Raw genomic sequence first — 144,179 nt, 5'->3', positions numbered from 1 at the left:
GCCCTTTCATTTGATACCCATATTAAAGGAGTTTGGGAAAATATGTAATCCGCCATTTTGTAGCGGCAGCCATCTTGGAGTTTTAAAATCATGAAATACCCAGTTTTATAATGACTGCAGAGATAAAGGTGTGTTCCAAATTTCAGATCAATCGGTCAACAGGAAGGGGCTCAAATTTCTATTCATGTGGTAAAGCGCTACAGACAAACATGTTACAAACATATAAACATACATACAAACATACAAACAGGGCAAACATACAAATTACAGGGCAAGCTAAATAAAACCGTTTAAAAACAGTTCCTATCGGTGCATTATGAGAAAAATCTGTGTTCTTCCCGTACAAAACAAAACAAAAAAAACTGAAAAAATATACCTTTCCGGATAAATTTGTACATTTGCCAACACTGGATGGTTCGATGGTACAAGGAACATCAAATTCAATTCCCTCAACGTATACATGGAAGAATCTTCATTCGCGTTGACGGCATTGTGCTTCATGTGTTCGAATTGTGAAGCGAAAATGATAATAGACAATGAAATCATGGAAATATCAGGAAATTTATATAAAAACAGCTGATGAAGGTTCAGTACGACGTGTTTTAATTAGTAAATTAACAAGAAGTAAAATTTTTCATTCAAATTTTGACAATTTAAAACTGCCTCCGGGCCTACAAAACCGATAAAGATTAATTTGCCTCCCAAAATGGTTATCGCCACCAGACGTCGACAAGGTCATTCGTCATCGAGGATAAAGTGACAGCCAAGCTGCCCAGTTGCTGAAAATGTGTATGAACGCACAGCACCAGTCAACTGGTGATCTAAATATGGCGTGCCGTTGACGTTCAAGTAACTGGCGCCAATTACTGGTCAATGTGTAAATCAGCTATTAGGTTCCAATCAGGGATGCCAGTTATTTTTTTCAAATGTCTTCACATGGTACGAGAAAATGTCTTTAAATGTCCTCACCATAAGATCGAAGGGAAGTTCTTCACACAAAAACGGAATTGTGATAACTCAATTTGTTTATATCAGCTTTGAAGTTTTGGTTGTAATTCAAACCATATCCATAGAACTAATTGTTGAAAAGCTATGTAACCGGAAAACCTTCGATTTGTGAAGTGGTATTTTGAAAGATCTAGGTTAATCTATTGTACAGTATAGGCCCTGAATAATAAAAATACAATGTCACAATCATTCGTATTCTCGAGCACATATGGTCGGTATTAAGTCAGACCGGACCATGTGATATTTTTCTGATTTCGGGAAAAACGAACATAAAGTTTAATGCTCTGCAATTTTCAAAGCATTACATTTTTTCGTTCAATATTGTTCTCAGAAATGTTGTCTACTCTCTGGCAATACTTTAATGTATGATAGTTGTGAAAAAACATCAAGTATTATGCCAAAAAGGCAGTTAGTTGGCTGCCAATACGTACATAGTCCACTCTGACTGTACCAAATGAAGCATTTTTTAGGAGTTGGTTCACTATGACTGAACAATTTCGAAATATTTCTCAATCAATTAACAGTTGTGAGTCAAAGTGTGCCATTCTGCTATGAAAATTAGAGCGAGAAGGATTGTGAGTGTGGAACTGCATAAACATTTGTTTGCGTTCAGCATTATAGCCTCTGTCATCTACTGTTTGTTTGCACGGCAAACATGTTAAGCATAAACTTCCCATTTTCAATCATCTTAGACAGTATTCGTAAATATAATCGTCAAATTTAGTATATTTTGCGATCATTCACACTGAAGACCAGCATTTTTCAATGATCCGTTCAGTCGGAGTGGATCAAGTTTATCATTTAATATACTCAGGATGTGCACATTTTACAGGTTCAAGCACATTTCAACAAGGTATCTATTAGCTTCAAGAAAATGTTTTGTTCGTCTGAATCCAGCGCTTGGATGTTATTTAAATTCAATATACAATAATTTGTCACATGGTTCACTCTGTCTGCACATGATATAGAGCCATTTCGCCATGGTAAATGGTACATGATCCGCTCTGACTGCATACTATGAGCGATTTTCGTTGATCAATCATAACAATTTCGATCCTTTATTGCTGCTGTATGCGTGATTTTCCAAAGCTGATAAATGTTAACCAATGAAGTTTATATTGTAACAGCTGAGGAGGACCGAGATCGTGACTTCTTTGCATTTCTTCCAGAATTTCCATGTGATGTTGGAGTCAGAAAACTAACTTACATTGAAATTTTTGACGCATTAAATAAGCTCGATGTCTCGAAAGGGCCAGGTCCGGACGGAATTCCACCGGTTTTTATAAAAAAATTGGCATCTGAATAAACTCATCCACTTTTATGGCTTTTCAATACGTCATTGGAATCAGAAAGGTTCCCAAAAATATGGAAAAACTCTTTTCTTGTACCAATATTCAAATCCGGTAATAGATCCGATGTAAGAAATTATCGTGGAGTAGCAATTATTTCTTGCATTCCAAAACTCTTTGAAGCCATAATAAACCAAAAACTTTTTCAACAATTAAAGACACGAATTACGAATAAGCAACATAGTTTTTTCAAAGGAAGATCAACAACAACAAATTTGCTGGAATTTGTCACATTCACTTTGAATGCAATGGATAATGGTACTCAAGTTGAAGCTCTATACACTGACTTTAGTAAGGCTTTCGATCGTGTTGATATACCCTTACTCCTTCTTAAACTTCAAAAAATAGGGATAGAAGTCAAGCTATTGAAATGGCTAGAATCATATTTAACTGACCGCACCCAAATGGTAAGATTTAATGGGGAAATTTCAAAACCAATATTTGTTACATCCGGAGTTCCTCAAGGCTCTCATTTGGGGCCACTTTTGTTCATTTTATTTGTTAATGACGTTTGCGTTTTTCTTAACAGTGTTAAGGCACTTATCTACGCAGATGATATGAAACTGTATATGGAAATAAAGAATGAAGAAGACTCTCAAACATTCAAAAAAGAAGTTGACATAGTTTATAATTGGTGCACTAAGAGTTTATTACAGCTCAACGTTAGGAAATGCACTTTGATTACTTTTACAAGAAGAAGAACACCATTGAACAATGGTGTTATACTGGGTAATCAACCCATCAGTAGATGTCAACGAGTAAGAGATTTAGGTGTGATCTTAGATTCGAAACTAACCTTCGTGGATCATTATAATACAATCATCCATAGAGCAAATAATATGTTGAGCTTCATTAAACGCTTTAGTTACCATTTCCACGATCCGTACACAATAAAAACATTGTATATTACATACGTCAGATCAATTCTCGAATACTGTAGTATTGTATGGTCCCATATTTTGTTTTTGTACAGATTCAATTCTGTCTTCGTGTGAAGTTATGTATCACACGAAGACAGAATTGAATCTGTACAAAAACAATTTTTGTTATTTGCACTTCGTAAACTAGGCTGGTCTTCATATCATCTACCTCCATATGAAGCACGCTGTATGCTAATCAATATTAAAAACGCCTAAAAGAACGTCGGAACTCTGCCATGATTTTATTTATTATTGATATCATATCACAACGAGTGGACTCAGAAGAAATATTAGGAAACCTGAATTTTTACGCACCGATTAGGAACCTGAGAAACCCTAACATTTTTTACATAGATTATCGAAGAACGAATTATGCCAAATATAGTCCACCGATTAGGAACCTGAGAAACCCTAACATTTTTTACATAGATTATCGAAGAACGAATTATGCCAAATATAGTCCTATTAATCGTATGATGAGCCTCTGTAACGAACACAGTGAAACAATTGATGTAACCATGTCAAGATCAATGCTCAAAGACTATCTGAATAGCATAAGATATCGTTAAATTTCACTGTAATATTTGGGCGGCATATTTAGTCTACGCTGGTTTGACGAAATAAATAAATAAAAAAAAAATGATTCTGTAACTTGTTAAAATCGTCTTTTAAATTAAACGAATAAATTATCCAGCCAGCTCTCTTTAGATTTTTAGTTTTAAGTAAGTAGTTTTAAGTAGTATTAAGAATGTATCGGTCTACAATTTAGATTGACGACAATAAAAATAAAAAATAAATAAATATAATCAATAACTCGAAATTTTCAATTTTGCGACTTGGTCCCCTCTGACTTAACACCGACCATATGAACTAATGTCTACTAGAGACAATATATATTCAGACCGCTTGAAGTTCTCCAGAATTTGAAGTAAAAATCGCTTTGTTGTTGAGTTCATTTTATATGCTTGTGGATTCTGATTGGGAAAGTTTGAAAAAAGCAAGTATATAACCCCGAGACAAAAAATCCGTTGATTAGTAAAAACAAAAGTAAACAAGCGACACTGATCAAAATGCCAGCGAAGGACACTGAGACAAAATCCTTACTTCTTTTGACGATGTTTTCGGCCAATAGTTAGAATTTCATGCAAATAACATCTCTCAAAAATCCACGTTCCCTATAATACTGAAATGTGCTCACATATTTCATAATGTCTTCTGTGTGGAGGGTGAATGTGATCCTGTGATGCATGTGATGCAACGCAGCCCTGTCGCCCATAATTCGCCCGCTTTGCGGTTTGCTCCAACCCTGCGTCGCCCAATTCGCGTTGACAGTGCGACGGTAGTGCCTCCTGGTGTTGGCAGGTGTTGGCTTCTCATTAGGGGGCAAAACATAAACAAACCGCCATCGAAAATATACAAATTTGATACAGTGATTACTCATTGTAATTCTTTGATTGTGTCGTCTGCTGGTTTTAGGAATCTTTAAACAGCTTTCAAACAGCATATTACGGTGAATAACGAATATTCTGGCCTCATTCAGCGTTTGTAGGAGGCAGAAAAAATAGGCGCATCTGGAGGACTGAGATTTTAGGGTAATTTCTTTAATAAAATTATGAATGAAACTTGAAAAGAAATGAAGTGCTGTTATATTAAACAGTTCTGTCAATTCATTGTCTTTAATAATAAAGCGAAAAACATTACGATACAATTCATTTGCAGTGCAGTGCTTCGTGGAGAAAATGGCCGAGTGGAAGCAAAGTGAACCTTGCAACGAGCCTTGTGATGAAAATATCGGGATTCAATCTATAACACCGCATTCTAGTAAAGTGGTTTGTATAGTTCCTGGATGTCGTACACGGAATGGCCAAGGATATTCATTCTGCTACTCTACATTTTGTTATGAACATAGTTAGTTGCAACTGTGCGTAATATTGATGATTTTTTTTCAAAACATTTAATCTTGTAAAATAGGGAAGAAAATCAATTAAATCACTCAATGATTTATTTTCCCCTTCTTTTGGACACTTAATTTCTATTATTCTCCCTTCGTTTATAACAATTCCGTCAGGAGAACATCCCAGCCATGAAATATGTGGGGGTATTACGAAACCACAACTCCAAACGTTTTTTCTGTAGTCTCGCTCATATGCTGCTATGGCTTTTGATTCGCATCGGATCCCATGTACGATTGCTGGTGTTGAAAGATGTTTCGGTGTCACCATACTCAGGATTTTACTTTTCCAATTTTTGTTCTTGTCGGGTTGATTTGTGTAGTATGTATACACAGAGTATACACTGGATGAAGTGATGCGCCGGCTTCGTTCTTTTTTCCATTGCGATGATACTCTTTATTCTATAGTTCTTGTACATATTTTCAAAGACTCGTATTCCGATACTTTCACATTAATTTCGAAATGAAGTTGCAGATCCTTTTCTAACGGACCTATAAATTCCATTATTTCACGATCGATCATCGTGAAGTTATCAGGATGAAACGATCTTCTCAGGAAGGATTTAAGTAGACTGCAAGTCATATTTTCTTCAATAGAAATTAACGAATCAATGGATTCTGTAGAATGACTTTGCACATCTATATCGAGAAGTGTATTCAGAACATCAGATTCATCATTTTTGTCAATATTTTTCATTTCTCGTCCTTTCTTTTCGTATGCCAGACCGCTGTCAGGGAATCCTAATAATTAATAATTAAAATTTTTGACGTAGGACTACGTCTAACCGGAAGATATAGGGGGTGAAATGGAAATCTAGGCACTGAACAAGTAGGAAAAAATGCAAGATTTGGAACGCTTATAACTCGAGCATTTCTCAATAGATCGCAAAGGTTTTTGCATCAATTGATAGGAAATATATCTACGCATCTATCATAACGAATAACATTTAATTTTTCTTGAGATAAATAATTGAATAATTGTGAAATATCAAGCATTGTCAAAATGCACTATGTGCCCATTTTTGATTGGTCCATTTTGTGCTTCTCAAATCGTACCGACCAAAATGGGCAACCAGAGCAGCAGCGAAATACAATGAAGCACGATTGGAAAGGAAAAAGAAAAAAATGAACGAAACATTGGTCGCAGTCTCACACATGCGTAATTCTCGAGCCAGCCAGTCAGCTTAAAAATCCCCGCTCCGCTGCCGTAACGATCATTCTCATTCAAACCGTACACCACATCGGTTCGCATCACAACACATCAACAAACCAACCCAAGCAGCCATGTCTGGACATGGTAAAGGAGGCAAAGTGAAGGGAAAGGCAAAATCCCGCTCGAACCGTGTTCTGTGGACATCAAGACAACAGGCAGTTGCAGCGAGTGGCGAGTGGCAAACGCAATCGCAAAACGGCATCAGGTAGCAGAAGAAAAAAGTTTGTTCTTTATACACACTGCTTTGGTGGCAAATCCAGAACAAGGCGGCATCGAGGGCGTTCGAAATGGTTTTTTTTTCAAAACCACGATTACTAAGTTTTCTAAATTGGAACCATTCCATAAAACAAGGCGCTTTTCAGGGCCATTAAACCTTCCAAAAAAGAGTTTAGGAAATACAGTTCAATGCTTTCTAAAACATTATCCAGAATAATAATAAAACACAAATTGATTTTTTCATAATTTGTTTGCCAGGATATGATGAGTATGTGAATTTGGCAGTTGTTCTGAGCTTATTGATTTTCACCAATTCTTAAATTGCTTCTAGATTGAAAGTACAGTAATTTACACTTATCTCGACATTTAGCTAATTGGACGGACCAGTAATGCGACATATTCAGTTGGACATTTTTGTAAACATAGAGTTCGGGGTCCAAATTATGACCCCACATTGAAAGTTGACACTGTACCACTGTCATCGCAAATGTTCAATTACAGGTTAAAATTACCTCCAATCCGATACTGAGTGGTGGTAATGCGACGTGCCATTGAATGTAATTTACTGTAAAATATGTCACAAGCTGGATGGGAAGAAATTTTCCAACTGTGAAAGCTGTGGCGAGTGGCAAATGCAATCGCTAAACAGCAAGGTTTAGCCGAACAAGATGGGGATATCGAGTGATAACAAAACAATAAACTATTTAGATTGAAGATAATTTTGTGATTCTGAAAAGGACCCTTTTTAGCCTGCATGTGAATCCAACGAGCGAACAAATAGTAATGAATGTATTTTTCTTCTTCTTTCTTTGTTTTTAAGAAGTTTTAAACATTGCAGTTCATTCGCCTCTAGCCCAGTGAAGAGCCACAATAAAACCAGCCCAGAGGGGACTGGCGAAAGGGAAACCAAAAAAATCACTCATCAGATCTGTCCGCTCGACTCTCGGTTAAAGAAGAAGGTAGGAAGGGATCCTATGCTTCATAAGATATTTAATATATGCTGTAAAGAAAAGTAAATATTTACTGATCCGAGGACCGAAGCAGTGACCCAGCGAAAGGCGCGCTCCAAAAACAAAATAAACAAAAAGGCCCTTCTCAGGAGGATAGGATGGAAAGGAGTGGAAAGGATTTGGGTGGGATTAGTGGAGTGGAAGGGGGTGGGAATGTATTTTTTTGCCATCGCTCCCTTTTAACGCTCATTCGTTCGTCTCGTTGGACTCGCCCCTCTGGCTGAGTCTGCCGATTTGTCTCTATCCTGTGAGTGTGTACCGCTAGAGTATAAAACACGCGGACCCCAAAAAAATATCTTATTTTCTTTCAAACCGTAAACCCGTGTGGTTGTACGGCATCGGCATCGTGGACGTAACAAAGGAGGACAAGTTGAGGGAAAGGCAAAGTCTCACTCGAACCGTGCAGGTCTCCAGTTCCCTGTTGGTCGCATTCACTGATTGCTCCGTAAGGGTAACTAGGCCGAACGGATTGGTGCCGGAGAACCAGTATACCTAACAGAGATTATAGAGTTTCGGCCGTCGGAGTGCTCGAGTTGGCTTGCAAAGCTGCTCACGACAATCAGAAAACCCGCATCAAGAACAGAGCAGCTTCGGTTCGGCGCTCATCAAGGCAACAATTAGTTTCAGTGAGTGGCAAAGTGTTTCTCCGGCACGTCGCATCAAATGTAATTTACTGAACAACATGTCACAAGCTGGATGGGAAGAAATATTTCAACTGTGAAAGCTGTGGAGAGTGGCAAACGCAATAGCTAAACAGGAAGGTTTAACCGAACAAGATGGAAATATCGAGTGATAAAAAAAAACACAACACCAAAGGTTCTTTTCAGAACCATCAACATATTCATGAAGAGTAAACAGTAAACTAATCCATTTTTAAGGTAGATAGGTAGGTATTCACGTAGGAGAAGAAAATAAAACAATATATTTAACAAAAGCTGTCCCCTTTGTATAGTCCTACGTCACTCCGGTTATGTCCCCGACATTACCCACCCGTCTTTTTTATTTTAAAAAATCGATCAATAAATTGGAAGCAAACCTTTCACGAAAAGCTGAAGAATGTTGGTACCCTCATCGTGAGTCAAACCCGCCGACGAGGCAGCTTCAGTCGTATCTTTTGTATTCGTAATTTTTTTTGCAGAATGCGGTCAATGGTGTTGTCTTGTACATATCGTCAGCAACTTTTTCTGCAATTTTACCCCACTTTTGTTGCAAATCTGTTACTGTAAGCAATGGAACTGAAGGGAACCTAAAAATAGAAAAATTGATTTTTGCCATTTGTATTCAAGAAAATCACAAAAAACACATTAGAAGATGTTTTAAAACGGCCATTATGTGTTTGCATTTTCCCATTCCAGCTTTGCACGAACACTGAAAAGACCACTTTTCAAAGGAAGGTCTGGTGCGGATGGAAATTTAGTGTGGATCAGCTCTAGGTGATGATGACTTCAAACAAGTCGCAAATATGGTAAAGCCGTCCTCGTGCACGGTTTGAACTCCGACAAGAAGCAAGTGGTTAGCTTGAAACACCCGTTCACCTTCGACTATCAACCTGCTTCCTCCTCCGACGTATTGAAAAATATCGGCAAGCTGCAAATTTACCGTCATCATCGAAGAGTTTATCGCATTGGATGCCTGTTTAAGAAAGAAATATTAAAGGTTTTCATTAGCTTTTCATTGCATTAGAAATATTGCGGAACTATTTTTTGTTCAAATCGCACTAAAGTAACTAAAGATTTTTACCACAAATTCAGGAAGAAACCTCGAAACATCGATTTTCATTCATAATTTTGATTCGAAACGAGAGATGAAATTCCAATTTGCAAATCATACTAGTTTTTGAATATTAATTATGGACGAACAATACAAGTACGATTTGCACGAATGGTGAAAAAAGATTATGCATATGGTATATGATATTTTCTTACTCACCATTTTTGCAGAAAGCTATAGAATCTCAAGATAACTTTGAACTAAAATTATAGTTTTTCTCACTGCGTTTGTTTACGTTTCACCCCCTAATTTGAAATGTCAAACTCAATGCCGTCAACGCGGATTACGCAGCACGAGCTCTTGGGGCTTCGGCATTCTGTCATTGATGAGGGCAAGACGTGTGCTCCGCAGACGAAAGCATAAAGCATCTCCGAAATGACTGGTCTTTTGGTGGCAAAAATCACACATCTTCAAAATGTCTCCACAAAATCAAATGTCTGCACAGTTAGTCAAATGTCTTCAAAGTGAAGACATGTCTTCAAACCTGACATCTCTGGTTCCAATATTACATTACGATTTTATAATCCGATATCAAAACCTGGGTCATGCGGAGTCAATAAAAATTATTTTTCAAGTGCATTTTGCTTGATAAATAAATTTCTTGCACCTTTTTCTCCATGCTGTCTTTTTCCGCATGCTGTCAGATGTTTCTCCTTATTGTGCGATTCACATAGAACGTTACGGAAAAGAACGTCTACGTTCCGTCAACGTCTCCACCAATTCACACATGCAGTCAATGCTTGCACCAGCACCGTCACGTCAAATGTCAAACGAATGATTTATTCAATGGTTTTCATGGTGTCGCCATCTACAACAATTTTAATTTGCAATGCCTTCTTTCAAATCAGCATGCCTAGAATCAGTCCTAAATTAAGAAAAAATTCGGCTTTCAGTTGTTTCACCTGTCATATCTCCGTTTCCTTATGAATTATATTATTAGATTTGAGGCTGTTTTCGAACTTGGATGCCTGCCTAGCATTGCCTGCGTCCATACAAAATTAAATTAATAATATAAATACACCAAATTGGATCCCACTTACCTTAAAGTTGGCTTCAAGTGATGTAAATGTCTTGGTTATCACTGGAAGCCTTTCAGCCAGGACACCAGCAAAATTATCCCATTGTTCTTCTGTGGATGAAAGCATTGGTTGGTGCTCTACAAACAGAAGATCACAAAGAAATCTGCATAAAGATAATCATCCTTGAGTGAAATTCTGGTTCGGCCAAAAAGATAAATAAACACAGTCCGAGTTACGAAAACGTTTGTTCCTTTGATCGAGAAATATTTGACAGATAGTGTAAGGGGAAAAAAGTAGCAAGAAAACTTTTTTTCAAGCAAAATGCACTTGAAAAAATACTTCATTGAGTCCGTATGACCCAGGTTCCGATCTATGTATAATAGCAACTGAATTGTTCAAATGACAATTAACATAAATTATGATTTGAATTCATCGTTGCGTTGGGTTGTCGAAAAAATAATCAGTCAATACTGTGGGATTGAATAGATAGTTTAATCACAAACACCCTGTTTGCATTGTTGTGTGAACTCAAATTTGTGTTAAATGAATATTTTTAGTATACCAAAACGCCGATTCTGGCCAACAGAAAGGAAGTTAAAATGTTGCATTTCAACGACCTTTAAACGGCGACAAAAATTTAACGAATTGACAACTGAAATTAATCCTCATCTGCTATACTCCGCAGTCCTTTCGTCTAAGGCTGCCACATTTTAGGTATCCATGGAACCTCCACAAGTCAAAATCAGGCCAAAACGGTATTCGTCGACAAATTAATTATTCCAATAACAAATCAATTTTATACATTTCATTTGCTCGGATTTTCAAGTGAGTTATGAGCGATCGATTCTAATTTATTTTGAGCTGATTTTTGTTTTTATCAGAGCAATAATGCTCAGATGTATCGAAGCTTTATCATCTCACCAAAATCAGATAAATCTGGGCTATCGTTTCAAACAAAGTTTGAATTGGATGTTGGAGGCTAATGGTTCATTTCTTTTGAAATTTAGTGTAAAATGTACGTTTCGTCTGGAGCGACATCTTCGTAGGCATTGGCATTGGTTGGTGTCTTCAGTAGTTGCTGGAATGAACGCACAGAGGTCAGGACGTTATAGAAAAATGGAAAACAAACTTGTTGGAATGAAGATAATCGGTGATTTGCATCGATATTTTTGGCTGTTACTGTATAAATTTACTCTATATTTCTATATTTCTTCTATGCTTCAATTTTAAAGCTTATATTAAAAAAGCTTTTATATAAAACACACAAAAAAAAGAATATTTTTGCAGATAGGAGTACAAGCAAACAATTGTCAACTTCACTTCCAAATTTCAAATTGAATGAATGAAACTTTTTTTTTGTCAAATATTCATTAATATTATATATCGAGTATACAATTTTTGCATTTCTAACGAATAGAGGTTACCTTGGAATAGCAAGCATCTTTCTGTTGTCGAATATCAAATAAATCCTGAATATATTTTCACGTGAAAATTTTATTCGGTTTAAATGGATTACAGAAATCAACAGTAGAACGTTTAGAAAGAAATGTCCTTCCAATATGCTGAATGATGAGACTTCCAATTTCAAATGTGTATAGTATTGGGAATGACCTTAGAGGAGTCTTCGAGTCTTTCTCAAATGCCCCTATCTCATGCCACCACGTAGATCATATGATGACAAATTCTATGATCGACCGAGAATTGGAAACACCTACGATTTCCAACTATTTAACACTCGCTCCTGAGAAAGATGCTCGATTGTGACTAAATGAGAAGGAGCGAGCTAGTCAGATCGCTATATCTATCCCGAGGTAGGCCTCTCGGGTCTCCGAAGGTTTAGAGGCGTGTCTGTTCTCCATGTCAGGAACGGCGTCGTGAGAGTGTTTGTTTTTCATGCCTTAGCCGCTTCAGCTAAGGTTTTGTAGGTCTTCTACAATAGCTCTCTAGTGACACAGGAGGTACCACTAAGGCAGTAATCAGCAACTCAGCAGATATTGTCATCGGTTATGAATAACGAGATCTACGGTATAAACAGGTTGAGAACGAGTTCGAGTTTTATTTCATTTTCCGTTAGTTAATTTATAACAGTAACTTGATTCTACGTTTAGTAGAACTCGATTGATAATTCACGGATGCTTGAGGTTAGGAGAGAAACATCTGGTGAGGTTAGGAATCTGGATATGGGATGCCGTCTCAACAGAGCGTTGCCGTCAGTAGTTGTGGTATGTTGTAGTAGCGTTGTGAATTGTGACTAGGGAGATCACAATTATTTCTATTAGAAAATGTCAAGCATTGACTAATCAAAATTCCGTTGATCCTTTGGAACGAGCAACTAGTTCTCCACAAAAAGATTCGGTAAAACGAGCATTTAACGTGGCGGCGAGACACGAGAGGAACATTTGCGACTGAAGCTCTGGCTTTGTTCAAATATTATTTTGAATTCGCTGGTGGCTTCAATTCAGAACAAAATGATAGTTACTGGTACTGCATAGGTTATAGAGGAAACTACTTCAATGTTACACTATTTCGGTTTTCAGAATTCAATCGGTACCCACAAAAGGGCCCTTACTTCCGCATTCGAGCGGCATACCAATGGCGGTACAGTTCCAATTTGATTGCTCATTGTAGTTATCCACAGGCGGCAGCAGGTCAGTGGATGGCGAGCCGACCCTTCAAAGGGCTGACACACGAAAAAAAACTCACCAGCGGAATAAATTATCTCGAAACTGGAGCTTCTGCACGTAATAGAGATGTTTGGGTTCGTCTTCGTCAATAATTTCCACAACACAGGCAGAAGCAAGAGGTGGACCCGGGCAATAAAAGTTCTGTTCTTTGCCATATTTTCCTTCCAATTTTGGCATTTTTTGAATAGCTGCTTCGGTCCACTGTGGCATGCACCATGTGATATGAACGCACATATAACCCATTCAGTTTTGAATCCATTTAGGAATACATAAAATTCTCATTAAGAAAGAAAAAAAAAACTTCCATCATCCAATAAAGCGATAAATTCCGAAGAAACCGAAGAGCGAAAGGCATAGCAACGTTCACATCAAACCACGTCGGTTTTCCTTGCGTTTCGTTTCAATTTTCCATTTTGAGCGCTCGTCAAGAACACAACCCTCTTTCTGATGAAATCGCACTTCAATAAAATATTCTTAGCTGATTTTCGAAATGTTGGACTTTTTGCAGCTGCTCTACATGCTTCTGATATACACACTGCAGAGGAAACGTGGAAAGTCGTCCATTAATTATATTTTCAAAGGTTTATAGCCATCGTGACGATTACAAATGCAAATCATACGCAACATTGTTTTTTTTTTCTGGAGTTGAAACCAGTTCCGTCCGTTGGCCAACAATCGATTTCGTGGTTTTTTGTGTCTGTCTGAAGCAAACAAAAATTAGTTGTTACTGATGATGGACCTCTGTGAGACGAGATAGTGAGATAGTCTATCCTGAGCTTGTATCTGAACTGGTCAATACTTATCACTGCTTCACAATCTGTAGAACATTGTTTGTTAAAATTGTAATGATGTGGTTCAACAGTTCTTATTCACATGTAACAAAATTTAGTGAATAACTATGCTCATCTAATTTAATGTTCGAAAACAAATCTCCTAACCCTTACAAACATGTGTATCAAATAATAGATAAATTTCGCATAAAATCGATAAGACGACATTCGATAAACCGTTATGTGTTCGACAAAAAACATCTTCACATAATCGACAGAGTACCCGGGTACTTTTTCACCTGACGGTACATTTGTTTCAGGATCTATACGACCGATTTGGATGAGATTTCTTTCCAGCATGTAAAACTATAGCGTAGCGGATTTTCGGAGCCTTTCATATAGCCGCCATTTTGGCAATTTTTTGATTTTCGAAAAATTGCTACGCTACGTGTTAGAGAATACTTTCTCACGTGTGCTAGCTAAATTTCAGCTAAATTGGCCGTAGAAATATGACTAACTCTCAAATGACATAACAAATCCCTGTCAATTTCAGACCAGAAATTGAATCATGTTGTATTTTTTTTACTATGAGTCCATAAATATTCTCAATGGAAGAATGTTAAGTTCAAAAGTTTGTTACCACATGCGAGTCTCGTCCCATGCTACACAGCATTATTTCGCTGGGAGTTCGTTGTTTGTTAAATTTTTTTAAAAATACCAAAACCGAAAATTCTTCTGGATTAGATTTGTTGATTTTTTCTAGAATCTTGTTGTGTACTATACACTTAGAAAAATCCTCGGTCGAAAACTACCAAATACATTTGGTAATGCAAAATTAGTAGAATGTACAAATTTTTTGTACATATTGTCAACAAACCCGCATCCCTACCAGAGATTAGTATATTTAACTCGATAACATTATTAAGCTTGGATATTGTCATATCTGAAAACTGGTGAGAAAAGCGCGTATTAACCATTTTCATTGTTCTCATAAGGCAATACGGAGGTATAATAAGGATATAATTCTGATCGTGCATTTTCGGCGAGAAAATGTAGCCGATATTGGGCTTCCGAATCATGGTTCTGCTTGACATATGTGTTTATTAGTACGGTCGAAAATGACTATAGATTGGTAGTATTTACCAAAAAATTCGTTTTATTTACTAATTATTTCTCTCAGTGTAGTTTTTAGATATTTCATCCTTCTCAAACCTCTGTAAGGTTAGGGCGGGACCAATATCATCATCATCATCATCTTCAGTCCGTTGAGAGCACTAGGGAAAACCAACTCTAGGGTACCATCGGCACAAATGGTTACACAAACCATAAAATGACCATCCGTACTTTTTTGTGACGTAGGACTACGTCTTTCTGTAAGAATGCCAAATCCGAATACTGGTCTCGTTTTTATGAAATAATGTTAACTTTAATAACTATTTTTGCTGCTGATTCTGACGGTTTGCATACTAATAGAATCGGATATTTTCTAAGATTTGTTTGTTTGTATAGGATTATTACAATCTCCTAGTCTATAAAATTGATTAAATTCGGATACATTCTCATTTTCCCGTATATTTGTTCTGAACAGTTTTGAGTAAAGTCGCGGTGCGATTGTTTTTGCAACTTCAAATCCAAGGTATAACTCGATGAAATGATAGGGGAGCCGCGGGTAAGACGGACAGTGGGGGTGAAATGGACAGGTGGTTGATTTGTATAGTTGCATTATGAATTTCAAATTTCTGTTGATGGGAAACCCTTCTAGATGCTATTCTATAATATTTAAACCATCCTTTGACAATGAATACTGATCAAAAGTGGAATAGAGAAACGAAAACCGAAAATCGAACATGATTCCGCGTGTGGATGTAACTTTTGCGGCTTCGATATTAAGCATTTTAGGTGGTTTAATTGCAAAATTGAATTCGCTGATGGTTATATTTCGGTTTGTGAGTTGACAGAGAAGCGATATTAGGTATGTACGGAAAAGTAAATTCATTCGTAAGTGGTAAATTTAAATTATTGAAATAATTTCACTGGGGGGTTGAAATAGACAGTCACATCCATAATCACATCTAATGCATGATGGAAAGTGAAGGGAAGAATATTGAACTCTTTTTTTATATTGCTTTCTTTTTTTGTTCTATTAGTATTGTACAGTTACTGGACGTACAAACACTGGGAGAGAGTGAAATTATTCCTCTCGCGAGCGATAAACCTCTACGCTTCGTATATTATTCCTCTCACGAGCGATAAACCTCTACGCTTCGTATATTATGAACCTGTCCATATTTCCCCCACTACATGTCCATTATACCCGCACCGATGAAAATGTTCTACTTTTTGGCTTGTTTTAATTTCAGTAAAAAACATGGAAAAACACATTTTCATAAAATATGTGGCCAGTTATTTCGAAAACCAGTATATTGAACTGTAAGAAACTGCTTTTAAATTTTTGAAAACAAGAGTAAGTTTTCCTCAACATGTCCGTCTTACCCCCATCTCCCCTACTAAGTGTCGATTTTCATGCCGTCTGGTGGAGAGCGCTGGTGTGTTTTCACACGCACTATTCAGAATATTAAAAGAAGCGAAAACTGCATCGCAAGCCCCATTCCATAGTGATTCATTATCCAGCCAGAAACTAGAAATATTCTAAATGAAATGAATGGATGTGGATCATTAAAATCTACTCGGAAACACTCGAATGTGAAGTCCTACCCCACCCGCCACATTCACCGAATATTGCACCGTTCGATTATCACTTGTTCCGTTCGATGCCACATGAGCTAGCTGATCAAAAGTTTCGCTTATATGAAGGCATCAAAAAATTGTTTGATTTGTTGTTTTTTCGCAATAAAGTTAGAGTTTCATTAACAGCGTGCGTTCAGTTTTGCACCTAATAAATTGCTTCCCAATATTTCGCTCACAACTACACCACCAAAAAAATGAGTGGTAAATTAGTAAAGGTGTAAAAAAATGTTTTAATTTTTGTGTAGCTTGGTAATTTGTAATGCTATTTCAGATAGAGCAATTCCACGCCGAATCAGCCGGCCGCTGACCCGACCCTTTACGATTTTTTTAAAAACTTGATACTTATGATGGACACTACATAAGATCACAGTTTTCATCATTATATAACCCATTTAAATTACGATTGATTTTTTTAAAGAGCGTATTCAAATTATTGATGGTTTTTTTTTTAAAGAATCGTAACTGAAAATTCAGACGTCTCATTGAAATATGATGTTTGACAAAGTTGTTGGAAAATCAATAAGCTATTTAGAAAAAATAACATTTTGTATGCATTGTTCAAAAATCTTACTCAAAAATTGAGTCTAATGTTAAAAACTTTAATACCTCAAAACATCCCCGATATTTTTCGACATTTTCGATATTTCTCTTTTTTTATATTTTGCTGTATATTTTTCTGTATATTTTCTGTATATTTGAAAAACTCTTCTAATTTAACAAAGTTTGACGTATAGTACGCCCTTTCCTGCAAATGAAAATTGTGATTTTGGGTAGCTTCCATGATAAGTATGTACCAAGTTCCAAGTTCCAATAATATATCCCTTGAGATAACCTCATACTTTTGGCCGTAACTTTCCAACGAAATCAATTATCGAAAAATCCTTTTATGACAACATTTCTGAGGGCATAAGGTTCCCAAAAATGCAAAATAAAAAAAAATTGATTTTTTTGACCTTCCAAACCGGGGTGCCCCCTTAATAGTTACACATATTAATATGCAAGGTTCAAGGTCATATAGATCGGTAATGTTTATGTTTTTGATAGGTGTTAGCGATATCCAGTTTAAAATGTTAAAAGTTTCATGCAAACAAAATTTTTTTTTCGTCTGTTGAAAATGGCCTATCTGTGGACATCATTGACTCTTTTCTACAAACAAAAACCAAATTTCTGTTTCCGATTCGCATAAAATGTTGGTGGAAACTTACAAACTGTTATGTTCTCGACAAATCGCAATGTTCAGGAAGTTTAAAATTTAATTTAATAATTTCGAGTAATTTCATTGTAAGGAACGAGGAACGAGGAAATATCCTGAAGGTGTTTGTCTTCAAACCTGCCTAACTGTAAACCTTATTGGACGAAAACGGTGGCCAGAAAAGAACTCGCAGAATAATTAAATGATGACGAATTTACCATTTCCCGACGTTCAAAAGCCAAGGTAAGATCTTTATATTGCATCGGATTATGACTGGAAATGAAAAGTGAATATATTTCACGAATCCCAAGCACAAAAGATTATTTTTTTGAGTCCGGCCAATCGGCCACATCGACCGTAAGGCATCAGAAAGAAGACAATGTTGTGTCTTCTTGGTCCAGCGTGGTGTGATATGTACTATTAAGAAAAAATGGTATATTTGACTAATTTTTTGATAAATTTTAAGTCAATTTTGGCAATACGAATTAGTCGTACATATTGCGCGATAACATTGGTAAACAAATGTCAAACCGGCCAGTATAAACTAGTTTAATCCGCGTAGTAATTTTTACACGACTGATACGCGCCGCTTAAAAAAACCGCGTAAATTCCGAATTCCGCGTGAAAATAAACCGCGTAAATTCCGAAATCCGTCTAAAAATAAACCACGTAAATTCCAAACACCGCGTAAAAAGCGACTTTAGTCTATGTACTAGGGTGCCAATGAAAATGGTCATCTCTAATTTCAAAAAGCTCATAAAAAATGTTCACCGCCTTGGAAAAACACCCTATGCAAAATATCAGCTCAATCGGACTTAAGGGAGAGTGGCGCAAAGCGATCAAAGTTTGAGTGTTTTGAAATGACACGTCGAGATTTACTGTTATCTCAAAAAAAAAAGTTGTCAAGGAAAATATTTTTTTTGGGCACTTAGTCATTTTTCCGTCTGAAAAGTCGTTTTTTTACAAAAAAATAATTTTTAGATAACTAAATCTTAACGTGTCATGCAATTTTAAGACATTTGGTATCATTTTTTTTTTGAAAACCCTGATTTTCGGTGATCCGGTTTTCAAATTTTAACGTCTGCAACACTAATAAATGAGCTAATATTTTGCATAGGGTATATTATCGCAACAAGTTCCGAATGAAAAACCGAGATAATTATTTTTATTGGCACTTAAAACCATACGTTTCGTCTCGTATTCCGAAAAAAAAACAAGTGTCGAATGTCGATTTTTGACAATTTTTTTTCGAGATGACACTACATTTCGACGTTTCATGCAATTTGAACACATTTGGCATCAAATTTTTTTTTCGAAAACCGCGATTTCCTTTACTCCCCCCTTGGGTTATTTTTCGGTTTTTAGAAAACTCAAACTTTAACCGCTGTGCGACACTAGTAAATGAAGTCCGATTGAGCTGACATTTCGCATAGGGTAGTTTTCCGTGGGAATCAATACTTTTAATCAAGTACGGTTTGAAAATTCGAGATGGCCATTTTCATTGGCACTCTAATGTACATTCTACTAATGTTTACATTGCCAAATATTTTGTAGCTTTTTTTTGTAACCCATTTTCTGGGCGTGGTACGACCGGTGAATCTGTTAATAGTGAACGTTACCGAAAACAGTTAATCGATTTGAACCAGACTTTGGTCCGTAAACTTCCGGAATGTCAGAATGTGTTGTGTAGTGAAATTTATTTATTTTTTAATTTATTTATCCAGTCTTTGCACAGAATAAAATTTAATGATCAATCCTAATGCTAAACACATTTCTTACATAGTAATAAACATAATTAAAATGTTGGTAACAAACATGGAAAGGATTATTTTGTTCGTATAGAGTAAGATGTGCCAGCCGGGAGACAAATTGGGGCAGATTCTGATGCGCGAATGAGAAGTGACAGCTCGGAAAAATTGTCTCACTCATTTTCACCTTGAATGAACTCTCATGAACACTCACTCAATTCTCGTGGGCGATTGCAGAGAAAAAATTTGCCATTTTGTGACGTTTCAAGTCGTATCCTCATTTGTTTTCAACTAGTGCGAACAATGGAAGCAAAAAAGTGAGTGCGATTTTTTTTCAATTTCATTTATGATAGAATTTTATATATTTCAGGTTACGTGTGACAAATCGGAAGCATTCCAACTCTTCAAGGCAAGGAGGATGGTAGAAAATCCTATTCTGGCCAAGGGCCTCAAATTTTCCGAGACATCATAAATGCCGAAGTCCAAAATAGTTTAGGACCGCCAATTAGAAATACATCAGAGTGGCAGAAGGTATGAGAATTAAGTTATTTGAAAATTAATAAGTGTAGTTTTATACAGTCGTTTATTGATTCCAAACTTGTAAGATTATTCGCGAAATAAATTCCAAAGTTCACATCTCAAATAGAACGCAAGTGTTCAAATATCGAATCTATCGTTAACCAAATCAGTATAGTTGACGTACAATATAAACGTTTTAGGTATTTCATTTCTTTTTGTTGATTCTGAAGTACAATACAAGAGCGCAATTAGGATTATTTTTGCCATTCGTCATCTACTGTTGAACATGCTGCTGGTTTACTTTACCAATTTATGTTCGCTGTTTTTCTTTTGACTTCAGGGTTTTTCATTCTTTGAATATGTGAAAACCGCAACAAAAATTTCAATTTCTTCTGCTGTTTGTAGCCACGAAACGGTCACTGGAATTCCTTCAGTGAACTCTGAATCGATTGCAAAAAAATCGTTCATTTGCTTCTGCGTTTAAATGCGTCGTGCATTTGAAGTTTTCCTTTTCACTGAACGTGTTTGATATTACCAGCGTATAAAGTTTTTTTTTTCTTTTTGGTTTGGGCTGATTTAAAACTAAAAACTAAAAAGAAGATAACAAAAACGAATCCAGAGCTACAGGAGGAGGACCAAATAAAATGCATGCCTTTTCGCCATGCGAGGAAGCTGTGGTTAATTTGCTTTGCCTGGATAAAGCAATCAATCATAATGGTAACATACGAAAACACTTTTTGAAATATGATTAAACATTTTGATCCGCCCACAGGGACAGTTTTTGGTCCCCCGATGACATCCTCTCCGCAGCACACTCCAGATATAATGGAAATTGAAATCGACAATATTGAGAACACACCACAGCCTGGCACAAGCAAACAATGTAGCACACCTAGGAGTATTTCCAAGAAAATGAAGGCAATCGATACATCCGAGTTGCTATCTCAACAAACGGAATATCTGAGACAGTTGACTGCCAAATCTGAGCAATGTGTGAAATATGCGAGGAGGCAGTTCTATTTAGAGGAAGAGAAGTTGCGTTTTAAAAAAGAATACCTCCTTCGGGAAGAGAAGAGGAAGGAGCGGGAATTGGAAAAAAAGAAAGCTAGATTTGTTGAAGGCGTCTAATAAAAAAGAATTCAACTCGGAATAAACAATAAATAAATTTATAATATAATATTTACGATTTTTTCTTATTATACAATTGATAACATAATTTCTTCTCTTATTCTATTAACATCAGTGTTATCGTCTACGTTAAAAAAAATGTGATTCTTCATTTTCTAATCCATCTATATCATAAATTTCTTCCATATCATAAGCTACTTTGTATTTTATGCGTAAATTGTGCAGAGCACAACACACGTTGATAATTTTTGTTGCTTCGTCTGGTGTATAGTGCAATTGTCTTGCACCTGATATGCTACGGAAAACTTTTTTGAGTATTCCTATCGACCTTTCCACTCTAATTCTGGTCTTTGATAATAACTCGTTGAATTTTGTCTTATTTGGCGACGTAGAATTGAAGGTGGTCCGGAACGGAGTGATCAAATATGGCTTCAAAGTATAGCGGGCATCACCTGTGATATTAAAAATAGAAATATTAATGAAATTCAAGAATGCTTGGAACAAAATATCGTACCTAAAAGCCAAGTATTTTTTCCCCTTGTTGGTAATTTGTCCAATGCACTTGCATTCCATATGAAACTATCGTGGCTAGATCCTGGATAGTTTGCATCAACGTACCTTATTATTAGTTGATGGTCGCAAACCTGAAAAATAGAAATATTTATTTTTGCTGTTTTGCTTATAATTACTATACTTACTATCAATACATTAAGGCTGTGATACCTCTTTCTATTATAATACAGGTGCTGAATACTAGAATTTGGAGGAAAAATTCTGATATGCATTTCATCCACGCAACCTATGACACCTGGAAATCCGGACTTCTGGAAAAATCATAATTTTATCGCGTTTTTCTCTGCTTCGTTTGCAGGAAACTTAATTGCCATCGGACACACATTATTCAGGAGAATATCAATCACTTGAGTTAAGGCCTTCAACATGGTGGATTGTGCAATGCCAACGAATAGATCGTTTCCAGCACCTTTCTGATAACTTCCTTCAGCCAGGAATCTAATTGTCGCAGCAAGCTTAATGACCGAAAGAACAGATGTTAATCTTATAGTCGACTTATGATTACCCTCAACAACGTTCAGAAGGTGACGAAACAGATCCTTGGATACTCGAAAATATTTAAAAATTCTGCAATGGAAATATTTTGTATCATAAACTCAATTTTTGATAATAGCATTTAACTTACATAGGATTAGGCATTTTCAAAGGATTCGAACGATCTCTAATCATTCACGGTTCCAAACGGGCAATTGCTACTCCAGTTTCAAAGATGTAGTCATCATCTATCCGGAAGGCGAAACTGCTCATTGTCTATGGGAAAAAATTAGCTTTTGAAAATTGTTTAAATGCGATAATAAATATATCTTACCTTGATGGCTTTTATGTGAGGAGACTTCAAAATTAATATTCACTGCAATGCTATAAAGAATAGTCCACCTTCCACCAAACTTTTAGCGTAATTTTTACGGAATCAGCACCGGACACTAGTCAAAACACGAATGCGGAATCAAAACACGGATACAAAATCAAAACAATTGAAATAATATACAATCATATTAATGCAAAGGGACTATGCAAAAACAAATTTGAAAATATATTTTTTTTTATCTTTTTATCCCAGTGATTTTATTTTCATCAATTATAATAAGAGGAAAAAATTTATAAAGATGAAGAAAACTGCATAGAGCCTTTGCAAAAAACACAAGCTTTGACATATATTTCAATGAACACTGCACCATTTGTCATTCATTAGGTATTTTACTCCTAAATGAACCTCTCACGTCAAAGCCATCGCCTTCGGCGATACGGTGACCTGGGTCATGTGACTTTGAGGAGTTCATTGCTGTCACATTCCATTCGCGCAGGAGAATCAGGCCCATTGTCTAGTTGATCTACCGGGATCGTTTATTCTAAGCTTGCCCAAAAGTTCTACAAAGTCAAGATTTTTGCTAAGGAGATCGAAAATCTGCAGTCTCTGAAGAAATTCACGTCGTTTCGCAGAGTCGGTAAAGCTTGTTTTCCAACTCTTCACAATTTGCTATGGAAAAAATACGAATTCGCGTTGCTTTGACAGTTATCTCTGCCCATATCAGACAGTTTGAACAAGACAGCCTAGATCGGTGCCATAAGATATCAAAATTGTGGCTCAGCTTCTCATCGATGGAATAATGTAAGTAATATTTAAGTTGGTAGGGCATTGCTACAGGATGATGAATGATTTTCCTAATTTTTATTTATACTTTACTATATATTTTGAAATTGAATTGTACACATTTCGAGATATACTACAACTCACACAACTCACAGTATAGAGCAGTGGGTTTCAACCTTTTTTGCTCCTTTCCTCCCTTCAAGGAAATTAACCCATTTCTTCCCCCTATCAGTATTTTGTAAGAAAGTAAAATAATGAAATAATTTACGGTTTACAAGTTATGTTTGCAACAAATTTTATTTTATACTTGTATCTGATTAAAAAAATGCATATAAAGTCTGTCAAGTCAGTATGGCACCTGCGCCTGAACGATTTCGGCAAAAATCCTTGAGAACGTTGTCCAAAAGCACATCTCATGTCATGTCATTCTTTTTTGACATTTTATCTTTCGAATGATGTGATTATTATACCACTCCATTCAGCCGGTAAAGAGGTATTAACGTTCAAAACCTAGCACTCCAGCGTCACTCTCTCCTTTTTCGAAACTTTGAGCTCACACTTCGGTACAGAAATGTAAGACGTAGTTCTACGTCTGGTAAACAAGCTGGTAAATTATGGAGAGTAAAAAAAGTGCACTGGTGTACATTGGCGATTTCAGCCCTTCTAGTTATCCGTAACCAGATTCACAACTAGCAAAGATGTCACCATGGTATGAATCTAAAGCGGACCTTACACGGTCAATTTTATTGACAACTAGCTGACCCGACAAACTTCGTCCCGCACAAAATTTGTTTTTTGTTATCAATACCTTCAAACATTCACGTTTTTTTATTATGAGCAAGTTCAAGAGTCCAATCTCAGAACTGTTCATTGATTGATCTTCTATTCGACCCCGTTGAATTTACCTTTTACTATAAAATTCCTAGTATTTCTAACAAAACTCATCATTATAATATCAGATTATTTTCAGACATAATTCTCGTCCAAAATTTTTCAACCACATGCAAATTACATGTTTCTCCGTTACACGGAATAAATGTTTTATACAGAAAATGTGATAAAATAAAGACAGCCCTAAATTGGAAAATTCCTTCATCGAGTTCTGCTCTTATCAACACATCCGGCGGTCCTTTTTTTGGTATAGATAGAAGAAGATATAGGAGTGCGTTTTATCACATTAAAATCCATTTCCAGTTTCGAACAAAGATCAATTTCGCTAGCGCAAACACCAAATGGACTAACAGCACTTGTCACTATGTAATTGTAGAACATATGGGAATTTAATTTTCCGAATTTTCACTTTGTCCTTCAGAGTTGTCCGAAAATTTTCATGTTTGGTTGTAATATTTTTGGTTGGAATATGTGTAAGATTTTTTTGGGACCCCCTCTCCATTCCAGAGGAGGAAGAGGTGTCATACCATTATAGAAACATTTCCCATACCCAAAACCCCTCACATCCCAAATTATGCTTGATTAATATTCGAGTTATGCAGAAGTTTGTGTTCCGTTTGTATGGCAGCCCCCCTTAGAGAGGGGGGAGGAGTGGATTCACCATAGAAACGTTTCGTGCCCCTTCATATGCCAAATTTGGCTCCGTTTGCATGAATTATTCTCGAGTAATGCAGAAATTTGTGTTTCATTTGTATGGTAGTATGGCAGGAGTGGAGTGCTCCAAGCTGGAGGTTTCTTTCGAGGAGTATTCGTTACGAGCCAGTTGCAGACAACTTCGCAAAACCGCGCCGCCATGTCATTCACGTCCTGACCAAGGACACTCCAATTGTAGCTACCCAGAAACTCATTGAATGCAGCGAAATCAATTTTAGAATAATTCAGCGATTGTTCAGCTTCGTTTCGATCCTCAGCAGCCGACATTGCTCCACCTGTAGTCAGTAACGATAGTACTAACGGAGGATGGTGGAGATCCACCGCTAACAGTGGTGCTACGCATTCGCTGATGGCTATATTAACGTCGGGTGCGCAGAAAACTAGAACCAATGTGCGGCCACGAAAATTCTGAATGAAGTTGCACTGCTGAAGAATCGGGATTTTCTGATTCTCGGGCATCAATATCGTGACATTTCATATGGATGCATGATGTTGACGTTTTACCTCACGGACTTCCAGACTGAGTTGCCAGATTTGCAAGCGGACATTTAACTTTTGTTAGCCTTTTTTGCGATTGAAATTAAAATTTATAAACTTCTGAAATTGTAGGAATCATAAATGGAAGCATTACAGGTCTGTCCAATTAGAAAAATGTCGCATTGAATGTAAATTACTGTACTTTAAATAGCAAAATACGGTACTTTTCACGATACAAATCAAAACCTCAAAGTAAACTGACAATGTGTTGGTAAGAGAGTGAATGAAAATTAACAACGTCTTAGGAATTTTTCAACGTTGAACTCGGTCATTCTTTGCGCTAGCGAGCGGGGCAGCCACTTTAGTCTAAGTTGTGTGTTTCTTCACACTCCGCTATAAAATTTGGAGAATGAGAACTCTGGGAAAATCACAGGTGAAAAAACATCACGTGTTAATTCAAGTTACAGTAGAATCCCAATAATCCGCGGAACAGTCGGGTAAACTCACCGCGAATAAAGAAAATCGCGGATGACCCATTAAAGAACCAAAAAGAAATGGATACATGAAAAAAGATGTTTCAACATAAAAACTATGTTTTATCAATACAGAAATCATTAAAGTATCCATCTATAAGGTCGTGTATACCAGCGGCTGAACAATGTAAAAGCCATGACCACAACAAAAGATCATGGGCCTACCACTCACTAACAAATTCCGGAAAGGCCTATTGATTTACTATGGAACTCGCAATCGCGAATAATCCGCACAGCGGATCCCCCGCTCGCGGATAATCGGGGTTCTACTGTCATAGTCTCATATATGGAATAAAAACATTTGCTTGCAGATAATATAACTTGCATATATTTTCGCAAACTAAAATGATCTGGCATCTCTGAAACTGAAAGGAACAGTCTGTATTTGTGAAGCGAGTATTATGATGTGTTTTGAGAAGGAAAAACGAGTTTCAAAGTGTAAATTATGAATGAGAATTAACTTTTGCGATTCAAATTAGTATTCTATGTGAATGCAAATCACCTTTTTTCTGCAAGTGGTGAGAAAATCCCATACAAAAATTGTGTCTGAAATTGACGTTATATTATTTAGTAGGAATATCTGAAAATTCAGAGGAAATAGGTTAAGTTAAGGTTAGGAATGCGCGCTTCAACTAAATGAATAATACCAAGTAGATATTTTCATTCAAATTTTACCTGTTGAAAATTGCCTTTTAGCCTTCTAATCTGATGGATAATAGTTTGGATCCCAAACTCGAATGTCGCCACTAGCCATCGTGGATATTTTCGTTGTCTCGGGTTGAGGGCGATTTTGACCGTGTAAGGTGGCAAAATATTGACTGAGGTTAGATCGGATGTCGAAAACCTAGCTGTCACGATATTGAAGACACTTATTGTCAATTATGTTGATCGTGTAAGGTGCCCATAAGACAAGCAAAAAAAACGTCTTTAGACAAAATGGCGACTGCTTCAAAATTAAGTTGCTTTTTAGCAGGCTTTTTTATGACGATTTCAGTAATTTTTCAAATAGTGAAATAAAAAAAATAGTTTCATGCGATTGAGAGATGTGTGAAAATGTATGCACATCAAATTTGAAATAATTTGATCGTACCGTTGGATTAAATACTGCGTTTCTGAACTATAACTCGATAAATGAAGATTCAAAAAATTCTTCCAAGGGCAATAATTGTCTAAACTTCAGAAATATTAGGAAAACAAAAAATTGTTTTTTTTTGAATTTCTAGACTAGAATACCTAAACAAAGTATTTTATTGGTGAGTTATTACCAAATTGGCTGGAAGATGGAAAGAATGTGCAGCTTTCAATGGCAATTACATCAAATAAAATCTTTTAATCTGTTTAAGAAGAAAAACCGTATTTTTGAACTGAAAAACAAAATTCGGTTTAATTTGCGAACACCTGGTATTGTTTTATTGAAATTCATTCAAGATGAGAATTGGGAACTATCAGGCACGGAAAAAAGAATTTCATGTTCCATATTCCATATGACTAATTGTCATAACAAATCTAATTCACTTTGAAATTACAACTGTTCCAATACGAGACTTACCACTCTAGTCAACATAACTGGTTTGAGAACTTGTTTTTTAATTCTTACTTCTAATTACCTTTTTTTTAAACGATACTCGTAGTGATAACTGAATGAATAATATTAGGTCGTTTTTTTGAATTTTAAATTAAATTGTCGGTATATCCAGTGTTAGTCCAACAAAATCTATCCATATCATTATAATCAAAATAGATGATATTTTTATTCAATTTTCTTCGAACGTTTTCGAAAGCAGCTGTTTATATCTTTAGGAGAAACTGAATCTAAAATCATTCAGGCGAAAGCAATGTTTAATTGTTGGTTCTACTTCAACAAATGCGAAACATGTTTTACGTCAGAACGAGTGATTCAATATACAGTTATACAGTTTTCTTTTTGTTCCGATAGTGTGAACCGTGTCAGAACGCTACAATATTGTATTTTCCCACGCTCTTGAATTCATATAGTGTCGGTTCATAATTCACAGTTTGAGTAACCTGTTAGTAATCAATCTGTCCAGCATCCAAACATTTATGCGCCATATATTTTTACGACAAATAAACAGACAATTCTCACTTTTGTCGAGTTGAACTATGAGATCAATTTGCTCAATCGAACAGCAATATCGTTATTGACTATCTAAAACATTATGGTTGCCATATACTCCCATCGATCGCGTGCGCTTTTATGTTTATTTCTATTTAATATCACCATAAAGAACCTTAAAATAACATAAACACATCATACGTTTCAACAGTGGCTATTAGCTGACTCCAAAGCACTCCGAAAACCCTCCTCGCACCGTTTATTGCAACGCCGCTTCAAACAGTTTGTTCCCGGATGCCTTCTTTTTCTTGTGTGTTTTTTTTGGGCATTTCGTTCAACTACATTTCCGCCCGCCGATCCTCTTCCAATATTTTTGGCTATAAAGGTGAATATTACACCTGAATGGTGCATTTCCTATATAAACGAATCACTACAGACTCCGTAAGGGTTAACTGCTTCTATAAGAAACAATTGAGTCAATATATTTGTAAATAAATGATCGTATAGTAATTAACCGAGGGTGCTAACTTATTGCTGTGATACTCATATCCATGTACGTTGTTTATACTACAAAGTTAGGGTCGTTTATGAACCCAAACAATCTAACAACGATATTCGCCACATGAATTGATCTTCTGCTAATTCACGTATTTAGACCGAAACAAAACAAAGTGGAATACTTCCTGCCAACCCACCTTAGAGCCCAATGAATATACTATATGCTAAACGCTTTATGTCTTTATGCTTGCCTTGTTCGGTCGGTGGATATATGACACCTTCCAGCCCAAGTACCTATTAGTGCAATTTGGGGGCAATATACGCGCGCTTCAGTTGACAATATTTATTGGAATGATACGCTATTGCGTACTATAAATCATTCCGTTGTGCAACGGTAGCGCATTGGTTGTTGTCATCAAAATGACCCGCTGTAAAATGTCTCAAATTATTATAGTAGGGCCGGCTGACAGTTAGTGTGAACGATTGACACGTTGGAACGTGGCGAATTGTGGAATGTTATTTGCTGTGAACAGTGTAATAGTGGCTTTACTCTTCAGTTATTATTGATGTTTCTATAAGACGCGATTCGAACTATGAACCTTGGATGTTATTAACGATTATTTCAAACACACTACAAATTTTTCAATTTTGATATTATTTTTTAACTGTTCAATTAAGGATCAGTTTTGTAACTGGATTGATTGATTAGGTGAATTATACTCGAGTAATAAGGAAGGAAGTGCGCTGTTACTATAATGTTATGGAATTATATAGGTCCATTCTGGTATCATTTTGGTAATGTGGCGGGAAAAAAATGGAAGAAAATATTTTGATTTTTATATAGTAGAAAAACTCTAAGCTATAGACTAAACAGCATACCAGTATGAATTTGTCAGGTTTCGATGAATCTGGATAAAACAGTTATAGTTCTAGTGAAACTACGCGTAGAAATGTGACCCCACTGCTCACAATATTGTCTTTTAGTTCATCGATCTCTAGGCTCCCCCTACTGGGACAGATAACAAACGCTTCATCTATGATACAACCTGTTAGAGATGCCTTTCAATATTTCAGTTTTTTTGGATTGGGAGGATTAAAAACTTTCGAGAAAATAAAGACATAAAAAATGTGAACCGCGCTGCTTTTTTCTTCTATCTCACAAAATTTATGACACCTCTTTTCGAAACCATTTGCCTCATCTCGCATCGCATCGAGAGGCGCTGGTAATCAATTGGAGGCCTTCTGCGGCCTGACTTTTGGCTCTGAGAAAAGCTGCTTCGCTGGCTCATTGGATCCCAGCGCGAAGCAGCTTCGAAAGATGGAAGAGGCCGATAAAATCCACGGATGGATAATAATTTACAGCTCGCTTCCAAACGGTTCTCTTTTCGACCGACATCTTTTTTCTGCTGCTGTTGCTTTCTCGTTTCCGCTCACTCGTGGCCCCGGGAGCCGCCTTATGGGTGCTTTTTATGGAATTTTATTATTTCAATCTACAATTCCGAAAGAGCTGCGGATAAATCGAGAAGTGGGAAAAAGTGAAAAACGAACAATAATTGAAACGCTGGTCGCTGGGATGGTTCAGTTTTTCGACGGTGACGCCGTCCAACAAGGCCTCAATTAACGAGCCGAAGAAGTTGAATTTTTTTCAGCTTTTAATAATAATTTACGACCCACGGAGGTTAAAAAGATATATTGAGAGTGGAAATAAGACGAAAAGTAAGGCTGCTGATAATGACGATGGGAACGTTGGATCATTGGAGGGGATTTTCATGCTGCAGCTGAATAGGTTTTTTTTTATTTCTGCATTTGACGGCAGCCATGTTCATGGCGAAGCAAGGTCGCCATCTTGAAACGTGAATCCGCTCACAACTCGTCAAGACGAAATCAAATTCAGACAAAAGAAACCCGGGAACGGTTTGTCAAATAAGAGTACTGATTTCACATCCTTTCGAGTGTCGTTATCTGTGTTTTTTAGCTGGAACCTTAGCCGAGTGTTTACCTTTGCGCAGAAAGTAATGCCTTTACTGCCGGAGGAATCGTGATGTTTGCTTTCAGATTAAGGTATCGTGTTTGCATCCAACACATTCTGTCGCAAGTGTAATCGTGTAATAAATTATCCGCAGGACCGAAAACCGTCGATGTTTGGAGTGGGAGTAACACACACCCTGGATAACTGGTTCGCGGTGACTCACGACAATCGACAGATTCTTGATTATTTGATTTTTATCTTTTCAATCTAGTTTGAATATTGGTGAACTTGTATTAGGACAAGATTTGTCATTTGAAACAGAAAATCACTTGGCATTCATATCTCAGTTTTTTTTTCAATCTAGTTGTTGGTCAAAACTCTAATCGGACTTCTATGGACATAATTACGATATTTCATTTTTATTAATGCAAAACCATATCTTCCATAAGAGTTCTGATTGAATGTTTTGATAAATTTGTGTGTGCAATTTAATTCGGTTCGTTTTTTTGCATGAAAACACAAATTTATTTCAATTATGATATGCATTAATACATTACCTCGGACCTCGGTCTGGAAAATCGAGAAAATCGGATTTTTGTTTTTTGTTTGCATTTTTGGGAAATTTATGCCCTCAGAAATGTTGTCCTGATAGGATTTTTCGATATCTGATTTCGTTGGGAAGTTACAGCCAAAAGTATGATGTCACCTCAAGGGACATAGTATTGCTGTACGAATTTTTGAATGCGTTTTTTCTCGAAACCATGTTTCTTCAATTGGTGGTATCGATATCTCAGGATCTACTCGACCGATTTGGCTGAACATTTTCATCAGCATGTAAAAATGGATTATCTAAAGCGTTACATAGTCATTTTTTGATATCTCATTTTTTCGATTTTTTCTGAGCTTCTAAACACCGATTTTTCATGAAAAAAAACTAATTATGAAAAAATTTTTGAATTCGAAAAATTGCCATTTTGGCAATTTTTCGAATTTTCAAAAAACTTTTATGTAGCGCTTTAGGTATTGTCTTAAAGTTTCAAAATATTCATTGGAATTTGTTCTACGACACTCCGTTGCTACAAAACCAATACCACCAGCGATTTACAGATAACATCTACGCAAACAGTTGTCAACAGCGTAATAATCATTATTCGTGCACTCAAAAAATGGGAAATACATCTTCAAATATACCTTCACTTTCTTCCTAACATCCGAAAACAAATCACAAAAATTCATTATTTTTCGATCTTCCAGACAGGCTTCTCCCCTGCATCGATCAAACAAATGGTAGAAGGGAAGGACAAGGTCTGGGCTGTCACCAAAATTTCTCATCCGTTATTTTTCGAATTTTTTTATCAACTCGACCAGTAACATGAGGTCGAGCGTTGGCATTATGGAATATTATTGACTCCTGCTTGGTTGCATAAACTATACGTTTTTCGGCAATAGCTCGCTTTAAACGGATCAATTGTTGTCTGCAGAATCCTCCATTGATAGTTCGATCAGGTTATAGCAACTCATAGTGAATCACATCCTTCGGCTTCGGTGTTGATGTTTCTGGTTGGCCGGGCTTTACATACAATCTATTGCGTTTTGAATTGTCGCTGTGAATCCATTTTTCGTCCCCGGTAATGATTCGACGCAGACTTCTTTTTGTGCCGTTCAAGCAATATTTTGGATATGCAAAATCGCCGTTCGACATCTCTCGCTGTCAATTCTATGGAACATAATTTAATTGCTTTCGGATGTATCTTGTGACGTTGAATCGCGTATAAAGAACTTGTCGAGTTATTTCCAATGATTCTGCAAGTTCTGTTTGCGTTTGACACGAATCTTGATCGAGTAAAGTCTACTCTTCGTCTTCAATTTTTTTCGGTTGACCCGGATGCTTTTTGTCTTTAACCCTAGAATCACAATATTTGAATCATCCATACCATTCCCTATAAAACTTATCCGATTGTGTTGACCAGAGATGCCAACCTTCCTGATTTTTCAGGATTTTCCAGACTTTTCAGCTCTTATCCTGATATTTTCCTGATTTTTGGGCTTTTTACTTTATCACAATATAAAATATCCGTAATCAATATACACCCATACCTCGCTTTACGGTCTAGATATGTTCTACGAAATTTGGCCGCAAAGCGAAAAGCCGTATAAGGAATCATTTATTCTAATACAAGCGCTTCGCAAGTATTGTAACACCCGTAATTCTATTGCCAAATATTTGCTGTCAGTAGCCAGCAAGGAATACCGAACGTACAATCGTTTCCTTTACAAAAGGTATACACGGCGCATTCAGGACAATCTACGGCGTAATCCAAGACAGTTCTGGTCGTTTGTGAAAACAAAACGGAAGGAGGATGGGCTACCATTGGAAATTCACCTGGGCAACAGAATTGCCAGCAGCTCATTTGAAAAATGCAAGCTCCTGGCTGAGCACTTCAGAAGTGTTTTTAACGATCGCTCCGCTTCATCGATCCAGATTGGAGATGCGATAAGAGATACTCCCAGAGACATTTTTGATTTTGATATCGCTACGATTTCATCAGCCTGTGTTGAATCTGCTATAAAAAAAACTGAAATTCTCCCACACTGCTGGTCCCGACGGAATTCCTTCCTGCGTACTGAAGAATTGCTCTTCTCAATTTATAATACCGCTGTCGAAACTGTTCAATATCTCGATACAGCAGGGTGTGTTTCCAATACGTTGGAAATATTCATTTATGTTCCCGGTTTACAAGAAAGGAGACAAGCAGAACGTCGTAAACTATCGAGGAATCACATCGCTTAACGCCTGTTCTAAGATATTCGAAATCATAATCAACGACGCATTATTTTCTTGCTGCAAAAATTATATTTCTGCTGATCAACACGGTTTCTACCCTAAGAGGTCCGTCTCAACGAATCTTGTTCCTTTCGTTTCGCTTTGCCTCAGGAATATGGAAGTTGGATCGCAGGTGGATGTTGTGTACATCGACCTCAAGGCTGCTTTTGATAGGGTTGATCATAACATGCTGCTTGCCAAACTTGAGAAGCTTGGAGTATCTCCAAGGCTCACTCGTTGGTTCAGGTCGTATCTTACGAACCGAAAACTGTGTGTGAAAATTGGTACGGATCTCTCGGAAAAGTTCACCAATAGCTCAGGAGTACCTCAAGGCAGCAACCTCGGACCGATGCTGTTTTCTATAGTTTTGAACGAGATTGGGTTGATCCTCCCAATAGGTAGTCGATTGTTCTATGCGGATGACGTCAAAATTTTTATGACAGTTCGGGAAACGGCTGACTGCTTGCGACTGCAGCACCTGCTAAACACTTTCGATGAGTGGTGCTTAAGAAACTTCCTTTCACTAAATGTTCAAAAATGCAACGTCATTACATTTCATCGAAAACTCAAGCCAATAACGTTTACATACATGATCGATCATCATCCTTTGCTACGTGTAGAAAAAATACGTGATCTCGGAATTACGCTTGACTCAGCTTTAAAATTCAAGCCGCACTACTCGGACATAATATCCAAGGCCAATAAGCTTCTCGGATTCATCTTCAAAATTTCGGATCAATTTCGCGATCCCACTTGCCTGAAAGCATTATTCTGTACGCTTGTTCGATCGGTTCTGGAATTCGGCGTGGTGGTTTGGTGCCCCTATCAAACATTGTGGGTGGAAAGAATCGAATCAATTCAAAGAAAATTCGTCCGTTATGCTCTACGTACTCTTCCATGGAATGATCCAATTAATCTCCCACCCTACGAGGCTCGCTGCCAATTACTGGGACTTGATACACTCCAGAATAGAAGGAAGGTAAGCCAGGCATTGTTTGCAGCCAAAGTGTTTTTGGGAGAAATTGATAGTCCTGGTATTCTTGCGGAGATATACATCTATGCACCTGAGAGAGTCCTTCGCACAAGAAGCCTCCTTCATCTTGGACCACGTTTGGCGAACTACAGCTTACACGACCCTATTCGCTTTATGTCAGCACGATTCAATGTGTTTTATGAATTCTTCGACTTCAACCAATCTGCCGAAGCTTTCCGTTGCCGGATTCAACATGGACCACTGAATCAAGAATGAATACTGGACGAAGACGCTTCCAACGATGAGTTGTGCTAAATGTTTATGTTTATATTTTGACCATGATATGTTTTTATGTGCTCCTTTCAATGTATGATGTAAAGATGTGGGATTTTTACGCCATTTTGGCTTTTCCCCGCCAATTTTTCAATATGACGATATATAGTCAGATGAAATAAATAAAAAAAAAAAAACAAACAAATTCATACAAATTCAATCAGATCAGTTCCAAATTTGTTGAATATGTAACATGGTTTATCATTCAAAATGCATTTTATCTTTTTATTTTTGTTTCATTCGAATCAAAAATTAAATTAACTAAAATTTATTTCATTTGAATCAAAAATACATGCAAAACATACAACATACATACATAAAAACCGATAATAATCTATAAACGAAAATGGAACAACTTCATGTTACATGGAATATATGTATGTATACATACATATTTTTATGTTGCTTGAGTTATTGTCTCGCAAATATTTTTTTCACTTCTGTACAAAAGTGATTTTGAATCAATCCTCAAATTGGTTTGCCGTTATAACGAAACATTTTAGGCCGTGAATCGAAAACGTGCCTAAATTGAAGAGAGCCGTTATAGCAAAATGCCGTATAACGAGCGGCCGTATAGCGAGGTATGGGTGTACCGGGATTCCTGTCAAAGTTTTCCTGGTTGAAATGTTCACGTTTTCCTCACTTCAGAAATTTACGTCAATCAATTAACAGAAACGGTTGCGAATCTGATTATGATGAATATTGGTGATTCAAAACGACCTTTTAGCTGAGTAACAAAAATAAAAATACAGTCAACCCTCATATAACGCGGTACTCTGAGAACGCGGTTTCCATATAACGCGGTGATGAAATTGCGACAGCCCTCCTATACTCTTATAGCGTGATTTCAGTTCAACCACGTCTTATCAGTTCTTTTCGTGCAACCAATGTATGATTTTAACTGAATATGTTTATATTAGGCTGTCAAAAAAGTCCTGCGGTATTTCCGCGAGGTGTCGTTGTAAGCGCGTAGTTCTAGTTGTATTCATTGTATCGAGTCATACTATAGCTTGTTGGAAAGGTATTTTTGCGCGCTATAATATAGTTCTTGACAGTGTTTTGTTTGGTTAAGTCGTTCGTGAGTTATAGTGTCGCAAATATGGAGCAAAATAAAGAGAAAATCCGACATATTTTACAGTACTACTATGACAAAGGCAAAATGCATCTCAAGCTGCCAATAAAATTTGTGCAGTTTATGGACCCGATACAGTTTCCATTTCACCGCACAACGATGGTTTCAACGTTTTCGTTCTGGTGTAGAGGTCGTCGAAGATGCGCCACGCTCCGGAAGGCCTGTCGTCGACAATTGCGACAAAATCGCTGAATTAGCCGAGAAAGACCGGCATAGTAGCAGCCGTAGCATCAGCCAAGAGCTGGGGATAAGTCATCAAACCGTTATTAACCATTTGAAGAAGCTTGGATTCACAAAGAAGCTCGATGTATGGGTGCCACACACGTTGACGCAAAAAAACATCTTTGACCGTATCGACGCATGTGAATCGCAACAAAATCGACCCGTTTCTGAAGCGGATGGTGACTGGCGATGAAAAGTGGTTCACTTACGACAACGTGAAGCGCAAACGGTCGTGGTCGAAGCCCGCTGAAGCGGCTCAGACGGTGGCCAAGCCCTCATTAACGGCCAGGAAGGTTCTGCTGTGTGTTTGGTGGGATTGTCAAGGAATAATCTATTATGAGCTGCTTCCCTATGGCCAAACGCTCAATTCGGACCTGTACTGCCAACAACTGGACCGCTTGAAGGTAGCACTTATGAAGAAGAGGCCATCTTTGATAAACAGAGGCCGCATTGTCTTCCATCAGGACAACGCCAGGCCACACACTTCTTTGGTGACGCGCCAGAAGCTCCGGGAGCTCGGATGGGAGGTTCTTTTGCATCCGCCGTATAGTCCGGACCTTGCACCAAGTGACTACCAACTGTTTTTGTCCATGGCGAACGAGCTAGGTAGTCAGAAGTTAGCCACAAAAGAGGCCTGTGAAAATTGGCTATCCGAGTTTTTTGTCAATAAGGAAGCGAGCTTCTATAACAGGGGTATTATGAAGTTGGCATCTCGTTGGGAACAAGTCATCGAACAAAACGGCGCATATTTGACTTAAAACAGATGATTGTAACTAATTTTATGAATAAATGAAAATTTAAAAAAAAATACCGCAGGACTTTTTTGACAGCCTAATATAAACATTCAAGATAATTTCTTAGCCGTTTACGACATCGGTTTCAGGACAGCTCCGGATTAGAGGATATGATTCGCAAGTCAAGATGTGCTGCAAAATTAGCTGTCATTGCCAAACCTATCGAACTACTCGGTGAGTTCAAGGCAGATCTATGGAAAAAGTGCGCCCGTTTGGTTATTAAGCAGGGTTAGAGGAGCGGTAGAAAACAGTACGGCAGAAAGCGGAAGAGGGTTTATCTGAAATGTTAAAGAGAAAGGATGATCACAAGAGTTTGAATGAATTCTGCACTCTCGCATTATTTAAGTAGTATTCAGCTGCTTCTAGTATTTTATTCGAAGATAAACGTTTGCAAAATTAACTGTTGTAGTGTTCACAAATGTGCACAAGCTTATTTTGTTTTGTATTCAAAAAATGGGTATACTTTAAAAATGGTTACAGAAATGCAGATTGAGTATGCGAAGCCACTTCTTTAACTTCAGCTTCATCAACGTTTTTATCAGAGAAGAACACCCGAATACAGTTTTGAAATTTTAAATGAAAATTTTTAGTTTAGTTTTGACGTAGAACTACGTCTTTGATTTCCATATGGGAGGGTACAACATTTATTAAAAGTTTTCAAATGCATATTACGCCGAATTTTTCATGTTATAATATATACCATTTGACATCTAATTTATCCAGCAATTTTTTCGCCTGAGACATCAACAGTGGAAATAATTAAACAAGTGTACAATTTAACAAAAAAAAAGAGGTTCGTTAATTGGGCCGAAAAATTAATACACTTATCGAATTTTACTCGCTAACTGGGCGGCAAAACAGCAAAAGCAATACTTCGAATTGAAGATAACATCTATTATTGATACATAACTGCAAAACAGTTAACGTATGACCTGTTATAGATAAGTCCAATTAGCGACATGATTGTGAGTCTGCAAACAAACATTATTCCACCGAAAAACCTACTTTTCAGGGCTACTATTTAGAGTTTCAAAATAATTAAACTAACAGATTTATGAACAATGAAAAGCATTACATTTAAAAAAACAACTGTTCTGAACAATTAGATTTCCTACGTCAAACTTCCGACCGTGCCCCTAGGCTCAGATCCATCTACTTTTTGTTTTATTTTTTTATCATTTCCATAAGAGGTCATATTATTGGTCTCCATACTACGCGGTACGAATGATGTGATTTGTACTGATTCTCAGTTTCTTATATCGCGGTTTCCATACAACACGGTAGATGGTTTCCATACAACGCGCTACGGATTAGCCTGGTTTGTATGCAAAATCTGGGTTTCTTATAGCGCGGTTTCCATATAACGCGGTACGCACTCACCGCGTTATAGGAGGGTTGACTGTATTCAAGTCTCAATACAGGGGAGCTTCCATATAACCGTACATTTTACATCCGAAAGTAAATTGAAATAAAACACACTTAGAATTCGAATTTCGATGAAACTTTTAATTTAAATTAAAGTTTGGTTTATGCCATTATGTGTGAAATACAACATCATTCAAATGTCCACCTAGGGCTTCCTCGCATACCTTGATCCGGAACAGGTAATTTTCGATGACTTTTCGGCACATATGGGGCGGTATCTCGGTCATAACTTCACGGATGTTGTCTTTCAAATGTTCAAGAGTTTGCGGAGAGTTGGCATAGACACGGTCTTTTGCATAACCCCACAAAAAAAAAGTCTAGCGGGTTCAGATCGCATGATCTGGACGGCCAATTGGCATCACCAAAACGCGAAATTATGCGTCCCTCAAATTTAGTTCGCAATATGGCCATGTTCGATCGTGTTGTGTGGCACGTGGCGCCGTCCTGCTGAAACCACATGTCATCCGTATCCATATCTTCAATTTGTGGCAAAAAAAAAAATCGTTTAACATGCGGCCATAGCGCTCACCATTCACAGTTACCGTCTCGCCGTCCTCATTTTCAAAGAAATACGGCCCGATGACTCCACCAGACCATAATGCGCACCAAACAGTGACTTTTGGCGGATGCAATGGCCTCTCAATAATCACGTGTGGATTTTCTGAGCCCCATATACGGAAATTTTGGGTGTTCACATAGCCACCGAGCTCGAAATGTGCCTCATCGCTGAAGAAAATTTGATGCGAAAATTCAGCATTTTGCTGCTGTTGTTCGTTCACCCAATCGACGTATGCCCGACGCATTCCATGGTCACCACGCTCTAATTTTTGTACTAGTTGGACTTTATATGGATGTAGGTGCAAGTCCAAATGCAAAATTCGTCACAATGATGTGTTTGACACGCCGTGGAATCGAAACATTCGGGTCTTCCTCCACACTGGCAGCAACAGCAGCAATATTTTCGGCCGAACGCACATTACGATGATGCACAGGTTTCACAATATCCGCTACGAATCCAGTTTGTTCGAATTTACGCACTACATTAGCGATTGTGTGCTCTGTTGTCTGTCCATGACGACCAAAATCCGTCCGTAATGCTCGAAAAACATTTGCCGATTTTCATTATTTTTATAGTATAATTTAACAAAATTAACACGTTGTGCCATGCTAAAACGATCCATATTGTAAAATGGCAGACATTCAACTAACGATATGACGCTCTGGTTGACAGCTATGTCAAACGGTTGTCAGCGCAGAGCTGTATACTGTCGGAAGCCCGAAATGGAAAACCCTGTACAATTGTGCATTCTGAGTAAGCTGATTTTTGTCTCATGTCTGAAACCTTAGCCCAAAACCAAGACTTCCATATGAAATTTTCCATTTTTGCATTATATGCTCTTCAGTATGGCGTGGAGGCGATCTGGCTTAGTGGTAGTTTAGCTGGTGAGAAAGGCCTCCCAACCAGACTCCAAAGTAATTTACATATTGGGTAAATTATCGACACATGAAATTTGACATTGTATTTGTGAGAATTTATCGACTGGGTACTTGGTAGAAACTTATTGAACAACATTCTTTACCAACCGTATCAGACACAGATTATGACTTTCTTCGGATGAAGACCAACTTTAGGATTGGTATTTTATTTTATTTTTGTATTTCAACACCTTTGGCTGGTTCGTCACTTTGCTTCCATTTTATTTAAAGAAAGTCGGGAGTGAGAATTGAATCCGTGACCTTTAATGTGAGAGGCACGGATATTACCACTACGCCAGATCACCTCCATTTTGGGGTTAGTAAAAGGTTGTTCATTTCGATCCATTATCACCCGTCAAGGTTCGCTTCAAAACGGCTTTTTTGCGTTTATGGAACGAGTCGCAGGTTGAAATGCTATCCATTGAAGGTATTTCGATCAAATTGTGTGGAACCCACATATCGTAACGATTTATGCAACCAAACTTCAGATTCATCAATGGTGGTTTTAGATTTGCTAAGGATTATTCTTGAAAAGCGTTTCGATTTAATGCCGACACGAATTTTCCGAACAATTTTATATATTTTCTTCAATAAATAAAACAGTTTTTAATGACGAATACTTGATCTTACTTCTCCTACTTCTCATAGTTCAATTTGTTGTGTTTGGATGTTAAAAAAAGGGTACGAAAACAAAAACATAACGGAACATGTACCTTCTTTATTCAGTTCTACTTAATTATTAGGCTAATATAACTTTCATTGTTTTCGTACCCAGTCTATTTCTAATCTTGGTTTCACTACTTTTATTGCTTTGTTTTATACTTGATCAAACTTCCGCTTGCAACTAGTGCCTGTATTTCTTTAACATGTTCGTCGCACAACGCGGTCCGGATGAGTTTCTTGCAGGGCCCAATTTGTGAGTAAGTCAAACAATGAAGATTAAACTTTGTTTGTATGCATCTTATACATAATCTAGCAATACTTTTTCAATTTGGAGACAAACTCACAGCAGTAACAAATGCCAATATCATATTATATGGGTTTCGCATGAAACAGTAGTACAAACCATGATTTTCATACACATCAAAAAATTATTTTTTGGTGCCAATTCGATCAAATTCGGTTTGGAAATCCTATTCAATTTGAACGAGGGAAGCGTCACCCATATCTGGGTGATGGGACGACGAACGTTTTAAGCTTTTCCACAGCTATACATTTTTAGTATTGTGATTTGTGATACTATGACTATGACAATAAATGTCACTCCAGTCAAAATCTCTTCGATGATGGCTGTATCGCAATTATTGAAATTTTTAATGTAGCATCTCTATTTGAAGGTTCGAGAATAATGAATGAATAATTTAATTTTTTGTTAAATATTTGCAATCCAAATTTCGTATATGTTTGAGTACGTATGAGATTATTACATACATTTATACGGTTTTTGAATAATTTGTACTCATATACTATACAAATAAAATCTACTAAACATCTATAACTCTGTGATCCTTGACGTGAATTTCTGGAGTGAGAGAAAAAAAGAATCTCCAAAATTATCCTTGATGTCCATTTACACAATTGGCATTGACTGCGTTAAGCTTCATTTTCTATCATTATGAAGAAAATTCGGTTGTGCATACTTTGCACCAAATTTTGCAGATCTGATTTCTCGATATCACTGATATTCATCGAATCCTTCGAATTCCTGAAAGATTTTCCACTGGGTTCAAGTCAAATTTATTTTCTGGTACTTGATTGTAAGATAAGCGGCATTGTCCTGCTGAAACGTAAATTGCTTTCACAAAAAAAGATAGAAAAGAGGCCCCAGAACACGGAAATTACCTTGAGTTTCCTCCTGCCATAATTCTATCAAATTTTCTACTGGTCGCATCTGGAGGACGTTGGGAAGGTTGGCGGTAATCGGTACAACGTTTATCTTCAACCGGTCCATTTCCTCCGGTGATCTCTTGGCATAAAGTGCTGAGGCCAGATCCGACCAAGAGACCACATTCTCCTTTGCAAGATACTTCGTATTGTAATATAAGGGAAATTCACCTTTTTATTTCTTTGGATGCCATAACTTTTGACCAGCACTTGACGAATTGTCCTCTGAGAACCACCCAATTTCAAAGACTGCTTGGCGTGCTTCAATACCAATCGAAACATTTCCCACTTCCGTAGACTTATTATTGTTTTTCCGTTTCCCCCGGGGTTCAATTGCATATCGCTTGAAGGGATTAGGCAATTCGATGAGCAGGGGATCTTCGTAGCCTAATTGGTTGCATGTTCGCTACTAAAGCCTTTCCACGTTAAATTTCGGACACCAAGATGATGCCAGTAAAACAAAAATTCACGTAATACAACAAAACCGATTGTTTATTTCAGTAAAATAGACTTATATCTAAAACAAGTAAAGCTTACTTCGATGTTAATTACGTTGTCTGTAAAATTCACGAACTTTCTTGGGAACATCTGTCATTAGGTTCCGCTTTTCCATCTCCTCTTGAAATCATTAATGCCATTCGCTTTCTTCTAAATTTCGAATAGTTTTCGCTTAATCAGAGCCCAGTACTTTTCCATATTTGACCTCATGTACATTATATTATTCCAGGATGGATTTTGCATAGTGATAAGAGGCCAAATCTGGCCAAAACAACGCTGGAGAGTCGTGGCTTCTTATTAATGGTAGCAACCGCTTCTAGAGACATTCCTTCTCGTAGACATCTTTGTTGATAGTGCCGGTAAAGACGAAAGATTTGGATTTTCGGCCACAACTGCATATGGCCTGCCAAACCAAGTACTTTTTGGGGAATTTAGACTGCTTCTTGGTCCGGAAACACTCAGCTACGGCATTCCTTTGCATTGCAGTATAAAAAGCGAGACTCGGAAGCTGTTTGAAGTCTTCGAGAACATAAGTTTCATCGTCCATTACGGTGCATGAACATTTTTGCAAAAACTGGTTGTAGAGCACCTTAGCACGGCTTTTTCAGTGAAATTTAGCTTATCATCACGATTGGGCACCTTTTTCACTTTGTACGCCTTCAGTCCATGCCTCTGCTTCACTTTTTGTACATATGATTTTGATTTTCCAACCTTTCGAGTCACTTTTCTAACTGAAAGGTTGGGATGTTTCTCAATAATAGCAACCACCTTTCGGTCCATCTGTCAGGAGCATACTTTACGATTTGTTCCGCTTCCAATCTTCCGATCTACAGTTAAGCGCTGGTCAAACGATTTGCACACACTAAACACGGTACCCATCGGCAGCTTTAGCTTTTTGGCGAGATCGCGTACCGACAGAGTGGGATTTTGCTGCCGTTCGCACAAAATGTTTTTACGTACTTCCACTTGATTCGACGCCATTTTACCAAACTGAAGAAGAATGTAAACATGTTGGACATCGAAATAAAGAGTAGGATTTTAGCTGTCATGTAAGTGAAATATATCATTGATTAGTGAAATATTTCATAAACTACACTGAAAGGAAAGTGTCCGTGGACAGGCTTTAAACAAACGATCATGAGCTCAAAACCCCAGCCTCCCAGCCTCTCACCGTTCTGCTGCCTGCAGCAAGAAACATTGGGTGCTATTAATAACACAACAATGGAAGCCTCATATCAACTGTTCCTCTTTATACAGTCCAACTGAGAACATACGAACAATAGGAATACTCTTACACCGAAAGGGTGACATTGTGGAATTTACATAATGTTATAGATAAATTGAAAATGAACACGAATAATTTCGGTTCTGTTACAGCTGAAGTGCTAAATGAGCCTAAATAAAATAAACAGATGGGATAATTCAGACATTTTCACGACAGGATGTCTCAGTTTGTTCCTTTTCTTTCTCCGTAAACATTTTTCACTTCGGCATTTTGCAAAAAAAAATAAAAACATGACAGAGATAAGGTGTCTGAAACAAAATAGACAGCGAAGAAAAGAAGAAACATCTTGCGCTTGCACTCAAACATATGAAAACCGTATATTATATTGTTATATTGTTATATTTATACAAATACAAACACATCTAGTTTTGAATTGAACGTGACACACGCGACAGATGGCAGGCAAGTGGCATAATTCTAAACGTGAACACTTTCGTGTGATAATCTATTACAGTATCGATCGTAGTCAATCTCAAGAAGCAGTCTGCTAATCAACTTGTTTCGCCTTTCGATGATGAAGCACCGTTCTTGTATTTTGGTATATGACACTTATTTATTGAGGGATGCCCTAAACTGACTCTACCTGGGCCCATTGTTTTATAACATCATGCACGATGGCGTATTAAAGCTGATACTGGTTAGAGGTGTGGAGATCATTAATTTCGCGAATGACCTCGATATCCTGGTGACAGATGAGTAACGGATTGAAATATACGATCGAGTTGATAGACATCATCAGATGCTGGATGAAAAGTCAGATATGCTGATAATCACCACTGGAGAGCACTTGATAACGTCGAAGCGAGAATATCTAGAATGATGATTGAGTATCGACCGAATTTCAACAGTCACGTCGTACACGTTTGCAAGACTATGAAGGTAGTCAGTGCGATGACCAGAATCATGTCCAACGTAAATGAGCCTATCAAACAAAAACGATTTAGAAAAAAAACTTGCCCAAACAGAAGCAAGAGACAGCGTTAGAAACCCAGCAAAAGAAAATTTCTTTACAATTCGTGATGTTTTTAATCGAAATTGTTTACAATGGTGCGCGATAACGACCTTAGGGGCTGTCCACATACCACGTGGATAGAAAAAGCACGATTTTAGCCACCCCCTCCTTCTCCGTGGACAAGCGTTGACATTGACTATACCCTCCCCTGTTGTCCACGTGGACATTCTTCTATATATTTCAATTGAAAAAAAATTGCATTGTGCCTATATTCAAGTTTCAATTAGTCTTATTTTTTATTTGGTGTTTTTTTAATGATAAAAAACAAGAAAAAACAAATAAAGAAAAAAACATGTCTTTTGTTTTGTTTTTTGTTTTCACATTGAAAACGTGTTTCAATAACAAATTCCTAGCGACCATTCTGCATTGAATATTCAGATGACTCCCGGAGTGCTCGTGGGGCACAATTACACTAGCTAATTCTTGACTCAGGCAGCGCATCTTTCTTTCGATGCAACGCAAACTGCTTCACTTCCGGGGCCTGCAATATTGAAATCGTTTTATTCGGATCATTATCCAAAATCCTTTCTTGAAAAGAAAAAATGCGAATAGGTTTTATTAGCAGTTGCGGTTGTTTTCATTTTTGATTGATTGCACCTCTTGCTACCAATATATCTTGGAGTTTAAAAATATGTGAAATCGTTGGCTACAGGAAAAGCTCGGTTATGGCAACTGTATGAAATGGTGGGTTAAAGGTATTGAAATAAAAATTCGTTCTTTTTCATCCCATTTGTTCTAATGCGTATGGAAATCGATTTAATCATTTATGCAATAATTCCACTATGATAACTGATACTGAGCCCAAAACATTACTCCTTTAAAATCGCTTTTCGAGAACATTCGAGAAAACCAACGACAAATGCATATCTGCTTTTCTAATGGTTTCAACGTGGAGATTGTTTCCAAAACAAATGAAACTATGGATTCCATTCGACATTAGGATTGCACCCTAAATAAATAATGACTGTACCGTTTTGTCTCAAATTATGAACACTTAATTTTAAATTGTAAATTTACTAAATTTTAATGTTATAAATAATTGAATAATAAAAACTGATATTCTTTGGGATTTAGGCTTCATTTTTACATCGTGTACTGGTATCGATACAGCCTGTAATTTATAATACAAAGTATTGGCAAAAAAAGGGACTTTCAAAACTAGTGATAAAATTTTTGCGTTGGCAAATTCCGTAAAAAACAATCATCGTTAATTTTTATGTTTTTGTAGTTGTTTTAACTATTTTGTTTTCTGTTTTCATGGTTATCAAATAACGTATGAAATAACATCCAAAGAAACTTATTTGCTAATAGAATCATTCGCCTGCATAAAATCTCCGAGAAACGAGTGTCTATCGAACATAGTTTTTCTGAAGACTTCTGAAATGATTTAGCAAAATTGAATGATTTTTTAAATGAAGCTAATCGAGATACTATTCAAATAAATGAGTCGAAAGCATTTCAATGGAGAAACAACTAATGGATTTCGGCATACTTTCTTACTGAACTTTGACAGCGAGATAAAAGTTCAGATATTGAAGCGAAAATTAGAACAAATAAAATAATATTTCGAATGCCTAAAATGCTCCAATTTGAAAAAAAATATTTTCGATGCGGTAACTCCATAAAACGTAGAATTGTCAAGTTTAATTCCAAATATAGGAAGACTTATCGCTTGTGATTTCCACCACGCCATTGATTGTATTGATAGAAGTTTCCTCTTGGTTGTGGTGCAAAATATGTAATCTAATCCCGGATTCGAAGACCTTTGAAAAAAAAACATGGATGTTGTAATAACATGTGTTAATTAACGGAAATCTCAGCTGAAACATCCCAATCTTTCGTTCGGTAGGACGAAGTGATCCGCAAAAAAACGCTCCCTGGTGTTGAGCATACGTAACTCAGCTGTATCGAAGATAACGTCGCAAAATTCGTGAAATATTCGGGAACAAGCTACTCAAAAAAGTTGGACTGAATCTCGTTCTTTCAATAAACAAGTGCAGGTATAGAGATTTGGATAGCACTCGTTTTCCTGAGCCCTTCCCAACTACTACCAATGGAAACTTGATCGCTCACCGTTTATGTGAGTTTCATTTAGAATACATATTTGAGCGGAGAATATTTGACATGACCATTTTATGGATAAATATGGAGTACTCAAAATGGGTGAAAAGTTTAAACAATCTTAAAACTGCAGAACAAACTTCATTTATTTTCGAAAATAGATCTGAAAATGCTCTTAATAAAACTATTAGTTTAATGTATCCACGTGGACATTATCTATTCTCTCACCCTCCTCACCGTGGACAAGCGTGGACATTTTCGTGTTTGGACAAAAGTATTAAACGTATGGATATAAAATTAATGAACAATTCTATGTTACTGCGTCACCCATATTTTTTTTAGCATTAGGACAGATAAAATCTGATTCCAGTCTATCATTTTTTCCCGCTATAATGTCTTCCATTGTTTTACTGCCAGTTACCACAACACTCACAAATAATTGACCTCACGAACCAGCATTGTCAAGGTTCCCAATGTCAAAACGTACTGTTACATGTTTGCCTCTGTACGATCATTGTTAATTGTCGTAAATGCAGATTAGTAGACGATTGTTGGTGCGAGTATGAACTTCATAAGCGAGGTTCGGTCGTGATGTGCGAATCTATCGGGACATATTATTTATTTTACTTAGATGACCATATAGCATTCGAATGACTGCTGTTCGAATCGCGTTGCTCGCGGAGTGAGTGAAACAAAATTCTAGAAAAAAAAGGTGGATATCAAAATACAACGACGTCCGCCATTTCCATGGTAAATAGTGGACGGAGCGAAGGAGAGCCCATGCAAACAGCCATGGCGGCAAACGAAGGCAACCCTCATCATAACCAAGTTTTTCCAGTGAATTATTTATGCTTCTCTCCGCTGATGCGTTCCGTTTATGGCCCTTATAAATTATGAGTGCAATTTTAATTCCTTCAAATGTTTTAATTTAATTAATTCAACTAGGAGTCAAGTAATAAAATGTTTGCTCCCGACTCGTTAGCTCACCTTTCCAAAAGTTGCATAAATCTTCCGCTAACACCGAGATAATTGGGTAACACTCCCTCCTGCGACGAACATCATAGCCATCGCTCTGGATGTGAGTCAGTCGAGCTAGCAGCTTTCACGCAAATGAATATTGTACCCATAAACAATCCTTTTCTTTTCTGCTGGAAAAATGCAATCCTTTTATGGCGTTTAATGACTTTCTCTTTTCTGCGCTCACGATCCATCCTATATTTTTCCTTCTGGCAGGACATTCTATTTCGATGCTCCATGATGTCTTTGTCACAAACTATTGGTATCGTCATCGTAAATTTTCCAAACCAAATTAGTCTACACTCTTCGTTTTGTGTGGACAAACCAGCAGATGATTTAGAGTGTGCGTAACGAGATGGATGTGGACAGCAGAGGGCGGTTTGTTCATAAAATGGAGTATGGCTGTTTTGTCGTTATAATTTAACGAAAACATAAGCACATACCTACATAGGCTTGAAACCATATTTTCTATGCGCATTTTCTTAGAGTTTTGGCGAGGGAAGACAATGGCGTCAGTGTCAAAATCTTCCTCTACCTGATGTCGGTCGTTCTATCCATTCTATCCATCCGGGTGCTGATACTATAAAGAAAATTTGTTTGCGGCAATTAGACGTCAATAAAAGAACCTTTTCTTGAACATCCCAAATGTCCCTTCTGTGTTTTGTTGCACACTATGGGAGTTTTATTGTTGTCTTATAATTTGTTATTTTGTCTTTTCATTTGCTCAACATTCTGCTTGAATAAAGCCATAATTCGAATGTAAGCATACAATAATTCGAGCTGTATTTTTATTGCAAGCGTGTTAGCGCATGTTGTTACAAGTTTCCAAGTAATAAAAGCCTGTTGCAATCATAACTGAATGCTTCGATCAATTTGAAACACTTAGTTCTTTGAACATGACTGTATTAATTTCAATTAGTTTTCTGAATACTACTCTTAAAAAACCGAAGGAAAATCACACCATGCGAACGGCCAAGTTTCTTCTTCTATGTTAATAAAACTAATTGAAAATATTAGAGGTGAATGAACTGCAGAGTATAAAGCCTCCCAAATACAAAGAAGGGGGAAAGAATTGGAAATTTGTGGAAACAAATTTTCAGCTGAACGATTTTCATACAAGATTTGAAGAGACGCTCTTGAACTTTACTTTTGCTCTTTTGAAAGCCTGGACCACAAATGAAATTCTCGCTGAATGTTTGTATAAGAATGTACTGAGCTAAGTTAAGCATGTTGAACGGGGAAAATATATTGCCTTATGCTGCCACGATCGCAGACTCGATTATATACAGTCTCCAATTTCTTTTCACTGTATATAATATTTTTCTGTACATAATCGAGTCGAAAAAAGTCGGTTTTTTGTTTCATTTGCCTTTTTTTGGTTTTTAATATAAATGACGAATTTGAGTTTTGATTCATCCCTTCAAAGTCAGAAAACATATTTCTCCCTTTATCCCATTTTAGGCCAAGCGCATGTCTTTGGGAAGCAACCAAATAGTAATGTTTTTCATTCAAAAGATAGCTTAATTTGTTAGCTACCACTTACCATCAATTTTATTCAGTTTTGTACAACTTTATTGAGCAATAAGTTCGATTTAAAGCAAGCATGTATGGAAGGTGTTTCAAATTCAAATTAAAACCCCCAATAAAATACAAAAATATGAAAATTTTCCTACAGTATTACTTTGATAAAAGAATACACATTGTGTTGCAGGGCAAAAGTCATTCGCAGGGAAATAACAGCCAGGAAAATTGAGTGTTCGAAAAATCGAACGTTGGCCATAACGAACATTTTTTTCTGCTGAATTAATACCAACACATCTAACCTCCGCAGCGTATTCTGGTTTGTTCACTTTGGAAGACGGAAGGTTTTTTAATTAATTTTTGCATTCTCAAATGTGAATGTTTGCAAGTATTGATTAATTAAGAAATGATTTATTGTCCATAATACCATAATTGTCGTGTCTGGAGGATCTGGAGGAAATCTTCAGTACGTGTAACGAGGATTCTAAAGGGATTTCTGGTGTCAATATTCTTCCGCCGGATCCGATGGGCGGTCTCATCGATGAAGTAAACCTAAGTGACGATTCTATCCAACTGAATAATAACCTCTTAAACTCAATGCTATTGTTTTTTCGCAGCGTTTTTGTACTTTGCAGGTTTTGGGAAATGTTCGATTTTTCGAGAAATGGATAATCGGAAAGAAATAATTCTTAAGCATTGACATTTCTCCACGGTCAATGATAAAAATAACAGCACTAACTTTCGTTTGAAAGAAAATGCCCGCCGGTAATAAGTTAAAACTACATGAAATAAGAAATGTAACATCTCACCATAAATTAATTAATTTAAGTCTTATTACTTAGGATTGAAAGGATGAAAGGATTAAGGCTTATACTTAGAGACTTTCATTCTCCTGTGCTCCCAGAATGTAAAATCAATGCATTTATGAATGCCGCATACTTGCTAATTGAAGTGACTTTTAGTTCGCAGTATGTTTGTACTTGCAAAAAAAAAAAGTGCGGGTTTGGGCCAATGTTCGATTTTTCGTGCAGCCATTTCCCGGAAAACGGGAGAAAAAATAATTCTTGAACATTGGGGTTTCTTTAGCGTCAATAACCAAAATACCACCAATGGCTTTTGTCAAAAAAATAATTTTTACGGCTTGGTCGTTAATGGGTTAAAAAAACGTTCATCCGGAGTCTTTCGGAATGTGACAGAGGATTATATTTGAAGAGAAAATTTCAACAATGACAAAGTTATTGAACTTCTTTTTTGTTTCGAGTTCTGTTTGCTCGAAATGGCATTGGATCAAAACGTATGCTACGCAGGAGGATTATGTTATTCCCAATTGATTGATGAGAAAATTTAGTACATGATATTTAAGTTTAGAACATTTTGGAAGTGAAAAATGGTTTCTAAAGGGTTATTACTAATTTTACCCAAAAAATCCACAATAAACATGATTTTTCTATAGTTCAAATTGAAGCTCTCCAACCGCTCTTCAATTTTTTCTTGACATCCCTTCTCTAAGGGGGGGGCTGTCATACAAATGAAACACAAATTTCTTCATTACTCGAGAATTAATCAAGCAAATGCAACCAAATTAGGCATATTGAGGTTCTAGGCTGCAATAAATGTTTCTATGGTGGTTAGACTCTCCACCCCCCTCTTTAGGGGGGGGGGGGGTGGTCTGCCATACAAATGAAACACAATCTTCCACATTACTCGATAATTAATCAAGCAAATGAAACCAAATTAGACATATGGAGGTTTTAGGGTGCAATAAATGATTCTATGGTGCTTAGACTCTCCACCCCCCCTCTTCAGAGGGGGGCGGCAATACAAATGAAACACAAATTTCTGCATTACTGAAGAATTAATCAAGCAAATGAAACCAAATTAGGCATATGCTGGTTTTAGGGTGCAATAAATGTTTCTATGGTGGTTAGACACTCCTTCCACTCTCTAAGGGTGGGCTGTTAACAAATGAAACACAAATTTCTGCATAACTCGAAAACTAATCAAGCAAATGGAGCCAAATTTGGCATGTGAAGGTTTTACGGGGCATGAAACGTTTCTATGGTGAATACACTCCTCCCCCCTTCTCTAAGGGGGGCTGCCAGACAAACGAAACACAAACTTCTGCATAGCTCGAGGTTTTTGGGTATGAGAAATATTTCTATAATGGTATGACACCCCTCCCTCCTCTGGAATGGAGAGGGGGTCCCATAAAAATATTACACATGTTTCCAAAAATAACTCCAACCAAACATGACAATTGAAAATTTTCGGAAAACTTTGAAGGAAAAGGGAAAAATTCGGAAAATTAAATTCCCATATGTTCTACAATTACATAGTGACAAGTGCTGTTAGCCCAATTGATGTTTGCGCTAGCGAAATTGATCTTTGTTCGAAACTGGAAATGGAATTTAATGTGACGAAACGCACTTCTACACCTTCTTCTATCTATACCAAAAAAGGATCGCAGGACTCGCGGAAGGAATTCTTCGATTTAGGGCTGTCTTTATTCTATCACATTTTCTGTATAAAACATTTATTCCATGTAGCGGAGCAACATGTTATTTGCAAGTGGTTGAAAAATTTTGAACGAGAATTATGTCTGAAAATAATCTGATATGATAATGATGAGTTTTGTTAGAAATACTAAGAATTTTATAGTAAAAGGTAAATCCAACGGGGTCGAATAGAAGATCAATCAATGAACAGTTCTGCGATTGGACCCATGAACTTGCTCATAGTAAGAAAACGTGAATGTTTAAAGGTATTGATAACTAAGAACAAATTTTGGGCGGGACGAAGTTTGCCGCCGTTTGCCGTTATAGCTAGTACTGTATAAAACATGACATATGTGAACAATACACTCTCAACAAGTTTTACTCACAATTTCAGATCTTTCATTAGACGGTTGAAAAGTATCAAATTTGTACACCCGAGTACACCCTTCATTACAGGTGATTTTATTTTCCATTTCATAAAATTAAACACGAACATGGCGTAAAGTGTATGGATCGTTTATGAGAACCGATAAATTGGTGTCTGCCGTTTGATTTTTGAAGATAATTTCTTGCAAATGCTGACCGCGACTACATTTGAGATGGTCTAGATGGCATTTCGGCTGGTATCTCACTGATGACCGGTGTCATATAGACTTCACATAAGCCGTCGAAACTCGTGACCTTCAGCGTGAGAGGTATGGATGTTACCACTACGCCAAATCGCCTACACAGAAAAAAACTTTTGTTTATCTTATCCGATTTATGCGTGATGGTGCTATCTTGCGTTTAAACAAGTGAAAAATGTATTATGATGTGCCAAATATTCCGTTTCCGCTCATTTATGGCACCTTCATTTGAGAAGAATCGGGCTACCAAAACTTACAAACTACGTAGGGAGGGAGATGACGATAATTTAAAGCAGAGGTTAGACATCAATTGAATATAGGCTACTCAAAATCAAAATCAATATGGCGTCATTTGTTTACCAACATATCATTTGCGAGGATTGAAATCGTTGAAATCACGGAGATAGTAAAAATAAAGAAAAATGCGCTTCTTTATTTCTAACTGCGTGAGCGATTTTCATATTTCGATTTCACATGGAGGTGTTCACATTTAACATGGAGTTTAAAGCTAGCCACTATTCGACTATATAATCGGACCGAATTGTAAACAACAGTAATTGACAGAACCAAAATGTCAGTGAAACGCAGCAATATTGGGTACACTAGCAATATGAGGGATTTGACATTTTAGTCATACCCCTGATTCAAAGCAGTTGTATAGGTTTAGTCGCGAAAATGTAGGTTTTTCAGCAAGAATCTTTCTACCTAACCAGAGGGGGAGCATTGTAAAACATGCAAAAAATGAAATGTTTCCTGCGTTAAGTGGGTGATCCCGAATTCCAGGTATGCTCTTCATTGCTCAATTTGGCGTTGCAAAAAAAAACAGATATACGTTATTCTAGGTGGGAGTTGGTGAGGTGTCAAGCGATCGTTGAAAAATCCCACGAGTGGATTAAATTCCCATCAACGAAGGAAGATTTTGTACGCGAAAAGAAACTGTGGATCAAAAAGTACAAGTTCCCTTACCGCATAGGGGTTCTTGACTGCTCTCATGTGCTCATCAAATGGCCAAACAACTTTGCCGATGAATTCAAAGGATCGACGTCATTTAATGTTCAGGCAACGTGCAATGGACGAGAGATGTTCACGAGTGTGGAATATCGGTGGCCTGGTTCTGTCCACGATGCCAGAATATGGAGAGATTCCGCTATTCGTGCAATACTCTTCGACAACAACAGTGGTGCCGTTATGCTAGCGGATGAAGCATACTATATAGCGCCTTGGTTAATGACGCCATTTAAAAAACCCGCCATATGCAGAACAGAGGTGCTCCATCATTTCGCATACCAGGGAAAGGGTGATAATCGAACGGGTATTCGGACAAGCTAAGCAACGACTTTTCATTTTGCAATCAACGGAAACGGAAAGAGTGCCACAGATGGTCGTTGCGTGCTTCGTGCTTCATAAAATGTGGCAAAGATATTAAATGATGAAGATTTCACGTTGTCAGAAGGGTCACGTCAGCCAAACTAGTCCAATAGGGGAGTCGATGATGACAACTCTATTCGCCATCGAGGACAACGTCGTTTAGATGCAATTGCAATGCACATTGAAAATCTGTTGTAAAATATAAATATTCCGCCTTTTAAATTATATTAATCTAACTTTTTTTTCAATTAATTTTAAATATAATTACACAGTCAAAACTTCCTCTTTCAGATAAACATGTTCTCTTTGAGCTTTTTGATTTTCAGAACAGAACGTTTCCTTTCCAGAACCAACAGCTCAATTTCTTTGAGGTATCGCTCTTCTTGGTTAGCTTTCAATGCTTCCGTAATATCTTGTTGCCCTTTCAGCAACTTAAGTTGTTCCTCATACAGAGTTTGTTGTGTTATGCCACGTGGAACAAAAAAGAAGAAATTGAAAAACTATAAAAGTGCTTCGAAGAACAATTTTAGGAGAGAAATGGGAATAAAAATCACTGAGAGTGGATGCAAAGTAAAAGTAGAAATAAAATAAATCTCAAACTGATTTTCGATTTGTTTTTAGTGTTTGATACGCTTGACTTACGTAGTTCTCGAACTGCGAAAGTTCATTCACCTCTAGTATCTGAAATGACGATTTTCTCAGGCTTTTCAGTTTAAAAGTACTTTTTAGGGAAACATATTCCGGTCTGCACAACGACAAGCGAGTACAAAAGTACTCAACATCAAAAAATACCCCCGACTTGCATGTGTTTGCAAAGTGGATTCCCCCAGGCATATTAATTTTGAAGTCCGTGTTAGGGAAACACAGCTCAGTGGGAAAAAATACCCCCGATTTGCATGTATATTTGCAGAGCGTATTTCCACAGGTACATCGATTTAGAAGTCTGTGTTGGGGAAACCGTAAATCGGCCAATCAAAACTTGGCAGTTAGGGCGTTTAAATAACGCTAGACATTTTACAGTTATTCAATTGCTCATCTCATGAAAAATAGTATTTTATTAATTTTGATAGACGCGTAGAAATATTTCCTATCAATCTGATACAAACATCTTTCCGATCTGTTAAGAAATTTTCGAGTTATAAGCATTCGAAATACGGGTAGGGTAGCACACAAATCGGCAGAACAAATGTATGGGAAAAAGGAAGTTCTTCCAGTTTTCATGAATTTAAACCGTTTAGAGATTAGCGAATTGTAATGTAAAGCATATCAAAAAATCTTAAAGAATTTCTGATCCGATTGGTATGTAAATCATGAGAATTCGTTCACAGTGAGAATAGTTATTAACGTTAACTTTATTTCATAAAAACGTGACCTGTTTTCTGATTTGGCACCCTTCCTGAAAGACGTAGTTCTACGTCAAAAAGATCTTTTTAAGGTTAATCAAAAGAGTTTTATGACTGGTTATTTGTACTTGGTCCACTATGATTGAACAATTTGATGATGAAATCATATCAATTATTCAATACGCAATCGACGTGGGTTTTAAACTGTAGAATTTCCTCCACTAAACCTATGCAATAAAATAAACTGATTTTATGGCATGAAACAGTATTTTAATTACAAAAAATAATCGATTAGCATCATCTCAAAACTTTTCAACAAAATTTGCTCTAAATAATCATTCTTGTCGTCATCCTGCTTTAAATTCTCGTGATCAAAAATCGGGCTCTACAAGTACAATTTTTGATCTCCTGAGAAAAATATACTTCAACGATAAACGGGTTAGGGTGTTTATGATAAAGAGTACTTGCAGTCAATGAAAGACCACAGATGGATTTTAAATCGATCATCAAAAGTTTAGTAATTACGATTTTTTACTCTCTGACACTTGGTCTACTCTGTCTGAACAATATAATATTCGATCACTTTTCCAATAACTATGAATTATCTGAAAAGTATATAATTTGTATTTCAATGTGAGCCGTGTTCATTGAAGGGCGAAGGGAAGAATCTTCCAATGCGGAGAAATTCAATATTTTATTTGAGATTCCTTCTATTTTCTGGTTGTCAGAAAAACGTTGCTTCTCTCTAGCCGCTATGGTCGTATGCACTTGGTTCACTCTGACTGCATACTATTATCAGTTTTGCTGATCAGTCAAAATAAATTTACGCCAAAAACCTAGCTGTTTGCATCTGTGGATTAAATTGGAAGAGCACTTCATCGCAAATTGTACCAGAAGTACAAAATGCTATGCGTACACTCAGAATGAACGATTCGTAAGAAAAATGTTCAAAACTTAGAGTTAACACTAAATTTTGGTTCAACTCCAGTCAATTCTGTACTAGGATAATGTTTGTTACATTGACGAACAATAATTATTATTTTTTGCATTGATTTCAAAAAAGTGACATGCCTTTTGATGTGCGATACGATCATTATACAGGGTGGGCCATTTAAAGTGGAAGGATTTGTTTTTGCAATAGCAAAGTAAAGAAGTGGAATTTTAATTTTTTTTTGAAATTCATTTATTTTGGTCCAAGGAGATTTGTTCTAACTACTTTTTGATTATGATATCTCGTAAATGACCGCCTCTGGCCTTGACCGCAAAATGTGCCCTTTTTTCGGCATTTTCCATCACTTTGCCCAATGTTTCGTCCGATATGGCAGCAATTTCTTGTCGGATATTGTCTTTCAGCGCAGCCAGGGTCCTTGGTTTACCAGTGTATACCTTGGATTTTAAATATCCCCATAAAAAAAAGTCAGGAGGCGTCAAATCAGGTGATCTCGGTGGCCAGTCATACTCGCCGTTTCTCGATATTAATCTTCCGGGGAACATTTCGCGCAATAATTTGGTCGTGGCAGCCGCTGTATGGCATGTAGCGCCGTCCTGTTGGAACCAGTAATTGTCCAATTCATTTTCACGAACAAATGGCAATAAAAAGATGCCTAACTCTTGCGAACGATGGCGACCTGATGTCGATTGAGTCTCTGCAACACTGGCTCGAACGGCATCAATATTCTCGTCGAAACGTCTTGGTCGTTGTCTGGACAGATGACTGGCATTACCAACACTACCAGACGATATAAATTTGGCATATAATCGACGTATAGTGTTGTCTCCAGGCGATGTTTTAACTTTAATTTTATTTTTCAACGCACGTTTAGTTAACACAATTGAGAAGTTATTTTGAATGTACAGCTGAACAATTTCAGCGCGTTGTTTAGGTGTGTATTGTTCCATGGTTAAAATTGTACTGAAATGACGCTTCCAACGCGGTATGACATTTGTTAATCTGACATCTCTGTCAAAAGTTATGGGGTTGCCAGATGCTTCTACTTTAAATGGCCCACCCTGTATAAGGAGTGTATGGAAAAGTAGTCTTAAACTTTCAAACAACAAAATAAAGCTGAAAACGTTCAGAAAGTGTTTACAAGAGTGAATTTCATCAAAGAATATTAAGTTCACATACCAATGAAATGAAAAAATCAAGCCGATGCCAAATCCAGCCAGAATAGAGGAGGAGGCTCGTTCTTCACTTCCTCAATTTGAGCATTTATAGTCCGTTTTGTGAGAAATGTTGACGATCGAAGGCCGCACGTGCAAATGGAATGCCAAACGAGCACTTTTTGACCGAATTTTTCCATTGCAACAGTCGTATCCGCAAATGGTACACTCTCTCTAATCGATTTGGTATAAAATTGAGGTGCTGGCTGGTGTTTTGGAATCTTCTTTGACGTATGTTTCATCATCCATGAGAATGAACTGGTTGGGATTGTTCAAAACACGCTCATATAGCTCTCGAGTTCGTGTTCTAGCGCGATCTTGCTGCTCTGGTGTTTGTATGGCCACTTTTTGCTTTTTATAGGTCTTTAGACCATGTCTCTGTTTTATCCGCTGAATCATCCCAACACCGGTTTTGAACTTCTTGGCCAAATACGAAAAGATGCAGATCTGTTCTTCTCAATATAATCTACAACTTTTCGGTTAACTCGGGATTGCTTGGTCCGGGTTTTCGTCCACTACTGCTGAGATTCTCGAAAGAACACTCCTTACCAAACTTTGCGACGATTCGTTTAACACTTTCTGGACAAATTATCTTTTTTTTGCCTTTTTGTGGTATGGAACACCCTTTTCGATGCACTAATTGTGCAGAATTTCTTTGAGGTATCGCTCTTCTTGGTTAGCTTTCAATGCTTCCGTAATATCTTGTTGCCCTTTCAGCAACTTAAGTTGTTCCTCATACAGAGTTTGTTGTGTTATGCCACGTGGAACAAAAAAGAAGAAATTGAAAAACTATAAAAGTGCTTCGAAGAACAATTTTAGGAGAGAAATGGGAATAAAAATCACTGAGAGTGGATGCAAAGTAAAAGTAGAAATAAAATAAATCTCAAACTGATTTTCGATTTGTTTTTAGTGTTTGATACGCTTGACTTACGTAGTTCTCGAACTGCGAAAGTTCATTCACCTCTAGTATCTGAAATGACGATTTTCCCAGGCTTTTCAGTTTAAAAGTACTTTTTAGGGAAACATATTCCGGTCTGCACAACGACAAGCGAGTACAAAAGTACTCAACACCAAAAAATACCCCCGACTTGCATGTGTTTGCAAAGTGGATTCCCCCAGGCATATTAATTTTGAAGTCCGTGTTAGGGAAACACAGCTCAGTGGGAAAAAATACCCCCGATTTCGTCCACTACTGCTGAGATTCTCGAAAGAACACTCCTTACCAAACTTTGCGACGATTCGTTTAACACTTTCTGGACAAATTATCTTTTTTTTGCCTTTTTGTGGTATGGAACACCCTTTTCGATGCACTAATTGTGCAGAATTTTCATTCTTCTTGAATGGCGTTAACGTTCCATGTGGAACTTTTGCCGTCTCAACGAATGCATTAACTAGCGTCTTTTATTAATACTTGGTTGAGATTTCTTAAGCCAAATAACACGCCTTGAATGTATTCCGAGGGGCAAGCTCTAGAATACGCATGACCACAGTGCAAGTCGAAGGAAATTTCTCTGACGAAAAATCCCCCGGTCAGAAGGGGAATCGAACCCGAACACCCGGCATGATAATGTGAGACTACTCGGCCGCGGGTGCAGAATTTTCTTTATAATTTCCAAATCAATCCGCGACAACTTTTTGACCGCGGCTAAATGACTTGTATTTCGATTTTTGACATGTAAACAAAGCGTGCTCTGATTACACGACAAAACAAAGTTCACCCGTTTGTGTGTAATAACTTGTTAAATGTTTAAGACTAGTTTTCGATATACTCCTTATTATCATCGAAGACATCGAATTTTGTTTTCAATTAACAATATCTCTATATTGAAAGGTCCCACAGGAACGTTATAATTGTTCGGCTGAATAGTTCATAAGCGACGTCTAGATGGCGCCTCTTGCAAAAATCTACTTGTCTATCACAAAGCTCCATCTTTCAATGGATATGTGTCAAAATTTGACAGCAATCGGTCGATTGGTTCGTGAGTTGCAGCATCGAGAGTGAAGCAACTTATATTATTGTGAAAAAATGGAAAAATCACAAATCAATGATCAACGTTGGCAAAATATATGAATTGGGCTTCGAATTGCTTCCGCATCCGCACCGTATTCTCAAAATCTGGCCCCAGCGACTATTTTCTTTTCACAGACCTGAAGATTCTCTTCGCCGGCAAGAAATTTAAGACCGAAAGGATACTATAAAAATGGTATCGAAAAGCTGCAAGCTCGCTATAACCGCTGTAACGCCCTCGAAGACAATTATGTTGAATAATAAAATTGAATTTTGCAAAAAAAATAATTTTTTACTGTGTTACCTCATAAAATTTTCAACCGAACTGTTAGGATTCAAATCAAAGTTGGTTGCAAAAAATTGTGTTAGTCCACAAAATCTTTGTAAAAAACAGAACGAAATCGAATTTTTTTTATTTCCTCCCGATGTTTTTGTCCATTGCATACCAAAATATAAACTGGTTCGTGAAATATTCCTCCAAAACTTGAATGTTTAAGCTTTAAAATGATGTATATACCATATTTATCCGTTCATTCTATGTACCATAAAATTGTATTTTATTTGTAATGAAAAAATCAGCAATTACTTTTCGGGCAACCCAATATTTCTTTGGTGATAATTGTTTATTTAATTGACCTTCCACCTATTGGAGGGATTGAAGCTGTTGCTTGTCATGCAAACATCAGAGGAAAAGACCTCTGTATTGTCAGCTTGTATTGGCCTCCGAGAGCTGCGGTTAGCCGCAAGCAACTTGTTGACATGTGCTCACTCCTTCCTGAGCCACGATTGATCTTGGGAGACTTCAATTCTCACGGAACTGCCTGGGGGGAACAGTACGACGACAATCGTTCACTGTTGATATATGATCTTTGTAACAGCTTCAATATGACACTTTTGAACACTGGGGAAACAACACGTGTACCTAAACCTCCTGCTAGCCCAAGTGCTCTTGACCTCTCGCTTTGCTCGAATTCACTATCGTTAGATTGCAAGTGGAATGTAATCCAGGACCCCAACGGTAGTGATCACTTGCCAATCAAAATTTCCATCACCATTGGGTCGAATTTTTCTGAATCTATAAACATGGCATATGACCTCACAAGACACATTGACTGGAAAAAATATGCGGACGCGATTGCTCTAGCCATCAATTCCAGAGATGGTTTACCTCCATTGGAGGAGTATAACTTCCTTTCTCGTTTGATCTATGACAGCGCGGTTCGCGCTCAAACGAAACCCATCCCAGGCTCCACTATTCGTCGAAGGCCTCCCAATCCATGGTGGGATAGCCAATGTTCCAAGCTTTATCAGGATAAATCGAACGCATTCAAAGCTTTTCGGAAACGTGGAACCCCTGAAAATTTTCAGACGTATTTGGACCTTGAAAATCAATTTAAAAACTTGATCAAAGGGAAAAAACGTGCTTATTGGCGAAATTTCGTGGGAGGTTTGTCACGAGAAACGTCAATGAAAAAATTATGGAAAGTGGCTCGAAACATGAGAAATCGCTCTTCATCCAATGAAAGCGAGGAATATTCACATCGATGGATTTTGAATTTTGCACGGAAGGTTTGTCCTGATTCCGCTCCTGTGCAAAAAATTGTTCGAGATATACCACAAGATAGGTGCGATCTTGATTCCGAGTTTTCGATGGTAGAATTCTCTCTTGCTCTGCTTTCATGTAACAATTCTGCTCCGGGATCGGATAGAATTAAGTTCAACTTGCTGAAAAACCTCCCTGATGTGGCGAAACATCGCTTGTTGAATTTATTCAATCGGTTTCTGGAGAATAATATTGTTCCAGATGATTGGAGACAAGTACGAGTTATAGCTATTCAAAAACCCGGAAAACCCGCGTCCGACTTCAATTCGTACCGCCCAATAGCAATGCTGTCTTGTATACGGAAATTGTTGGAGAAAATGATCTTGTTTCGCCTTGATCGATGGGTTGAAACGAATGGCCTACTATCAGATACACAATATGGGTTCCGCAGGGGCAAGGGGACGAATGATTGTCTTGCGTTGCTTTCTTCAGAAATTCAAATGGCTTACGCCGGAAAAAAACAAATGGCTTCAGTATTCTTGGACATAAAGGGGGCCTTTGATTCTGTTTCAATAGAGGTTTTGACAGACAAATTACACTCTCGGGGTCTGCCGCCTCTATTGAATAATATGTTATATAACTTGCTTTGTGAGAAGCATTTGAACTTTTCTCACGGAGATTCGGCAGTAAGTCGGGTCTCTTACATGGGCCTCCCCCAGGGCTCATGTTTAAGCCCCCTTTTGTACAACTTCTATGTAAGCGACATCGACAATTGCCTTACACAAAATTGCAACCTAAGACAACTTGCAGATGATGGAGTGGTCTCTGTCGTAGGATCAACAGAATCCGACCTACAAGAACCCTTACAAGATACTTTGAACAATTTTTCAACCTGGGCCATTGGGCTAGGGATCGAATTCTCCACGGAGAAAACAGAGATGGTGGTTTTTTCTAGGAAGCATAGACCAGCAAAACCAAAGCTTCAACTTTTGGGTAAACCGATCACTCATGCTATGTCATTCAAGTATCTTGGGGTCTGGTTCGACTCCAAATGTACTTGGGGGGCCCATATTAGGTATCTGAGTAAAAAATGCCAACAAAGAATAAATTTTCTCCGTACAATTACCGGCACCTGGTGGGGAGCCCATCCCGAAGATCTTATAATGTTGTATAGAACAACTATTCTCTCAGTGATGGAGTATGGCAGTTTCTGTTTTCAATCAGCTGCCAAAACACACTTAATTAAACTCGAGCGAATTCAGTATCTTTGTCTCCGTATTGCGTTGGGATGTATGCCCTCAACGCATACCATGAGTCTCGAGGTTTTGGCAGGCCTACTCCCACTAAAAGATCGCTTCAATTTATTATCTCTTCGGTTCTTCATCCGGTGTAAGGTCATGAACCTATTGGTGATCGGAAATTTTGAGCGGCTGATCGAGCTAAATTTTCACTCCGGATTCATGAGTTCATATCATGAATTCATCTCCATGCAGGTTGATTCTTCTTCGTATATTCCCAACCGTGTTTGTTTCCCTGACTACATCAATTCCTCTGTGCATTTTGATCTGTCCATGAAGCAAGATATCCATGGATATTCAGATTACCAACGATCGAGGATCGCTCCAACGATCTTCGATGAAAAATATAGGGGTATCAATTGTGATAATATGTACTTTACTGATGGGTCCACTATAAATGAGTCCACAGGATTTGGAGTGTTCAACGAATTTTTTAGCACCTCACACAGTCTTCAGAATCCTTGCTCAGTGTATATTGCTGAATTGGCAGCAATTCATTGGGCGCTGGACAGCGTCGCCTCACGACCTGTTGAACACTATTACATTGTAACGGATAGTCTTAGCTCTGTCGAAGCTATCCGTTCAGTGAGGCCGGAAAAGCACTCGCCGTACTTCCTTGAGAGAATACGAAAAATTTTGAGTGCTTTATCCAGACGCTGTTATGTCATTACCTTTGTGTGGGTCCCTTCTCATTGCTCAATTCCGGGTAATGAGAGGGCTGACTCATTAGCAAAGGTAGGTGCGATTGAAGGCGATATTTATCAGCGTCAAATCGCCTTCAATGAATTTTACTCTTTAGTCCGTAAAAATACCATCGCTAACTGGCAACGCAAATGGAACGAAGATGAATTGGGCCGGTGGCTTCACTCGATTATCCCTAAGGTTAGCCTCAAACCATGGTTCAAAAGTCTGGACTTGAGTCGGGACTTTATTCGCACCTTCTCCCGACTCATGTCCAATCACTGTTCGTTAGACGCGCTACTCTTTCGTTTCAATCTGGCCGGCAGCAATATCTGCGTTTGTGGCCGAGGTTACCACGACATCGAACACGTTGTTTGGTCGTGTGAGGTGTATCTTGTTGCCAGATCGAATTTAGAGAACTCCCTTCGGGCTAGAGGAAGGCAGCCCAATGTGCCGGTGAGAGATGTGTTGGCTCGGTTAGACCTTGATTACATGTCCCAAATATATGTTTTCCTTAAATCTATCGATGTTCGTGTGTGATTATCCTTATATCCTTATACCCTCCATTTCTTCCTTTGTGAGTAATTGGTCCGCTTGCTATAAACAGAAGAATGAAATGTAAATTCACAACTGATGTACGAATAGATTTAAGAATTGAGTGTGTGTGATTATCAACATTGTAATAATTTCCTTATACCCCATCCTTTTACTGAGAAAATGTCACCCTTTTAATCTCGAGTCCACCACGAGTAATCGGTTTCCCACATTACTAACCATAGATTTAAGAAAATTGTTCATATATATAGTTTTAAAAATATATTTAAGATTTCGGCTCCTTTAAACTTATGTAACTGAGCCTGTAAAAATAAACGAATTTATAAAAAAAAAAAAAATTGTTTATTCAAAAACAAAAATTGTTTGGGAGCATTCAAGGAAGATCCATCTAATTTTACTAACTTAAGAGATTTTGGGAAGTTTCCAAGAGGTTTTCAGTGAGTTTTATAGTACCACTAGCTGACCCGGCAAACTTCGTCCCGCCAAAAATTTGTTTTTTGTTATCAATACCTTCAAACATTCACGTTTTCTTACTATGAGCAAGTTCATAGGTCCAATCGCAGAACTGTTCATTGATTAATCTTCTATTCGTCTCCGTTGAATTTACTTTTTACTATAAAATTCCTAGTATTTCTAACAAAACTCATCATTACAATATCAGATTATTTTCAGACACAATTCTCGTTCAAGATTTCTCAACCACTTGTAAATAACATGTTTCTCCGTTGCATGGAATGAATATTTTGTACAGAAAATATGATAGAATAAAGACAGTCCTAAATCGGGGAATTCCTTCCTCGAGTTCTGCTCCTATCAACACATCTGACGATCCCTTTTTTGTATAGATAGAAGCAGATATAGGAGTGCGTTTCATCACATTAAAAGCCATTTACAGTTTCGAATAAAGATCAATTTTGCTAGCGCAAACATCAAATGGACTAACAGCACTTGTCACTATGTAATTGTAGAACATGTGGGAATTTAATTTTCCAATTTTCCCTTTTTCCTTCAGAATATTCCGAAATTGTCATGTTTGGCTAGAATATTGTTGGTTGAAATATGTGTAATATTTTTATGGGACCCCCTCTTCATTCCAAAGGAGGGGTGGAGAGTCTAACCATCATAGAAACATTTATTGTACCCTAAAATCTCGATATGCCTAAGTTGGTTACTTTTGCTTGAATAATTCTCGAGTAATGCTGGAATTTGTGTTTCATTTGTATGGCAGCCCCCTTTTAGAGAGGGGGGTGGAGAGTCTAACCATCACAGAAACATTTATAGCACCCGAAAACCTCAATATGCCTAATTTGTGTTTCATTTGTATGGCAGCCCCCCCCCCACTTAGAGAAGGGGGGGGGGGGTGGAGAGTCTAACGACCATACAAACATTTATTGCACCCTAAAACCTCAATATGCCTAATTTGATTTCATTTGCTTGAATAATTCTCGAGTAATGTAGAAATTTGTGTTTCATTTGTAAGGCAGCCCCCCCTTAGAGAGGGGGGAGGGGTCTCAAACTAAAAACCTTCCCCGGGCCCAAAAACCCCTACATACCAATTTTCATGTTGGTTGGTTCAGTAGTTTCCGAGTCTATAAGAATCAGACAGACAGAAATCCATTTATATATATATATATGGATTTCGAAAAGTACATTTTTTCGCGTTGAGCCTACACTGCGCTTCAGTCATCATTTCGATAATATCAATTCATCAATAGTTCTCTTCAAAATCTCTCTTTCACTTTTGCACAATTTCTTGTGGACTTCCCATAGAATATTCCTTTCTACCACTGTAAAAATAAACCATAAATGAATTTCTTTTGTTTATTGGTCACTATTTTTTTTTAAATCTGATGAATGGTATATAACACGGATCCTATATAACGGTACATAACACACTGCAGAGGAAAGGTTAAATATTTTCTCAGGTATTACCGATAAATAATATCATGATTACAAAAGTTTGTGTAAAGGAACTTTTTTATAATTCTTAGTCTCTCCAGATATTAGATGTGTTTAGATCTCCAATTTGCAACTGTGTCAAAGCTTAAATTTAGCTTAAAATCTAGCAAAGCTCTTAAATCATCACTTATTTTACAACTTCCAAAATTTTCTTTTGTGTTTTCGATCATAAAAAATGCAATATTTTCCTGTACTCATCGAGTTGGATTATTGGAACCGTAACTTGAAATGACACTCGAAGCAAGTTATGAACTTATTATACCATTTGTGCTTGATTATAAAGTTGTCCATGGCCATCACCATCACAACTGATGCAAATTCACGGAGAATTATTAAACAATAATTGAGAAGTACCAATATTCAATATATGCTACGTTTGCCATTCATCGCAAAATGAATGAAAATTTCCCCCGGAGTATAACAAGTTGTATCGTCAGTGTTATAAACAAACTATATCGATAATTACACAAATAGCATTGAATCAATTCTCTTTGTCTTCGACCTAAAATATAAAAAACACAATAAACCATCGATTGTACCTTACTTGAATTGTAATTGCGCAGATTGTGTGTCTTTTTCGAATTTTAGGTTTACGCCATTCCGACAAACGATCATCCTTGTCAGTTTCCCGTACCTTATTACGGCGGAAAGTTCAAGAAAAGAACAATAAAAACATTAATTGTATGCGTCATTGTCTCATAGTTTATTAGTGAGAAGAATGCAAAGAACCCAAATAGTGCAAACGAGAACATTTCGAAAAATGCCTCTGCTTTCGGTGCTATAAATTTTTTCTCGATGTGCTATTGTGGCTTTTGGAAGAACATCAAACCGTGAAAGGCGTTCCGACAGTGTCTGTCGACATGGTGTTTGCAAAATTTTCTAAAATCCGTTATCTACCCTATAACGATGTTTATGACCGTTACGATCTCACCAAATAAACACACTTTGAGATATAACTCATGGTGCAAAAAATGAGCTCTCCGTCAAACAAACCACCGCCGTGCATTTCAAAATGAAAAATAGATAGAAAATCGTCGCGAATAATGGGAAGTCCTTCGATTGAGCGACTCCTTCACATCGGCGATGATGAGCGGCACTTTCAATGAAAACGAGACATGTTTGCCATTCAGACATGATAAGCTTTTCGATACCCTTGTGCCTTTCATGGTTTGCTGATAACAAACCGAAGAGTCACACTGCGCGATGGCATCAAAAAAGCAGCCCAGGACCGTCTGAATCAATTAATCTCTTGTTATGGTTTATCCACTCATCGCTCTAAACGAAATTAGTTATTGCTCTTAAAAATATATATATTTCTATTGCAAAATAAAAACAGATTCTATGTGCCGTTCTAAATTGTCCACTTATGATAGTAGATCGGTACCGGATTTTCAACAGTCTATAAATTCTATCCCACACTTTACAGCGCAGGGCCATTCTTGACGCCTCTCTGCCCCTGTTGAAGGAATTCTCGAGTTAAAAGTCAACTCTAATAAAAAGGCGGCGGTAATAGTCGTTCGGATAATTATTATTGTTATTGTACGACTGTAAAAGCTTGATTAGTGCCATCAAAAGAATCGCGACACAGTCTCGTGGAACCGCCACGATAAACGGCATGTGCACAATATTCTTTGCAGTTCGTTGCTGGCGGGCGCGCTGTCGGGTATGATTTTTTGATGGTGCACCGATAATGTATATATCAAGCAATCATATCACAACGGGATGTTTACTTTCGTAAAGTCAACCACGTAGATCAAATGTATAAGTCGATGTTAGTATGCGTACATTCTTGTTTCACGCTCTGATATCTCCTAGCCTAGTTAGTTTCTATTTATCTAAAATTTTCCATCATAGAAAACATATTTAATCATTTTTGACAAATACGCAAGTATGATAAAATTTTTTAGTTAAGAATAATCCAGCATGATCAGTTGCAATTGTACTTATTATGAGAATGATCAACGTTTTAGACGTCCGATTAGACCACAATCTTTTGCATCCAATATTCGTCAAATCAAGAGTAGGCAATTTCTAACAAGTATAAGTGGTATATGTTCTTCGTTGCAAGTAAATATAATGAATAAATCTGACCCTCCATTATACTTTTACGTATGACATGATACCATGATTATTTCATAGATTTATTGCGGACTTCCAAAATATGTGAACGGATTAATTGTCAAACGATCATTGTATTGAAGTGAATTAAGTTATTGCCACTCTCAAGTGTACGTACTACTTTTTCAACGTATTGTCTAATTATCAAACGATATGCGTAGTAGTGCAGGGAGCTGGAAATATGAAGGTATATCTTCCTATGCCGTCTCGAATAACCGAACCAAAGCGTTGTATTCGTACTCTTTTGTAGTTTGTGTTAGATAAATATTGACTATCTAAAAATCCTACGTCAAAACAAGTATGAAAACATTCTACAGTACTTCTTTGCCAAATGAACACAGATTGTGATGTAGGACAAACCGTTAGATTAAACCTCCTACAGGGAAGAAAACTGGTTTTGCCCAATGTTCGATTTTTTAACAGTCATTTCCTGGAAAACGGAAGAATGAAAAAAAATAATAACTGAACATACGTGTCTCTTTAGCGCAAAAAATATTTTTCACAGCCTGGTCGATTATAGGTTGACAACCTATTCTTTTGTTCAAAGAATCATTACATCAACATTTTTGACGTAGGACTACGTCTTTCATTGAGGGTGCCAAATCAGAAAACATCGGGTAAGTTTTTATGAAATAAGTTAATGTTAATAACTATTTTTTCTGAGAATGGATTTTTACGATTTGCATACCAATCGAAACGGGAATTCTCTAAGATGTGTTTGATTTGTTTGACTGTTTACTCTGAGCTTAACCAAAGGTTTTGTATTTTCCTAGTGTCAAGTTTCTATAAGACCAGTTACATTTTTCCGTTGTTTTAGTTGTTTCGACCAATAAATCTGGAAAATGCCGAAGGGAAAATTGCTCACGGAGAGAAAAGAAAGACAAATCGATGCATTTCACCAAGAAAATGTTGGTATCAGAGAAATTTCTCGTCGGATTAGACGATCTCATCAAGTAGTGCTCAATTATTTGACGAATCCTCAAGAATACGTTAATAAGGAAAGAGCTCCACGTAAATCGATGCTCTCTGATCGGGATAAGCGGGAAATAGCTAGAACATATTAGAATACCTCAAAATCACTTATGCAAATAAAGCAATATTTTAATTTAAATGTTACTCGGGTGACAATTCGTCGAGTTTTGGTAAAAACTCCTCACATAAAGAGGGTTTAAAAGGTTAAAGCTCCTAATCTTACACTATTTCCCATCGGAAGACGTCTGAGTTTTGCCAAAGCTCACACGAACCGACAGTGGGACATGATATGTTGTTACAAAGAATGTTTCCAAGATAATACATTTTGCTATATACCATAACGAAAAGTTCTTCAACGTGTAGGTCATCTTCTCTGACGAAAAAAAGTTAAATTTGGATGGTCCTGGTGGATTCAACGGGTACTGGCGTGATTTACGGAAGAAGGAACTGTATTTTTCAACCAGGAATTTTGGTGGAAGTGCATGGTTTGGGCGGAATTCTGTGCAACCAGAAAGCTTAAGATAGCTTTCACATCATTCAAGGATTAGGATTACATGTTCTGGAATTTCCTCTTTATCGTTTTTGTGTGGATATCGTCACAAAAAAATTCATATTCCAGCTAATATTCATACTAGCAAGGAACTGGTCGGCTAACTCTCCAGATTTGAAATCTGTTAAAAATCTTAGGAGGATCCTTGTACGCAGAATCTACACCAAGAGAAAACGGTACACCACGATTGAAGAGCTCTAGGTCGCAATTTCGGAAACATGGAAAAATATCGAGGAACTCGTTCAGCAGCATTTGGTTAATCTAAGTATTCAACAATGTATGAATGTATCTTGTTGAAATTCTAACTGTTTGTGTTGCAACGAAGTAGAATCAAATATTTCACTCGCTATGCATCTGGGATTGCAATCAACACATCGAGCCGATCCATGGAAAAGCAGGCGTAATCATGTTTTTTGCCACATTATGTAGGGAAAAATCAAGCTGAGCCGGCTTGCAAGGAATATGATTATTTTGCCGGATTGCTATATGTGATTTAGTTGTGCGTTCTAGTCGCAATACTCTCTCCGCCAAGGAGGACTTCTCGCAATACAACTGCAACTGCATCTCACCAAGCAATTGTCTCTTCAAGGCCAGTAATACTAACAGAGTATATTTTGAGAAGAGTACAAAATGATCATAGGTGTGTGTATATTGAGTCCTTCAAGACAACAGTGTTTCAATTTGTGTATGATGCTTGTTTTCGTTGTGCGAAACTTTTTATTTGTTCATATCATGTACGTATGAATGGCGCACCTTTTAGTTGCCATTTGTAATTGCTCTCGTGCGTTCCAATGCAACAATAATTGTAATGCAGTAATTGCAGCCCCATTCCAATGCAACCATTTCCTCAATTCATTGACGGTTTTGACCGATAATTTGGATGTGGCCGAGTGTGTAGGTCAAATGAGAAAAATACCACCGGGAGCGCGATAAATACTCAGTGCAATGCATTGACACGAAGAAACGAATTGCGACATATGACCAATTCGTGTATTGTTCTCGCAAAGGTAAGAAAGAATCGCTGCTTCTAGAACTGCCTCTACAAAGCCAAGGGTTTATGACTTATGCTTTTCAGACTCACCGAAACTTCCTAATAAAGAATGATTAATGAAATTTATTTGCATTGATAAATAATATACGAAATGTTAAACATGCAAATTGAATAAAATAAATGCGTAGTCCTACGTCATAAGCGGTCGAGTCTTGAATACAAACCCTCATATTTTTGATTGGGAGAAATGTGATCTTCGAAAAAGTTTTTTAGAAAATTAGAGGTGCAATTGTTCGATTGATATGGCGAGGAGGATCGGACATCTAATTGAAATGCCTCCGATTTTTTTTTATCCCAGTTTTATTTTATTAGGCTCATTTAGCAATTCAGCTGTAACAGAGTCGAATTTATTCGTGTACATTTGTTATCTTGAGATAACTTTTGTTATATGTTACACTGTTACCGTTTTGAGGCGTAAGAGTATCGCTATCTATTGATAAACATTTGTTTTATTTATAACACAGTAGCCGTTAGGCGTAAGAGAATTCCTAATTCTATCGATGCACAACACATGTCGCTTTTTTCGGCGTAAGAATATTGTTATTGTTCGAATGTTCACAGATGGGCTGTTCACAGTGGGACTGTTGATATGAGACTTGTTTTGTTGCGTTATTAATAGTGCCAATTACCGATGCAGCAGACCGAAGATGTGAGCGGTAAGGGATTGGGATTATCTCACATGACGATTGTTGCGTGGACATAGTAGCTAGAATAACACACAAAGATGGTCAGTTGAAGGGCCTCATGATCGTTCGCTCAGTAGCGGACACGCAACCAATTAGGCTACGGAGACCCCGGAGATATACCTCCGAAATTCCTTCAATCTATTTGCAACATGTGTTCGAGCGTTGTCGTGTAGATCAACACGCCTTTCATGTCTTCGTCATTTTCGGGACATTGTCGATCACAACAAGTTGATCTCACCGGATGTAAAGCATAAGCTTATCGCGTTAACATTTGGATTGGTCGTTGAGCTGATGTTACAACTCACGTAATGTTCAAATGAAAAAATATAGCTCAAAAATGACTTTGTTCTTCAGTATATTATAACTTGATTTTAACCGTCCTGTATCCGCGAGCAAAATCTTAACTCGTATACTTGCACACGGTGTCACTGACCATGCGTGTCTCTGTAATATTGCTGTTGTGAATTTTCAGGTGTTATTTGTATTTATTTGAAGATAAAGATACAATTTTTTTTTCAATTTCAATTTTAATTTCAATTTCAATTTTCATTCAATTTTTATATTCATTTTAAGTAGTGACTATTTTAATTCTGTTTTAAATCACTCGGTTTTAATATTAATTTAATGTAGAGACTGATCGGAAACACGCAAACGAGATTGGTGTCAACCAGAGATTCAACATAGAATATCGATTTTACGTTCCCTTTTGCGTAGTTGAAATTGAAGGTAAGATTTCCTTATGAACAAAGTCATTTAAAAACTCTGCCCTCGATTACAGTCAAGATCATAGGCTGTCGCCAGCGGAACAGTTTCCCATGAAGGAGAAAAAACAGTTACGCCGTCAGACCTGTTTCGAGTCACATTTTGTGGCTCCTACACTTACACACTTACACATACACGTTCACTTAATTATGACTATTTGATTACCTGACGTGTTATTCTGAAGATATTTTTAATAAAAATCAGCGTTCTTGGACCGATTGAGTCAGCGCTCTAAAATGTATGTTTTGATATCATTAACGACGAAAAGTAAACAAAGGCGCGAAATGTGTTAAGGCATTGCGACATTCTGGCAATGCATTCAACATTCACGTCAATCCATCAATCCTAGTAATAGTTATGACTTCCGTTTCAAGTTACCCTGTGTTTCAACTTGCCCTGATGTACCTTATAGAGAAGTATCTGTTTTATTACCATGAAAAAATACTCATTTGTTTTCTACAAAAGATTCTATTTACTTACTAACTTTATACCTCCATTTAAAACTTTTATTGTAAATGTACATTTGCAGACCTCGAACCAATCGTGTGTTTGATAATGTTCATACATTGACTTTCGAAAGTTTAGAAATTATCATTCAATATAATTTCCGAGCTATCGCCTTGATGTTTGATCAAATCTTTTGATCTTAAAATTGCGTTCATCGTGTCGTTGCTGAGTCGATTTCGAAGCATATTTTTGTTTAGATTATATTCAGGTAAAATCGTTCTACAATTGCTGAGGAGTGAGGCATAGCGAGAATGTTAGAAACAAAGCATCGTCGCGCAGAAAATGCGAACGAAACGTCAATTATTTTTTAGCATCCAATATTTGCGGGCGAACCTTGCAAAGATAAGGAACCTGAGTGTCCGTATTGCGAGGGTACCTCAAATGAGCTCTTTGCATGTGAAACGTTTGAAAGTAGCAGAACTAAATTGAAGCGCTATTTGAAGGAACGTTCCAAGCGAATTCTCGCGGAAATCCTGAATAGCGTTTCCCGCTCAGCAATAACAACAACTGATTATCACAAACAAAGTCCTCGCCACGCTGCCAGTTGACGAAATGGAAGCGGACACAGCTAACGAGGACACATCGTTCATCTTCCAAGGGTACCTCCGGCGCAAAACAACTGTCCCTATTATACCGTCAGTTCCAACTTCCCAATCGTTGTCTGACATCGTGGATAAATCTTCGCGTTCTTTAATGTTTCCGACTCCATCAGAACCATTATCGCAATGCTTCCTATAGTAAAACATGTTTGCAGCAATTGATGAATTCAGCACCTTTCTAAAGTTTGTGATTGTCCTTATACCCTTATACAATCCTTTTCTTCCTTTGCGTGCAGTCACTTTCCTTCTTAGTAAATAACCTTCTTATATAATAAGTTGAAATGTTAATACATAACAGATGTGATCATCAACATTGTTACAATATTCTTAAATCCCATTCTTTTCCTGGAAAAAATATGTCAACCTTCTAAACTCGAGTCAACCACGAGGAATCGATTTCCTACCTTATTAACCTTAGAATTAAGGAAAAATGTTTATGATGGGTCATCCATTAGTGGCTTGACATTTTCGTGTCTACGTGTGAAAGAACCTTTAAAACATTTGATTGATCTGTCAAATTTTCGAACTTTTCGAAATATCCCATTATTCTCCGAGTTATAGTCATTTTAGTATCTAATCTAGTATGTATAACAATTACACCCATACCGCGCTATACGAAAACTTTTTTCGATGTCGATATACAGAACCACTATATCGGTTTAGTATGGAATTGCTGTATACATACACATATTTTATGTAACATGAAGTTGTTTAATTCTTGTTTATGTATTATTGTTGGTTTTCAGAATCTGTTATTATTTTTTGTACAAATATTTGTACTTGTTATGTATGTTTTTTTTATTTAAAAGAAATAAAAATCACATGTCGAATGATAAACCATGTTACGTATTAATTAAATTTGGAACCGATCCGATTATATGAATTTGTATTAAAAAACTGATTCCTTATACGGCTTTTCGCTTCGCGGCCTAATTTTGTGGAACGAATCTAGGCCGTGAAGCGAGGTATGGGTGTAACTTCAAATGCGTTTTTCTCGAAACTAGTTTTTTTTTTCATTTTTTTCAAACTGGGGTCACGATATCTCAAGCTCTACTGAACCGATTTCTGTCGAATATATGTGAATACAACCTGCATGCATCTCTTTATCGCATTAACCAATGAAATTTCACATTTTTTCAATTTTACTTTTTTTTAAATCGGAGATCGTCAGAAAAAACTTTAAAAATTACATTTTTTTCTCCAAACGGTCGCCAATTTGTCAAATTATTTTGACTTGTCCGAGGTTCATGCGATATCATCATCTTTACTGATTCAGAATCAGTTCGATTGTTTTGATGATGATTGTTTCAGATAACCAGAAGCGCTGAAGTCGTGTACGCCATGGAACAATTTTTTTTGAGCCCCCTTACTTCATCACCTTGTAACTATTCTAATTTTGAATACTTTTTCCGTTAAACTTTTGTTTTATTGATACAAGATAGATAAACAAATAATGATATATTGAATAGTAAAGATATTCTATGCTGTCTTATTTCGAAGCTCCAAAAACATCCGATGTTTCCGGCTCGACACTAGAATACCCCCTTAAGTGCGCTTGCTTCAATTTTCGGCCGTAATAATCGTCCCAGCCGATAGGATGTTCATGGTTTAGTGACCAAATTTCAGTCTACATTTTAACTGTTAGATGTTCTCGTGCCAACGAGAAGCCGCCCGCTCGAAGCGACGAAACTATCGCAGCCGCAAGTGAATCCATCTGATATGACCCAAATCAGTCAAGTCAGTCAGCCGGCGTTCTCATGAATTGGGCATCTCCCAAACCTCATTGTGACATATTTTACGAAATCATCAAAAGGTTCACATTGACTAAAGAACTAAAGCCATATGAAGCACCGAAATACTGGCGAATCTTCAAGAAAATGATGATATTTATCGCAAAATCAACGCAAGGCTCGTTTCTGGCTTTGGCCACAAGCAAAATATGTGTTATTGATCAGATGCAAACCCACATGTGTTTCAAGAAATACCATTGCATCCGCAAAAAAGTTACTGTTTGGTGTGGTTTTCATGCCGAAGATAACGACCATGACGGTTACCGTCAAATTTGCAACATTCCGGTCGAAATTTGTGGCCGAGTAGTGGTGAAAAATGCACCTTTTCGTTATTTTCACACCATTCTCAATAGCTTTGAGACAAAAATATGAAAAAAATACTGAAAGTACGTCTTACTAAGGTGTATCGATTAATATCTTCAAACTATTTCTTCATCGAAAAATCTAATAATAGAAAAAAATAAATACGCAATACAAAATAATTTTACATATTTTCTGGCATTTCGAAATTTTGAAAAAAAATATAACTTTGAGACCCACTTTTGCTCTAATTTTTATTTCAATGCGTTCGTATGTTTTTTTTTCTACATGTGGCGTAATTTTTCCTAAATTTTCAAGAGCATTGCGAGACACAAAACTAACTTTCTCCATATTCTGCATTATTATTTTTATTTTTTTGAAATCGATTATTTTATTGTATTCGTGGTTTTCAAATGAAAGATTAAAATTTAAAAAAAATAAAAACAATTCGGCTTTTTTTAAGTGTTCTTCTCATTAATCCGAATGATCTTTCCACAAGGACTTTATTTTTTGCTCACAGAGCTCTATCGTACTGCTGACTCCTATGAATTTGGTAAACCATCTAAATCCAATGTAAAGATAATCTCATATATTTTAAGATACGAGAAAAACAATTAAACAGCGCAATGCTCTAAATATACCGACAAAATTTAGACATATGAAAAAAGTTAGAGCAGTAATGGGTCTCTAAATTCAGAATAAATTAAAAATGCCCAAAGGCCAAAAAAACTTTTTTTCGTGCAATCCTCTTAAAATTTCAAGAAAAAATTACGCTACATGTGGAAAAAAACAACACATACGAACGCATTTAAATGAAAATTAGAGTAAGTTTGGGTCTTAAAGGGTGTGTCACATCAAATTGCATCACGAAAAAAACGCTGTAGAAATTTAATTTTTAGGAATTATATCTTCAGCTTTCGCTTATAATCAGATAAGAGTGTATAGATCACGTTGGCCATGCTTCACTGTCAATTTTTCGTAAATTTGGAAAAATATCGTCGAACGAAAAAGAGCGTCGTGAATTAATCCTGTGCACTCATTTCGAGAATCCGGAGTTGTCACATCGGGACATCGGTAAGATGCTGGGAATCGTCCAATCCACGGTCAGCAGAGTACTAAAACGATACTTCGAGAACCTAACCATCGACCGGAAGGTGAAGAACGGCAAAAATGGATGCTCCGTCAGTGAAAAAGATCACAAGCGCGTAATTAAGCAGTTTAGACGTGATCCGAGAAGTTCGGTCCTGGATGTCGCCAATAAGCTGAATTTGTCAAGTTCATTCGTCCAACGGACCAAGCAGCGGGAGGGCCTGCGTACATACAAGGTTCAGAAGGCTCCTAACCGCGACGAAAGGCAAAACATGGTGGGGAAGACGCGAGCCCGGAAGCTGTACACCGAAATGCTGACGAAGCCGCATTGCCTGGTAATGGACGACGAAACCTACGTCAAAGCGGACTTTCGTCAGCTGCCGGGCCTGTTGTTCTTCTCCGCAGAGGACAAATTCAGCGTTCCGGAGGAGATTCGCAAGCAGAAACTATCCAAGTTTGCCAAAAAATACATGGTGTGGCAAGCGATCTGCTCTTGCGGAAAGCGGAGCGCCCCCTTCGTGATGACCGGCACGGTAAACGGGCAGGTTTACCTTAAGGAGTGCCTACAGAAGCGCTTACTACCACTATTGAAGCAGCACGAGGGCCCGACCATCTTCTGGCCGGATCTCGCTTCGTGCCACTATTCAAAGGACGTGTTGGAGTGGTACGAAGCCAACGGGGTCAACTTCGTGCCAAAGGAAATGAACCCGCCCAACGCGCCGGAGCTTCGCCCAATTGAGAAATATTGGGCGATTATGAAGCAGGCCCTCCGGAAGAACCCAAAAGTTGTCAAATCGGAGGCGGACTTCAAGAGAAAATGGATTTCTGTTCAAAAAAACTACAACCTGACGTTGTACAGAACCTTATGGACGGGGTAAAGAGGAAGGTGCGAGCATACGGGCTTGGGCTCGAAGTATGAATAAAAAGAAAATGTCAAAAGTTGTTTAATAGTTTTTATTTTACTGTCTAAAATTTTCAAAAGGATTGGTCTACTGGGCGAATTTCTACAGCGTTTTTTCCGTGATGCAATTTGATGTGACACACCCTTTAGAGTAAAATTTCGAAATGCCTGAAAATATATATAATTTTTTTTTGTACCGCGAAAAACACTCTAAAAATCCTGAAAAAATTACATATACCAAAAATAGACGTAGGAAAAAATCAAATTTCTTTGAATCGTTTGTCATTAACTCGCAACCGAGTAGCTAACAACGTGTAAATCCAGCTCGCAACGCTATCCCTCACATTCAAGCTGATTTAGATAAAATGGCTCAAGAAAAGTAGTTCGAGTGAAAACGAAATGGAGTTGGAGTATGTTTGTATTTAAAGATTTTCTATATTGAAACAAACAAAAAAATATTGTGAAAACTTTTTGATGGTTCAAATAACGTCCAATTTAATCGTGATACCATATTTTCATTATAGTCATAATTCTGTCAGTGGATTCGCGACTGCTCTCAGCATAGACATTTGGAGCGAAAAAAAGTGGTAACACTGCAATCGTGTAGTTTGATGTTCCCCTTCATCTCATCAAGTTTCTTATTTGTTCGGTTTTCTAGCAACGATAAAGTTCGGTCTATACGAGAAACGTGTGGCAATTGTCACGTTATTTAAGTGCCGGAAAATTTCAAAACAGATCTCAAACCTGCTCAAACCGTTTTTTATCAATGAACCGTTCGTGGTCCGTACACTACAACAGTACAAAGAAACAGTTGAGATGGGAGATAGACCCAGAGAGGGACGTCCGAGGTCGGTACGGATGCACAATGGTATCTATGTTGTTCATGAACGCGCTCAACGCAATCTTCTTCGGAAATAAAGCTTTCATCAGTCGAAATGAATTGGATAAATTAATTGGTGCGTACATCGATGCGTGAGTCACTTATTGACGCCCAGATTGAAGCGAATATGTTTGGAACGGTGCAAAAAACTCCTAGAATGGTTAAAAAACAAGACTAGCAACAAACCTAACAAACTTCATCTTCGCAAATGATTGGTCATTTGTCAATTGCATTTGCCTTCGGATTATTCACTTTGGGCCAAGTTTGAGGAGCGTGCCTGTGGACGTTCTCATTGGAATTACCAATCGTTAAAGAATTTTATCGAGAAGCTGCAGCGATTGACGATTGGACTTAGCGTTTTTAACTCTGCGTGGAGAAGAGATGGTCTAATCATTTTGCCAAAAATTCTGGATACTTCTATAACTTCAATAAAAGTTTAGGTTTTTATCTCATTTTGTTCTCGAGTTATGAATTTTACAGGTATATCATTGAATGCTTTCTTATTTGAAGTAAAAAATGAGTCAAAAAAGTACCATTTAAATACGTATATTTTACATTTCATTATGAATAGTACTAAAAAAAATCATTGCGGCCCGGGGCTAAAATGAAATTTCTAATGCGGCCCGCACCATGTCTATACCTGGCCATCACTGAACTAGAGTAATACTGAATCTCAAAATAAAAAAATTAAATTTAATTTAAAATTAAAATAAAAATAAATTTCAATTTTATTTAATGTTTGATTTTCTGATGAAACAATTGTTTGAAAATATTGATCGATAGACCTAAGTAAGATGTACTTTCAGTATTTTTTTTTCATATTTTTGTCTCAAAGCTATTGAGAATGGCGTGAAAAAACGAATAGGTGCATTTTTCACCATAGATCCTATGGTGTACCATATAAGGACTCAAATATTAGGCTGTCAAAAAAGTCCTGCGGTATTTCCGCGAGGTGTCGTTGTAAGCGCGTAGTTCTAGTTGTATTCATTGTATCGAGCTTGTTGGAAAGGTATTTTTGCGCGCTATAATATAGTCCTTGACAGTGTTTTGTTTGGTTAAGTCGTTCGTGAGTTATAGTGTCGCAAATATGGAGCAAAATAAAGAGAAAATCTGACATATTTTACAGTACTACTATGACAAAGGCAAAAATGTATCTCAAGCTGCCAATAAAATTTGTGCAGTTTATGGACCCGATACAGTTTCCATTTCCACCGCACAACGATGGTTTCAACGTTTTCGTTCTGGTGTAGAGGTCGTAGAAGATGCGCCACGCTCCGGAAGGCCTGTCGTCGAAAATTGCGACAAAATCGCTGAATTAGCCGAGAAAGACCGGCATAGTAGCAGCCGTAACATCGGCAAGAGCTGGGGATAAGTCATCAAACCGTTATTACCCATTTGAAGAAGCTTGGATTCACAAAGTAGCTCGATGTATGGGTGCCACACACGTTGACGCAAAAAAACATCTTTGACCGTATCGACGCATGTGAATCGCTGCTGAATCGCAACAAAATCGACCCGTTTCTGAAGCGGATGGTGACTGGCGATGAAAAGTGGGTCACTTACGACAACGTGAAGCGCAAACGGTCGAGGTCGAAGGCCGCTGAAGCGGCTCAGACGGTGGCCAAGCCCTCATTAACGGCCAGGAAGGTTCTGCTGTGTGTTTGGTGGGATTGTCAAGGAATAATCTATTATGAGCTACTTCCCTATGGCCAAACACTCAATTCGGACCTGTACTGCCAACAACTGGACCGCTTGAAGGTAGCACTCATGAAGAAGAGGCCATCTTTGATAAACAGAGGCCGCATTGTCTTCCATCAGGACAACGCCAGGCCACACACTTCTTTGGTGACGCGCCAGAAGCTCCGGGAGCTCGGATGGGAGGTTCTTTTGCATCCGCCGTATAGTCCGGACCTTGCACCAAGTAACTACCACCTGTTTTTGTCCATGGCGAACGAGCTAGGTAGTCAGAAGTTAGCCACAAAAGAGGCCTGTGAAAATTGGCTATCCGAGTTTTCTGCCAATAAGGAGCTTCTATAACAGGGGTATTATGAAGTTGGCATCTCGTTGGGAACAAGTCATCGAACAAAACGGCGCATATTTGACTTAAAACAGATGATTGTAACTAATTTTGTGAACAAATGAAAATTCAAAAAAAAAATACCGCAGGACTTTTTTGACAGCCTAATATATGGTACTGCCAAAACTTTTTTTTAGTACCCTATACAATATTTTCCACATTTAAACACATTTAAATATGAATTAGAGTAGTACTGAGTCTCTAAATACCAATTTTTTTTTTCAAAATTTCAATATTTTTTTATTACTACATTTTTTGATAATTTTTTTAAATATTTTTTCTTGATACACCATAGTAAGATGCACATTCAGTATTTTTTTCAAATTTTTATCTCGAAGCTTTTGAGGATGGCGTGATATAAACGAAAAAGTACGTTTTTCACTATAGATCTTAACATGGGATACACATAGGGGTTCAAATAAATTGTCAAAATTTCTTATTTAATATCCTATACAATTATTGCCATACAGCTAGTGATTTGGTTTGGTGGCACTTTTTACTCCCTTACCCGGCCAGGCCCTTTCCATAATTTTACACAACACCCTGCTAACCAAGTGGCTTTAAACTTTTCATGTCTCCCCCCGTTTCATGGGTTCTTACCTGATGGTTCTTTTGTTCAATTATCTTTGCCATCGAATCATTTGTTTTCTATATAATTCATTCATTATAGCTCAATCCGGTTCATCGTTCTATACTGGATAGTACACTCCTGATCACACCAAATACATAGCATGAAATTGGTGCTGCAGTAATTCGATATTGGCGTTGATGTTCTTGGTTGTGTGATCGAGTAATGTCAAATGTATTAGGCCTGATAAACCGGATGATATCATGGCTAAAATGAATTAAATGAGCCACCCATTATCATCACTGATGATTGTATCGAAGGCACTCCAGAAAGACTTCGTTGTTATAGTGCGAGTTCAATACGCCAAAAGAATTCATGGTACGGTTCTTTCATTTATAATTCCATTCCTGAAAATACTCTTGGAATAATACTAGAATACTTGTTTACTGGACGAACTTGGTAAATAAATGGATTCCGATCACGGGGTTAGATCCTGCTATAAGCACCTCTACGTACATCTGCGAGAGCGGACTATAAAATTTTCTTTCAATCAAGAACAAGGCATGAAACAAATTTGACATGGAAAACAACTTGAAATTGGCAATGGAACTGGAATACGCAGTCTCGTATTACGAAATTCTTATCTCACATGCAGTTGCATTGAATGTATTGCTAGAAGGGTTTGAAATAAAAGAAAATGATAATTCAAAAGAGCAATTTTCATTCACCTCCGCGTAATTTTTCTATGATTTTTTTTCGGCAGACTGCGTAATAATTAACTGGAATAGCATCGATACAGTGACAAGCTTGGGAGTCATTCGCTATACTTTTCCTCAAGCAACCTCAGCTTACAATTTTCGTTGCGAGAATGCGGCTCAACAGTGCTACACGTAAATGTGGTTTTTGCGCCGTTTTTGTACTTTTCATCGCGCACTCAACTTTTTAAAATTAGTTTTGGCAGAATATCGGGTAGTTTTTATGACTGTTTTCATAAGAACTCATGAAGCTACCATATCAGAACTGCTTTGAACACTAGTGTCAGGATATAATTTGAGTTATTGTCACGCGCTTCCAAGCGCTAATAGGCTACCTAGAGATCTGGCTACCTGGTTACCACGCTTAGCGATCACGCCGGAAATGATTACCTATTTGAGCCAAAAGATTCTTGCGTTACATCAAGTCACGGTGATGTACTTATTGTAATCTCGTACTTATGACTTAGTCCTCGCTAGCCTGCGATGGGTAACTCGTAGTTCTGAATATAAAACTTGTAATGAGTACAGGTGTTACATGTTTGAGCGCGTCAATTCATCGTTCTCATGAAAATCTATCATTCTGTCCAGCACCTCAAGTGAATGAGCTCACAGAAAATTCAATTCTATCTAATGATTCCTACACACACTACCTGCGCTAATTGGATGGAAATTTTACTGAAGGTATTGATCATGGTCGATTCAGGTAGGGAGACCTCGTATGCAAAATGATGCTAATCTATCCCACCTCCAGTGTTTCGTTCCTAAGGCCCCACAATAAAAATCTAAATTGCAAGACAATGGATTAGGAGCAGAAAATCGGTTCTGTTTTGCTTACCCTGCCGTTCGAACAATGGGATTTTAGGACCCATCGTTTTCCTGACAGACCTTCCTCAAGATGACAGCCTTTGACGGGGGGCCATAAATATGAGGCGTTCCCTTAAGCTGTTCCCAGCTAGCGTTATTTGCAAACTTGGATAATAGTATTTGTTTTTCGGTCTTATTGCACCGTTCGCGACCGACGGTTCTTCGGACCGTTTTGGGGACAGCGATGTTACCTGCAAAGTACGTCACCATATATACTGCTCTAATAAGTGGAACTAATCTGATCACACGAATGACAACTAATCGTGTAGATTTGGGTCTTCCATCGCGGCGTGAAGCCTCTGCATCTGCATGGTTCTTTGTGGTGGAGGGTGTCTAAAAATTAGAGTACAAATATGCAAACACTATAAAAAGCATTTTATTGCTTTAGAGCTTGCGCTTTGTACATATTTGCCTGCAGTTAAAGTGTAGAGAGTTCAACTTTTCCATCGCTCGAATTCTTGCCGTGATTCCACTGGCATGACTGTTGATTTCTATTCGCCACGAGAACGCCGCACTTTGCCGTAGCATTAAATGCGCCTTATGTAGAGCCAGTGAATCTTTTTTTTTTATTTCGGGTGAGATAAGCCAGGGCAAATAAAAACAATTCATAACCTTTAAACACTTAGCCAGTGCGTTGGGTGTTGTGTGGATCCTTGTAGAGCAAATAGAAAACCGGCCATAAATATAGTGATTTCCACATCGCGGTTCAAATTTCACCCGAGCTAGTGCCTTCAGACTCTGTGCGTTGGAAGTGTGTTGAAGCAAGAGCTGCACGCGTTTGAAATTATGACATGTGAATTTATCGAACGGCAAACAATTGCTACGTTGCAATACTGTGATGTTGGATCATGGCCAGATGATAATTTCATTTGACGTGGCAGTCATTGTAATGCATATGATTCAGCCAAGCGTGACGTGACAACGTTCATTATAAGCACATAAACACTTTTTGCATACTTCTTATTAGAAATCATACCAATACTAACACTATATATATATATATATATATATATATATATATATATATATATATATATATATATATATATATATATATATATATATATATATATATATATATATATATATATATATATATATATATATATATATATATATATATACTTCTCTATATACTTCTCACTTCCTCTCATTATTTCCCTTCTCAAAGGGCATTCCAAAAACTAAACCACACTTCAAGCTGGTAGGGGATTTTCAACGTTGTGATAAATAATGATTTAGGTTTGAGGCAATGATAAAAGAGTCAGACGTTTTATTTTACTCTCTAATACGCGTTGATGACATTGAGTTTCATGTATTCGATTTATGAAAGGAAAATAATGAATAAAGGATTTCCAGGTAGAATAAGCACATTTTTTAAATAAAAATTATGAATGAAAATCAACTTTATCTCATTGAATATATACATTATGTTATAGAGTAACCAGTTTTTCTGCAAATAGAGAAAAGAATTCTAAACGAAAATTGTGTCTGACAATGATTTTATATTACAACTTTTTTGTATGAAAATGTCAGGCAAATTTATATAAAAAATGCTAAGTAAGGTTCAGTACTATGTATTTGAAGTAGTCAAATAACATTTTGTAAAACATCATTTTGTAAAAAAAAAATTGACAACTTAAAACTGCCTTCGATCCTGCTAATTTAATAGATATTGGATGTCCCCATCAGGTGTAGACAATGTACATTCGACATCACGGATAGCATTCTAAAAGAGTGGACTGACCATAAGATGATCTACAAAAACTTTCTTTTCTTTTTTATGAACTCTTTAAACCAATAATTATATGTTTTCATTCCGTGATGTAAACAAAAAATCATTGGTTACTGATAGCAATGACACGTTGGAATGAAGTCAATCCTGCCCGTCTTCCATCAGTGTAATTTAATACTGGGTACATTTGGAAGGTGGGAAAAGATGCATTCGGTGTTTGGCTGTTTCCGCACGGCACAATTCTAATTGCTACTTTTTGTAACCTCAATACACACGATTACTACGAAAATGATGTGTTATGGAAACATAATAGTTTTGTGCCTGGACTTTCTGAAGGCAATGGCACAATTGTCAGAACACCTTAATTAAAACCAAAAATAAAACTCCCCTTTTTCAATCACCAATCATCTGTTTACCCGATTAAAACGGGAATTTAAAATTGTTGTCAGATCTAGAGGTAACATTTGGGGTTAGAGTTGCTTTGGTTAACAGGTAATACGATGATATTGCTGTTGTTTATTGTTTTAGAACTTCGGTATTAGTTGTTGTTTGACGAAATCGACAATTTTTGTGACAATTTTCGGAAAGAAATAAAAAAAGTACATTATAAAAATTAACATATGCAGTACCGTATGTTGAATTGTAGATTTCGTTTACGAACGAGGTTTAGCTATAATAATTTCCTTTCAAACACTGTTACCTTTACCACTAACTAAATCACCTAAACCACTCATCGCATCGCAACCTTCCTTTCTCCGTCTGACAGAAGATGACCATCCTCTCTTGTCAGATTCACCAAGATGTTTTCTCTTTCTCTTACACAGATTCAATTCACTTGAATTTTTTAAATCCAGATTTAAACTTCTCTTCTTTTTCTTGGATGGCACTAACGTTCCCAGTGGAACTTTTGCCTTCTCAACGTAGGTATTATTGGGACATAGATGCAGACAGATGTCATAAAGTGAAACATTCGATCGGTGGAGCGGTTAGTCCGAGAATGAGGAGGAGTTCATATTTAAAAAAAAATATTGTTTGAACGTGATTATTTCTGGCCCCACATTTTATACATGTTCAAATTGTTATGTGAAATTTTCCGTGCTTACTTTTAGTTTGAATTAAATTACTTATTGTTTATATAGTTCATACGTTTCGACATAGAAGAAACAATAATCCAAAACCAACGGTTTTCTGCTTTCTACACTGATTTATTTTGTTTACAGATACCGTTCTGAATCATATTTCTGACGTTTATTATGCAGAAAACAGATCTCAGCTTTATGCACAGGTATTATTTGGTTGATATTTTTAATAAATTAATTCAATAAGCTTTTAAGCTTTTTACTTTGTTACCTATTTGAATGAAAACATAAAAAAATCATCGAAAAAAATGCTTTTCAAATCAAGCGAATAAGAATAAAACTTCCGACACCATTCATAAAAAAATCCCCTTCATCAATATCTAAATTTCTCCCGTGTTTCGTCAGTTCTCATCATCGTTAACAGTTTACTGTGATTGCTTGATAAGTGTTTCGCAGTTGATTATAAAATATAATCAAGTGTAATGTAATTTTCGTCCAAAAAATTACAGAATGAAGTGTCCAAAATTTGAATTCAATCTGTCCGAAATTTGATTTGGTGTCCGAAGTTTGATTCTTATTCGCTTCATGTGAAAAGCATTTTATTCGATGATTTTTTTATGTTTTCAATCAAATAGGTACCAAAGTGGAAAGCTTAAAAGCATATTGGACTAATTTATTGAAAATATCAACCAAATAATACCTGTGCATAATGCTTAGATCTGTTTTCTGCATCATATGCCTTAAGCGTCAGAAGTATGATTCAGAACGGTAAATTCTACGTGCTCACGCTAAGCAAACGTCAAACACAAACAGTAATGAGTGGATTTTAGATGGATTTTTTCGTACTAATTCAAATGTAATTCTCAAAAGAAGTGTTAATGAAACCAAGGGATTACTCTAAAGAAGCAATTGTGATATTAATTATATAGTTATATCATCAGTGCATTAAGCATTTGAAGATATTAGAACAAAGTGTCCGAATATGATTCAGAACGGTACTTCAAGAAATTTTCTATTACACCAAGGAAGTGTCGAATAAACGTGGGTAGATACCAGGGGTTTTGTTTCGTTGTACGATAATTTTGGCTCCACCCTTTTTTGTTCTATCTGTTGAATATAATTATATAATTTCTACTATGCAAAAATAATCACAGAAAGTAAATTGAAAGTACAATAGATCAAACTAATGATCGCAGTGGTACAATGCTCCTACAGAAGAAGAAATTGAAATGAAACCTATTGAACGTTTGTATGAAACTGTGTAGTAAACCATAGATACAGATAAAAATATATTTTAAACAATTTTCACAACTCTTAAAAAACATAAACAAATGTTTTTATTCATACCCAAAATACCAGCTCTTTGTTTTCTGTAATTGTAATGTATCTTTTAGTAAGTAATCAAGATTGCTTGTTTCTAAAGCATACTAATTCAAACACAGAATCCTATAAAACAACAAACAACCTTCGCACCTTTGCGTATTGGCGATATCGTAAACAATGAGGTTTCACAGAGGTGAGATCGTTGTTACACCGAAAGTTAATTTTTAGCACATGTTATGGCATCCCGATTTATTGCATTAAATGAGCTTAAAAATAACAGAAAATGTTCTACTCCCCAATACATGTATATCATTTGTATAATATATATGCCAGAGACAATATGAGCGAGTTAAACAGGAGACACCTTTGAATGAGAGCATATGAAAGCTTTTCGTATAGTTTGCCAAATACACGGTCCAGACAGAGAAAGATATATTCCCGTTCATGTTCTTCTTTATCCTCTTAGAAAACACCAAACTTCATTTTATGATGAAGTGTAATATTATCACGCTTCTCTATAACAGCACTGGCAGATATATGGATAGCGTGGTCGTGTGAAATAGTTTTGCATTCCAGCTGGTCTTGGTTCGATCCCCATCGACGAAGTATGGACTTTTTTTTTGCACGATCCCAAATGAAATGAGAAAAGAAAACAGAAAGAGATGTCTGCTCGTATACATACAAACCATATTTAAGCTTTTAAAACAGCTCATTATTTGCGCATTTGACCTTCCAGCACATGAAATGGCATCATTACTGCCAAAGATGAAATGTTTTCTCCCAACGCTGGTTGAAAAAGATCACCTTCAATCATTTATTTTTTTACCGCTGGGTATAGTGTTTATAACAAGAATTGAAATTGAAAAATGTTTAGAAAAGGAAGCCTCGTGCAATATGACGTATCGAACCCAAGGAAATACCTATGTTTGCATAATTGAGGTAGGCCCGATACACATTTCACAGTCCGGTCAATCTGGAAGAGCTAATGGGCTTTTTTCATTAATCAATCATCCTTGGCAGTATGATAGAGAAACCTTCATGATTTGGCAATTGAAGTCGTTAGTAATGGCTGCATAATGTATCTGAGACGCAAAATCATGTGTATACTTAAAATTAAATCGCAAGAACGATTTCACCTTGAAGATAAGTGGTTTTTGTACTACATTGGAAACGAGCTTGATTGTGCCCATTTGCAATTCAATTATTCTAAGTTGAAAAACAATTCATTCGACACGGTCCAGATTTCAATCGAATGGGCTATATTCCTCGGATCAGCAACGGAAATACGCATCGTTCATGGTTCAAAAGCAATGTGTTAATTTACGTTTAGAATATTGATGAAAAAGGTGACTTACTTATTACTACGTTGTGAATCATATGAACAAATGTAATGATTTTGTTAGAGAGTGTGGGTTATTTCTGAAGAATTGAATTTTGAATCTAAAATCTGAACATCGAAATCGAAATTCGAATCCCTTTAATTTGGAGCTTTGAATACATGATCTTAAAACTGAGTACGTAATCCAGAGTCAGAGGTGGGTTTAAACGGTTAATACCATTGCTCAATTTTTGTGTCTACGAATTAGTGCAGCGCTCCTCTTGTTTTTTTAGAATACGACCAATATATCTTAACTGGAACGGAAATCCAACAAAAAACTTTCTCCACGCGGTCATGAAAGTTACTGGAATTATTTAGAACAGCTTCCTAGATTTGATGTATTATCAAAACATTCGGATTGTCTTCTGATTTTATGGCAACCCAGTTCTGGTCACTTAAACTCCCTATAATTATCGATATTTGAATCTACTCTAGTCCCACTGTATCAAACAAGTCGCTAGTAGTATCCATGTGTATGACTTTTAAATACAAAATATTATGCTCGTACGTTATACACGAAACATGGATCACTTTATCGATTAGCCAGAGCTTCATAGGCAGAAACCTCTTTTCGCGAATGATAAGTAAGTCAAAAAATATGATAAATTTGGCAGCTCGTGGATGCAATTTACTGAGATTTAGGAAATGCAATCAGGAAAAAAGTAACATACCTGGAAATATAACTATAACACGTAGAAAGCCGTATGAATGCGATCATTGTGCTAATAAGTTTTCTCTGATACCTATGCTGTTTGACAGAAGGTTGAGGATTTTAAAAATAAAAAAATATGCAAACACCAATAATATATGAATTATTTATAGGACTGTACCGACACTTCGATCCGCTATCTCCGTTATCCGATATAGTTATCTCAATTGAACCTAAATTCTATATATTTTCATTTTTTACTCATAGTATATAATGAAATTGCTTCCTAAATGTTTGCCATTCCATGCTAAATCTATATAGTCATTCTCAGAATTTCATGAAAAGTTATCGCTTCTTATTCCAAAATATTAGACCCATATTATTTATATTTTTCCGTATGGATGATCATTTCGAAAATCAGGTTTTTCCCATTTTTCCAAGAATAACTTTTTTCAAAAAATCATAACTTTCGAACTACCGGACCGATTCCGATGATCGATATATTATGTTAAAGTCAATTAGTTGGTATAAACTACCAAACTAAATTTTCAAAAAATTTGAATTTAGTTTTGGTAATTATTGATTGTTTCTGTTTTTTATAGCTTACATGGTCTCGGGACCAAGGGCGCTATATATTTTTAAAATATTTTTTTCGGACCATCCTAATAAAACCGAGATGGTCACCCTAACGAAAAAATAAAAAAACTGGTCTAATATTTTGTGATAAATAAAACTATCACTTCTCACGAAATTCTGAGAAACATTATATCGGCTTGGCATGGGATGGCTGTATATGTGTGTTGTGTCAAAATGACACGTGTTCGTAGAGATAGCTATATAAGAAACGTCCGTAAACCTAGTGTTAAAAGGCAGAGAGCTTGAAAAAGGAATTTGAATTTGATTCTAAATTCTAAAATATTCTAAAGATAATTATATTCCAATTTTTGACGTAGGACTACGTCTAACAGGAATATGTGGGGGGTTAAATGGAAGTGTAAATATTGAACATGTAATTCCAGATACTAGAGGCAAATGAGATTTTATGTTTGAAACCTCTAAAGTTAAAAAAAATATGAAGTTATTGTTTCATGATAGGTTTGGGCGATCTTGGATCGATATTTTAAAGATCGATCTTTTTCTCTGTTTCCGATATTTTGAATCGATACTTTGTATTCTAGAAAATCGCAAAAAATAGATCTTTTCTCTTTGATCTAATCGATCTTTTTGATCGTACTGAAATTCTTGTAAATTTGTTTTTTTTTGCAATGAGCATCAGTGTTTGGATTTTGATCAATATCGAATGATAAACAATGTGTCATGCCTCTCACGGACATATAACCAAATATGAGTGGATCATTCAGATACTTATATGAATGGCAGTAATCACTTGTGTAGCATCAAATGATTAAACAAAGAGATGAACGAAGACTGTTGATTGCATATCTGAGCTGTACCAAACATCGCACACCATTTTCGAAGCCTGCATGCAAGTTTGAACCGCATATATCGTCCCGTTCTACTAAAGCGAAAACCATTGCACAGACAAGTGCAGAGCGAGAAATGATTCAAGAAAAATTACGACATCATTCACATGCATTCACAGCATTCACAGCTCGAGGGGAAGCATAAAACACAAAACGAGCAGAACAAACGATCTTTGTTGTTTCGGGCACAGAATGATTCTGAGAATTTTCCTCAGAGAAGATCTAATACTTATACGCTAGCGACAAACTACTTACTATGCAAGGGTGGTGTTAACTTCGCAAATATTCTCTTTTCGCCAACCCTCTTCGTTGTTTCTTTTCTATCGGCTGCATAAGTTGCTCGTTATTGACAGCTCTGTTTGGGAAAGTACACAAATGGACAGAACAAATGTATGGGGAAACGGGAATGCTACCAATTTAGACCATATACAGATTACGGGATTGTAATGAATAGCATATCAAACAAATCTTAAAAAAAATCCGATTCGATTGCAACCGTTATGCAAATGCAATGCGAATCGTTAAAATCCGTTCACAGTAAAAATAGTTATTAACGTTAACTTTATTTCATAAAAATAAAATAACTTGTTTTCTGCTTTGGCATCTTTAATGTAAGACGTAGTCCTACGTCAAAATACAGCACCCTCCAGTCCAAAGCCATGAAAACAACAAAAAACAAATACAATCAATAAATACGTAAGCAAAGTTTAATATTTGTCTAAAAATTACCAACTAATTATCTTTAATTGATGTGGCGATTATCTAAATCGGTCCAGTAGTTCAAAAGTTATGAATTTTCGAAAAAAGTCATTTTTGGAAAAATGGCGAAAAAGACAAAAACATGAATTTTTCGGACCACTCTAAAATCGAAATGGTCCCCATGACGAAAAAATAAAAACATACGGTTCTTATGCTTTACGATAAGGAACAAAACTACCAATTTACACGAAAATCTGAGAAACACCATATCGGTTTGGCATGTAATGGCAGCCTTCAATATTTTTCAAAACATTTTCATTAAAAATTTCATATTTTAAATTTGAAATTTCATTTTTTATATTTCTTTTCTTAAATTGTTATTATTTGGCAAGGTAATACAATTTTATAAATTTTAAAGAAAATCTTCATTTTAGATATACCAAAAATTATCAAAGAAGACATGTTTTGAGTCATAAACATTTTCATTTAATTTTTGAGTAACATTTTTAGTGATTAAATCTGTCGTAATTGAATTCATCTTCAATCCAAAATCCAAATCCAAATCAAACTTTTTCCATCGCTGGCAGAAACCCAACATTTGTCCGCACACTTTCCGCTTTAATTCGAAAATTGATCGGTTCTAATGAAATTTTCAACGAGGGCATCCAAAGGGACGTTGACAGCATCCTCGAATTGATATTGGACGCGATATCTTTGTGTGAGTCCCAGAACTTTTCATTCCATGTAGTATTCGAGTTCGATTGCGGCGGGCAATACTAATGATGTGATTTATATAGTTTGCGGTGAATGATCTTTCAACCATAGCAATCCTCCATAATTATATTGATAGTAATTAATAGCTCTCGCCAATCTTACCCCAGCCAGCTAATTATTTCTCAACTGAGAACAGCATAAAATTTACAATACTTTCGGAGCATTTATCTGGCAAGGGAATGGTGGTGTCCGCTCAGTCCTCAGGCATGAGAAAAATGAACTAATTGTTTCCCATCCAAATTGGATCGCGCGCCAATAAAAAGCCTAGCCTATGCCTAAGATATGGTGGCCATAAACGTGAATCAAAGTCGGACATATTGATGTCACATTTTTTGTTGTGTCAGTTTGATTGGCGTCCATTAGTTGGGCCGACACGCCGTGTACTTAGTATACACTATCAGTTGTGATTTTACTGAGTTGAGTGCTCGGTGTAAACCGAGGGGAATGTGGGCAATGATGCAAAACTGAATGTATATTACTGGGAGCTCCTGTTTGAATGACTATATGATGCGATAAATCATAGTAAATGGTCAAGACTCTATAATATTCGAAAAAAAAACTTAGAATCCCATCCATCATCTGTATCTAATATTGAAGAGAACCATTACCGAAAACACCTCCCTGATGCCATGGTGAAGATTTTCCAAAAACACCAGAGATGACGAACAGTGCCGCCTGGAGCTGTTTTTATGGTTGATTAGAGCGGCGATATCGCAAGGTCTCCGAAGGATGGGGGCAACTTTTATGCGCGCATATATTCATTAGCAACGCTGAGGCCAGCCCTTAATTCGGCATGTTCCTTTCCGAGAGGGACAGAATAAAGTAAAATAAATGTGGTTTTTATGACATTAATCAAACATCATTATCGCGCGTATCTGCTTCTTCGCCATCATGCAAGTGCTGTTTTTCGCATTCGTCGTCGTAGTCCAGCTGGAAAACGGCCTCGGGGACGCGGTATTTTTTTCCTAGTAGGTAACACACGCCTTTGTACAACACGATACCGCGATTCAAGCCGCGGATTGTGTGTTATCACAAATGGCGTACGTGAGTGGCTGCTGGTGCGAATGACGAAAAGAGCAGGCATGCTACCCACGTCTACAGTCTGTTTCTGTCGTCCTTGTCCCACATCATTGACGTCGATGCGGGGTGAAACGAAAGAGCGCATGCGATTGGCTAGCAGGTAGAGAAATGTCTGCCGTAGGCTTGTGATTGGTCGGATGCTCTAGCTCGCACCTCCCTTGGTTGAGCGTAATGTAAACATGGAAAACATTCTACTCAACAGTCTGTGTCCGAGTTTCATCGAGTGAAGTCGCACTCCGCTCCTTCTCCGATAGTAGACGTCTGGAAGGTGTGTTGGCCGTTGTTCCCTGTAGGAGAGAAGATAAACTGAACATAAAGGATTAATAAATGAGAACTGTCGAATTAGTTGTTTATTTGTTGTTCGTTGAATTGGATTGACAATAAAGTGTGCCCTTGGTGTGTGACAGTGTCACTGAAACATCTCACACTCATTAGTGTGATTTGTAGTGAGTCCTGAAACTAGCAAGCAAAAGTTCATTTGCACGTATAATGACATAAGAAGTGTTTGGTGTATGCTTAAAATGAATTGAAATCCACATTCGGATTATTATTGTAGTGTGACATACTGATAGCGATATTAGTGCGTAGAACGCAGGTTTTAAAATGGTGTCCTATTACAACCACTTCGCAATGTACCCGAAGAATCACAGTGGCAATCTGCCGTACTCGGCAACCTCCGGCTGGTACCCTCCAAACTATCAGCACCAGCCGCCGCATCCACAGTTCATCGGCGATGGGGAAACCTCGCCCCAGCCAATGTATTACTCGCACCATCATGTTTTCCACCAGTCCAGTCCGGACTGGAACAGTCACGAGAACTTCACCACACCGCCACAGTCAGCCTTGCTTCCACACGGGCCCAGTCCCGGTGGGCTCCATCTGGGGCCGGCTGCTTCCGGCCACGCCAGTAACAACAACGTCGGAGAGCATATGGCCGAAGGCATGCACAGTATACCGTCGCCCCCGATCACGGTATCGGGCAGCGATATGTCTAGCCCAGGGGTACCGACCGGGTCGTCCTCACCGCACGTTACCTCCCGACCAACCCCAGTGAAAAGCCCCTTCGAGTGGATGAAGAAACAGTCCTACCAGTCGCAGCCCAATCCAGGTAAGTGCGGCCAGTAGTGTTAGCTCCGTGTTTTGGAACATTTATCTTGCATTCCGAGTTCGAGTTGGACATGTTCTGCTTTTCGGTTCACTAAATGCGGCTGCTGCTGCTGCTTGATAGCGGCGGTCGAAATGCATGCGTAACTGCCTTATTCCAGAGTTGTCCTGAGTCTTGATTTATCTTATTATGAATGTGTTTTTGGTAGAAGATATTCCTTTTTCGAATTTATTTTCTTTCGTTCATCGCCCAATAGTTTATTTATTTATTTAACTATTTATAAACAGGTTGACATTGAACCCTAATGATACTAACTACTTAACTAATTGTCTTAACCTAATAACGTTTGAGCTTGTCTAAGACGATTTTTTATTCTGTTCCTTGATATATGAAAATCGATGTTTTCAAAATGGCGTTCACAGTAAAGTATCATTAGTGTAGGCGAAGCTAATGTCTTAACACAATCGAGCAAACCAGTTTTTTGTGGTTCATCAATAAGATCATAGGATGGCTTACTGAACATAATAATTTTAACAAACCTCAACTTGTCCAGGAATATAGTCTCCCTTATCAGTAATATTCAATGCTTCATCAGCACAGGAAAGTCATATTTTTTCGTTGTTCGAACATTTTCAATAAAAGCATCATTTAAACCTCTGTAACTTGGTCATTGAACGCCAGATTTCCTTAAAATATTGTTGCTTATCGTTGGAAGGTTGGTTCTTTATGTATTTGTTACAGTGTAATCTCTAATCACCTGTAATTAGCCTCACAAACTATCAAGAAATACTTGGTCATACCTTCATGGTCGAATTTCCTGAAGATCTGGAATATATCGTTGGAATAAATCTCGCAACATGCGCTGCAGTGATTGGAGGTTTTATTTATAAAAATTTTCGATTACAAATATTCCTGGTTTGTTTACACCTCATAAGTGTTCCGAATTTCACTACCACTCAAAATTCGACCAAGCCACGTCACAAACATTTACTAATTTCAATCCCCAATGTTTCATCTTTCATACTTAAGTTATTTATTATGATACTATATCCCATTACGAGATTGAATCTTATTCACAACAAAATTTCGCCGATTCGTGACTGCGGTTCTACAAACTTATGCGTCACAGATTCTTGTTAAACTCTGGTCCACTTGATTCACGCGGATTAGACGCGAATTCCGCCTGTGTGGAATGTCAGCCGTTCAGGAAATATGTTCCGCCCATCGCCTAGGTGCAGTTTTAAAGAGTTTCTAGATGCTGGGATCGCCTTAGAACTGTGGCCTTCGGTAATCCTCGTAATTTTCCAATTTCTTTTTTTTTTTCAATTTTTTGAACTTTTTCAACAACTTCAATGGTGTTGTGAAGGAGTGTTTTCTTTTTCGCTCAACACATTGATAGCATTCAGTAACCACTTTACATAGTATTAGAGGTACGAAATAAACCATATTACACTTTGAGCAACATTAGTGAATGTCGCAAAGTTATTTCCGAGGTAGTTTGGAAAAGGAACAGAGGGTCATTTATTGTTTTCTTTTTCGAAACACGGTTAGCTATTTTCCAAAGAATTTGAATGGAATAAGATAACCTTCTAATTAATTTTGGATTATTTTCTTATTCATATGAGTGTTTATCGTTTCATCTCAGTCAACACAACAAATGAGAAACCATCAGATATCTAATCTTTAACAAACATCTCGGGTGATTTGGGATTGGGGATCGCAAACCGTTCCAGCCGTTTCTGCAATATTATCGCAAAAAAATCTGACGCAGAGGTCATCTATCAGACTAACTAAACTAATAAACGATTGACCATTCACCTAAATGATTCGCGTTCTTTTTATTTTACTTATACAACGACATTTGCTTGCATCATTTCACAGTTGAAGTACACACCCAAAACTAATTTTTAGTACATGTTTTGGCATCTCGATTTATTACACTAAATGAGCCTAAAATAACAGAAAACTCGCTACGTCCCTATACCGGTATATCATTTGTATAAAATATGCTATAGCAATGCAAGGGCAATATGAGCGAGCGAAACAAGAGACACATTGCAAATAACCACTCATTTAAGTTTTTCGCATACTTTGCCACATACACGGCCCAGATCGAGAAAGATATGGATTCACGCTTATGCTCTCCTTTTTACTCTTTGAAAACACTTTCCCATTTCATTTTATAATGAGGTGTAATATTATCACGCATTTATACAGCAGCACCAGTGGCTGTGTTGATAGCGTGGTCGTGTAAAACCGTTTTGCATTCTAGCCGGCCTTGGTTCGATCCCCGTTGGCATCGTTTGGACTTTTTTTTTTGGGTACAATCCTAAAAGAGATGAAAAATGAAAAAAAGAAAGAGATGTCTATTACCATACAAAAAGCATTTAAAAGCTTTCGAAGCAGTTGCTTTTATTTGCTATTTGAACATTTGAAATGTTCAAATATATGAAATATTCGAAGAAGAATTAGACTACTTTTCGAAAAGGGCCAAACAAAATTTCTTGTATTTTTACAAAAACTTATGACTCAAAAAATATGATACCTACAAAATTTTGGTCAAAGCATAAAATATAGGAAATTGTTTATATTTTCATAAAAAAATTTGCAAATAATGTAAATCGTAATAATTGATACATATGATACATTTTTTTCATTAGGGTGCCCATTTCTAGTCCAAAGTCATCAAAACAACAAAAACGACTACAATCAATAATAACGAAAATGAAAACGAAGTTCAATATTTTTTAATAAAAGACAATCTCATTGCCTTCAATTTGGTATGTCGATTATCTAAATCGGTTCAGTGGTTCAAAAGTAATGAATTTTGGAAAAAAGTAATTTTAGGAAAAAGAGATTTCAGGGAAAATGGCTTTCGTATAGTTATTCGCTCCATGGAATGATCACACATAGACACACTTGTGGAAGAATTGCACTTGTGGAAAAAATGTAAACTGTAAACTATAAACTAATCGGTGGTTTATGATTATTTTTTCAGTTACAGTTTCGGGGATATTTTTTTAAATAATATATGGGCTGAACAATGTCGACAAGAAAAAAAGTTGCAGGAAGTTCCTAGAAATTCTTTTATACCATCATTTTGTGCTCCATCTGAAAAAAGGCATTAATTCTTAGTTTATCAAGAATACAAAGACAAATAATATTAGAAACAAGCAAACTTTATATTCCAGGACCTTTATAATCTGGTAACTATCCAGAAGCTCGTTGTATATTGTTTTCTTCGATAAAAGACCCGAAAACACGCTACCACTGCATGAAATGTAAAAAATATGTTTGTCTCAAGAATGCATTTATGGTATGTTCTGATCCTTACACCACTGAAGCCACAATCGATTAATACGTTTAAATTTATTTAATAGCTCTTTATACTTTCATGAATTATATTCATTTGCTTATTTTCAATTAATAACAGGAAAATAGTCGAATTTCGATATTTGTATTGGAGTATGAAAAATTACTATGTTTTGAGGAGGCTGAACAAGATGACTATTAAAATGCAGGCGGAGAAAACATATTTTGTGGAGTTTTTCCATTCAATTTAAACCCTCTTCTTCAAATAAATACCAAAAAAAGACTAAAAAATACACAATAGCACTATTACAGAGAAACTTTCGGTCTGTGACAACGTGCGCGAGTATACGAGTTATAATTTGCTCGCGAGTATAGGATGGTTAATGATCAAAGCCAGTGTTGCCAAGTCGCAAAACTTACGGAGCAGCCTATGTATTGAATTTAAATCAAATATTTCTTTTAATGTGTTTTCTATGCATTCATTTGATTGACTGTTACAAATTAAATCTGAAAGAATAAAATACAAGTAAGTTTTGTACAAAAAAATAAACTCTTCATTGGAAGAATTATGACTGAAAAAAGCTGTTAATGCCCAAACCGAACAGTAAAGAGTGAAAATACACCCTCTAAATCGTTGCACAAAATTAATTACAAACACTAAACATTACAATACACAAAAACTGCAAAAAACTCAATCCAAACGCCTTAATAACCGTTGCAATGGACCTGGATTCGCATTTGTAATTCAAGAACAATTAGGGTTGTTTGAACATGTATTTTTATTGATCTGAAGCATCGATTGTTTATGGGCGGATCTTTCGCATCCTGGCTGCTGATGATTTTAATAATTACACAACTCGCCGCTCGCAGTTCAGCACAATAGAACATACAATAACACACCATTTGAAGAATAACCAGCGAAATCAATTACAATTACTTTAAAGCTGACATGAAGATTTGAGAAATTTCAATGACATTTCTCGACGGTTCTATTGCTATAATACAAAGCTCAATTGTTTTTAGCGAATGTTCCAGAACAATCCGAGTAAACATATACTCGAACTATAAACAATAGAAATCACTATGGCGTATACTGTAAAAGGGCACAAAATGTCTATGACATTGTTTGGAGGCGAATAAACCTTCAAGTTTGAAGTCTGTATAAAACAAATAATAATGATAATAATCTGTACATTGTTCAGTCGCAAATGAATCACCGATCAGTATAGATATGCCAGCTGTGACTGTACTCGATCTCATGTCTTCTCAATAATCGCGTGGCAAGTATACTCAAGCCTGGAACTATGCTTCGAAAGCGTTTTTAACGGAAACAAATGTTCTGTTTAGAACAGATTTTTTACATGATTTTTGATATAATTTTTTCGTATTTGAGAATATTATATTATTCATATTTAAAGAATTTATATGCTTGGTATAGTAGGTCATCGAAGCTTATTAATTAAACAATATTTGTGTGGAATTTACCACAAACTCGCAAGATTTCCAAATCTAGTAAATTTAAAATGCCTTTTTAGCAGTCATCATGCAGTCATACGTAGTTATTAAGGGAATCAAAAATGTAAAGAATCAACCTCATTTTTCTTTCAACGTAAACGAGTTTTTATTTCTAAACTTCGGTACATAGGTACAATGTTAAAAAAAAGTTCAGAGAGATATGAATGATCCTGCATAGATTGATTCAGATTCACTCTCCTTAATTAAAAGATAAAATAACTTCTGGAAGCGCAAGTTATCGAAAATATTTCCGGTTTGATCACGTTGCCGGCACAAAGTATCCCCTAAATCACGTTTTACGCTCCGATTTACTACCAAAACATCGTAAAACTCCAACAGTTTCTATCAGTCTCTTTGAGTCAATATTACCCCTCAGAACGGTTCGATTTTTCAGCCATTCCACAGCAAAAGCCATAACCTAAAAAACTGTCAGTAAGACTCAAAACAACTTTGCACATAAATCATGCCTTTGTTACACGGACACACCGATTTGATCCTTCGCTGGGGTTCGTTTTATATCGATTCGAGACCCACGGCTACTTACGGCCAGTGATTTCGGTCATGCTTTTAGCTGGACGTAAACTGGTTTACGATAACGAAACAAAAAAAACGAACGTTGTGCCCATACTTTCAAGGTGTCTCAAGCTAGGCGTTTGTTGGCCAACATTGCTTGCTTGCGAGCGCCATTTTGTATCGTGCTGTTTAGGTCTACCACATCTGTTGTGCCTTCCGGAGTCGGTTTTCAAAGCAGACAGCAGGACATGAAGATAATGTGGGATGAGCCCTGGTAGGGGGTTTCATTTTGCCATGGCGACCGACTTTCGTAGGGTCGTTATGCGTGCGCTCAATACTCAATGGAATGTTGATCAGCTAGCGACGTCTATATGATTTATTACCGACAATTTGACAGTTGAAAGATTATAGTGATGGTCGCATATTTTGTTCAGCGTTTCGCACTTGGCCCGATTGAATCGTTATCGCATACACGCATATTTATGGATCCTCTTTGCAGTTCCATCCGAGGGTAAACATTCACTCATTTTCCCAGCGAAGCATCCCCGGCGCAGGTTTTACTATTCAAATTATAGGTTTTAATTGCTAGTGTCAACAAACGATGTGTTTATGTGTTTGATCGTTTGTGTTAGCTCTCCATTCTCCATTGTTCGTGCCGTTTTGTTTTGATCGCATTTCACTGCAATTTCACTGAGTCTCGGTAGGTGTAAAATGGTTACGATTTTCTTCATCAACGTTCTGTGTTTTCTGCATGATAAATTGTTCATACTCGTTACAAAGAAGCACCACACTATTTGCAGCTTATTAACTATCCGTTTCTTTGTCCCATTTTTTTCAACGTAGGCCTGATCAACATCTGCTCGGCACCGTCCCTGCAAGATTTCACCCCCTTGGAATCCGGTGGTATGATATAACCTTAAAATTGTTTGCCATTATTTTTTTGTTGTTTCTTCTTTCTGTTTCTTTCAACTCGCATGTGGTTTTGGTAACACAATTCAGTAAAACTTCCGTGACGCGCATGATATTATTATTCGTCGCTTTCCACACTCCAAACTTAAGCCAAGATACCGCACCAAGGTTTCCCTACGTTTTCCCATTCCTTTCCAAGTTTCGGTGTGCGTTTTTTTTTTGTTACGTTCGCTTTTATTGGCCCCTCGACCACGCTCCTTGGCAACTTCTTGAGGGGTTCAATAATTTTATGTGTTTTTTTTCAATCGGCCGCTACGATTCGTCGTCGTTGCCATGAGTGACGGATACCACTCGGGCAAGAGTACCGGGACACCGGGGTTGGACTGAGCCCAATCACTTGTGAACCAATCGTATTGTTCCAAGCTACCGTCGTTGGTTGGTTGGTTGGCTGGTTAAAATATTCATGAAATTGAACTTTTTGTTTTGTTCCACGCGCGTGAGTACGGGTCCGCGATTTCGGTTAATTTATGCGATCCGAGGTTTTATGGTTTTTAATATTTACAACCCACGGACTGCCTTCGAATGCCGGGACGGGGCCGAGGAAGAACCGCGGGCGCGTGAGAGACCGATCGATTGTAAAACAAAAATGAAAAAGGAAAAAAGAGGCGATGGATAAAAATTAAATCGTATTGTTTTCTGGGGCTCGTTTTATTGCGATTCATAAAGCAGGGTTACAGAAAAGTGAAGAATGAGAAAAAGTACGGTAGCTTATATCAAAATGTGGGGCGTTCCGTTAGCCAGCATTGAGAAACTTTTGGGAAAGTTACCTGGACGCGGATTGCCTTGAATTTCGATTGCTTGCATGCTCTCGCGCAAGCCTTTTTTCCTGTGAAGCCTGATCCTGTGAACGAAAATGATTAAGTTTCAAGACCATAACTTGATGCTCGAACGAAAAAAGCCACAACAGTTAAACGTTTGATGGGTGCAAATTGCGTTAAGGGAATCCCTAATGCAACCGTTCGCGTTAATGGATTCGATCCCTGGCGGCTACCGACACAATTAACACTTTAGGATCAATTAGGACCCGAATGATGTGGGAGCGGTGTGCCGCCTTCGGAAAACGGGAGCAGTTTGTTTTTCGGGAAGTTTGATTTGGTTTCGGTTAGGACGACGGTCGGTGTCCATTTGGATGATTGATTTGTTTGCTAGCACTTCTTATGATAATGTTTTTGGTAAAGAAGAAATGCTAACCAGTTTCTTTCTGATCAATTTCATTGTTGCAGGAAAATGTAAGTGTTCGGTCTGGCGGCCATCAATAGAAATGCTTGTTGGTATCAGTTGGTTTTCCAGGTAACAACTTTCATTAATCGATAATTTACTTTCATTGAATAATCGTCACTCAATAATGAACCTACTGCATTTCAAGATGCACCGTATTCTCTCATTTCATGCTCACTAAAGAGTATATCTCTTTCCCTTCGTGTACGTTTCTTTTGCTATACGTTTATTCGTTTCATTCTTCACACTGAAGCGAAGTTTATCGAAGTTATTCCGGCATTTATATTCCAAGTAAAGTTTCGTTGTTGTATTCGTAATATACTCACTAGCATGCATGAGTAATCAGTTGCCGGCACAGGTGGTGTAGTGGTAAGCGCGGCTCGTGCTATGCTCTCGAATGCTTCACACCAATTGAAACATTTTAAACCCACATTTTCATTTTAACCTTAGGGTACCCGATTTTATACTGGGGTGGTCTTGAAAAGCAGCTTCCCTGTCAATTTTGTCGAATATACCAATTTGTAGTTTTTGTAGTTTTTGAATCGTTTAACCGATTTTTGATTTCTCAACAAAAAACGAGAGGATTTTTAAGGTGTCGAGACCACAATAACTATCTTTGTGGTCAATCAGAGCCTTTTTCACATTCACAAGCGCTTCAACAAACGAGAAACTACCGGCAAAATGTTTCACCAACTTTTTTTTGAGAATGTTTCTTCTCAATGGATTGAATTATTTAATTTTTCGATCACTTTCCTAAACATTATGTGAGATAGTTATGTTTGCGAATCACACCGTCTGCTTAGAGGTTTTACAATGAAAAAAGTGCAAAAATTAGAAAAAGATTTATCAATACATGAAGGCAAATAATCATCACGCAGCAGTATATGCTGGTTCGCTAACGACTATATACTGCTCTGTTTACCAGCTTGACAGTTGACTATCTTTCGACGCGTGTTTTGCAAAATCATTTATATTTACAGTGCAGTGCTGACAAAATAATTGAAGCAAAATTCTTCTACATATTGTTACATCGTTTATTGTAAGTGCTTTATTGAATGATATCAATTCCCACGGAACCATTTACATCCGAACATCTAACAGTGATGGGTGATTCTATTGTGCGGTTGCTTCACGAACAGAAACTTCTTCCTGAATTTATGATAAATTATGTGAAAAAGTGTACGCTTTCCAAAAACTATAGAAACAAATAGGTTTTCATTGGTTGCGACACCTCGAAGAACATGACAAAACAAATTTTCAAAAGTTTTTCCTGAAAGCTAGTAAGCGATTGAAAATCGTCAAAGCGGCTTAGAAGTTATAAATTTTTAAAAATGGTTCTGCCCCATAATGAAAAAGTCGATTCGGGTCACCCTAATTTTTCGTAGACTGGAAATGAAATATGGGCCAAAAATTTTTCGATACACTAGGTTTGAACCAAAGCGGAACAAATTTTGTTTGGAGTAGATCCTTTTTTCCATGAATTGTCGTTTATTTACCGAGGATGTGTATACATGGGAGCTCAATTAGTGCAATATATCAGACAGATTGAAAATGATTTATTTGTACGAGCTGCTTTCGACTCCTTTAAAATTGAATCTGACAGAAAAAAGAGTCATTTTGTCAATCTCCGATCATTTTTTAGAGCTATGAATGTCTCAGCGAATCCGTACATTTGTGATCAATCATTGAAGTTTTTATAGCTGAAAAATGCGCTTTTTATAGCAGATGGCAATTGATTTCTAGAGTAATAATTTGTAATTTGTGTACCATGCCAAGAGACACATCTGAAAGGTGCATCACAAACATCATATACATCATCAAACATTGGATCTAACCAAGGCGCTTATATAATTGTATAGTGAAGCAACATCATCACTTCAAAAAGAAGGAGATTACAGTTTGTGAAGCGGGGGTTGTTTGTTTTGTTATTGCTAGGATACGCAATTTTTTGCATTTTCACATGCGAGAGTAGTAGAGGAAATGAGAATGAAATTCTACAAAATCATCCCTTCTTTTTCACAGTAATTCGCGAAAGCCGAACATAGTAGGCATCGTTCGAATAAGCGTCGTAGCAGTTGTAGAGAGCAGCCGGCAGCGTTCTGATACTGTTTGTAAACAATACCGACAGCAATTCCAATATGGCTGAAAGTGCATTTCATATGATTGTTTCACCTGGTATATATAGAGGCGCCTTGGATCTAACTGAATTTTACAAGTACAAAGGTCGAGAAGTCTATCTCGAGTGTGACAGTTGATATGTTGCTCTAGATTTAAACAACGCTCTTGACAGAGGGTTCGTTATTGACACTTTTTTTTTATTAAATCGTTTATGTTTACAGGCTCAGTTACATAAGTTTAAAGGAGCCAAACTCCTATCTGTATAGTTACAAGTATATATAAACATTTTTTATAATTTTCTAATGTTAATGAAGTAGAGAACCGATTACTCGCGGCTTGCGCGAGTTTAGAAGGGTGACATTTTGTTTCAGGAAAAGGATAGGAATATAAGGATATGTTGACAATGTTCACACTCACATTCGCACTCACATTCATCAAACTCAATTCTTAAACCTATCTTAAATATATCTAACATGTAATTATTGACACTTAGAAATGTCTATTTAAAAAAAATATTCTGTCAAAGATTAATCGTTGTTGCATTTTACAATAATCGTTTCATTTGAATAATTGTCTGTCAGCATTCTATTAATCGAGCGAATATTTATTTTTGTAATACTAATGAGCAGGCCTTGATAACGAAAAATGATTATGATGCTATAATTTTAAAAATTACAATAAATATAATTTAAAAAATTGAAGGGTTGTATCCGAGACACGACCGCTTAGGACATAGGACTGCGCAATCTTTTTTTGAAATTTGTTGGTTTATCATTCCGGATATTATTTGCGAATACGTCGAAATTTCTTAAATAACTCTTTAGTTAAAAGTTCCGGGGACCCTGAAAAGTTTTAATGGCTTGCGTGGTTTTGTAGAATAATTTCGAGAAGCAACAATTCTTTCTTGCTTTTGCGAGAACAATACACCAATTGGTCATATGTCGCAATTTGTTTCTTTATATCAATGCACGTATTGCACTGAGTATTTAACAAGTATTTTTCCTCAGAAGAGCAATACTTATACGCTAGCGACAGCTTACTTACTATGCAAGAATGGAGTTTACTTCGCAAATATTCTCTTTTCGCTATCTCCCTTCGTTATTTCTATTCTAGCGGCTGCATAAGTTGCCCGTTATAAACAGCTCTGTTCGGGAAAGCACACAAATGAACAGAACTTCCAATTTGGGAATGCTTCTAATTTTTATCAATTTAAACCATAAACATACTATGGGATTGTAATGTATAGCATATCAAACAAATCTTAGAAAATTTCCGATTCGATTGGTATGCAAATCGTTAAAATCCGTTCGCAGAAAATAATAGTTATTAACGTTAATTTTATTTCATAAAAACGTGACCTGTTTTATGATTTGGCACCCTTGATGTAAGACGTAGTCCTACGTTATTGAAGTGCAGAAAAATAGTTTTTGAATGAAATCATATTTTAGTATTATTAAATTAATTGAAGATCTTAGCGGAAGATTAAAAAAATTGCACATTTTGAAAATGATGTACACTAACTTTATGGCAAAAACGTACGATTTTTTCTGTTCAAAATCGTCGAGTATCACTGGAATAACAGATTCGTTTGAAACTTCGTCTGTTCTTTATAACTACTAGTCCAAGGGAAGTACGGTAGATTTGCCATGGCACATAAAAATTATGATTTCTGAGAGTCGTGCAAAGTGTTGATCAAAAAAGTCCGAGGGTCATATCAAATTCACCGTATCGATGGCCATTTTTGGATTCTATCAATATTGTTCTTCTCGGAAACTGCGTCAGGTCAGATCCAAACTACACTCTGACAGTGCACCAGGCTCTGCAGGAATAATTTTTTATCTATAGTACATGTGTTTCTGAAAGTCTGTTCCGATGCTTCGTTATTGGTTGACCAGTTTTCAGAAATAATCTCTCTGACGAAACCGATGAAGTAGTCACTACTCGATACTTTGGTACATTCTTTCTATAAGTACTAATTATTCTGATTGTTCGATAAATGATTACTCGATTATAATTGCAAATACTCGAATATTTGAACTAACCGACATTGCTATCGACACTAGCTAGGCGAGGTACACTTTGGGTTGCGAGACGATAGGTTTCAGATTTATATTGTTTTCACATCCATCACATCCACGATTGCAAACTGTAGATATTCATCTGAAGTAGTATATTACAATTGTCGATCAAAACCAAGTGGCTTCAAAAAAACATCCAAAATAGTACCTGACAAATGTACAGCACAAGACAGTCACTGTTCTATCAACAAATGTCTGCAGGCGATACTTGGATAGCAACTGTGTTTGTAAACACATTTGTTCATTACGTGAGAAATGACCGATTAGTTAATCGTTTTACCTTACTTGATTGCCTTGAATTTGACATCGCAGCCATTTTGGGCTTCCTTTCTCGTTCAGCGGAAGTCTCGAATAGTTTTGAATAACGTTTACGATTGTCATCAGACGAAATATTATTTTTCCTGGGGAAACTTTTATTCTCCTTTCCTAGTTTGAGGCCGAATTGAGCAATCCTTAAAAGATTCTATCGAAATCGATTCGGAAGTTGTACGCTTTTAGATCGGAGCTGCCTAGCGAATTAATGGCGTATCCCACGATATGTTCCCACACTTCCCGGAGCAAAATCATCCCCTCAAATTGGTTTCGAGGTACACAGTCATCAGTTCTATTAGTTTTCACCTTTTAATATGGCTGATAATTTAAAATCAGACGTAAAGCCGTAAAATCTGTTTTGTAAACAGGTTTTATATTTTTTTTTCCTAAATCATTCATTTATGTTTTCAATTGATAAAATTTAATAAAATTTATTTACAGGTTAAACTACCATGTTCGTACTGATGATGATGATTTTTTTTGTTTTGTTTATGTATATTGTAAAAAAAAAGTAATAAGCGTTGTCTACGAGAGTTTGAGCCTCGCGCGCGTTTGGTCGGCCTGGACTATGTTAATGGAACACTGGCAGAACACTGATACATGATGAAATTTTTATGTGGGTCTGAAGTGGAAACTGGAATGGGGATAGCTCATTGAGAATTGTCGTAAACTATCTTATCATAAGATGGTTATATCGAGTATTTGTGAATGTGGCAGATCTCTATCATGTTCTAGGTAGACACTTTTAGATATTGGGTTCGATTCCCAATCTGTCAAGGATCTTCCCGGGTTGGAAATTTTCTTGACATGCCTTAAAAAAACTTTGGGTCTGAAGTTGGGATTATCATTATGATAATGTCGATAAGGATAGGACCATTGTTTTTCTTTTAAAGTTTTTGCCTAATTATGATGTTCGATTAATAGAAATTCATGCCTGCAACAAAGTCAGTTCGCTGTTTTGTTTTATAATACTGATATCTTAATTTGGTTAAATATAAATATTATCTATTAGATAAATCGGCCAGTTCAAACCTTTGTAGGGGTATGAGGTGGGTCATCATCATCATTAAAAATTTAGACATCCTCAAATTAAAAAAAATCAATTTTAGTTTACGTTGCTGAAATGTGGTAAACGACTTGTTTTTTTATGTTTCTCGAATTTCCATAACTGATGAATAGTTTTAACAACGCTCATGGAGCAAATATTTATGGAGCCGTAAATCGCTTATGCACAACTGTCGACACCTTTGGAGTTTTTTTTTGCGGATTTCCAAATGGCTTATTAAAAATTAGGCCAGAAATATTACGTAATATTACATTTTACGTAAGTTTGTAAGATATGATGTGCATTCACATGTGTTACTGTTAGAAAGCACAGGAACATGAAAGTGTCCAATGTATCTCCGCACAACGGAAATTACCTCTTCATTCGCCAAAAAATTGACATAGGTACTTTCTTCTTCTATTCCTTTGTTCCAATCAATAGTCGCAACAATGGCGCAAGCCCATTCTTCACCGTATCCAAAACCTTCGGGAAGGTGGAGTCTCTGCATCCCATCCCATCGCACCCAGCTCGTCCACCTTTGCCGCCCCCTGCGATATGGCCAGAGACATAATGGTAGAGCGGAGCTTTATCAATAAGTCGTCCAACCAAACTGTCAGAAATCGATTTGATTAATTGCGCTGGCTGACTGGCTGCTGCTGTCAGCGTTCGGCAATCAATCATGGGAAATCGCAGTTATTTACTGAGCGCTTTGTTGTGCTCGGATGGGGGAAAATCCCCGCTAACCTGACTTGACTGGCAACGATCCTTCTTTTCCGGTCCCAAGCCCCTCGAAATGAGCCAATAACAGCAACAAAAAATGCAAATAGAAGGAGCCAGGCTTTATTGCTCCCATCTAGAGGTCGAACACAGAGAGTGCGGGTTAAAATAACATTGAAAGCGGATATTTTACAGAAAAATCAATATTTTATTGCTTAATTGGAGGGTTTCAGGTGCCGCTTCCGAGTTGTGCGCAAGCAGAGATGGATGGCAAAAGGGACCGTCTCCGACGGATAGATGCACACTTTGAGATCCTAACAAGTCGCCGCAGCTCATAATGTTGATGGTATATTTCGCACATTTTTCACAAAACCTTTGCTGAAGCTTTTCAAGGATTGTGCTACGTCTAATGGGATAATGCCGACAATTGCTGTCGACAAAGAAAGCAAAAAAATAAAACAGGGATAATCCAATTACAAGTTCGAGCAAATCTCGGCATAATTTCTACAACCCAAACATAAACTGCTGAGGGTGAGATTAGCCGTAAGTCATAGCCTAGAATCAGAAGTGATTAGCCGGGATGGAAGGCGGTATGGGCGCATTACGCGCCAATTTGTTAGTGCGAGCGAAAGTTGTCTCTAGGGCCGAATTTCAAAAATTAGCACTCACTCGAAATGTTTCCCCTGCTGTCGAGATTGCGAGTGGCATAACGTGCGGTTATGATTATTATGTTTCACCAGGGGAACAACAAGATAAATGAACATCGTTTTGTGACAATGAGGGCATGCTGTTTGATGGTACGTGCATAAGGAGAGGGGTGCCGTTGTAGTGTTCGAAATGATGATAGCTTTGCTCGCTTTGCTGCGATCTGTTCAATTTCACTAATTTTTTTTTCTCAAAAATTTAATATTTTAATATAAGAAAAGAACTATGTTTGCGCCCATTCTACTTCTCTGGAGCAACGCCAATCCGTCGCATCCCTTCTGGTTGCCATGAGGCTAGTAAGCTTGTCTAATAGATTTGGCGACTTTAGTTTTATGTCTTTATGGTACCGGGCACAGGGTTTTCATCGTGTTCTCTGCAGGGCTGTAAACATTAAGAACAAACCGAATATAAATAAAGTGATCCTTAAGAGCGAACCGTTTGTATTTTTCTCCCCCTATTCAAGCACAAGCACAAGGCGGCGTCGTCCAAGCCAGAAAGGACATTCCGCTTCTCGCAGACCACCGTTCTCTGTCTGTTCTGTATCGGCGCTGAACCCCAAAGCAAAAGAACCCTGCAAACCTAGTAGAGGATCACAGATAATATGAAAATACAACACATAAACAATTCGCCCTTTACGATTGTTTCGTGCGCCGTTTTGGTGAACCCCCGGGAAGACCCTTGAACGAGAAGCTGCAGCTAGTTTATCGGCATTTTATAGTTTGTTTTATAGTAAATAAAACAACTAAATATATCGTGTGCACACTAAACACACACACACACACACACACACACACATATATATATATATATATATACAAGTGGTTTGTGCTCGAGCAATGGGTTGTTAGGGATCCAGAGACGCACTTTAAACCGAACCACCGATTGGGTCGTTTCGGGTGAAACACAACGGCAGCATGATTTATGTCTAAGGTTGAAATTGATTTTTGTTTATAACTGCGAGCGCGATAGGCGGAGAGCTCTTTGGAGCTGTTTACTAACACTGTAGTATGTTTGCAGCTGGCCTAAGATAGGATGGCGATAGCGGGTGGGCGGATGTGCGAGGCGTTTTTAACGAGATGATTTTGTGTAGTTATGTCCATAAAGCTTGTGATACTCTACATCATAAAGTCAAATTTTTGCTGGCCGCCAAATGGCGGAAGCTTCTCATTGTTTCAACATTAAATCAGATACAGCAATTACAACCGTTTCGTTTCCAGATGTCGATTAAGCAATGTTTTCTGGCGTTAACGATGGCTACATAAAATGTATATTCATTAAATTTTCTGCGCTGGAAATCATATGAAACTCTTTTAATTTATTGTGTCATTCCTAAGTACATGTAATATTTGATTAGGTCCAGTAGTTTAAGTTGATTTAAATTTTGCCTATGTAGCGTATTATGAGTATTCTGTGAACATTGTCGCTTGTTATTGACAAAACATAACATTTGGTTGGATTGTTCATAACATACAAATTCAAAACATGTAAAAAAATATAGAAGCACAACTCTGGGATTGGGGGGTCTCCGTAGCCACATTGGTTGCGCGTTCGCTTAGTAAGCGATCGATCGTGAGTTCAAAACTCAGGGCCCTCATTGACCATCTTTGTGTTGTTACAGAATAGCTACGTCCACGCAACAATCATCAGCGATGGAGATCGATCCACGGTCGAAATAAGATCGATTCATCCATACAACTGCTCTGCTCTGCAAGAAACATCGGGCTGCTGTTCTATAAATAACTCAACAATGATCAATCAACTGTCTCCGCTGTCCGGTGGTCCAACTGGATAATGGAAGAACAGAAAGAATAATCTTACGCCTAAATGGTGTGAATGTACCATATGAAATGGTATAGAAGGAATACTGGCGAATAACAACTGTGTAATGTGCTAATTATAGATATGATAACCATGTGACATGTACACGATTCAAATTCGGCTCTGTTATATCTAAAATGCTAATGAACCTTAAATAAATAAATGGGATAAAAAAAAAACTCTGGTATTTTTTCCTACTAATAATTTTATTTCTTACGTCAACAATACAAATATAACTGTTCATTTGAACCAAAGAACTTCTGCTAGTTCAACAACATCGAACGATATCGACATAACGGTTGTTTTGTGATTCTGATAATGCCATAGAACAATCCCTGCAAATGACATAAATGAAAGTGGATCATTTTTGAAACATACTAGAGGACGAGTTTTGAGAAGCATCTATTGTTCCCCATCCGATTCAAGAGCTGCAAAAACTGCATAGAATCCGACAGATTGATATTGACTGCAACTAAAGCTTTCGAGTACAATGTTTGAGTCCAATATGGTCACTATAGCGAATTGAGATTGGCTTGGAATCGCGTACTAATAAAGTTTACAGTAAGCAGACATCACGTTACGCCACTTGTATACGGTTGTCCCGTTAATTCAAAACTAATGACCAGAAATGGCCAAAGAAAAACCACAAAAAATAGAAAAATAATGTGAATCATTATTTTTGTTACTAGCGGTCGAGTTGGATTATACAAATATGTTTATTTTTACATAAAAAATGTTTAGTTCGCGAATCTGGGAAAGAGGGCTTCTTTGTCATCCAGCACTATTTTTCTAGATGTCAAGAATTCTATGAGGGAATTTACCAACAGTTTTGCGTTGGACACATAGAAGGTGGACTACGTGTACCGTTTAAAATCCACACACAAAATTAATTCTCAAAATTCGAGTTTTTATCCGATCATCACCATATTTTTAGGGAGTGAAAAGAAACAATTTTAAATAATTTTACCCAACAGATCAAACTTTAGATCAATATGAATGTGTGTGGATTTCAAACGGAACACCCTTTAATATAGCTACAAACTTATTCAAATATACTCCAACCTTGAACCATATTTCAGGCAATAAACGGATTCCACGTTGGTAGAAGTATTTTGTTTTGTATTTTGAGCAATACATTTATCGAGCAAATTTTGAATTTCTTCACTAAATCAGAACCACTCTTCAGAAAAGGCCGACGCCATGAACCGAAACAAATAGTAGTCTGAGGGAGCAATGGTCGAGGAAACCCCAGTTCACTAATTCTACATAATTCTTGGCAGATTCACGAACATGTGGTCTGATGTTGTCATGCTGTAAAATTATTTTGTCGTGTCTATTCTCACATCGCATGTTCAAACGCATTCGGTACCGTTCACCAGTGATAGTTTTGTGTGTTATGCAGCTTGTCGGTGGCTTTCCATGTTCTTTATTATCCAAATCAAGATCACATTTTTCGCACATGGAAAAATGCAAAAAAATATCCACAAATAACCGTTTATCCGGTATCGAATTTGAGATTTTCGATGTGATATAAATATTGATTGATCACACTTCGATCAAATGAACTGTAAAACGTTCTGAATCATACTTGTATACGTTATGATTTTAAAAATACGCTATGATACGTATACTTTCAGAAGCTTGTAAACAAAGCCTAGCATAACGCTGCAAGTTCAAACTATGTATGTGTTCATATGAAAGATGAGTACGCTCACTGCAATCATACACTTGTTACAGCCATAGTTACAAATTATCATTGCCAGGGCTCGGCAAAGTCATATTCAACTGAGGATAGTCAGGGGACTATGTAGCCATCAGCCTTCACATTCAATTGGAAATGAGTTTTTGCTTCTTCCAGCAGTTTCTCTGTCAACATGAATCAACAGTCACTCGGGCCGTCTCACTCGGGCACTCTCGTCGCTAACGTCTAACGACACTCCGTGCTCATTTCATTCTTCACCGTCAAATCGACTTCATATTGAAGTGATTCCCCCAGACTGAATGCGTTCCTCTCTCTCATGTATCATGTATGCATGTATCAAGGTAAATAGAATACTAGGTATATTACATATACTATTTACGTTGTGCATGTATGTTCACTATGTTCACGGTGGGTAAACAATGGAACCGTCTGGTATAAATACTTTGTTGCAGCAGAAATCAAGTACATGTCAGAGTGGAGTAGTAGTGTTTGGTTGAAGTCAGGTTGAATGAAGAGAAAAAGGAATCTGAAGAAGTCGTGACGTTGATTTGACGGTGAAAAGTCAATTAAATGACCACGGACCATCGGAGAGCAGATAGCAACGAAAGCGCCCGAACGATTTTTAATTTATGTTGACAGAGAAACTCCTGGAAGGAGCAAATAAACTCATTTCCAATTGCTCCACAGTCCCCAAACCATTCTCAGTTGAGTATGATTTGCCGAGCCATGCTCTCAGCACTTCTTTTGAATCAAATCATCAACAATAAGTAAGTGTACGATCGTCTGTGAGAGGCATGAGAAAAACATCGTTCTAACGGATGTCAGAAAAAGGCGAATGCATTCAAAATCAATGCTATGTAAATCCGTAACCATGTTTGCACGTTGCACGGGATTGGTTTGCATTTCGGGGCAAATATGTTCTAGTATTAGCATATCCACACGCGAATCGGGGAAATCATAATAAATGACAGCATGACTTAGTTGACGAATCGCCGAAAGTTTACCATTTACCAATTCGTCGAGGAGCGATTAAACGAATCAATTGACAGAAGGATTACCACGGTATACAACGCGCGGCATTCGAACACTCTGAACCGATGAATATCTAAGCCGGACGGATTTAGCAAAGGCACTGCTGCTGCTGCCCATGTGGTGCTTACCGCTTATCAAGACCAAACATCAAACGGAACCAAAAATAGTAGGTATATTCAGCCAGCAGATCACAACTGACAACGAACTAGCAGCGTTATCTATCGCGCTATCCGCACACTACGAGAAAACCACAAAAAAGTGAACTTTTCCGCGCATATGAGCCCCCCTAAACTCCCACATGCTCGCGCGCTCGCACATGCACACCCCCTCTATCTGCGAAAGTGGGCATCATAAATAATTTGTCGTAATCTACCGCAATAAAAGGATTAATACTTTTATGGTAATATCAATATAATAATGGTATTGATTTTTATTTTGGTCATATATTTCTCCAACACAAGAGAGATACACTGCTCGACTCGACTTTTTCCACCCAAATTCAGACCGCATTCGGAGCCGGAAAAATAAATGTCAAATTTATTCAGTCAGAATGTTGGAAACAATTTGCCAACCACCCGTCGGCTTCTTATCATCACACGACCCGCATGTCATAATGAAGTTCAAATTCCGGGCTACAGGCTCCCTGGGGCCCACTTAACGGCTTCCACCACCGCTCTCGGTAGCACCGGAAAAAAAACATCCCTCTCATCGGGGGATGCTTCTTTTTGTCACTTAATAAATATTCATCGTTGATTGTTCTGAGATTTCGGTTTTCTACCCTGCCGGGGTTTGGTGAACACAAAGAGCGTGATGGCCTTGTTTTTATCGACCATGCCAAAGTGAGAGTAACGAATTTGGGACTTCCTGCGCCCGGCCCGGAGGAAAGTGTCCCGTGAAGCCCACCGAAGGACGAACATATTTTGACTGTTTCGGGTTTTCGGGTGGTTCTGTGCCCAGCTCAATGACACATCCACAAGGTAAGCGTAACAGCAGCACCGTGCAACCGTGAAGAAGGTTTGGTAACTTTATTAAATGTTACGTAACCACAGCCGACAGTTGTGGAAAGGCTAAGAGAGAGAGACACACAAAAAAGTGAACCAAAAGATTTATGTCTTCTGCCCTGATGGCTGCTGCCGTTACGGGTAAGCTGCGCTGATGAGGAACGTTTGGTTGTTTGTTACCCGTTTGCTTTTATGTCGGGTTGGGAAACATTGTTACGGAACATTGTATATAAGTGGGTTGACTGTTTGGGCAGATATCTTGTTTGTGTGTTTTTTTCCGAACATGTAAACTACCTAAAGGAAATTGGTAACAAGTGTGACTGATTCGAAACGCGTAATATTTGATTGTTTATTGTTTATGTTTATTTTAGAGTCTTTGGTGAAAATTATTAAGTTTTCGGTATTGCCTCATTGCTCAAGTTCCTAAACTCAAACTCCTCAATCGATCGTCTAGCGCGAAACAGTAATTGTCGAATAAATAAAGATAGGTGGCTCCCGTGGCAACAAAAAATGAAAGTTATAACTGCTTCTGCGTTCGAATGATTGTTTTGCGTTATCAAAATTAAGAATTGACAGTTAAGTTATCGTCGAACTCGCATCTTTGGTGGTTGAATTTCGGAAGATGCATAATCAATTGCTGTATTAATACTAAATACTGATTAATATTGAATGTAATCAACGGGTAGATTCATTTGTGAGAGAAAAATTGTAAATTTGTTGGTAAACTGTACTGACGGAGTGAAATGGACACCAGTGAGTGCGGGTAAGACGCACAGTGAGAGGTTAGTGATGGAAAGAACAAGCAACTCGTGCTCTCTTTATATCTCTCTGTTCACTATTCAGTTGCTTGACAGACAAGCGATGAGAAAGATTGCTTCTCTGTCTGGGGGTTTTCCAGAAAAAATACACTGGAATACACTTTTTTTGCGAAACATTTGACAGAATGATTAAAAAAGGTATATTAAATAACAACAGATTACATTAGGATCTAAGAAATAGTAAACATAGTTGAGTCCCTTGGCAAATTATGATGTTGCAATATTTCATTCATCTTCTCCGTGTTTGATTGTTGGCTTTAAACACTCCCTTTTCAGACTTTCGCTGGTTTCACGCCATTTGTTATCCGGTTTAATAATATTATTTTAGTCTCATCTGACCAAATAACCTTCTTCCTATCATCAGTTGTCCAATTGATGAGATTTCGCATCCCCTTCAGTTGTTTTGCAATGTTTTCCTCTGATAGCCATGGTTTCTTGAGTGCTTCTCGACCCTTAAAACCTTGTTTATGAAGTCGGATTTGCACTGTTTGACTTGCCACATGTATGGAAAAGCTACTCTCTATTTGTTTCAAAATTTTAGAGGCTGATAAACCTCGATTAACTTTTGAAACAATAGCCCTGTCAATTGAAGAAGTTTTCTTTGATGGACTGCCTGATCGCGTTGTTGGTATCCACTATTTTTTAACTACTGCACTGTTTTAACAATCGGGTCTTTGCTCAGTTGGACGATATCAGCATTTTGACGATAACTTTAGCCGGTGACATGTTCTATTATCATTTTTGGGTAAATTTTTAAAAACGCTAATTTTTCAATTCCTTCCTATTATTTCATGAATACACAGATATAAAATCCTCGTGTCGTTTGCAGTCTTACTTATTGCGTGCTTTTTGAAATCCAAACAACGAGAAGCAAGAGAAGTTTTGATCATGAAAATAAGATTTATTCAGCAAGATTTCATCAATTCGAAGACCCTTCAGCCAATACTTTACCGGTAATCCGTCATCTTTTTTTTTATGAGCTTTGTTGACGAATCCGATGTTCTGATCCAGCTTGCTTTTCTACCCACACTTTGCGATTCTCCGGCGAACAGTTCGATCAGAGGGTTTCGTGTATTTTTCTTTAGATGTTTCCTTTACTTTCCCCATGATTTTTGTACCCGTTTCGCGTTTTCTGCCTCTTCCGAGGCGATTCACCACTGATCTGGAAGTCCTGTACTCGTTTTTATCCAACGACTGCTTTACTTATACCGTACATTCCTCTGTTACTCAACAGCGATTCTAAATCTCGAATTCCAAATCAAACAGTTTGCGAACGCGTTACAAAAGCGCATGAAAGTGAACGTTGTGTTTTCAAATGTCTAAAACGCAATGAAGCGAGGGGTCCTCTGATGAGTGTTCGTACGTTTGATGTTAATTTAAACACTGGATGTTTTTTATGGCACATTTCAATATATCGACTGTCAGCTGTCGATCCAATCATTGTTTTGGAAGAAGAAGACCATCATAATTATTGAAAATCTCTAACGCGTGTGTTTCATGAACTGTGACATAACCATTATATTTTGTGTTTCTTTTGCAATATTGTGATTTTTTGTGAGTTGTTTGTTGCTCAATAAAACAATAACAGAAGAATATAATGAAAAATCTTTTGGACCCGCTGATTAAATAAAATGACAGGAGATCTAATGCCGAAGGGGAATGAGATATGCTGAAAACTGCCCTTTGTGGCCTTGGGCGAGATAATTCCTGCTTTTTGGATGGATAAAATGATAAAAATTATATATTGAGGATGAATGAATAGTTTCTCCACTGCTATTTCTGCTTCAAACCAACGGAAAAAGAAGCTAAATACATCAACGTAAATTTCAATTGGATTTATTGTACAACAAAATAGAAAGCTCAAATCGTACGATCCGTTGTCAATAATTTGTGAACAGATATTTGTGGCTGTTGATTTTAATATTTTTAAATTTAAATAATTTTTTTTTGCTTTGAAGCTATTTTCAGCGAAATTGCTAACAGATATAACTTACAATTATATCAAACGTTTTACAATGCATGATCGGTTATTGCAATTCATCCCTTTGAACAATAATGTGAAATGGAGTAATTGGCAGGATTTATCGATGCTTATAACTTCGTTTCTTACCGGAAATACTACTGAATATATGCTAGCACATAAAACTATATCTTTCATCAAATTATAGCAACACATACTGCGCCCCACTACGAAGAGCTAGTTCACTGTCAGTGATATCAAATAACACAGAAATTCTCTGCATTTTTTTGTGCATATAACCTTTTGCTCATACCTGCTCTTGTAATTTGTAATAAAAACTGATACGAACAAAATTATTACAATGTTTCGGAGTACTAAAATCTATCCAGTAACCGAAACATTAGAATCACAATAAAAACTAATACTTATGAAGACCGAATGTCTGCCAGCTCTTCTATGCACAGCGGCATGTGATTAATACATGTATCTTAATTCAGCGGCACGTATTAATAAATCTGTAAACAAAAAATCTTTGAATGAAAATTCCTCGTAGTCTCTGGTTCAACAACAAAAAAGCCTGTGAGACATTAAAAGTCGCAGTACGACTAGTTCCAAAAGGGCTCAATTTCCTTTAGAAATTTCATCGCAATGACTAAAGATGTGCAATTTATGCGATGCGACCGATTGATCATTTGCTCGACATCGTTTATTGTACTGCATAATGAAAAAAAATGTTTTGACTCATAAACGGTAAAACTTTGGAAATAACAAAATTACAACTTCTTATTCCGTCAAACAAAGCCCCAGGGAATTCGGAGAACCACTCTGTCTCCCGTCTTACTGAGAAGATCTTCAGAACACGATAATCCGTTATCACATCGCGTTCGGAGCGCAAATAAAACAAGCGCGCGTTAAAATTTAACGCTTATTCATGTCTTATCTTCAAGATTTGTGTACTTTTTTTTTCCGGGCTATCTTCGAACCAACGGGTCCGCTGTAATCATCATCTGGCGTGGAATGCGTGCCGTCCCGTAACTTTTGGGGCTGGCAATAAAAATCGGTTTCGATTTTATTGGATTATTAGGAGCCAATATCTGTTTCCGCAGAGTTACGACCCATTTCGCGTGCAAGGTTACGACCCGATTGTGCTATAAAGTTCATCCTCGTTAATTAATTAGTGCGCTCGTTACATCGACATTCGATTTCGGTTTTTCGATACAGAAAAAAAAACTAGACTGTGCTGTTATAGCAGCTGAACGATACAACAGTAATAATAAACGCACCAATGTGTCATTATGGACGACCATTTCAAACTGATATAGAGCTTATCTGGTCGCGAGCATGTAGCTTTGTGTTGGTGTGTTCAGCGCGGCGAAATGAAATATAAAAATTAAATAAAAAGGGTTATAGCGCACGTATCTGGATTAATGGCTTCGGGCGGCATCTTTTGATTGTTAGTTATGGTTCACCGGGGGAACACAACAAACATGCCCTTTTTCGGTTGTTTAACGATGCTTTAACGATATCGGTTATCGGTGCTTTCTGCAACTGATTGATGAATTAGCTTTTGAGCGGGGCCTAATCGTGACACATTAAGCTCTGGAGAACAGATGTACATTTTGGTGCCACCAAACCAATTTGTAGCTGGGATCATTCACATCACCATAGGAAAATCATCACCAAAACCGCCAAACTGTGAAAAAGTGCGACTCTCTCAGCATCACGTGGAACGAGGTGAAGCTACCTGCCGCATTGTACAACATTCAAGTATCTTGTTCGTCACGTTTGTTTACATCGTGTTTTCGTTTATTCTATTAAAATAGACCACTTTTGAAACACGAACAGCCGAGAAGAGACATGAAAAAATAACACCAGGGCAAATATTTATCTGATAACAATCTGGTTTCAACTGAAGCGAAGTTCAGGGATAGATAACCCATCTAGGCTACCAACGTTTTATGTCAAAGCTGCAAAATGCTCACATTTTGAAGCCCTTCTGAAGCACTCCGCTCTGTCGATCGTTCTATTTTTGTCAGATTGATCATCACGTCTTACCTGGTTCCACTTTGTAACTACGTCAATGTGCGGTGACTGCGGTATTTTTCTGTTTTTCATTATGTGTACCACACGACAGTCCGTAATCAGTTTGTGCTGTTTAAATAGACGTGAGCTCTTATCAACGAAGAATAGACTAGTGGGAAGGTTCCTTCTCCGGGGAACGGGGTGAATTTGGGAGAGATGCTTCTTCTTTAATCCATAAAGCACGTATAACTTTCAGAAATATCAAACTACTACTACATTAAACTACTTTCTGGAAATAAAACTAACAAATTTTTCTTCTCTTTCCATTCCACAGGGAAAACCCGCACCAAGGACAAGTACCGCGTCGTCTACACCGACCAGCAGCGAGTGGAGCTGGAGAAAGAGTTCCACTTCACTCGATACATAACGATCCGGCGGAAATCGGAGCTGGCCCAATCGCTCCAGCTGTCCGAGCGGCAGGTGAAGATTTGGTTCCAAAATCGCCGCGCCAAGGACCGCAAGCAGAAGAAGAAGGCCGAAAACGGTTCCGTCAACCTGTCCGGCCAGTCCCTGATGGCAGTCCATTCGCAGCACAATGCCCACCACCAAGGTATGTCCAGTTTGCTCGTGGACACCAAACCGAAACTCGAACCATCGCTACACCTGTCCCACTTGCATCAGATGAGTGCCATGAGCATGGGCATGGGTTCGATGGGATTACATCCGGCACATCACCATCTCCACCATCCGCATCTGGGTATGCCCACGACGCAGCATCTAAATCAGGGCTCTTCCCCACAGATGCCACCAACCTCCTTAAGTATAATGTGATGTGGTTCGGTTGATAACCTTCTTTAAAAAAAAACCTAGCACGTAAGGCCCTAAATTATGATCGAATAGCCTGCTTAAAAATAAATATAGCGGAAGGAAAGTCGTTCGGATTAGTTAGGGAGGGTTGCATCCGATCAGAAGTAGGGGAAACTGCGCGATACAGCGTGATACATGCGAACTGTTGCCTTACTAAATCAAAATCATTAAACCATTTTGTTTTGTTATCCCGGGACTTGTAACCGCCACCGACATTCCGGTCACGTTGGGAAACTAGAAAACAAAAAAAGTGACAACCATTCCGCCGTCCAAAATCCAAAACGGAAAACCGGCAATGTCTAAAATACCTATTAATGAGCAGCAAAATTCCCCAGTCCGGATGGTGGCTTAGTACCTTAACAAAAACTCCCGCGACCTCTCCCCACTGCGTGGCGCGCAACCCTGAGTTATAGGAACAAAAAAAGTTAAGATTATTCTTCTTGAGATTCTTTCAAAACCAAAACGCGAAAGAGAAGTATCGAAAATCGATTAAACTTTGGAATCGTAGTAATAGCGAAACAAAAAAAAAACAAGTGCAATGTATAAAATGATATACTTTTTAATCAATTTAACTTAGTCCGTAAGAATTGTTATTCTTCATAGCGTAGCAAGTTTAGTTTTAGACGCAATCGTGTGTGAAGCCTTCGAACAAAACAAACAAACAAAAAAATAAGAATAAAAACAAAATCAGCTACGCACCAGCTACTTAATAGGATTAGTTGCCCGTTAGTGCGGATATTGTGATTTACATCATTTCGTAATAGCTACTAACGCGCTGTAATACTTCGACTGTCGTATTGATCTTATAGATCCTGGTTTGCTTTCATCACTCCCATTCTGCAATATCTCCACGGAAACAGTATTTACAGAATTTTCCACAAAAAAACTGTAGATTATTTTTTCGGTGTGAAATATGAACTATACTAGATATACTAGAGAATAAAACTTTGAATAAGTGAGGGGAAAATTCTGTATTGTATAAAAAAAAAAGTTAACGGCGAAATAGAGACAACTACAAATCAAAATCGTTGTTTGTGTGCTTGTGATATTTTTATTTATCCGAAAGAGTCTTTTACTCCAGTTTATATTTGTTCCGCTTTTTAGATGCAGTTGCGTTTGTACGTGGGATATTTGATAAGTTTCGTGGTGGTGAAAAAGTAAAACAAGCATGTGGAGTTGAAATCGACTTTATTGTTTTCCTAAATATTCACCATTGACCACTTGAACTTGACCAATTTAGAACCTATGAACTTCGCCCCCATCACATCAGAAGAAAGAAGAAATTTCGGAAAACGAAAACGAAAAAATTAATTTATATAAGAAATTATGCTTTTTCACTGTGTGACAATTATACCCATGATGTTTTTCCACGCCACAATATTTCTAAAGGGTGTGTCACATCAAATTGCATCACGGAAAAAACGCTGTAGAAATTCGCCCAGTAGACCGATCCTTTTGAAAATTTTAGACAGTAAAATAAAAACTATTAAACAACTTTTGGCATTTTCTTTTTATTCATACTTCGAGCCCAAGCCCGTATGCCCGCACCTTCATCTTTACCCCGTCCATAAGGTTCTGTACAACGTCAGGTAGTAGTTTTTTTTGAACAGAAATCCATTTTCTCTTGAAGTCCGCCTCCGATTTGACATCTTTTGGATTCTTCCGGAGGGCCTGCTTCATAATCGCCCAATATTTCTCTATTGGGCGAAGCTCCGGCGCGTTGGGCGGGTTCATTTCCTTTGGCACGAAGGTGACCCCGTTGGCTTCGTACCACTCCAACACGTCCTTTGAATAGTGGCACGAAGCGAGATCCGGCCAGAAGATGATCGGGCGCTCGTGCTGCTTCAATAGTGGTAGTAAGCGCTTCTGTAGGCACTCCTTAAGGTAAACCTGCCCGTTTACCGTGCCGGTCATCACGAAGGGGACGCTCCGCTTTCCGCCAGAGCAGATCGCTTGCCACACCATGTACTTTTTGGCAAACTTGGATAGTTTCTGCTTGCGAATCTCCTCCGGAACGCTGAATTTGTCCTCTGCGGAGAAGAACAACAGGCCCGGCAGCTGACGAAAGTCCGCTTTGACGTAGGTTTCGTCGTCCATTACCAGGAAATGCGGCTTCGTCAGCATTTCGGTGTACAGCTTCCGGGCTCGCGTCTTCCCCACCATGTTTTGCCTTTCGTCGCGGTTAGGAGCCTTCTGAACCTTGTATGTACGCAGGCCCTTCCGCTGCTTGGTCCGCTGGACGAATGAACTTGACAAATTCAGCTTATTGGCGACATCCCGGACCGAACTTCTCGGATCACGTCTAAACTGCTTAACTACGCGCTTGTGATCTTTTTCACTGACGGAGCATCCATTTTTGCCGTTCTTCACCTTCCGGTCGATGGTTAGGTTCTCGAAGTATCGTTTTAGTACTCTGCTGATCGTGGATTGGACGATTCCCAGCATCTTACCGATGTCCCGATGTGACAACTCCGGATTCTCGAAATGAGTGCACAGGATTAATTCACGACGCTCTTTTTCGTTCGACGACATTTTTCCAAATTTACGAAAAATTGACAGTGAAGCATGGCCAACGTGATCTATACACTCTTATCTGATTATAAGCGAAAGCTGAAGATATAATTCCTAAAAATTAAATTTCTACAGCGTTTTTTCCGTGATGCAATTTGATGTGACACACCCTTTAACCAACTTCTGATATTACACTTTTTCTGAGCGGTTATTTCTGTTGCAGTTGTTTTCTGGGGGATTTTTCCCGGTCACGATTTGCTTCACATTATTGAAATTTGCACCGACATGAAATCTAGAGAGGTTTATCGATATCATAGTCACACAATGATAACTGTAGAAATATTTTATGTCGATAGCATAGTGATAGATCTAGAATAGAATCCAGTAGATCATATAGATCTAATAAAAATCTTCGCATAAAACGTTTTGTTTACTCTGGAATGCATTAGAAAGGTGAAGGTGGAAGCTAGCTACAAATGGCTGCCACAATGGCGCTCATTTCTTTTATCTCCCTCCCTCACCCCTCGCCCGAAAATCAATAATTTTGCGAAACAGTGTGAAAAAAATGGTCGTTTTCGCACACTTCCCATCAAGTAATATCAACCAAGCTTTAATCGATTACTCACAAAATATTAAATTTTCATCTGCTGTCGCACTGTATAGTGAAAAACGTCGGAAAACTCGAGCTAGTGTTCTGAAAGTTAAATTTTAATTTTTCAACCTTCAGCGATGGTTTTGTTTGTATTGGTGAAAGTATTGTTATTTTTTGACGTAGGACTACGTCTTTCATTCCTATACCGGGGTATAAATCAAAGTTTCGAAAACGAAAGCGTTACGCCGGAGACCGAGATTTTGAGCGTTAATAGCGTTAATAAAATAGTTAATATCGATAAACAACCGAACGAAATGGTATGATAAATACTTCATTCGAAAGATAAAATGTCAACGCGTTATAAACTTGTTACTTTTTCATCCAAAAACTTGTTTCAAGGGCCTTAAAATTACTTTTAAAACAGGCTATTGAAATCACAATTCGGTATATATGCGAGCGCCGCTCGGAAATCCACTCAGCTATATTAGAACAGCGATTGGAGCATGTTGTCGCTGTTGTGGTGAAGCTAACTTCGTTTATCATCAACGGTGTCACCAAGAGCCTGTTTATGCACCTTAGGCCAGAAGGGAATCCATCATCAGGAGGAGAGCGATGCCACAAACGGTTCCGCTTGAGACATCGGAGCAGCCGCCACACACACATACACGCGCGGAACTATTTTCGTTTGGTTGCCATCCAGCGTCGAGAAGATTCCGGAAAGATGTTATCGTTGCTGGGAAATAATTTGCCAGTTCCCCTGGGAATTGAAAAAAAAAACATTCAAGAAAGAGTTTATTTTAATGTTTTCTATCCATATAACACTGCGGCCAAATACATTTGGTTTTGTGATTGTTCAATCAAGTGCAAATAATAGGGGGTTATCGAGTTATTATTAACCACTGGTGGGCTTCGAGTATTGAGGAGAATCTGGAAAGATGTATCGTTATCGTCAAGTGCAATCAGCAGGAAAGCTTCTGAATATTAATCTTCCCCATCAGTAGGATATTTTCGTATCCAATATTGAATGCGCGCGCAACGGAAAATGTTTCGCATCGCGAAAATCATATAATTTTCATTTTTTCTCAGTTGCTGAAAGTTTCAAACTCAGAGAGTTCATTCGCTTCTAGTTTGTCTTTGTAGATCACACATTCTCTTGATTCAATCACGGATAAAAAGCGAAAAGAATGAATTTAATATGTTTTCTATCCATACAATACTGCGACCAAATACATTTGGTTTTGTGATTTTTCAATCAAGTGCGATCATCGTAAGACCACGTCTTTCGGCAATTTATTAGAGGTGCAATGAATCTTAAGAAGGAATTCCCGCTCTACGCGCACTGGCAAACGATGTTTACTTAACAATTTCTCAAACGAGAAATGGGTGTTGTGAGAAAGGATGAGCAAACGCAAAAATGATGAGGACTGATTTGATGCAACAGATATAGGAGAAGTGTGTAATACGCACCCCCTTAAGTAAGAATGGATTTATCTTGACCGTGCTCTCAAAATTTAAGGTAACAACTACGTCAGTACGTAGATTAGTTAACCCTCAGTCATCTGTACTCGTTCTGTATTTTAGATACTGAATAACAAAAGAACTACGAATTTTATTTTGAAAGGCGCCCAAATTATAAATTTTCAATCATACGATGTTAAATGGACCAGCAGAAGTATAATATGCCCATGAGTTTTTTCCTTCAGAGACTATAAAGCTCAGAGAAACAGCTTGCATGAATGAGAGATTCCATCAATCTATTCCCTTCATGCCCACCAGCGAAGAGAAGAAACCGTTCCTCCGGTGAGCGTGTTCTCCCAATATTCGTGCATTAATTCTCCAGTCCGCGCTCTTGTGTTCCTGGATTCTCTGAGAAATGTTTTCGTTTTGAAGACATTTAATTTTGTGAAAACATACTGAGGTAATTTCAAAGTATGTGACAACAATTGTTTGTGTGATTTACCGAACATGATTTAGAAAAATCGTGATGGTTTGCTCATTTTTGTTCATTATGATTACATTGGAAGACATTTATTCGTGCCATGTAGAGATATTTGAAAAAATCATCTGCCATCCCTCACATACAAGCAATTTCTCTCGTGAGAATGTTTACGGCCAAAAGCGAGAGAATTGCCACGATCGAGGGTATGCCATACTGCCCGATGGTAAACTGATGCGGAAAATATCATATTGAGAAAGAAAAGAATCCTTTCTTATCATTTTCTTCATCTGAAATATTCACTGGGAACTCTACTCAATAGATATGACCCACAGTTATCGCCTCTGAATCGGTTTCAAGCAACAAAAACCTTATAGAAATTATGTAGAAAATTACATCGAAAATCGCTTCCAAAGGAAATTATTTTTCTTATTTTTTTAAAGCATGTTACACATGTAAAACTTTCATGGTAGGATTCTATCATTGACTAAAGGGTGTGTCACATCAAATTGAATCACGGAAAAAACGCTGTAGAAATTTAATTTTTAGGAATTATATCTTCAGCTTTCGCTTATAATCAGATAAGAGTGTGTAGATCACGATGGCCATGCTTCACTATAAATTTTTCGTAAATTTGGAAAAATGTCGTCGAACGAAAAAGAGCGTCGTGAAATAATCCTGTGCACTCATTTCGAGAATCCGGAGTTGTCACATCGGGACATCGGTAAGATGCTGGGAATCGTCCAATCCACGGCCAGCAGAGTACTAAAACGATACTTCGAGAACCTAACCATCGACCGGAAGGTGAAGAATGGCAAAAATGGATACTCCGTCAGTGAAAAAGATCACAAGCGCGTAGTTAGGCAGTTTAGACGTGATCCGAGAAGTTCGGTCCGGGATGTCGCCAATAAGCTGAATTTGTCAAGTTCATTCGTCCAGCGGACCAAGCAGCGGGAGGGCCTGCGTACATACAAGGTTCAGAAGGCTCCTAACCGCGACGAAAGGCAAAACATGGTGGGGAAGACGCGAGCCCGGAAGCTGTACACCGAAATGCTGACGAAGCCGCATTGCCTGGTAATGGACGACGAAACCTACGTCAAAGCGGGCTTTCGTCAGCTGCCGGGCCTGTTGTTCTTCTCCGCAGAGGACAAATTCAGCGTTCCGGAGGAGATTCGCAAGCAGAAACTATCCAAGTTTGCCAAAAAGTACATGGTGTGGCAAGCGATCTGCTCTGGCGGAAAGCGGAGCGCCCCCTTCATGATGACCGGCACGGTAAACGGGCAGGTTTACCTTAAGGAGTGCCTACAGAAGCGGTTACTACCACTATTGAAGCAGCACGAGGGCCCGACCATCTTCTGGCCGGATCTCGCTTCGTGCCACTATTCAAAGGACGTGTTGGTGTGGTACGAAGCCAACGGGGTCACCTTCGTGCCAAAGGAAATGAACCCGCCCAATGCGCCGGAGCTTCGCCCAATAGAGAAATATTGGGCGATTATGAAGCAGACCCTCCGGAAGAACCCAAAAGTTGTCAAATCGGAGGCGGACTTCAAGAGAAAATGGATTTCTGTTCAAAAAAACTACAACCTGACGTTGTACAGAACCTTATGGACGGGGTAAAGAGGAAGGTGCGAGCATACGGGCTTGGGCTCGAAGTATGAATAAAAAGAAAATGCCAAAAGTTGTTTAATAGTTTTTATTTTACTGTCTAAAATTTTCAAAAGGATCGGTCTACTGGGCGAATTTCTACAGCATTTTTTCCGTGATGCAATTTGATGTGACACACCCTTTAGCACGTTCGCCTATATCCATTGAATTTCTATTCCTGCTGGTTTATGAGAAAATCAGGCGGGTCAATTTGCCCGGCAGGCGCGTTTCAGACACATCTCCTCTATTTTGTCTATTGGAAATGGAATACAAATCATATCACAATACAATCAATGTATTATGTATTATATAGCTTTCGTGTGATTGTTTCTTTTGCTGAATATTGTGCCTTCAACGTAACGCTCTCGTTTTCTAAATCCCCCAATTATTCATTTGTTAATTGTTTCAGAATTGATTCAGATGCAACTATACCACAGATATAACTTCCTGTTTTCAAAACTGATGCCAGACAACATAATCGAAACAGCTATGAAAACCACTCAAAAAAATGTTATTCCTGAGTCATAGCGTTTCATATCATGAAAATCAATAGAATAAAATTGTGTTGATATCAATATAATTATTATTTTTACGTTTAATGGGTCTATTATGTAAGTTTTAGCAACTTTGACATTGGGTAAGAAATTTGTATTGCAGAGCTCGGAACACTGCAACGGCTGCTTATGCTTTCAAAAACAGTAAACGGAAAAGTATTACATTCAATCAAAATTCCTCGGCCAACGAAGAGAAAGGTTAAGGCTCTCCAACGTGAATATGTGAAAACAATACGATCAACGGAGGAAACTATTCAGTAATTATCAACATCGAGTTACTATGCGAAAGAACTTGTTAATACCAAAAGAGCCCCAATTCGAATGTGTTATAAATTTGCTCATGTTACGCTCGCGTGTAATGAGAATTTTACTTCATATGCAAATACACCTTCTATACATATTTATATTTGCAATTGTTCATCGGAACATATCGCTCATACATTTTACTTTAGTATTGAATTGAAGACTCGTGTCAATGAAGCGCTACACAGTCTGATAAGTGAATTGATCTATTTACGTGTTCTTTGCTCTTCTCTCACAAACACTATTACCCCGTGAAAACACGTGGTTTTACCTATACTACTACAATGGCTAGCTTCCTCGTTCACCTTAAGTTTTACTTATCAGACTGTGTGGCGCTTCACTGACACGAGTCCTAGAACACATTTGAAAAAATAACAATTCAATACTGAAGTAAAATGTATCAACGATGTGTTTCGATGAACAATTGCAAATATAAATACATATAGAAGGTGTATTCGCATATGAAGTAAAATTCTGATTATACGCGAGCGTAACATGAGCAAATTTATAACAAATGCGAATTGGGGCTCTTTTGGAAGTGTATTTCCACTTGTACTTAAGCCATTGAGACTGATAGAATGTTCCAGGGCATAAAAATAGCAAGGAAAGCATTGCGATCTTACCTTGTAGCAACGTCACGGGAAGTCACAAATTTAAATTTATTGTAATCAGTAAATTCAAAAAACCAAGGTGTTTGAGGAGGCCAAAGCAGACCATCTAACAGTTGGTTATAGTTGATAATTCCTTAATATTTTCCTTCGTTGATCGTATTCACATATTCACGTTGAAAAGCTTGCTCAAAAAAACTCTTTTTTTAGACTTTGATCTGACGGACCGGAAATATATTGCGCTTCGAGAGGTGATGAACAATTTACATATAGATTGCTTTCCAAGTCAATCATACGAGGAAATCGTCCCGAGTCAACGAAGATCTGTTGAGATCATTGCTCTTACGTTCCGATCCATCAATATCTCTTGAGCAAAAATCGCCAGCTTTCAAGCATCAGAAAGGTGACGAAATATTATCTTAGTATCTCTCGACTAACCGTGAAGCAGGAAGCTTCGAGAACGAAATATTGGAAGACGTAGATATTTCTAGTGACGATCACATTGAAATGAGAAAGAAGAATAGATGTGTAGCGCAAGAAAAAAGCTTCTAATATGTGTCTGGAGCAAGCTGTAATTTTGTTTATGGATTAAAGAAGATGAAAATGCCACTTTTTTTTTGAAAGAAAACCGAGTAAATCATATGAGGTATAATCAATACATATTTTTTATAATCCGTTGGATATGAGACACTTTTGCCATTGATACAATAATTGTGTAATTAAAGCCAGCAATGTGTATCCGAAAAGATCAGCACTTTTCACTTTAAAAAAAAAGATTTTGCATGAGACACCTATGAGATTATTCAAATGACATAAGATGCTTATGCAAACAGTTATTCTGATCTTGAGGAACAATTACTTCAACATAATTTAAACCAGTAGTTAATCAAATAATGATTTCTGCGTATCAGAAATGATCAGAAATTTTCACTTTAGATGAACAAGGATTTTGTCGCTTGAGACACTTATGCGATCATTCAAATGACATAAGACATTCATGCAAACAGTAGTTCTGATACTTATGAACAATTTTTCCAATAACACCAAAGATACATCATGACTAAATTCTGTTGTTATGATTTTTGTCCCACATTCCTATGCATTTGAGCCACTGTGTGGCGTTGAAAAAAAAAATTCAAAAAACAACTCTCGCGTAACTTTTGAAAAGGTCCTATGTAACAAATGTAAACAAATCGAGCTAATGGATGCACGCTATTAGTTTTCAATCATTGAATGTATTACAAAAACAATCATTCACGTATCTATCTTCTTCATCTTTTTGTCGCCGATACAAAAAATATCCAATGTACAGATTCGAATTTTAAGCACCCGGCTGTTACTTCGGACGCCACTTTCCTCCGACGGCCGAAACGTCCGAAGTAACAAAGCAGTCACAGTCGTACTTCGGTCGTTTTGGAATTTGTTTCTTACAGGTGCTGTTATCGATTTCAGTGCAATTCAACGAGCGATAACAATAATAATCTGTCTTTAGAACGAAATGCTGATATTTGGATTGTTGTTTATTAGTTAGTTTCAAATTTTTATAGTGCAACGTAATATGTCCAATGTGCAAACGCGGGCAGTCAAAACGTCCAATGTAACATTTTTCGCTCCGAGGCTTCAACCTTAATCTCTAATCACGGAACAATAGTTACGATTGGTTTTACGAAGTTATTCTTGAAAGCTAGTGGTGGAAACAGTGATATAGATTGATAGCTTTTAAGACAATTCGCGAAATAATGTTCGGGTCTTCAACTACGTTTTTCTCGAGTTGGCGAAAATGTTACATTGGACCTTTTCAAAAGTTACGCGAGAACTCATGTTTATATTTTGAAGATCAATGTAAGATCATTATTTGTATATTATTGAGTGCAGATTCGGTCGGTCCATCTATTAGTTTTCTTCCACGAATTCAACTATATCGGATGTTTGAGCCGATGACCCGAGTAATGTTTATTTGTCAGTCTTAGCCTGCTCATAGGGGAAATAGGGGTAAGACGGACATGTTAAGAAGAACTTCAATTGTATCCTGGGAAACTCATGTTGCCCAAAACATAAAAGCAGTTTCAATATACTGGTTTTAAAATAATTAGCCAAATGTTTTATGAAAATGTGTTTTTCTATGTTTTTACTGAAATTAGCACAAGCCGAAAAGTAGAGCATTTTTATCTATGCGGGTATAATGGACTTGTAGTGGGGGGATATGGACAGGTTAATAATATACGAAATGAAGAAGTTTATCGCTCGCGAGAGGAATAATTTCGCTCTCTCTCAGTGTTTGTGTGTCCAGTAACTGAAATAGAACAAAAAGAGAAAGCAATATAAAAAAGAGTTGAATACTCGCGTAACTTTTGAAAAGGTCCAATGTAACATTTTCGTCAACTCGAGAAAAACGAAGTTGGAGACCCAAACATTATCCCGCGAATTGTCTTAAAAGCTTTCGATCTTTATAGCTACTTTCACCACTAGCAGTCAAGAATAACTCTGAAAAACCAATCGTAACTGTTGTTCCGTGATTTGAGATTAAAGTTGAAGACTAGGAGCGAAAAATGTTACATTGGACCTTTTGACTGCCCGCATTTGTACATTGGACATATTACGTTGCACGATAAGAATTTGAAACTAATTACTAAACAACAATCCAAATAACAGCATTTCATTCTAAAGGCAGATTATTATTGTTATCACTCGTCGAATTGCACTAAAATCGGTAACAACACCTGTAAGAAACAAAAACTCAAAATGACCGAAGTACGACTTCGTATTGTTTTGACTGCTTTGTTACTTCGGACGTTCCGAGCGTCGGAGAAAAGAGGCGTCCGAAGTAACAGCCGGGCGCATTAAATCCGAATCTGTACATTGGATATTTTTTGTATCGGCGATAAAAAGATGAAGAAGATAGATACGTGAACGATTGTTTTTGTAATACATTCAATGATTGAAAACTAATTGCGTGCATCCATTAACTCGATTTGTTTACATTTGTTACATAGGACCTTTTCAAAAGTTACGCGAGAATAGTATTCCCTTCATTTTCTACCATGTATTGGATGTGATCATGGATATGACTGTTCGTTTCAACCCCAACAGTGCAATTATTTCAATAATTTGAATTTACCACTTACAAATTAAATTACCTTTTCGTACATACCTAATATCGCTTCTCTTTCAACTCACAAACAAAAATATAACCATCAGCGAATTCAATTTTGCAATTAAACCACTTTAAATGTTTTATATCAAAACCGCAAAAATTACATCCACACGCAGAATCATGTTTGATTTTCGGTTTTTGTTTCACTATTCCACTTCTGATCAGTATCCGTTGTCATAGGATGGTTTAAGTATTATAGAATAGCATGTAGAAGGGGTTGCCATCCACAGAAATTTGAAATTCACAATGCAACTATACAAATCAACCACCTGTCCATTATACCCCCACTGTCCGACTTACCCGCGGTTCCCCTATAAATAATTGAAAGAGTGGTTCTAGGGAATCTAGTGAATCACTTCAATGGTCTGAAAATGGATCCGTTTTGCAATTCTTCTAATACACAAAGCCACCGGAATTGCGTTGTGGATAAGAATAATAATTCTTAACTACTTAAAAATGAACAAACGATATAAATTCTCTTCCGCCTGTACTAAATTCGACGACAGCATATGACTTTATATATGTCGTCTTTCAGGAAGGATGCCAAATCAGAAAACAGGTCACGTTTTTATGAAATAAAGTTAACGTTAATAACTATTTTCACTGTGAACGAATTCTCATGATTTACATACCAATCGAATTTGAAATTCTCTAAGATTTGTTTGATATGCTATACATTACAATTCTTTAATCTCTAAACGGTTTTAATTTAATGAAAACTGGAGGAACTTCCTTCCTTAATATTTGTTAACAGATCGGAAAGATCTGAGATGAACAATTGAATGTAAAATGGCGTTTTATAAAAGCCCTAACTGCCAAGTTTTGATTGGCCCGATTTACGGTTTCCCCAACACAGACTTCAACATCGATGTACCTGCGGAAATCCGCTTTGCAAATATACATGCAAGTAAGGGGTATTTTTGTTCCCATCGAGCTGTGTTTCCCTAACACGGACTTCAAAATCAATGTGCCTTGGGGAATCCGCTTTGTCGAAACATGCAAGTCGGGGGTATTTTTTCCCCACTTAGCTGAGTTTCCCTAATACGGACTTCATAATTAATGTGCCTGGGAAAATCCGCTTTGCAAATACATGCAAGTCGGGGGTATTTTTTGGCGTTGAGTACTTTTGTACTCGCTTGTCGTTATGCAGACCGGAATATGTTTCCCTAAAACGTACTTTTAAATTGAGTAGCCTGGGAAAATCGTCATTTGAGAACTACATAAACATGAGATGTGCAATACTTTCAGAGGGAAACGTAAAATCGAATCCTTCCTTCAGTTGCCTTTTATTTTACAAGAAAGAAAAAAAAATCAAATTGAATTCTAGACGAAAAAAATCAATTTCTTCTATGCTCGTAGGCTTTGTTGACGTTTGGCTCTAAAATAGTATTGTTGTAGTTTGTTAGGTTCATTCAGATGTGAGTAACAGGTATTAAAGATGGTAATCAACAAAGATACAACAAAGATAATTCAATACGTTTTGAGAATTTTCCTGGTCCCTGGTTCCCTGATTCCTTGGAAGGCAAGCCAGGTGTCTGTAATTGAGAGGTGTGTTTAGGATTTCGATGATGTAACAGTCAATTACGCGCAATTTTGGTTCCGTCGGTTCCATTGAGTTATTTTCGATTTTAAAGATGCACATCGCATATGTAAGTCCGTCGTCGAGAATGTCAATAAAATAACAAAAAAATTAAGAAACCTGAGGTGGCATTCCGCATACCGAAACGAGTGATTTTCGTTGGTTTCGACCATTTCTGCCATTACGGATCTCGAAGCGAGCTCCAAACGAGTGAAACGAAAAAGGCAGAAGTAGAGTTTCGAGCAAAGTTTGGCATTACGTAACATTGTGTTCCAGCGTTTATTAACTCTAAACGAAATCTCGACAAGAAATGGTTGATAGTCGTATGGGAAAATGCCAGTGGAACGCTGATTTTAATACTAAATCTTACAGCAAACAAAATTTCAATTGTATTTCCTTTAGTTTTGACGTCTATTTGTACCAGTTTGTAAGCATAAATACAATACTTTTAGCATGTTGCAGAATTAATCACTTGTTGTTTTATCACAAAGAAATGCAATGTGCATAAACACTTCCAATGTGGAACATTTGACGGAGTTCATGGGCGAACATTAGGATCTCGCCCGAAGTTTGCTGAATACCACTGATGCGAAGAGGACTTTTCACAAATCATGGGACAGTTTAAAAAATGCACCTTATGAGCGAGGGTGTCGAAGTGGAAAAAAAGTACATGCATTCCGTAGGCCTTAGAATGGGTATATGAGTTCCATCACTACACCGGGTATCTTAAATTCGTCGAAGAAATGTTGTTTTGTTCCATTAAATGATGTAATATCCAATTCGATCCATTTCAAGTAAAAAGGTTCCTCCTTTATGACATCAATTTGGTACGACTCGAAGACAGAAGCTTCAAAATGGCCGCTAATTTTAAAGCTGAAGGAATAGCAGTGCTTCTTACAGTTGGTTGGAACACGGTTATATCCGAAATATTTTCAATTGCTTCTCGACTAAGCCGGAAATATTGCCGAAGTCTTGAAACAAAAGAATAATTATTATCATTTATATCGAGAACGTAATAACACAAACTCACTCATTACTTTTATTCCTAAGCTTCCGCCTCTGTGGAATAAGCGCGCTCTCTTGTTCATTATTATCGCTGTCGTTACAAAACATTTCGGATCTTTTCTTTCTAATCACAATTGTATATAATATTAAATTTAATTTGTTTTTCGATCTTTTTTATCTTTGCGATAGCCGTTCACTTTGCCCTGTTTACGAACCCAAATATTTGACATTTCTCCTCGAGACTAATTTTGCTCGAAATCTAGTACAAACAAAATATTAACTTGAAAAAAATACATAATCCCAAATTCAATTCAATTCGAGTTTGAATTTTCTCGAACCGACTTGCTCGTTTCGAAATGCGGATAATTTGACCGTTAAACAATCGCCCAAATGCAGCCAGCTCCGGGCGATAGAAGATACATTATGTTTTATCAGGACAAAACACATCGATAGTGACTCGTTAGAAGCCTCATTGGGTTCCTTTTACACATCCAGTTAAAAGTCCGGACCTGATACCAAGTGATAACCATCTGGTGAACTATTTTTCTGGCGAATGAATCACCACAAGGAAAGTGCATATTTGACCTAAATAGGATAATAGGACCAAATAAGTCTGGAAGTTTTCGTAAAAAATAACAGATTTCTTTTTCTGGCTCTGTAAATGATGCTTCGTAAAAAGTTTTCTAAGGGATTCAAGAATTAAAGACACATTTATTTTATATAATCTTTTAAAAAGCTTCGTACTGATAGCGACAATTTTAAACGATGTTTTATCCAGCGACAGCACGGTGATAAGGACATTGGCATAGCCAGCTAGTTTAATGAGAATTTTTGAAATTATGCATAATTTATTAGCGACGTCGTCCAAATTCTAGCAAAACTTTTTTGTGTGCCAAAACTGCCCTTCACTGCAATAGATATTCGAGTCGATTTCTCCACTGCCAACGATATTCCATTCCAGCAAAACTCCTGCCTTTTTAAAGGTCCAGCGAGTCACCACCATCGGACGACGGCCAACATTCTGTTCATTTCGGTTGCCATTGGTTCCCCTCGTCAGGTTTTGTTCTGCCTCTGCCGACATTATACATTCCGCTTTCGGCGGTTCGAACAACACTCGACAAGTTCAGAACTGATGCCACTTCCCAAAAGAGCCATAAAATCTGACAACTCTCCGGAGGGAAAGCTAGAGTGAGTGTGTGTGTGTATCTGTTCTCGAGATGATGCTGGCGATAAATAGAAGTCAGTTCAGATGTTATTTTTACATATATTAGACGCAGGCAGACGCCCGGTTTCGTAGCAACCACGAATAATGGTAAGATAAAAGCAGCACCGTTGCGTTGCTGGATCAGATCCTTGCTGTGGGAGATGATTTATTGAAGTTTTGCGTGCATAAAACAACGTTCGGTTGTCGTTTTATTTTGGTTTTTCTGGATAACATTTATATGGTCGATTCCGCATCGAACAGTCGTTGGATTGTTTGTTTTGTGGAAATAAATCTACAAAATGCTGACCAGTTTATTACCTTGTCCTGATATTCAAAGTAAATTCAATATATAGATCAAGGAGACATTAATTTATTAACTATGTTGATTGTTTGTTATAGTAACAAAAATAAATCGAAATTATATATTGCTATAGAGAGCCTCATATCCAAATTTCCTGTTGATGCTCTAAATCAAGGGTTAGAAAGATAAATATACATTTGTTTTAAAGGCATCAATTTTTTCTCATATAAATCCGAAATGTGGATGCTCAATATTAATTCAGTATCTTCAACAGCTAAATCGTATGCTCCGGCCCGATAATAAAAACAACAGCGAAAGCCACCGACAAATGTTATAATACTTTTTTACAACCCCACACTATCAATTACATGCAATAATAATAAATCTCTTGCACTGCGTAGTGATTCAGGAGAAAGGAAGCAAAAAGTGGTTTAATCGCTTAAGTACAGCAGTGTAGAGTAATAGCACGTGCGTAAACAATGTATATTGCAATGTGAACAGAACCAACGGGCTACCTTTTAATTCACAAAACTAGTCAGGAAAATATTCCTGGAGCTTGTTCGAAAGCATCACAGTTGCTATTTTTTACATTTTTTTTAAATTGGTAAAATGTTCTATGAGATTTATTTCCCAAGCGACCGCTACGCTTTACCAACTTGTAAATCTTCAACTTTAGAATATTTTTTTGTTTTATTATTTTTTGTTGGAGGGTTAATGAACAAATAAAAAAATAATTAATGCCACAAATATTTTTGTTGTTGTTTGTTGCTCAGAACGTCCGGAAGTCGTCCCTCTACACTAGGATACCTCCTCAAATTCAGGTCCCTACAACGCAGCGTTCTAAACGCCAAGATTATGTTGCTTGTTGCTTATCTCGCAAGACACTAAATTCCCCATGCTTGTTTAGTGATCGTTAAAACAAATCCATTCGAGAAAAGGTTATCTATAATGACAATTTCACACATCCAAAAGTTACATCTTTTTAATTTCCCTTTTTTACGCATCCATCGAGCTGTGGTGATCAACAAGAGTTCAATTTCTTGTTATTCAAATTGGCAATTTGTTTTCCCATTTGATGACCACTCAATGGATAACATCTCTCATTCGTCCATATAACGTAAAGTCTCATTCAGATTTGTGAGGTGACAAAATATGTTTTTGTTAATTTTATGTCATCTCTCAATGATTAAAACGTCGATCGTTTGAGTTGATCTTCGAACGCATCAGAAACAATGAGAATGGATGGCTGGTTATAACACCTGTTTGTTCTCTATTTTGTGTCCTCTAATATTCCCGCTAGGACCATTCCTCAAACCAAATTGCACCACTCGATATCAAGCTGTACTGTTGTCACCGAAAAATCATTGTGTGTTGACACTTCTCGGTTTGACGATTCAATTTTCACCATTTCTCTTCCCCCATATGATGCTCGTTATCGCTTTCGTTTTCGACGCCCTGCCGCGCGTTTTGGACAGTGTTTGTTTGGGTCCGCCCTCATCGGAGAGAGGAAAGTCATTTTTCTTTTCGGTGTTTGTGGTGCGAGAGTACTTAGCTAAATTTTACGACATTTCGGCTGTCGGCAAATCATCAAATGGGCCATATATTGGGAATAAACGAACTGATATGGCCGTGTTCCCCCTATCTATCGGTTTGACTGTGTGTCAATTTTCGTGAACTATTAATGTGGAAACGTGATGGCTGAAGTCGGAGAGAAGCGGAATGGGGGTTTTGTACGCATGGTCAATCGAAGTGACGTTTGTTTGCTTTGGGTAGAACCAGACGAATATGAACGTATTATATGTACAATAATATGCCCGTATGTGATATAAATCCGATTCACTTTTCAATACGGTCAATTCAGTTACTGTTGGCGCTATTATTTTGCTGGCTTACAGAAACACTGCTCTACGACCAGATATTACTTTTTCGTATGAAAACTGAAGGGAGGATTGAGAACATACACTACATATTATATGTAGTATATAATTTAACGCCCACATTTTAGTGCATTTCCCATTAGTGATTCTTAAATAACCTAATCAACAATTCGCAAAATTAAGTGGCAATATCACCGCGGTCATTAAACGTGGTCATTAAAACTCTGAGCAGTACCTGAGTTTTCGAAGCATAGCGTAATCGGTTGTCACCAATAACTGTTGAAAATTTATTATTCATTCCTCAAATCCTATCCTATCCTATCCTATCCTATCCTATCCTATCCTATCCTATCCTATCCTATCCTATCCTATCCTATCCTATCCTATCCTATCCTATCCTATCCTATCCTATCCTATCCTATCCTATCCTATCCTATCCTATCCTATCCTATCCTATCCTATCCTATCCTATCCTATCCTATCCTATCCTATCCTATCCTATCCTATCCTATCCTATCCTATCCTATCCTATCCTATCCTATCCTATCCTATCCTATCCTATCCTATCCTATCCTATCCTATCCTATCCTATCCTATCCTATCCTATCCTATCCTATCCTATCCTATCCTATCCTATCCTATCCTATCCTATCCTATCCTATCCTATCCTATCCTATCCTATCCTATCCTATCCTATCCTATCCTATCCTATCCTATCCTATCCTATCCTATCCTATCCTATCCTATCCTATCCTATCCTATCCTATCCTATCCTATCCTATCCTATCCTATCCTATCCTATCCTATCCTATCCTATCCTATCCTATCCTATCCTATCCTATCCTATCCTATCCTATCCTATCCTATCCTATCCTATCCTATCCTATCCTATCCTATCCTATCCTATCCTATCCTATCCTATCCTATCCTATCCTATCCTATCCTATCCTATCCTATCCTATCCTATCCTATCCTATCCTATCCTATCCTATCCTATCCTATCCTATCCTATCCTATCCTATCCTATCCTATCCTATCCTATCCTATCCTATCCTATCCTATCCTATCCTATCCTATCCTATCCTATCCTATCCTATCCTATCCTATCCTATCCTATCCTATCCTATCCTATCCTATCCTATCCTATCCTATCCTATCCTATCCTATCCTATCCTATCCTATCCTATCCTATCCTATCCTATCCTATCCTATCCTATCCTATCCTATCCTATCCTATCCTATCCTATCCTATCCTATCCTATCCTATCCTATCCTATCCTATCCTATCCTATCCTATCCTATCCTATCCTATCCTATCCTATCCTATCCTATCCTATCCTATCCTATCCTATCCTATCCTATCCTATCCTATCCTATCCTATCCTATCCTATCCTATCCTGTCCTATCCTATCCTATCCTATCCTATCCTATCCTATCCTATCCTATCCTATCCTATCCTATCCTATCCTATCCTATCCTATCCTATCCTATCCTATCCTATCCTATCCTATCCTATCCTATCCTATCCTATCCTATCCTATCCTATCCTATCCTATCCTATCCTATCCTATCCTATCCTATCCTATCCTATCCTATCCTATCCTATCCTGAGAGCAGACATGCGACCGCAAAGGGTCAAATGTATATGGATGTAACTCTCGGTTCCATGTTATTTTGAGTAAAAATACTCATGAAATCATAAAACATTTTATTTTCAATAGATGGCAATTGTTTTGCGACTTATTCCCATTATTCAAGTGGTAAAAAGGTTCAGAGAGCAGTCGTATTCTTAGTCCTCGGGAGTAGCAAAATTTTCGGAGAAATGCTGTTTAGTTGCAGACTATTTCCCAACATGCCATACAAAAGAAACACAAATTTCTGCATTACTCGAGAATTAATCAAGCAAATGAAACCAAATTAGGCATATGGAGGTTTTAGGGTGCAACAAATGTTTCTACGGTTTCTATGGCAGCCCCCCCTCTCTTAGCGGGGGTTGCCGTACAAATGAAACACAAATTTCTGCATAACTCGACAACTAATCAAGCAAACCGAGCCAAATTTGGCATATGGAGGTTGTAGGGGAAACGAAACGTTTCTATGGTGAATCGACACTTCTCCTTCTCTATGGGAGGCTGCCATTCAAATGAAACACAAATTTCTGCATAACTCGAAAACTAATCAATCAAAAGGAGCCAAATTTGGCATGTGAAGGTTTTTGAATATGAGAAATTTTTCTATGATGGTATGACAGCCCTCCCTCCTCTGGAATGGAGAGGGGATTCCATAAAAATATTACACATATTTCAACCAAACATACTCCGACCAAACATGACAATTGAAATTTTTCGGAAAACTCTGAAGGAAAATGGTCAAATTTGGTAAATTCAATTCCCGTATGTTCTACAATTACATAGTGACAAGCGTTGTTAGTCCATTTGATGTTTGTGCTAACAAAATTGATCTTTGTTTGAAAGAATTGTGTCTGAAAAAAAAGTCAAAGAAGTAAAAGGTAATTTTAAAGGGTTGATTAGAAGATCAATCAATGAACAGTTCTGCGATTGAACCCATGAACATTCGCTTAGTAAGAAAACGTGAATGATTGGATTTAAAGATAACAAAAAATCCATTTTGGGCGAGACCAAGTTTGCCGGGTCAGCTAGTATATTATACAAATGCTTACCAGTATTTGAAAGTACTTATATTTTCTGTTATTTTAACGCCCATTTAACGTAATAAATCGGAATGACAAAAAATGAGCTAAAAATCAATTTTGGGTGTGGTATCGGTTCTGAAGCAACGGGGTGTCGCAGAAAAAACTCCAATGAATATTTTGAAACTTTAGGAAAATACCTTATACGTTACATATGTGCTACAAAACAAAATTCCAAAAAATTGCCAAAGTTACCATTTTGGTTAAAAACGAGTTATTTTTCATGAAAAATCGCTGTTTGAAAGCTCATAAAAAATCGAAAAAATAGATATCAAAAAACGGCTATGTAACGCTTTAGATAATTCATGTTTACATGCTGATAAAAAAAATTTCATCCAAATCGGTTGAGTAGATTCTGAAATATAGATATCACCAGTTTAAAAAACATGATTTCGTGAAAAACGCGTTTTTTTCGTTTTTTTTTACTTTCCAGACCGGTCCTTAATCGCGGTGGTCTTTTTCGTAGTTGTGTACGTGTGATGCAAAAATGCAGATGCACTCTCCACCTGACCATTCATCCATTTTTCTATTGTATCGAGTAATATCTGTGTGTGTGATATAAGCACTAGGAAAGAATGTTTTCTGCTCGCTAGCTAGATTGAGGCTGTAAATTGAAATCATGAATGGCTTATTTATAACCAGAAATTTTCAAACGGGCTGAGCTTAAACCGCAATATTTTCTCTTTTCGTATTATCCGTAGAACAAAAGCATTCATATATAAATTTTAGATAAACTGTCTATCAACATATGTAACAATTAGTGATAAAACTAATAGTAGTTTGGCCGGATACCGGATATCGGATATTAGGCAAACTTCCAGGCCGGAAGGCCGGATATCTGGCAGCCGAATATTCGGCAAATAAAGATATTTGCGAATACGAAACTTGCAGAAACAACATGTGTGCATGAAGCATATAAAGGATTACATTTCAGGGAGAAAAAAACACATTTCTTACATAAAAATAATGAACCATGATTAAATTTTGCTTATAGAATGAATATCCCTTAACTGAGTATTAAGTTTTCTGCAAGGAATATCGAACAGATATTTTTTCTGTAAAGGATTTTCTATTACAATGATGAAAGTTTTGTGTATATATTGAAATAATTTAAATACTTGTCTTACGTATTACGGATTCAAAAACACAAAAAACATCAATCAATTATTTTCATTCAAAATTCAAAAAAAATGTATCTGACTTCAGGGATGATACACTTACTTCAACACAAATCAAATTGAACGGAGCAAAAAAGAAACTGAATTAAACCTTACACGCGAAGCTCACGACACCTTTTGGGACAGTTCCAACGAAGTGGCAAATGAAAATGATAGTCAGCGTCGCGTTCAGGAAAAACTCCTATTACTAACGAAATCGACTGTTATGCGAAAACATTTCGAATCGATCGCAAACACGTTCCTTACGTTTGATGATTATTAAACTCTAAGCAGTACCCTAAAGAGGCAAGGCTCGCTAGAGTTTATCTTCCAGCTATTTCAACTATTTTCTGGTGAAATACATACAGTGGTACAAGCTCGAATTCGTATACCATCATTCAGATCTCTTTTCTCTTCTTTCGAAAGTCGAAAACAGGCTTTCGAAACATTGTATTTCGATAAAGTCATAGTGTCAAATGAGAGCGATAAGGTATGCAATCTTCCTTCAGAAAGAGGTTTTTATTTCTAAAGACTAGCGTATGTATGAAAATTAACTCAAATTAATGAGTTTGAGCGTGTTTCGTACGATATTCGAAATATCAATCCGATTCCGGAGGTGCTGATCAACAACAGGTTTTTTGATTGACATGGAAACTCTCGTTCATTGCAAATGTTATTAGCAGTTTCAGAAGATTATCTACGAACTCTTTGGTGTATTCGAGAGGAACACTCATCTATTCATGTTTTCTTTTACGGATTATTAAAATAAAAGTATACTGAAGCAACCTGAAGGAAAATTTAAATCAAAGTGACAGCAAAATGGTACAGGGTCCTTCAGACTAAACGCTCACGAAACAAAGTTTAATAACTTCTACGAAAGTGAACCAATTTTTATTTTTCAAGAACAAAAATAAAGCATATTTTTGGACATTCGATGAGATTACCCTTTTTTTCGATAACGCGTTTTAAACGGTGAACAAAATTCTTCATGCACAATTCTAACATTACGACTTCGATGCTGTTGAAAATCCGAGTTATTTCTTCTTTAAGTTCCTCTAAATTTTGTGGCTTATTAACATAGCAACGGTGCTTCACGTACCCCAGAGGAAGTAATCGAGCGGACTCAAATCCGAATTATACGGCGGCCAATTTCGTCCACAGTTAAACAGAGCAGGAAAGCGATTGGAGAAAACGCGATCTCTGAAAAGTCTACACAGCAACAACAACGTTTCATCGGCGGTATGAGGATTCGCTCCGTCCTGTTGGAAGAAGAAACGTTTGAAATTGGGCATGGCTATCATGACAGGGAAGACCTCATCTTCCAACATTTTCCGATAGGTAACGCCAGTGACGCTTGATCACTTGACGGTTGCTCGAGTAATACGATTTCACTAAAAATACACGTTTTTGTAAATTGTACATCATGACACTAAAAGCCATCCGATCAGACAGAACGAGTAGCCGAATGTTATCGTCCCGAAGTGGGGAATGCAGTGTTACCATCGACGGAGCGAAAAAAAAATTATATGGAGCTATTCGATTTTTTTGCGTGAGCGTTTAATCTGAAAGACCCTGTATTAAATTAAGGATTAAAGTTTTATCGAAACAATGGCCCAATGCGCAAACCACATAAAGTTTGCCCATGGTTACTTTACAATTACTCAAAAGTTATTGATACTCACGGCTCTGGAATCGAATTGATATTCCGAATATCGTACGAATATGAGTTTGAGTGAATTCTCAAGCATCCGCTAGTCTAGAACAATTTTAATAAAAACTTTGATTCTAATAAGAATAATAATAGAAATAAAAACCTTCTTTCTGAAAACAGATAGCATAACTTTTCACTCTCATGTGACACTATGGGCCTGATTCTCCAATACACTTCACGGTGAAAACGGAATGAAGTGTATCTGCAATGACAACGGAACGGTCTGGACACGAAATTAGTTTCTCATTAAAAATTATCATTAAAATATCAAATTATGTTCAGATAAAATGTTTGTATGAGATTAGTTCAATTTAATTTTCATTGATAATTTTTATTTGAAAAGTGCTCATTCTGCTTATTTTCAACGCTTACCTAACTCGAAAAACGTAATAAACAGTCATAGGTTCGACTTCATTTAAATAGAATGCGTCGATAGCTTGTTTTCGACTTTCGAAAGAAGTGAAAGAAGTTTCCTTGCTTTTATTACTTTTATCACCACGTTTAGTTCTGAAATTAGTCATAAATCGCACCTAAACAAATTAAGTGGGTATGATGGGTGATCGGACAAAACAGTACTTTTCCAGAAACTGTAATCTTTTGTTCTTGTGAGTCGGTGTCATGTAATGAGCCGGTAGACTGTGATTTATTCTGAGCCCTTTTAACGAGAATTTCATGTCCGTACTTTTGACTACCGTCGTTTTGCAATTTTAGTAATTCATTTGATGCTTAATTCAAGTTTTCACTCCAAATTTCGGAGTGGAACAAACTGGAACAAAAGTATGTATAAACAGTTACAGAAGAACCATCGCTTAGTCCCTTGGTAGCGAAAATATTTCAGCAATATTCCAACAGATTTGAAACTAATGATAGCTCAGAGTGAAACCATTGTCGTCGGAAAAATCATTCAATATGACAACACATATTTCCCAGACTCTTGTACACGGTCCGTTCATCTCAGACGACAATATGGTTGCCTTGGAAACGCCTACGAAGCATAATAAGACAAGGAAGGGATAGTCATTGGGTCGTCGTTTGTAAAGAAATCAGCTTCCGCTTTGGCGTGTTCCACCATTCCCACGAGAAGGTGTCTTTCAGGGTGGAAATGTTCGTTGCGATTGGAATGCATTCGCTAAGAGGGATGCATTCGAAGAACATAACAAAAGAGTCGTAAATATTGATCATCAGAACGATACGGCATCAGAATTCTTCGCTGGGACGAGCTTCTTTGATGAAAGGGAGCATATGTAATCGTCTTTTTCAGCGTGCATCGCAAGCTGATAAAATGGTGGACTATCTAATCAATTCATTTCTCTCGAGCAAGGATGCAGCGAGAATTGAACAAAAAAAAGTATATGCTGCGCTAGAAATCGCAGCTGAAGATCTTCCATAATTGGATCTTGGCGATGTGAGCTTGAAAAAGGAGAGGGAAAATTGAACCGAATGAAAGAAACAAAAACTGGTTTCTTGTTATTATTTAGCTTTGTTCCAATTAAATGGAAGAAATCCGATTAAGTAGACACAGCCGCACAGAGTAGGCAAAATGAGAAGAGCAGCAAAAAGATAGTCATGAAGAGGTATATCGACATAAAACCAGACACAGCTTCAGTTTTATTGCAGCCCGCCATAAAACAAGATAAACTAAAAAACTTTGTGTTTTTTTTTGTTCCTGTACAGACAAATGCGTTTGGAATTCATTTTTCGGCAATCTTTCTATGTGTGCCGGATGGTTATAACCAATATGATGAGAACCTACCAAAAAGATAGATTTTCAACGAGTGAATAGATAGAATGAAATATTAACCCTTGACGGAGCAATGCCACTATGTAAGTTGATGAAATTAAATGATTGGACAAATAAAAGAAGAAAAATTGTCCAAAGAATATTTTTAGCGAGCTCTGTAATATTAAAAATGTATGCCACAGTTCAATGAGGTGCAGGTTTCAATCCAACTTTCGCTCCTGATACAAAAGCTGCGTCATTTTTATTCCCCAAGAACTCCCTAAAATGGATAGCTTTAGCGGAAATGGAAGACGCACAACAATTTGTGGCTTGTTTGGAATAAAGGGTGTGTCACATCAAATTGCATCACGGAAAAAACGCTGTAGAAATTCGCCCAGAAGACCAATCCTTTTGAAAATTTTAGACAGTAAAATAAAAACTATTAAACAACTTTTGGCATTTTCTTTTTATTCATACTTCGAGCCCAAGCCCGTATGCTCGCAACTTCCTCTTTACCCCGTCCATAAGGTTCTGTACAACGTCAGGTTGTAGTTTTTTTGAACAGAAATCCATTTTCTCTTGAAGTCCGCCTCCGATTTGACAACTTTTGGGTTCTTACGGAGGGTCTGCTTCATAATCGCCCAATATTTCTCTATTGGGCGAAACTCCGGCGCGTTGGGCGGGTTCATTTCCTTTGGCACGAAGGTGACCCCGTTGGCTTCGTACCACTCCAACACGTCCTTTGAATAGTGGCACGAAGCGAGATCCGGCCAGAAGATGGTCGGGCCCTCGTGCTGCTTCAATAGTGGTAGTAAGCGCTTCTGTAGGCACTCCTTAAGGTAAACCTGCCCGTTTACCGTGCCGGTCATCACGAAGGGGGCGCTTCGCTTTCCGCAAGAGCAGATCGCTTGCCACTCCATGTACTTTTTGGCAAACGTGAATAGTTTCTGCTTGCGAATCTCCTCCGGAACGCGGAATTTGTCCTCTGGGAGAAGAACAACAGGCCCGGCAGCTGACGAAAGTCCGCTTTGACGTAGGTTTCGTCGTCCATTAC

The 144,179-nt window shown here is 37.4% G+C and overlaps 1 protein-coding gene, 1 long non-coding RNA gene and 1 pseudogene across 9 annotated transcripts; 1 reads left to right on the top strand and 2 right to left on the bottom strand.

The window, feature by feature from the left end:
- Positions 1–8,782: 8,782 nt before the first annotated feature.
- LOC129780225 (uncharacterized) lies at positions 8,783–9,627 on the bottom strand. The gene is made up of 3 exons (XR_008743870.1): positions 9,597–9,627; positions 9,203–9,299; positions 8,783–8,913 (listed from the first exon to the last, which is right to left on the bottom strand). It is a non-coding gene; the product is annotated as an uncharacterized LOC129780225 (long non-coding RNA).
- Positions 9,628–21,374: 11,747 nt separating this feature from the next.
- LOC129773380 (putative nuclease HARBI1) lies at positions 21,375–22,457 on the bottom strand (annotated as a pseudogene).
- Positions 22,458–46,952: 24,495 nt separating this feature from the next.
- LOC129779581 (homeotic protein caudal) lies at positions 46,953–119,587 on the top strand. Of its 8 annotated transcripts, none has more exons than XM_055787146.1 (4): positions 46,953–47,166; positions 92,288–92,839; positions 99,020–99,079; positions 118,026–119,587. In XM_055787146.1, the coding sequence occupies exons 2-4, from the start codon at positions 92,335–92,337 to the stop codon at positions 118,520–118,522; spliced, it is 1,062 nt and encodes a 353-aa protein (XP_055643121.1). In that variant the 5' UTR covers positions 46,953–47,166; positions 92,288–92,334; the 3' UTR covers positions 118,523–119,587. The 8 variants fall into 8 exon arrangements, with proteins under 8 accessions (XP_055643121.1, XP_055643120.1, XP_055643119.1 ...); XM_055787145.1 differs by having other exon boundaries at positions 46,953–47,196; XM_055787144.1 differs by having other exon boundaries at positions 46,953–47,234.
- Positions 119,588–144,179: the final 24,592 nt, after the last annotated feature.

The sequence above is a fragment of the Toxorhynchites rutilus genome, chromosome 3 (genome assembly GCF_029784135.1).
Source record: "Toxorhynchites rutilus septentrionalis strain SRP chromosome 3, ASM2978413v1, whole genome shotgun sequence".
Classification (NCBI taxonomy): domain Eukaryota; kingdom Metazoa; phylum Arthropoda; class Insecta; order Diptera; family Culicidae; genus Toxorhynchites; species Toxorhynchites rutilus.
Note: the sequence above shows the minus strand (reverse complement) of the source record. Positions and strands in the feature narration are given on the sequence as shown.

Bases quoted from the DNA above. Each gene is read 5' to 3' on its own strand.
- LOC129779581 (XM_055787146.1), top strand. From the start codon at position 92,335: ATGGTGTCCTATTACAACCACTTCGCAATGTACCCGAAGAATCACAGT. The intron at 92,840-99,019 runs GTAAGTGCGGCC...TTTTCAACGTAG, and splicing joins CCAGTCGCAGCCCAATCCAG to GCCTGATCAACATCTGCTCG. The intron at 99,080-118,025 runs GTATGATATAAC...TCCATTCCACAG, and splicing joins CACCCCCTTGGAATCCGGTG to GGAAAACCCGCACCAAGGAC.